The 144,179-nt window shown below is 41.3% G+C and overlaps 6 protein-coding genes across 14 annotated transcripts; 4 read left to right on the top strand and 2 right to left on the bottom strand.

Annotated features, from left to right (window-relative positions):
- The first annotated feature begins 53,994 nt into the window (after positions 1–53,994).
- On the top strand, positions 53,995–99,409 carry LOC115014253 (rho guanine nucleotide exchange factor 9). 8 transcript variants are annotated; one of them, XM_029440961.1, is made up of 15 exons: positions 53,995–54,228; positions 55,428–57,096; positions 58,173–58,511; positions 59,368–59,494; positions 59,594–59,700; positions 81,887–82,066; positions 83,417–83,506; positions 84,572–84,772; positions 86,902–87,081; positions 88,054–88,286; positions 89,776–89,905; positions 90,961–91,092; positions 93,430–93,673; positions 94,273–94,341; positions 97,194–99,409. In XM_029440961.1, exons 2-15 carry the CDS (start codon positions 55,501–55,503, stop codon positions 97,367–97,369), a joined length of 3,804 nt encoding a protein of 1,267 aa, XP_029296821.1. In that variant the 5' UTR covers positions 53,995–54,228; positions 55,428–55,500; the 3' UTR covers positions 97,370–99,409. The 8 variants fall into 8 exon arrangements, with proteins under 8 accessions (XP_029296821.1, XP_029296823.1, XP_029296822.1 ...); XM_029440963.1 differs by lacking the exon at positions 58,173–58,511; XM_029440962.1 differs by lacking the exon at positions 83,417–83,506 and having other exon boundaries at positions 53,996–54,228.
- A 2,039-nt stretch (positions 99,410–101,448) lies between these two features.
- Positions 101,449–105,392, bottom strand: asb12a (ankyrin repeat and SOCS box-containing 12a). Its single transcript, XM_029440970.1, has 4 exons — positions 105,212–105,392; positions 104,519–104,844; positions 102,798–103,326; positions 101,449–102,705 (listed from the first exon to the last, which is right to left on the bottom strand). Exons 2-4 carry the CDS (start codon positions 104,801–104,803, stop codon positions 102,560–102,562), a joined length of 960 nt encoding a protein of 319 aa, XP_029296830.1. The 5' UTR covers positions 104,804–104,844; positions 105,212–105,392; the 3' UTR covers positions 101,449–102,559.
- A 1,234-nt stretch (positions 105,393–106,626) lies between these two features.
- LOC115014387 (uncharacterized) lies at positions 106,627–108,069 on the top strand. Of its 2 annotated transcripts, none has more exons than XR_003832895.1 (3): positions 106,627–107,214; positions 107,314–107,466; positions 107,548–108,069. XR_003832895.1 is itself a non-coding variant. In XM_029441185.1 (3 exons), exons 1-3 carry the CDS (start codon positions 106,889–106,891, stop codon positions 107,764–107,766), a joined length of 693 nt encoding a protein of 230 aa, XP_029297045.1. In that variant the 5' UTR covers positions 106,627–106,888; the 3' UTR covers positions 107,767–108,069. The 2 variants fall into 2 exon arrangements, 1 of the variants encoding a protein (XP_029297045.1); XM_029441185.1 differs by having other exon boundaries at positions 106,627–107,209.
- zc4h2 (zinc finger, C4H2 domain containing) lies at positions 108,028–116,090 on the bottom strand. Its single transcript, XM_029441186.1, has 5 exons — positions 115,936–116,090; positions 115,061–115,232; positions 114,676–114,848; positions 109,732–109,894; positions 108,028–108,756 (listed from the first exon to the last, which is right to left on the bottom strand). Exons 1-5 carry the CDS (start codon positions 115,986–115,988, stop codon positions 108,643–108,645), a joined length of 675 nt encoding a protein of 224 aa, XP_029297046.1. The 5' UTR covers positions 115,989–116,090; the 3' UTR covers positions 108,028–108,642.
- Positions 116,091–116,822: 732 nt separating this feature from the next.
- Positions 116,823–125,377, top strand: LOC115014386 (moesin-like). Its single transcript, XM_029441184.1, has 15 exons — positions 116,823–116,918; positions 117,212–117,259; positions 117,475–117,558; positions 117,635–117,730; positions 117,914–118,036; positions 118,582–118,733; positions 118,836–118,919; positions 119,002–119,148; positions 119,949–120,045; positions 120,835–120,998; positions 121,132–121,262; positions 121,460–121,620; positions 122,156–122,248; positions 123,362–123,595; positions 124,951–125,377. Exons 1-15 carry the CDS (start codon positions 116,835–116,837, stop codon positions 125,113–125,115), a joined length of 1,863 nt encoding a protein of 620 aa, XP_029297044.1. The 5' UTR covers positions 116,823–116,834; the 3' UTR covers positions 125,116–125,377.
- A 2,746-nt stretch (positions 125,378–128,123) lies between these two features.
- LOC115014359 (androgen receptor-like) lies at positions 128,124–138,736 on the top strand. Its single transcript, XM_029441142.1, has 9 exons — positions 128,124–128,980; positions 129,822–129,958; positions 130,164–130,280; positions 130,649–130,765; positions 130,880–131,083; positions 131,601–131,745; positions 132,782–132,912; positions 133,062–133,213; positions 137,671–138,736. The coding sequence occupies exons 1-9, from the start codon at positions 128,124–128,126 to the stop codon at positions 137,833–137,835; spliced, it is 2,025 nt and encodes a 674-aa protein (XP_029297002.1). The 3' UTR covers positions 137,836–138,736.
- Positions 138,737–144,179: the final 5,443 nt, after the last annotated feature.

Here is a 144,179-nt window from a genome sequence, read left to right as displayed (position 1 = left end):
CTAACATTTAATTGCTTACCATTCCGTTATTTAATTTCAGACCTGTGAACAGCTCATACACCTAATCCAAACTCGTCCAACTCCATGTTCTGCTCTCAAATGTGTTTGCATACAGTTTTTATCATCACAACAATAGTGTCTAAATGAGACAAACATGAACCCTGCGAGCACAAACAGACAAACTGTGATCATTACTTTCAGAGGTGTGTGGCTATGATTACAAACCTGCGCGTGTGCCATAGTTGTTTGAGCTTGGCCTGGATGTGACTGTCGGCTGTTTTTGTGTGTGAGCATGCAAACGCGAGAGCTACACCCATTCATTATCCTGTAAATACAGCCTGAGCCAGATCCATTATTTAGTCGTGGGATAAAACAGTGAGAGCAGCTGGTGAATTTAGGGATTTACCGAACACTAGAGCGAGCTGACAGAAAGATAGTGTCCTCATTTTAATAAATGATCACGAGAATGGCGATAGAAACAAGTGCAACTGTATGTTTTTGGCAGTTATAATGTTGTATTTTAGATATAATAAACAAATGGAAATATCATCATATATTTGGAGTGGCAAATTCTCGTTTGCAGGAAACTGTCCTTCAAAAACCAAAACTTCCAATTTTACTATTACGCTGAAACCATCTGTTGCTCATCCCATTGAATGTATGAATCTCTGCGTCTTCAGTCTCAATACCTGCCATTTTAAGTGTGGCGCTACATTTGTTCCTGAGTCATTCCAAAATACTACCCACTCATCTGTCAACTCTTCTAGTTTTGGAAAGAGTTTAGAAAAAATACTTTTGGTTTTCAGGCCTCTTCACTTCGTAGTCCAATTTCAGCCAACTATGTCTTTGTTCATTCCAAAACTGGCATAAGAGTTTAAAACTTTTTTATTTGTAATTGCTTTGCAGCTTTCTCCCAATTGACTGATATACAGTATTTGGCATACCCAGGGCCCATTTATTAAGATGCTTTGAAGTCAGGTAATTTTTTTGCAATGTCTTATAACTTTGTTCCCGGAGAAACACTCCATAACAAACTTCTGTTTTTTTAAATGTAATCTGAAACAGAAATTGCTCTTCTGCTAAACCTGCATGAGAACTAAAATGTTTAGAATACAACATTAGCATAGAGCGATAGAACTTAAAGGTAATGAAAACACAACAATTCTTAGTTTTAGGTAATTTTACACTCATAGCTATGAATTTTATATTCCATTTCTGCCAATAAATCCTACACAATGGGCCTTTAATAGAGATATTGTGTATCTGTAATTCCCACTGGATTAGGGAAAATGTTATGAAATGTGTTATTTGCAACACTTTAGAAAATAAAAATAAAAATCATGGCAATGTCTTAGTAACTTACCCTAACCATTTTATTATTGACATGCATTTTTCTGTTCATGTATTTTCTTATTACTTATTTCTTTCTCTCTCTTTCTCTTTTCATGTACAACCTGCCTGATTTATCATTTACGTGTCAGTATTTGTTTGCATGTGAGTTGTATGCATGTTTACTTTTTCTGTTTCTCATTGATAGTCAATAAAAACTAATTTGTTCAGTTTGTGCTGCATCAAGACCAAGCTGAGAGAAGTTGTTCAAGTTCATCAGTGCATTGTTTCTGTTGAGGTAAGTATGAAGTAATGGATAATAGCAAACAACCAGTACCTTCCCCATTTAATGTATTGAAACATATTTTCACAGAAACAAAGACGACTTTTCAGAATCCCTCACATCCCACGTCTACACCTCAATTGGAAATGGAAGTCATGCTCAAAGCAGTTTTCAATGTAGCAGACTGTCATTGTCTGTTTTAGTTTCTCTGTCGAGCCGTGATGGCCGTCTCTGAGGAGCTTTGAATGAGCCGTTGATTAGATTAATAAGGCAACAGATTGAATGTGGTGATGTGTTTGGTTTACAGGTCATTCCCAGAGCTCTTCTCCCTCTCTGGTCTCTATAAGGGACCCGGCAGGAAAGTCATTTGTTGTCTGCCAAAGATGCTGATAGGTCCCTCGGGAGCCGGTGTGGTTGGCTTACTGCTTCAACAGGCAGGCGGTCATGTTGCAATGAAATCCCCCCTCTATTTCTGTCCTCTTTTCCACGTGCAAAGTCTGTCTCACTATAGCATTATTAAGTCTCCACAAAACATATAAAACCTTGTGGGACAACCTTGAATGTGCTGACACCAACTGTGCATAGCTGGTTTACTTTGGTATTTCTCCTGAAGAATTGAAGAGCAAAAAACTTAAACTTAACATGGATTTCTAATATCCTGGTGTTGATATTGCTTCGCCGTTATCAGGGTCCACTGAGGCTGTGCAAAACATTATTCTATGAGATAATGGAACAACGTCTCACAGTAGCCTCTGTTCCTCATTTCTTTTCCTGTTTAATCATTGATATGACATGATATAATGTGACAGATGAAAAATATTACATTTCAAACCAACCAACACCTCGCATTTATCATTGTTTCAGGAAATACCCAAAGGGTGAAGCCACAGTGCTTACCTGAGACTGTAGCCTATTGATCTCAGCTGGCAACACTAACTGTGCTCTATTCATCCTGTTCTGGCTGAGGTCTCGCGCAAACAGAGCCGTCAATCACCGCCTCAGAGCAGCATTGGCACCACCCTTGACATTAAGATAACAATATCATTTGTCTCTTAAGTCACTTTCCCGAAGAATTATAGGGGCATTCACAGGGGAATCCTCTTTCATTTAGCTTCTAAAGATGCAGAATTGAATTTAAAGTTTAATTAAGTCGAAATGAAACTTGAAGGCGAAGCAGTATAACCCTCCTTAAGCTGTAGTTTTGCTCACAACAGCCGTTTAAGATACAACCATCTGCAGCTTCTAATGTATGCTGCTGCCACTGTATGTAACACATTGCAATCCTGTGCACTGTGTAAACATGGCTGCCTGCTGGCAAGTGGGTGAATGGCATCAATGAATATGTATCGACGCGTGCCGGGTTAAGCATCCGACTCAAGGTCAGAGCAACAATGTCACTATGTCAGGAATTACTAATCAACGCTTCTCTCTACCGGAGCAATATCTGGAAATAATATTGGCACCTTAAACAGCAAAGAATTCATCGGGAGCTAAAAAAAAATCAATTTCAAATGATTTCCCCATCAGTAAAAAACAGAATGTGGGCATTAATAATTCATCTGGATTCAGAGAGAATTGATCCACGGCGATGGCAAAGTCTGGATGTTTGGGAGGGTTGGAAAATTGTTCCCACAAAATTTGTGAGATGCTTGTGCACGCTTTTACATATAGACATGTTCATTTGCAGTACAAAGAGCCTGGATTTCTTAACTCTTGATAAAACACACAGGTTACATAAAGTAAGTGGAAGAAAACAATGTTCATGTGGCTCCCATATAGCTTTTAAAGGCTGAACAACCACACATTAATGTCGAGATAAATTGGCTCGTTAAATGATGATGATGCTTTTTTAATTCCCCCAAATCACAAGAGGTTTCAGGTTAGCTTTCAGACTTCTTTTTCACTGAACGTATTCAGCAATGCCCCATTTCTGCAGTAGTTAAACGCTGCCTCACTGTCTTGGTATCCATGAGCTTTTTCCTTTGAATTGAGTTTATCCAATTATCTTGCAGGTGTGATATCACTGGAGCTGAAGAAAGCCTAGGAGGCAGAGAAAGTGCTGCCGGTTGAATGGGAGATAAGCAAATGAAAAAGATGCAAATGGAGAAAAGTTATTTTGAATTCTTCTTTTTTTTTATATCTAAGCTAATTGGTCGCCAGAGAGAAGATGCTGATGCTGTGGTTTTGCAGCCTGCTGCGAAGCCACCCACTCTACAGCTCGAACAAAGGCTCCAAGCCGAGCGTGTTTGCGTACAATACACACAAACACGCACGCTAGAATGCATTCACAGCAACTGCAGTCACACCCTACCTCGCTTGCTTAACAATAGTCTGTTCTGCCATTTCATCACGAGACACATTAGTTCTTGTCTTTCGTATAATTTTGTTCGGTGTGTTAGAAGCTGACTATAGCACACCGGAGTGTCCTGCTTTTGTCCTTTTCATGACGTATTTCCATCCATCACCTGCCATTAGCCAACATGATCTGTCTGCCTGAGTCACATTTTACAGAGAGGAGATGTAGAGCTGCTCTCTCCTCACCCCATTAGAGACCGTGAAATGTCTCCAATAAGCCTGGGACTCTGTGCATAACATATGCATACTCTCACACACAGATGCACAAACTCACACACACATTTACACACATACATTACACAGTTAGTCACAAAGCAGGCGTGCTGTTCCTTCAAAATGTTCACCGTACAGTTGATAAAGATGCAATAAAATAAAGCCATACAAAATGAGCAGAGTTATAATGAGCTGCAGAGGGAGTGGAGGACACCTGTTTGTTTATACAACCTTCCACAAACACTGCTCGGTTAATCACCTGAGGTGCTGCTGGGGTGACGCTTATCTACATCACAATGAAGGGGTCGACCCGCATTAAACACAGAGGACAGATGCCGTTCCATTTTGCTTTGGCTTTTCAGTTTTAATGCCTGCTTTTTCCCATGGACACAGATGCAGATGTTCTGTATTGTGCCGCACCTGCAGGTCCATCCCAGCTCCTGCTTGCCAAACCATCACAAAACATCCACACTGCATGTACTCACAATGAGCCGAGGCAAAAAATACCCCCACCCTCATCAAAGTTGGAATGAAAGACATCAAAAACGATTTCAATCTCACCTCAATTTTCTCTCAATAGTTATGTGTAAAGCAGTTCTCCTCTATCAGGAATAAAGGGAATCCTATTACATATTTCTTATTTTTACTAGCTCTGTTGCCTCTGACGGCCTTTCAACAGCTGTAGTTACCACTTTATTTGCTGCCTCCATAAAGGTGACTTAAAAGCTGTTATCACAAGGCCAACAAGAAACGTCAATACAAGATTAAAAGGTGTGAGCAAAGAAAGGGACAGACTTCATTACACACATTAAGTTGATGTAGAGCTACAAACGCCTATTGATATGTGTGGGACATCGGGGTAGTTGAGAGGTTCAATTGAGTTTTGGCTTCTTATTGACAAGAATTGACTCCCATTGATTTGTCAGATGTGGCGGGCTGACGGGAAAATCTTATGTAGCTCGTTTTCAGACAATGGTAAATATCTGTGATGCGTCTCAAGGACCGAGAAGAATGCCACGGGGAAGATGGGCTTCTAAAACTAGTGAGTACAAGACACATTTCAAATGCAAGCTATACAGTTTCTGGATCTGTTTTCTTCCAAGAACTCACTGATTTCCATTAATTTCATTACAGTATAAAAAAAAGAATAATAAACAAGCAGACTCCTCAAACTTCTTTAAAGGGCCTACGAAATGATATTTTGTCAGCGTTATTGGCCTTGGTATATGATAGAGGTTGCATATCTATTGTGAAATGTGCCATATATTTTTTTTTAATATTGATGTATTCGTAATAAATCACGATCATAACAGCATAAAAATGACTTCCGCTAACAACAATCGATTACTGCGCCGAGAGCATCCACTTCAGCAATGTTCGGGCGATGACGTCACAAGTAGATCACAGCCGCCAGTGTTTGTCTGCGTTGAAGCGTCCAGCAAAGACTGCTGTCAATTATTACGAGAAAGAACGGACAACAATCGATCGTCAAGGATAATTGTGAAGCGATGTGTTGTATGGGGATGTGGGACCGTCTCCAAATCTAGCTTTCTGTGGCCAAAAGAGGATAAAATGTCGCGTTTATGGACAAGACAAGTGCGTCGATGAAACCGACGATTTGTGTGCAGCACTTTGAGAGATCGTGTTTCGAACAAACTATGCTCTCCAAGGAAATTAGATTAAAAAAAGAATTTAAAACTGAACGCAGATGCTGTGCCTACAATACTGCCGAGACCCCAGCCAGCACAAGCCAGCACAAGCCAGCACAAGCCAGCACAAGCCAGCACGCCGACTCAAACACGTCTGCCGGTGCAGAGTCCTTCACCAAAGAGACGACGAAATGCATTCGCCAAAAGTGAGAGAGCGAAGGTAAGCCGTGCTACTTGTTTACTGTATTTATTGTTTCAAGCGTAAAGCCATAATCGGTCTAGGCCTACTGTATGTAACGAGTTTACACCAGGCCCTAGCCGATATCTGTGTGTTATTGTTTGTAGTATTAATAACTTTAGCTAATTACACTTCATTAGCTTAATTAAGTATAGATTCAATGTTTATAACAGGCTTCCCCATTTTATTCTGTAGTTTGAGTAAAAGCTTGAGTCTATTTAACTTTTAATTATCACACTATTATTACAGAGGTATTGAAACATTGGTGAATGAAGCCACTGACAGAACTGAGGATACCTGTATGATCAGCGACCATCTATTGGACATCCACACTGGGGAGGAAGCTGTGTGTACACCAGTAAGTATACAGACTGTACGTCATCTGTACATTACAGTTGTAGTACCAGTAGACCTGCACATGACGTGTTAAAAATACAATCACCACATGCATGTACATAATTCATATATTTGTTTAATTTGATATCATTGCTCTCTCAATCAATTCAACCACATCTTTTATTATGAATGTTATTAGATATTTTCTTTACGCAGACATGTATAAACATCGAATACAATTTCAAGCTGGTTTGAAAGATTTAGATTTATTTATAAAGTTGTGTTTTGTACATTTCAGACATGTCAGAATGAAATTGCTGTGCAGACGGATCCCCCTCCACGGACACACCACAGGTCCATGCAGGCTCGACCACGTGTCAGGTCAGCTGGACTGCAAGTTCCAATCCACGTTGGTTGTTCCAAAGGTCAGCATTATAATATATATATATATATATATATATATATATATATATATATATACACACATACATTCATATTATATATAATGCTTGATTATAAAACATCTTTTTTGCAGAGTATGTTACTGAACTCTTGACCGAGACTCTACGCTTTGTGCCAAGACAATGTTGATGAGGAACCTTTGGTCCCAGCTCCACTCAGCAGTCGGTGGAAGAACCAAACAAGACGGATGCTGTTGTGCTGTATAGAAGCAGATTCAATCACTGAACTGACATTGTGTTTTGTTATTGATTCTAATAAAGTGCTGATACTTGAACGACGTGTAGTTGTCAGATGGAAACGTAGCACAGATCTTTTGAATGGCACATGATGGCATTCTGTGGTTCTTACCACACTGGCGGTATGCTACATAGTGATACATTCTGTAAAATACAAGATAATACAGGTCAATGGTAATCACTTCAACCCTATTTGCTTATTTATCTATTTATTCTGTAACTGTGCCAGAGTGACCATTCGACTTCCCAAAAATACATCAAAGTTTCTGAGCTCTTCACATTACACAAGTAACTTACTCATTACGTGGCTGATCACCTGCTTGTTGTCTGTCCCTCTTCGAATACCTGTGGTATGCTGTCTGCAACACCCAAACATCCAGACACTTTGATTTGAATCCTGGGTGATCTGTTATGCAGGTTGTGTTTGCACCATGTCCCTCATATTCATTGAGTTCCTCCATGACATCCTTTTCTTGGCAGCAGCTCTTCAAGTGCTTCCATAATTATACAGTTTTCACATGTACACCTAAATGTACAAAAGAAGAGTGGTAAGGACATGTACACAATATGCAATATCCAGAAAAAGGCCAATATTAACGTCATCGTAACTTCCATGAACATCTGGTAAGTGTTCCGGCTACTATAGGCTATAGTGATCGTCTACATATGTATATATATATATATATATATATATATATATATATATATACATATGTAGACCGTCTCACTATCGACTCGATATAGGATAGCTTGAGATCTATTTATGATCGAGGATAATGTTACGTGTTATTATGATGTATTTACTATATATTGATAAGTTCTATGAACTGTAGGCAAATGTATATACCTGTCTGTGTTGCCGCAGAGGATCTCCACCAAATCCTGGATCACCGTCACCATCATCCGCATGTTCGCTCCCGTCTGTGTCTCCATCTTGAACACTGTGTCTCGAGCTGCTCTGTTTCCATTTCGATTCTGTCGAAATATCCGAGCCAGAGTCCGACATCGCCACGTCTGCCATGCTGCCGTGCTGCCGTGCTGCCTGTGTATTCAACTGTGGACTGTTTTCTACTTGTGACATCAGAACACGGCGTCGGGTGTTTCCGGTAGCGGCAATGTAAACATCGGTGGTCGACATACTAAATCATGATTTATTAAATACTGCAATCATTGTGTCATAAATAACACATCATTTTACAACACAAATAGCATTAACTATCATCAGTAGAAATTCATGTTTATCATTTCGTAGGCCCTTTAATTGAAACGCAGAACAAGCACAGACTTGAACATAGAACTAAATAAATTATACAAAATATATAATAACTACAATGGCACTCTGAGAGCACAAACCTCCACCAAGGCCAATTCTGCATTCACGTGCTGGGAAAATTCACCTGAACGCCCCCTCAAGTCGGAAAAGCTACTTGGAAAGTGAATGAAAAATTAGGTACACATTTCTGATCCATTTCCTTTGGTCTTTGTTGACACGCAAATGCTGGAAATACTCTGAGCAATACAATAGGGCTAAAACACAATCGTTCATTTTGTTTCCACTTTGCGACTTAAGCTCATTAACATACCAAAGTCAGAAGAACGACTTCCCAACTCGGGGTATGGGACCATTCGAGGAGCACGAGAAGGCAGCATTTGCTTTGGCGGAGGTCTGCACTCTCTGAGTACCATTCTAGTTGATCAGGGTGTTTCCAGTATATGTGTGATAACAACGAGCAAAGGAAACGGTTCAATCATTAAATGTGCACCAAAATGTTCACCAACTTTTCGAATTGTTGTTCCAGTTTGAGCGGGCATTTACGTGAATTTTCTCAGGTTCCTTGGCCCATGCAACGGCCTTCAATCAAGGTTTAGGAAAATCGGGCCAGTAGTTTTTCTGTAATCCTGCTGACCAACAGACAAACAAATAGACAAATCAACCCGAAAACATTACCTCCTTGACGGATATAAAAATATGTAAAACCCATCTTAGGAGCTCAGAAAAAAACAATGTACAGAAGTGACAAAACCTCGAGTTCATCCAGCCATCGTCATCCCATCCAATCATCCGTGATTAAAATAACATCCACATTGTTACTCACCAGTTTTTATGGAAGACTGATCATCAACTGACTCATTAGCATGCAACAGTTTGCTGGCATGAGAGCCCAAATAATTCTGCATTGAATAACTTCACAATGATAATTAACTTTGACAAAATAAAAGGTATGTTCAATGTGCTGCATTACAAAAATACAGTAAGTTTCAAGAGCACTGCCAGCAAATTGTCATCACACATGGAAATAAATGTAAAATGATAGATAAAGATAACAAAAAAACAACAGCAATTGCGAAATGGTTTGCTTTTATGTAAAAAGTTTTATTAATTTGTACTTCAAGAGCTGAAATATGCAAAGCCACTAGTATGGTCCTTTAAAAGATAAGTGTGTTGGTATTCTATATTTCTCCTTTTGTCAACACATTACATGAAAAAAAACTATCGGTGTATCCAAAGCCTGATGTCGCCAATTCCTCTGTGTTCTCCGGTTTGGGTGTTTTTCATGTCTTTGTTTTGGAACTTTAACCCTTTCACAGTTTGTTTTAAATTCATGAAAGTAAATTGTAACATTTTGGTTGCCCCTCTCGTCTCACTTCTGGTTCCAAAAAACCAAGATGGCGACAGCCGAATGCAATGAAAACTGAAAACTTGTCTTCAAAACGGTAGTCGTTGGTGGTTTTGGTCTTTTAATGGGATTTTTTGACAGCATAAACTTGAAAATTGCAAGCATCTTTTAGCATACGGTTGGGAAAGTAAATTGTTATAGGAAGGGAAAGATCATGGTCATTGTCAAGGTGAGAGAATCTTCTTCATGATTAAAAGAATCCATTGTTGATGTGAACACAGTCTCTAGTGTTGGAGTCGAACACTTTGAAGGCCCAACAACCTGACCTTCTCCTGAGAAGGTTTTGGAGTTTTTTAAATAAAACCACACTACTGCTGCCTTTTCTACAGAGAGAGGACAATCATTATTTGCAAAACATAGGTCATTTCGGGAATTTGAACAAGCAATTATGTTGTTTTTCAGGAGAGGACATTGAAAAAAAAGCATTGCACATCTCCGTTCTCTGGGTCACAACATGCGACAGAAAATACATCATAGAAAAACTGTGGTGCTGCTGCTGCTGCCTCTGTGGCTGATTCCTCACTTAATGCAGTTTTGTACCACATCATGCTGTTGTGGTGTAGTTTGGCCCTCAGCTCCTGACAACAGAGCAAAGGCTGTATCAGGTGAAAGAGTTCATTAGAGCACCAAGCTGGGGTCCACAACAGCCTCTTCACATGGAATAGCAGAGCTTAGCCTTCAGCTGTGACCTCGTCCATCCAACATGCAGAGATAAAACGGCAGCGCAAAAACTCAAGGCAAACAGTGTTCGCTCATAGACACACGCGTTAGACCAGGCAGAAAGTTTAACAAGTAGCAAACAACCTTGCCTCGCAGCACACTGCAGCTAAACTTACTTCAACACATACTCCGCCAACAACTCCCTGTGCCTTTCAAATACTTTTTGTTTTATTTATGAATATTTAGAAAGGTCAAAGCTTCAAAAGTTTGGAAATTGTTGAAATAAACACAAAGAGTTAAGGTGAAGGTTAGGGGTGTAATGAAGGCAGAAAACAAAATTTCGGCATTTGTATTTTACACTTTTTGCATGCTAATGATTTTTGCCCTTAAACAACCTTTCAAACAGAGAGAAAAATGTACTCCATCTCTCCTTCATAAAGGCACAGAAAATAAATGTCTACCTGTGTAACATGTGTAGAACAGAACCCAGCCACACTATCAAGTATTTCACCTCGAAACAGAATGAGCAAAGATCTATTAAAAAAGAACCTACATTTCCATCTGCTCTCTGCATGGGAACATGGATCATTATGCAAAGTTCGCTATTTTGCCAATAGAATAAATTGCCTCGGATACAAACATTATTCTTTAATCTCTTAGAAAAGTTCAATTGGGTTCTCTCAAAGTGGGTTTCATAGAATGTAATGAATGAGGTTGAGAAAAGCCAGAAAAGATTTAATCTTGTACCACCACCAGATGTTCCTTGTGCGTTGCGCATCACATGTGCACATTGATGTTTTCACTACACCCATTCATCTAAAGCTCCTCTCTAAAAACAAATTCCCGACTCATGTAAAAAGAGATTACTCACAAATCTTTAATGCATTTCGTAATAAGTTCTCTTGGGTGAAAGGCATGCTGCCTCCAAAAGTATAGATTTCACTGGTTACTTGTACAGCATTGTTTTCAAAAATACTCCAACAGTCAGTTTGGTCTGGTGGGAAAAGCAAAAGCATATCAACAAAAAATTAAGAAGCTCTTCTCAAAGCCAGGGGGTCGACTTGCAGTTAAAAATACGTAGCTTTTGGGTTTTGTGTAATTCAGTGAGAAGCAGGGGTTTGCCTCCCACTGGGACTGACAAGCTAAACATGTTTGCATTCACGCTGACTCTTGAGATGAAATGTGTTCTCTCAGATTATGTGTCTTGCCTCAAACACCACAGCCTGCTGCAACTAGTTATGGCAAAAGCCTTGGGTGTCTGACTCACTCAAGCCTTCCTCCTGTCCTTGTTCTACTTGTCTGCCTCCACCAAATGGGTAATGGATTTCGATCAAAATACCAGCCAAGAAAACCAGCCAACCAATCGAAATGTTCTCCAACAGTACATTCACTCTCCACTGATGACAGTGGAAGCAATTGAGCTCAAGTATGAGAGATCAAGGTGGATGACTCCTGTTTTATTGTTACTTTCTATCAACCAGGTTGAGTGTTGGTGCTACTTTGCTATAAATGTCAAGCTTAACAGCAAAACGTTTACAAAACACCATCTTGATTATACGTCAATTCAAGAAACAATCTTCTAGGCACTAACATTTTTTATGAGCAATTGTATACAATTAAGGCATGAAGAAAATGCTTTCTATACACTTGTTTTTTTCTTTAGTAATTGCCAAAACAACTTTGTTTCTACAACAGATGGAAACAATGCAGTGAAAGACTAACTGTTGTGATAGGGGAACACCTTCAAGACCCTCAACTGCAAGGATGTTACTGCTACATCTTCTCAAGGTACACTAGCCTAACTGCCACTAATACTGTCAACGTTGGTCAAGTACCCAGTTTAACACATGACTGATGGATAGACAGTCATTCACACTCACAGGCCAGGCCAGTATCCCAAATTAAGGCCATATTGGACGATTCTGCATCTGACTATTTAAATACAATGCCAAACCAGTGGTGCAAATATTGACAATGCAACTGGTGCAGCAGCATAGTGGCTCAGACACCATCAGCTGCACATATAGAACTGCAAAGTGTTTGCTCCTTCACTGTAGTGAGTGGGCCCCCTAGTGCAGTGATTTTCAACCACTGTGCCGCGGCACCTATCATCAGGTGTGCCGTGGGAAATGATCCAATTTCACATAATTAGTCCAAAAAGATATTATTTAGTTACTGCAAATAATTTGCCATGCTTGTGTGTGTGTTCCTGCAATTTAGGACCCCCCCCCCCCCCCCCCCCACATCCTTTTTTGTTTTTTTATTGGTTAAGTGATCCATGGTCTGAAAAAGTTTAAGAAACACTGTTATAGAGGGTATTTTGCCCAGATAGGACTACAGGTGTGCCTTGATATTTTGTCTTGGTCTTTGGTGTGCCTTGGCCACAGAAAGGTTGAAAACCACTGCCTTAGTGTATGAATAGTTTCATAAAGACTTCCCAGCAACCATTCAACAATACACAATGTATTACAATGTGATAGCTATATGAACCACCTTCCTGCCTTGTGTATACAACTGATGGTTTTGAGTCACATAGCCTATATGCTATTTATGTACTTTAATTGTCCTTGATTTCCTGATATCTGATTTCAAGAATGAGAACTGACACAATTAGATTAGATGTTTTTTTACCCCTGCTTCTTCATCTTCGAATGCTGCTGCTAACGGCGTCAATATTGACGTTCAATAGGAGGCTGACGTTAGTTCATCATCTTCAAATGCTAATGTTGATGTGCAGCCGGAGGCTAACATTAGCTCATCATTGCATCAAGTGAAGCTTCACCTCAGAAGTCGGACTCGGCTCCACAGGATTCCCCTCCACAGATAGGGGACTCTATGACGGTACTGTGCCCCCCGATGCCAAGATCAAGAGATATATTATAGCAGCAGGGACATGGAGGCCTACCATGCCTTTTCCCAGAGCAAACAAACACGTGTTTCTCTGACAGTCATTACACCACCACCAAGGCAGGTATCAAACTCCCACCTAACTGTGTGTTATTCACCCTCCCTAGACTGTGCCTATTGTGAGCCTTGCTGGCTGTTTTTTTTACAATTTTTACAATGATCAAATGAATGACTTTGGGTGAGTCCTCTTTTACAGTTAAAGGCCCACAGATTTGAAATAATAATATAAAGCTTTTAATACTAAGGTTTAACTGTGTCTTAAACAAAGACAAAACTGTGAACACTGAGATACATACGTTTACATAGTATGCATATTATCCTCTCTGCTGTTCTTAATCGCCGTTTTCCGTCATTGTTCTTAATTGTTTTAATTGTAAATTGTCTTCATTTAATTTATTGTCTGTTGTGGTTGTTTGTGGTGGTTGTTTGTCTATGTCTATTTTATTTTTAGTTTGTACGCCTGTATTAGACTCTTTTATTATGTGTTGTTATTGTCAAAAGCCTAACCCGGGACATGGTCTGTAAATTTGCTACGGCTAGAAGTGTCACTGTCTGTTTCTCTCCTTACCTGCTGTGCCTCTGTATTGTTCCACTCACCCACCCTTCATCCACCAGCCAGCCACTCCCACCTCATCTCATCTTCAATCAAGCCAGTATTTAAGCCTCTCCTGCTAACCCACTCTTTGCCAGAACTTACTGTGACTCATGCGAGACTCTCCAGCACTTTGTTCCAGACGGTTTTCCTGTTGCTGACCCTGCCTGCCTCTGACCTGCTCGTCTCTTCTGTTTCCTGATCCTCTGCCCGGCCACGATTTACCTTCTGCCTGTGCCCTACTGGTTGGTCTATTTGGACTTTTGTATTTACCCTGTGCTCATTATCTGTCCTGCCCTGTACCTGCCAAGCTTTGACATTACATTTCATTATCAACTGTTCCTGGTTTCCTGTGTGCTGCATTTGGGTCCAAACACGATACGTGACAGAACGATCTGGCCAAGAATGGACCCAGTGTACATCCCGTTACCACAGTCCCGTCTTGAGAGCGTTGAGGGCGTTCTCCCGCAGCAAGAGGCGCTGCTTGCCGCCGGAACTGTGGAGACACGGCAGTCGGCATCAACCCATCAGCAAGTGCTAGCGAGTTTAGCCTCCCAGGTCCAGTAGCAAAATTCCCACTGCACTCTCTCAACATCGTTGGTGGTCTTGCCTCGATCTCCGTCCGCTAAAGGGGTCCGGTTGACCTCCTGCCCACCCTCCAGAGCGGCGACGTCTGTTGGGTTAACCTCCAGACCGGCTACTCCCGTCCCGTCGACCTCCAGAGCGGTTACACCCGTCCTGTCGACATCCTACCCATCCTCCAGAGCGGCTACACCCTTTCATCCTGTCTCCTGGTCGCCCTCCTAGCCAGATAAAACTTTGGCCCAACTCCTAAACCATCCCCCTTGAGTTTCCCTGCTCCGCCTCTGTCCTGACCCCAGACAATCGGCCTGGGGACTCTTGTTCCGACCCTGTCCAGCGAACCCTTCTTGGTCCCCTTTTTCCCTAAACACGACATGTGTTGGTGGCACTTTATTTAAATGTAACAAAACCTACATGTATTGTCCCTGTCAAATAAACCAATAAATAAATGCTTGGGTCAAAGGCGTACAAAAGGATTGACTGGTCTTCAACATTTTTCAGGCAAAGGACCCCTAAACTGATGGGGGTGCCGTCAGAGTTCTGTGTGAGGGGGGGCATGTGAATGTACAAAAGAAACGATATATATAATTGTTTTTATGAAAACAATATTTGCTTTATCTATAAACAATTTTGCAGTATCTCCACTGACCCCCTGGGGGTCGCGGACCCCCTGTTGAAGACCTATGGCATAGAGAGTAACATAATTGACCTGAGCCAGTGTCGGGGGCAGGGACATGATGGCGTAGCTAACATGAGTGGAATCTATTCAGGTGTTCAGGCCAGGAGCATGGAGATGGAACTGCTTTTCAAATACAGTATGTGCGCTGAGCAGTACATAACCTAAATGACACAGAGATGCGGCAATTTTATGATATTGTTGACTCTTTATACTTTTTTTTATAAAGGTCACTCCTTTCCGATATCATTTCATCTGAACTTACAGCTCATGGTAACGTTACCCTGAAACGTCTTCAATGTATGATGCCCTTGCTGCACTTAGATACCGGTATGCATGTCATGAAATATCTAACTAGAATCACCCTTGTCAGCTAAAAGAGAGAGGAACAGGATTAACAGGATATTTATTTTATTCAGATTCATTTTTCTAGTCGTACAAAAATACTGAAAAACATTAACGCTGTGTCAAAGATGTTGCAGGCAAAAGATGTAAACATCCAAAAAGCAGTTGGTCTCCTCCGAAACACAATTAAGGCTCTGTCTGCATACCGACATGACTTTGAACATGTCAAGCCCACCACTCAAAATCTCGCTGAGAGATGGGGAGCGCGGAGCGAGTTCATGGAAAATCACAAAAGAAGATGAAAGGCTCAGAGATGGCAAGAGCCATTTCAGAATCAATGTCTTCAACGCCAGCCTGGACATCATTATCTGGCACCTTTCACTGAGCTTCTCTTCTATGTAACTAACAAAAAGTCCACAGCTCAATAGCAGCAACATATAGTGATGTTTGCACAGCATCGTTGTTATACCTCACCATACATGTCACTGCTGTGACCGCAGACATCTCATGAATACTTTAATCTCTGGGTCATTATTGATGAATAATGATTGTGTGACCAGTGGCGTGATCCATACATTCATACTGTGTAACAGGAAGCCTATAATGAGTTGCTGTGCTTTTCTTCATGGCTATTTGTTCTTTGCTTATCCAGATACTGTGTACATGTGTACCTGTGTCTACATTTGTGTTGATTTGCTAGCGTAGGCTGGCTAAAGCTATTGGGGATGTTTGATAGATGGGTAAAACAGGCTGTGGGTTGAGTCCAGAGCACGCTGTTAGATACCTTTAACTTTGATAAATTTGATGCTTTGGCTGCTGTCCGTAGTGCTGATCAGAGGCTGGTGTGGGTGTGTGTCTGTCTGTCTGTCTGTCTGTCTGTCTGTGTGTCTGTCCACAATACAATTATTTTAACCGGGGCCCATCACAACCATGTTACGTTGCTGACGGCAACATTCAGTACTGATGCAGGAAGCAATGTACTTTGTATTTAGCAAGGAACAACGACACTCAACTCGCTTTGCCTGGAGGCTACTTTTGAAAAATGACACGAGACAATTATTTTTTGTTTCATGCACTCTGGTATCTTATTTACATTTAATTGGAGTATCACTGGAGTAGAGTAAGGGTGTAGAGGTTGTGGGTTGTAGATGCTCAGACTTTTTTGTGAGAGACGAGAATGTGTATCTGATGACCTGATGATGTGAAACCGTAACCGAGATCTTTCCCTTAAATGAAAATAATTTTAGGTAGTCTAAACTTATCCACTCACTCACTAAGAATAAATGTTAACACTGTCAAAAGATCCGTTATAAACCATAGTGGTATAGGTTTTAATTGTAATGGAGAACAAACAAAACAAAGAGGGGGTTCCTTGCTTATGTTCAGTGTGAGCACCCACGTCATGGGTCAATGAAACCAATGGTCAATTGATCTGTGCAGTGTGAGTGTTCCCGGCTTCACACAGCCACACAGCACCTGGAACCCCCCCCCCCCCACATACACACACAACATAAACACCCCTCACAGAAAGTTGCCATTGGATTGAAACCCAGGATCTTCTTGCTTGTGCCAAGACTGCCCTTCCCAGCTGTTATGATCTGCCTATTGAGACTGTATTATTGTATGATGATACACTTGCAGGTTGTCATTAAAAGCAGTGAAGGTAGTGGTGTGTTACATTGCCACTGGAACAGTTGTAGGTCTTGCTCAACAGCCCTTCTCCTCATTAAAAGTTAGTTAATTGACGGTGAACTGGATCTACTTGTGAGGGAGTAATGAGGTGGGAGGGAAGGTCAAGCTCAGCGAATCAGCACTGATCTTCCTTGTGCTAATTAATATAAAGGAAAATCCAGACAACTCCAGTCCACTTGTATAAGGAAGCATTAAAAACTAGCACGATACCGTGTCTATCTACGGGGAACACTCTCCAAAATTGTTACTGCATCTGTCAAACCTATATGCACAAAATGTTCCCATTTTAGACTAAAACATGTTGAGTTAGGCGTATCCGCATCAATTTAATCTCCTACTCCATCCTCTCATCCTCTGCCCATTTGACTGGTCATGTGCATATACGTGACTGTCTGTCCCGCCACCCTGCAGTGAGCGCATTAGCCCCTTTAGGTGAACACTTTATCATCCTCTCCTCTGTCAGCATCCGCTCTTCTCCCCCCTTTGTTTCTCTACATCTCTCTGCTCCGCCGTTCTTTTTTTCATCTTTCATTTTCTTCTTTACATGCTGGTCACTGTCCACGCTTCTGTTCTGCATCTCTCCCCCTCTCTTCTATCTCCGCTTTATCTCCTCCATCTCTCCAGCTGTCCCTGTCGTTCCTCTCTCCCTGCCCTCCCATCTGCTGATTATGCCCTGATAACGCTGCAGAGGGAGGCTCTTGCCCCTCACATTGTCCTTCTCTCCTGATGTTCCCCCCACTCTGTCCCCTATCTATCAGACTTTCTCCAGATGCCATCGCTCCATCTCTCTATCTCCCACTACCTCCCTTACCCTATTTCCTTTCCTTCAACCTTACTCCACTTCTTCCATCCATCCCCCTCTTCCTCCCTCCATCTAATTCACAAAACTATCCATTCGTCATTCATCTAGCCAGCCAACTACTCTTCCCCTTTTCCTCGCAGCCGGTCTACACCCTGCAGCAGTGGGATCAAAATGTAGGGGAGATAGAGGATGAGCCAAGATAAGCTCTCCCCCGCAGGTCACCGTCTATGTACCAGCTGATAGGAATCAATCTGCACCCCAGGATACTGCTCCATTTGTTGTGTTTTCCCACTCTGTTACAGGCCCAGTTGTTTTATTTTCCTTTTACTTTAATCCTGACATTTTTTCTGAAGCAGTGCCAAAAATCATTACAGTTAAATACCTTGATCCCTATTTAACTTCTTAGTGTCATTAAAGCATTTGAATTGTGATTGAATGTTTGCCTGCTGTATTTTAATCAGTGCATATCACTGGGCGCTTTGTAAAAAGGTGCTCGCCATATGCTGGAACAATCACTCATATTTCACATAAATATAAACAAAAACAGCCTGAAAACCAGAATATAGAGCCGGAGTATTGACGTCATCCCCAGGCTCGCCGTTGTTTTATTTACTTCTGTAACTTAGTATTCCTACATCTGCCTCTGAAGTGAAGCATGTTCCTGTGGTTTGTGTTCAATAAGATAAATTACTATACATTTTTATAGACATCAAATGAGTATATTGTCATATTTGGAGACTTGCCATCTTCCAGTTAATCCATAAAATGAAACCTGAAGCCTACATGAAGAGAAGAGTGGGCACATGATGTGGAAGGTAAGAAGTGAAGAGGATAATTATCATTTTATTTCCTGCACAGCACTTCAGACCACGTCTTCTTTCAGACTAATGGAAAGAAGTATTTATTTGACTAACTTTGTCTATTTGCGCCTGTAGATTTATCCTTAATTCACCAAAAGTTAGCATTAGATTGCACCTCATTTGCATATTTAAACATAACATTTCAGACAACGTTTAATACAAAAAATGACTGTCTTAATGTAAGTAATCAACTTAATGGCTAATATGTCATCAAAATGAAACCTGAAAATTGAACCTGGCTTTATTCAATGTTTAGATTTCAGTTCTGGAAATGGATGCAAATTAGCACATAAGACAATGATTAATTTGCAAATTTAAACTTTAACAATTCAGAAAAAATTATCGTCTTAATGAAAGTAATCAAGTGGGGAAGTTTCAGGGTGATATCTAGTTAAATGGTGTCCCCTATTCACCTGTAGTGTCACATCTTAAAAGCTTATATCATCATAACTGGTTTTTCATAACCTGTGATATCCAACATTGACAAACTGTTACCTTATAAAGTTGTTATGGTTAGCGCTATTTACACATCCAGCAGACACAGCTAGCAACATTTTTTATAGTCATGTTTCTGGCCCACTAAAAAAAGTCCAAAATGAACTCTTCCTTTAACTCCTCTGGTCTCCACCAACTCGAGCAGGAAGCATACAGTCGTATGTGAGCCTGTTACCTGAAAACAGCCGCCTGCTGCTGCTGGAAATTAAACATGTTTTATGACAAATACAAATACTTGAAAATGCTTGGAACAGTATGTCATGTCTAATCTAGGATTTCTTTTCACACACAAAAAAATTAACTAGTTAAACATTTTAAAATCTACTGCTCTTCCCTCACTGTAAAATCTAAAATCTACATGTCTCCTTGTTTACTCAAAAGTCCACACATTTTAACCTGAGATTTAAACATACTACTACTAACTCTTCGCATACAGCATTCTGCACAGTGAAGCTCAAACATCCAGGTAAAGAAACAAAAGTGAAAACGCATTTGTGAGTGGAGGGGATATAAAAAAAAGTACAATTGTAATGTGATTTCCCCAATTTATAATCTCTGCATCTACGCCCCAGGCCTCAGTCTGTCAATCTGGTGACGTTTAGCAACAGCCTTGGGCCTATGGGAAATAGTGGTCATTAACAAAGACATTCAATAACATCTATTATGTTGTTTTTATTTGTACCACCCCATGTTGAGATAAATAGAGGGAACCTGCAGTATGATGTCTACTAGACTCCTGCATCTGCATCAAAGACCACAATGGAAATAAGTCTTGGTACGTTTTTATAGCTGTGTGTGATTTAATATCTTCCTTCTCATATTGTCACCTTATGTAAAAGTACTGCTGACTCAGATTAGGTTGTAGGACTGAGGTTTTAGTTATTTGCAATCAGTGTGATTTTGAATGAAGTTGTCTTACTTCTGGAACAGATCCAGGAAGTTCTGCTGCAGTTAACCAATATGTTAACACTGTAATCTTTCCTACTGTGATGCTGTTTATGAGCCCCAGTTAGCAGAGGACCCCCGCCCCCACCTGAGAAAGGTCACGGTAGAGGTGGATGGAGGTGGACCACACACGCCTCCTGCCACAGAGAGATTTATCAAGCCAGCTTTGCTCCCCGAAACACATGGTTAATTTAGCAGCCATTACAGGTGACATATTGATGAATAGTGAAGGACTGTTCACGCATACATAGGCAATCGGCATAAACACACACACACACACACACACACACGCACCCACGCACAACACACACACACACACACACACACACACACACACACACACACACACACACACACACACACACACACACAGGGAAACGCTCATAGAAAGAATAATGGTCATTTTACTGCAGTCTGCAGGAGGACAGGAGATAAAAGTTAGTCTTGGGAGAATGATGTGTCAGGATGGTTTCATTAGCTCAGAGATAGAAGACTCCTGTCTGAGCCATCAGCAATCATTCCAGAGCGAAGAAATTATTCTTCACTGCCGGAGATGGACATGTGCACTAACACAGTGACAAACTATCATGTTACTTACTGTTCGCCCAGAATAATCCTGGCTCTGTAATGTGAGCTCCCGCTGCTGTAGTTAAGACTTTAAATGCTAAGAGTTGAACTGCACCTGTGTGTGCATCCCCAGAGGAAAAAGTGAAGCCACAAGACAGGCCATTGCTCATTAATCCCCTCACCAATTTATCATCATTCTCATTCCTTGAACCTGATATGTATTGATTTGGTGGAGCTGCCCTTCACTGCTTTGTGTAGGAGGTTCCACACACACTACAAATATTTGATCACTGTCAAACATGTGTTGGCTGGGTCCGTGACAAACATACACTAAGCTGCTCTACAAAGAGCTGTCTATTCAAACCCAACAGATATATAGAGTTGTTCTACCCACACAAGCAGGAAGCAGTCTGCCTACGGTTGAACGGCAGCCCAGAACCAGGAGCGGATAGAGATTGTCCTTTATGAGGCAGCGACTGTGCTCATGTTTCTATCTCTGCAGGCGGCTTTGGCAGGGTGCAGAACAGACGTACAGAGAGACAATAGAGAAGTCTCTATGGACTGCTACACGGCCACCACTTTTCTCCAGTCCCCACGCCTGCTGGGACAATGTAACCCTTTAATACACAGTTTGAAAACATGGACAAATTAATTTTGCTGTGCTTTGTTGAATATCAAACTGGTCTCAAGGACTAGCCACAGAGGCAGTGTAAATGAAATGAAAGTCCCAATAATACATCCTAGCATAACTCCCAATAAAGAAATTCCAGAAAGTCAATACTTTGTGTGTCTGTAACAATCATATCAGATTACGCAATCGCATCAGAAGCAAACTTGATTTGATTATAGTGTTTCGCAACTATGGTATTTTTCTTATTCGGGCGTCACAGAGTGGAGCGATGTCATTACTTTCGGCACTCATCAAGATGCACCCTGAAGGTCAGACCTGATGAATTGAAGAGACAGCTCTTTCATAGAGAGCCGCCATTATCCATGATACTGAAAGAGATTATTCACTCTCCTGAGAAAGGTGAAGCGAGGACAGAAGAGGAAACATTGAAAAGGAAGGAAATAAAGGGAGAGCTGTAGACACAGATTAAAGGGAGAAATAAAAATAGAAGAGGGTGGGGGCAGCAATGGAGAGCCACATCCGGCGGGCTCAGAGAACACCTCATTGAAGAGTCACTGTGAAATGTTGATAGCTGATCGGTGACAAAACTCCCCTATCCACTTAAAGCTGACACCTCGGTGCAACTGTTTCTCTCCAATGCAGGCAGTCAGGGATGATATCAGTGTACCTGAGAGTAGCTAGAATACTCCCAACCCAGTTAGAGCTGACACCAGGAAACAGTCTCCCTCCTCCGCTCCCCTCTGTCTCAACTCAACATTTTTTCTCAGCGGAGATGTCCTCTGACAGAATTCTGTGCCGAAAGCACTCCACAAGGCTGTTAGCCGCCGATCCCCTCAGGCTGGAATTTAAAGAGGGGAACGCCTGCTGGTTTGAGTGAATTAAAATGAAGTTGATTCGTAACCTTACCACCGAGCAATTTGCCGATAATCTTAAAACATGAGGACGGCCTATTCTAGCCCAACATCCCCGTAACTTTATTTGAAACTGGGGCAGAAAAAGTGCTGAGTTGAGCCAGCCAGCCTATGGGATATCCCATCCTAATAGGGGTCTTCTTGAACCCTAAGCCCATATTGCAGTCTGTCTCTGCCTCTCTCTGCAGACTGTGGTGATGAAGTGTTCTGTGCCTGCACTAGTCCAGCGGTGTGCCATGCATGATAAAGAGCAAGAGATTGTGGGGAAAGCCTGGGGAAGGCTGTGCAAGCCAGCTGCTGGTACAAAGCTGCAGGCCAGAAGCCATGCTGCAGGCCGGGGGGTGAATAAATGATTTGAACAGGAGTAAAACTTGGATGCAAATAGGCTTGGCCCGCTACATAAACATAGTCGCATACGTGAAATGACACACATAAACAAAGGTGAGTATCTGGATTTATTATAGATACATAAGTAATGCATACACAAATACACACACACACACACACACACACATACTTACCCATGCATAACTCTCATGATCATCTACAAGAGATGAATACTGACAAGGACAGGATATAGAGGGAAAAACAGCCTGTTTTTCTTCTCCTATGATACATCACGTACATTCACACCGTAACCTCTAATGTATTGCATTCATATCCAAGACATTGGGTGAAAGATGTAGAAAAGATGATTTTGGATTTGAAATGATCACAAAAACTGAAAACAATCCAATCCAAACTTGTGAGTTTGTAAAAGTAGCAACACTGGAAATATGTCTGAGTTAAATTGTTGTATAGCCTAAGCTACCGTACGATATATCATTGTGTGAACTTCATTAACAGTTCCACAGTGTATATGTCTAAGGATTTTATTTTGAAAGGTAAGATTGGAAGGAGTGGATCTTGAGCAGGGGTCACCAACCTTTTTGATACCAGAACTACTTCAAGGTGCTGAATAATACGAAGGGCTACTTGTTTGATACAAACTTCCTGAATAACATAGTTGCACGGTTCACCTTTAATGATAATATTATCATTAATAATAATAATCATAATAAATATTCATATATGTGAAGAGACTGTCTGATCACATGTTAATGTTAATTATTCCTCACAATGATTATTAACAATGATTTATAGTAGGAAACAGATATATTTAAACATGCAACATTATTTATTTATGTTCTCAATCTATTTCAACATTTGAAAGTCAGAGTTATCACATCTCTGATATTTTTGTAAATATCTTTGACAGTTTTGTATGAATGAGAACATTTGTAGCATTTTGTTCAAAATCACACCGGTTATATTTTATTACAAAATATCACTTTATACATTTTACATACACATTTTATAGGAAAACATCTTCACATCATATCCTGTTTGTACAAACCACTAACATTGTAACATCGGAGTGGAGATGACATGGGAACCTTTCTTCTCTTTGAACAGTGTTTTCAATAACATCATTGCACCTTTCAAGACCTCTCCGTCCGAAAAGGCTTTCTTGTTCTTTATTAAAAATGTGCAGCTCTAAATAATTCTGATGCTTTCTGTGACTTGTTCACCGGCCTCGTGAAAAGAGATGCTGCTGTCCAAAGCTGCCTTTAACTCTCGGCTTGTTAGTTAGTTAGCATGTTAGCTTCTGTGACACGTACCGAAGTGTCTCCACAATGTGCCGCTTTGCCGTCGCCCCGCAAATGAGACATACACACTTTTTTTTCACTGTTGTAAAACATAATTCTTCCTCCCAGTCAGTGTGAAAATAGTTAGTTTTCTTTCGCTTTTCTGCCATGTTTAGCGTAAACAACGCACCTCGCGCCCCATCGTAGCTGCTCCCGCTAGCTTGTCTCATCGAAAAGGGAAATGGTGATTTAGCTTACAGGGTCAGAGTTCACATATACATAAAACATTTTTGTCTTTTAAATTATATATTCAATATTGTCATTTTAAAATAAAGAATAATTCAAGTGTTATTGAGAAAAATAAATTAAAAAAACAGCAAAACAATTAAATACAAATGTTAGACGGAGCTTCATGATGACTAGTGCTATTTTTAGAACATGCTCTGCGGGCGACTCACGTGGTCCCTGCGGGCGACCAAGTGCCCGCGGGCACCGCGTTGGCTACCCCTGATCTGGAGTGATATAGTTTACTGTCTTTGTTTGGACTGCAGAGCCACTTGTGTTGAATATGTCCTTTGAGTACAAAGTGAAAAATCAACGTCGTTCCAGAAAAGTCACTTTTTCGCTGCGTGATATTCATGTTCTGGATATATTTTGACGTGTTAATTAATTGCACCAAGGCCTTAAATCATAGTTTAGACTTTCAAAGTAAAATACATCTATATACATCAGTATAGACTCCACAGGGTTGACTTAATGCCAGAAAAAAAACATTGTGTGTGTGTGTATGTAATGCGTCTACTTCAGGCTCAAAGCTCAGAGGATTAAATTAGAGGGAAAGTGGGTCCTCTGTTGGGTGGACCACTTCATGGGTCAGACCTCCAGACTCCATCGGCACTCCGGGCCTCATTGAGGAGAAACTCTCAGAGGTTCGAGGTGGACAAGATGACCTGAGGTTGGCCTGGGGAGCCCACGCTGAGACGGGCAGACGTCATTGTACAGGTCAACTGCACTTCTCAAGGGTGTAATTAAAAAGTTAGAGGTGTGAATTCTGCTGTTGCTGCAAAAACCAGTACAGTATGTTGCCTGAGGCGAAAGCTGCTCAGTTTCTCTCTCAGTGAACATTTGTATTTTGGCCATTTGAATGATTTTGATATTAAAATAAAATTGATCTTAATATTAAATTTGAAATGGTCTCTTCATTTTATTCTTTTTCTGAAGTTAAGTTGACTTTGTTTCGCCTGCTTAAAATGCAGATAGATCACACAGCCTATATATTGAAATCTTCTTCCACTTGGTTCATCTTCATCGATCTTTCTTCCTGGAACTATAATCAGTTTATGGCAGTGATACGCAAACGTTATGGCACGTAAAATGAAGCTTTATGTGAGCAGTCATCACAATTTGTTAATGTCTATGGATTATGACCAGGCAGTCCAAAGAATTATTGTTTTATTTTTTAATAAAGTGTGTGGACTGAGGAGGGAGAAATATCCAGGATTTACATGAGAAATGCAAACATTAAAGGACTGTATGGGGAAAAGAAACACCCTTTTAAGATTTATCCTGTGAGGTTACAAGGTGAGGAAACACTGGTTAAACAACACTATGAGTTCATTGACATGCACACCTGTGTCCTGCTTTTGAGCGTTACCTTGGTTTTGATGATTTTCAGGACATGACGTTTACACGGATTATGAGAAGCCTCATAGTTCTACCAGGATCCAGGGCTGGCAGACTACCAATTCAAATACATGATACTAGAATGTCACTCGGAGAGCACAGACCTCCGCCAAGGCCAATGACGCTTTCACATGCACCTCGGATGATCCCATTTACCGAGTTGGGAAGTCGCTCTTCCGTCTTCAATGTGCTGTAATGTGGAAATAACCTGGACGCTACAGAGAAGATGTGTTGTATTTTATTGCCCAGAGCGTTTAGGCAACATGTTGATATCTGTTTCTGAATTTTCCCTGTTGGGAAGTAATTTTCAGATGATTTCCGACACCAAATGAATGCAGCACTATAGCCCTATCTCGCAATGTTAACAAAAGAGAAACATAATGTGTGTTTCCGCCTCTTGAATCGGATCCGCTCTGAAATGTAATGGGTTCTTCCTTGGCCCTTGCTACACCCTTCCATCAAGTTTCATGAAAATCGGGCTTGTAGTTTTACCGTAATCCTGCAGACAGATAGACAAACCAAGCAGAACACATAACCTAAAGATGCAGGTTGCATTATGGGAAATATAGGATCAAGATACATCTTTCATTTAACTACTACATAACTCAAGTCGAGGAAGCACATGCACACATGGCAGAGAAAGAAAAGGCTAATCCGGGTTTCATAAACCGGCGTGATGTTTACATGCGCAAAACATAACCGGGATACTAGTGTGGATGTAAACACTTCCTCTATGTGTTACTTATTTAATTGTTGAAGATTAGAACTCCTGCAGAGCGATTTACATCGCTACTGATTATTTACGAAATGTTTTCCTATTATGGTTTGAGTCTTCAGTGGGTCCGATACTTCAACCCAAAGATCCTTCATTTACTCACCAAGTGTTACATTGAATTCTTTAAGAAAATGTATTTTTCTCGTATGCCTCCACGTTGAACAAAAATTCCAAAAATGGAGAAAATTCATGATGAATTAAATTAAATGGGAGCCACATACTGCAAAGCTATATTAAAAAAGTCTCAGACAATTTGGGACGTATAATCCAAGTCTCATTTAACCATTGGGATGCTCCCAAACACAATGCATTTTTGCTAAAACCTTACCAATTAAAACACTTTTGCATAGACAATACTCATACAAACAAGTAGAGGCTGCAAGCAGTTTCACGCTTGCCTTTCATAGAATGCGTGAAACTGTTTGTGGGGAAGTGGTCGAGCAGTTCACTGTGTTCTACAGGTGCCATGAATAAAACATCGAGACTCATAGAATGCGTGAAACTGTTTGTGGGGAAGTCTTTTGATTAGTAAGGTAATGCCGGTAACGCCTCTTAGACCTGTGTTTGAATCTGTCACTTGGATCTGCTCTTAAAATGGACCCTGGCTCAAACATATTGACAGTGGAGGTAGGATCCACTTGTCCTTCACTACTGCTGGAGAAGAAGCTCAAATGTTTGGCCCTAGTATCAAAATATCCTATCCGGCTGAGCCTTAGCCCCAACCAGAGGGAGACACAACCTGACTTTGTCAACTCAAAATCATATTGTTTTATATTGGAGACACTTAAATGTTGTGCTGCATGCCTCTCTCTCGCTCTCTTGCCCATCTGAACAAGTACCATTTGGCCACTGAAAAAACTTTTAAAACTTAATTTGATAATCATGTTTTTGGAGGGAAAGTCGTCGTAATTGAGAGCAGACAGAATCTCATATAGCCTTTACTTTGTTATCATGTTATTTAGGCAGATTTAATCCTTAAGGGAACATCTGTTATGGTAGAGAAGAGCTTCCGGCAGCTGTTAGAGCTGCCAGTTATGTCTTATATGCCCCCCCTCCCCTCCCCTCCCTCCCCATCTCCCAGAGGAACAGAAAGAGAGAGAGAGAAAGACAGAGAGTTAATCAAAGAAGTAGTCTTGCAATTAAGTGACAGTGAAAGTTACAGTTTTGTATCTTGAATCCATTCGGCTCACTTCATGCCTGAGATGAGGGCTCTGAATAGACTCGGTTGATTCTCAGGTTCAATGATTAAGCTGCTCATGGCCTGTAAGAGGACAACAGAGCAGTGTTTTTACACTGCAGCTTCGTGTTTATGTGAATCTGTACGCCGTCCCTGGGTAAGCGCTAACCACTGTTTTGTTTTGAAAATTCATGTATTCATGCATATTGATATTAAATTCAAATGTTTTGTAATGTTCATCAGCTTCCCCTATGAATAATTCCACAAAGCTTCTATCCAGGTAAAGGCAATTCGTTCTGATGGGACTGAAGGTTATCCAGATGGATCTAGAACGCGGCCTCAGCGTATGATTACATGTTTAGCTCCAATATTGATGTAATCCTCAAAGGGTATTACCCTGCGTACCTGTGGATATGCAACATGGGGCTTTAAATCTGCACCCAATCTCCCGGTATCTTGCCCCTGCAGCTTTTTCCATCAAATGGCGGTGATTTGGCACACTTCTCCTGATGGGGTCCTTCTTTATTCTCCAGCTGCAGTTGGACAGCTGACCCTCTACCCAGGGTGCCTCTTCTAACAGGTCTCGATGTTTTATTCATGGCACCTGTAGAACACAGTGAACTGCTCGACCACAACCAAAACAAAATGGCTCAGTCACCTCAGGAGAACCACTTTCCCTGTTGGAATAAGACACCTCGCATCTCTGTTGTGGTGGCGCTGTGATCCTCATACCATGCAACAACCATGCTGTGACAACTAAGTCCATTTCCTCGGATGGTACATTGAATATTCATATGCGTTTTTCCACCACTATTTCACTAAGAGTGCATTCTTATTTCTGGGATGTTATCAAGTGTGCATTATTCACATCTTTCCAAAATAGCCCCGTTATTATTTTGTTGCTTAAAGAAATAGTTTGAAATGTAATAATTGATATCACTCTATATATATATATATATATATATATATATATATATATATATATATATATGTCAATATTTATATATATTAACCGGCCCCTCTATTAGGTACACCAGTTCAACTGTTTGTTAATGTAAATATTTTATCAATCCAACCTTCTTCAACAGCCAATCACGTGGTAGCAACTTAATTTGTTTAGACATGTAGACATGGTCAAGACAATCTGCTGAAGTTCAAACAATGCTTCAGAATGGAGAAGAAAGGTGATTTAAATGACTTTGAAGTTGGATTGTTTGTTGGTTTGAGTATGTCCATCTCTAGGGTTTACAGAGAATGGTCCAAAAAAGAGAAAATATCCAGTGAGCGGGAGTTCTCTGGGCGAAAATACGTTGTTGATGGCAGGAGGTCAGAGGAGAAAGGCCAAACTCGTTTACGCTGATAGAAAGGCAACAGTAACTCAAATAAGCACTCGTTACAACCGAAGTACGCAGAAGAGCATCTCTGAACACGCCGGACCTTGAAGCAGACGGGCTACAGCAGCAGAAGACCACATCGGGTGCCACTCCTGTCAGCTAACAGCAGAAAACTGAGGCTACAATTGGCACTGAGTCTCCAAAATTGGACAATAGAAGATTAGAAAAACGATGCCTGGTCTGATAAGTCTCGATTTCTGCTGCGCCATTCAGATGGTAGGGTCAGTAAACAACATGAAAGCATGGATCCCTCCCGCCTTGTATCAACGATTCAGGCTGGTGGTGTAATGGTGCGGGGGATATTTTCTTGCTACACTTTGAGCCCCTTAAGACCAATTGAGCATGCTGTAAACATCAAAGCCTACCTGAATATTGTTGCTTACCATGTCCATCCCTTTATGACCACAGTCTACTAACTGTTACTTCCAGAAGGGAGATAGATGAAAATATTGATACCAATCTCAAATCTGTGTGTTCGCCCAGCAGCTGGTTAGCGCAATTTGGCATAAAGACTGGAAACAGTCGCCGTTCTGGGCCAAGAATAGAACAATATAACCTTTTGCTTTACTCTTTGCTTTTAGTATGGATTACCGGCTGCTGAATACAGCCTTATGTTTATCTGACATACATACTGTTTATGAGAGTGGGTTGATCTTCTCATCTCGGCGAGCATTTTTCACAATATGTCAAACTTTAAAGCTTTAGAACCTGTGCAGCTGTAGTTATTGTTAAGGAGCGAGCTTTCCTCTTTCACTTCTCTAACCCTGATCTTTAATAGCAACCAGCAGATTGGAGCCTGTCGCAGTTTTTATCACCAAATTTCTTCTCCTTCATGAAAAATGCACGGATATCCCTCATGATCAATAACACCCGTAGCACTGTATCCCGGCTGATCAGACAGAGTGCATAATACACCTTGTGTGTGACAGCCGCATATTGTAGAATGATTGAAATTGATACAACGTCAATGTTCAGTAATCACAGAGCTCCCTGTCTCTTCTCCTTGATCATTCAGAGTGAATCACAGTCAGTCTTTGATCAGTCTCTGGCGCTGTACCCAGAGACCGACAAAAAGAGACAGGCAGTACAGAGGAGAGGACAGACACAGCCATGTATTTACCCCTGCATTTCAATTTCACTAATGATTATTCACGTCCAGCCACTGTATAACAGCTTGGAGGAAGCCAAGTGCTGAGCCTTTATTATACAAGATCTGAGTGAACATTATTGCTTTTGCTGCATGAAACAAACGCTTCAAGCAATTATAATGATTATCATTATCTGCTGAGAGACACGCTCGACGCAAATTGGCTCTATGTCAGTAATTAAGAGATGCACCCCTTTTTTTGGAGGGGAATGAGAAAGTTTTCATGGTGCTTTTAAAATAAAAAAGCCTGAATAACGCTGTTCAGAATTTTAATATCCAACCTATGACCCCTTTTCTCAAAAGGTTCTACATTTGAATATTATCACCTTTTCAAATGGCTAATTACATGTAAGAAAAGGCAATAGGGAAATGTTGCTGCCTAATTTCAATCTTTATACTCCAAGAAGCTGAGCCAAGGAATATACTGCCAAAGTCAGGTCTGAGTGTAATTGTACTTAACGTTGCTCTTTTCTAATTTCCTAATTCTTTCACTGGAAATGGCCCAAGATCATATGTGGCAGTATGTAACAGTCTAATTTCCTCTCCATGTCGAGCCAAGACAAAGTAGCTGAAAACGATGTATTCAGACTATCCCCATAATAGCCGTCTTCCAGTTACAGTAGCACCACCAGCCAGTCCAGGTGCGAGTTTATGTATACATTAAATTGCACATTAATTTGGATTTTTTATCACCTTCCACTGCTCTCACTGGGGTGGTGCTGACAGAATGAGGTTAGGCGCAGCCTGACCAAAAGGATTGCTACAGTAAAAAGCAATGATAGGAGAGCCAAACACCAGATGCTGTCACAGAAGAGTATTATTTGTTTACATCTGACTCTCGTCTCAAACAAAAACAACCCTCTCCAAACTTTCCATCACTTCACACGTAATGAAAACTTTTGAGAGAAATGTTCCAGAGCATTTTAGAGAGTTGGCAGGCAAATATGTGGACCCACTGCAATTTGCTCAGCAGGCCAAAATTAATGTTGAGGATGCCATTATTTTTTTGCTTCAAAAGTGTATGAGTGCTTAGAAAAGTCAGGTTGTTTGTTTTGATTTTTCTAGTGCTTTTAACACAATCCAGCGCAGGCTTCTCTGCTCCAAACTCAAAGACATGCTGTTCCCAGCTCCCATAATGAATTAGGTTTATGAATATCAGCTAAACCAATGTGGTATATGTGCAACTCATGTGCTGTCCCTGTTTCTATTTATCTTTTGCACTGCTGACTCACACTTGTCACACATACAGTATTTCTTACTTTCTTTTTTAATATAAATCTATCTATAGATCTATATATAGAGAGCGATAACTAACTTGGTTATTGTGTCAGTAAATTGGCCAATGCCACAAAATGAAAAGTTGTTTTGTCATCAAGTGAGCAGTACAGGTAGACATGTTTGGATGTTTTCCCACCATGGCTGTCAAGCCCTGAAAATGTTTCTTATATACAAATCTCACCCATTTCAACTGTAAGTGAACATTTACTGGGAAATGTCAATTATGTACAATACTGTAGTACACAGAAAAAGGATATGCACATTTATATGCAGTTCATTTATTTGTAGAACATTCAACTTTGATCTTTTATGTAAAGTCATATTGTGATTCCTCACTCATTAATGTCACATGACAGGTATTTTGCCAATTTAGCAGACATCTTAAATATTCCATTTCATAGATATTTATGCATATTTATGGACACAAACACAAAACACATGCAATTTGCTTGAATGAATAAAAAAAATCAAATCAAACTAATTGTTCAGAGATTTGAACTTAGTGTTTCGAAAGAACTCATTCGTATTCATGAATTGAATCAAAGCGAATGAAAAAACTATGATGTTAGTCCTGCTGACTGCACGCAACACTACTCCTCACTGTGCAGACTTGTCATAACTTCTATTTTTCTCACGTATTTTGCTCTTCTCTCCCGCTGTGCTGCCATACAAATAGTTTTTTCCGTAAATCTCTCATATTTTATCACCTTTCTAAAAAATATAAAAAGTGTGTTTGCTACATCCCCCTCGGGTAAAGCAGTATGTTGAACATTAGCTGTAACACTAATGACGAGAAGTCATTTAATCAAATGGCACCCGCCAATAAAACAAGAGGAAGAGGAGAAGAAGGCAAAGCTTTCAGACACAAAGTAATACACAGTGATTTAAAGGGGCATATAAATATATTACTGTAAATATATTAAAACTAAGACGTTAAGAAAACATATAAATTGCATTTAAAAGACAATAAAAAACAAAGACAAAAAGCAAGACCAAGCAAATAAGTTGTTTAAGATTAGAAAGAAATTACATTTTAAAAATCAATAATAAAAAAAAGCAGGCTAATAAATAGTTACAGATTATGAATAAAGTATGAATCAAATATATTAGAAAGCCGCAAAAAAACAATATTGTTTCAAGTCCTGATTTAAATGACCTCACAGTTTCAGAAGAGCTCAGGTATTTAGGAAGCTTGTTCCAGGGGAGCATGGAAAGTGAAAGCGGTTTGGTTCTGATCCTGGGAACACTCAATAGACCTGTCCCAGATGACCTGAGGGGTCTGGATGCTTCGTAGCGGACAAGTAAATCAGAGATGTATTTAGGCCGGAGACCATTTAGTGCTTAATAGACAAGCAGCCTAATAGGATTTAAAATCTATCCTTTGACACACAGGAAGCCAATGCAATGATTCAAGGACCGGTGTAATGTGCTCCACTTTCTTGGTCTTCGTGAGGACCTGGCAGCAGCCTTCTGGACGGGCTGCAGCTGTCTGATTGATTTTTTACTAAGACTTGAAAACACCATGACAATCGTCTAGCCTGCTTAAGATAAACACATGAACAAGTTTTTCTGTATCTTGTTTAGACAGAAATCCTTTACCATTTCAGTTTTTCTGTGTTTAGTTGCAGAACATTCTGGCACTTCCACTCATTGATTTGTTTCGCACTTATTCAGCAAATGTAAGGGACTGTAGTCCTGTTGTGACACTGTTATGTGTAGTTGTGTTTCATCCTTCAAACCTGTTGTTCATTCTATGTTATAATATTCCACAATCTGAACAAGGGCAAGAGCGTAGATATTGAATAGAGGCTCGATAATAGACCCACGACAAAGTCCACATGTCATTTTGTTCGCTCAGATTCATAATTACCAATTACACACAAAGTAGTCCCTATCCTGTAAATACGATGTTAGCACAATGCCAGAAATCCCAAACCACTTTTCTAATCCATCGCCGAGTATTTTATTTTAACCGTGTCAACCGCAGCACTGAGATCAAGTAATACCAAGACCGAAATGTTTTATGCGTCGCTGCTCAAATTAGCGTTGTTTGGCATTTTTCCTAAAAAAGGTACAGTATATCTCAAAAGTGAGTACACCCTTTAGATTTTTGCAAATATTCTGTTATATCCTTTCAGGGGATAACATTATCCTACTGAAACTTTGATATAACTTAAAGTAGTCAGTGTGCTGCTTGAATAACAGTATAGATTTATTGTCCTTTGAAAATTACTCAGTACACAGCTGTTAATGTCTAAACAGCTGGCAACAAAAGTGAGTACACCCCATAGTGAACATGTCTAAATTGTGCCCAAAGTGTCAATATTTTGTGTGACCACCATTGTTATCTAGCACTGCTTTAACCCTCCTGGGCATGGAATTCACCAGAGCTGCACAGGTTGCTTCTGGAATCTTCTTCCACTCCTCCACGACGACATCACGGAGCGCACGGATGTTGGACACCTTGCACTCCTCCACCTTCCTCTTGAGGATGCCCCACATGTGCTCAATTGGGTTTAGGTCTGGAGACATACTTGGCCAGTCCATCACCTTAACCTTCAGCTTCTTCAGCAAGGCCGTTGTCATCTTGGAGGTGTGTTTAGGGTCATTATCATGTTGGAAAACTGCCCTACGGCCCAGTTTCCGAAGAGAGGGGATCATGCTCTGCTGCAGGATGTCACAGTATATATTGGAATTCATGTGTCCCTCAATGAAATGCAGCTCCCCAGTGCCGGCAGCACTCATGCAGCCCCAGACCATGATGCTGCCACCACCATGCTTGACTGTAGGTAAAACACATTTGTCTTGGTACTCCTCACCAGGGTGCCGCCACACACGCCGGACACCATCTGATCTGACCCAAACAGGTTTATTTTGGTCTCATCAGACCACAGGACATGGTTCCAGTAACTCATGTTCTTGGATTCATTGTCTTCAGCAAACTGTTTGCGGGCTTTCTTATGCATCGGTTTCAGAAGGGGCTTCTGTCTGGGGCGACGGCCATACAAACCGATTTGATGCAGTGTGCGGCGTATGGTCTGGGCACTGACAGGCTGACATCCCACTTCTGCAACCTCTGCAGCAATGCTGGAAGCACTCGCACGTCTATTTTTGGAAACCAACCTCTGGATATGACGCTGAGCACGTGGACTCAACTTCTTTGGTCGACCCTGGCGAGGCCTGTTCCGAGTGGAACCTGTCCTGGAAAACCGCTGTATGATCTTAGCCACTGTGCTGCAACTCATTTTCATGGTGTTGGCAATCTTCTTATAGCCAAGGCCATCTTTGTGAAGCGCAATAATCCTTTTTTTCAGCCGCTCAGAGAATTCCTTGCCATGAGGTGCCATGTTGTCCAGCATTCAGAGAGAATTGTGCCCAAAACACCAAATTTAACAGCCCTGCTTATCATTTACACCTGAATCCTTGTAACACTAACGAGTCACATGACACCAGGGCGGGAAAACAACATCATTGGGCACAATTAGGACATGTTCACTATGGGGTGTACTCACTTTTGTTGCCAGCTGTTTAGACATTAACAGCTGTGTACTGAGTAATTTTCAAAGGACAACAAATCTATACTGTTATTCAAGCAGCACACTGACTACTTTAAGTTATATCAAAGTTTCAGTAGGATAATGTTATCCCCTGAAAGGATATAACAGAATATTTGCAAAAATCTAAAGGGTGTACTCACTTTTGAGATATACTGTAGGTTTGACATGGGCCTGTAGTTATTTATTGCTGAAGCATCTATTGCCTAACTGTAAGGGGGAGTGGACAGTGGTAGGGATGGAGGGGCTCTCATTTATAAAGCCAAAGCTTTATATCTTACATGAACATTTTGGAAAATGCTAATTATTCAAACTAAGTGGAGGTCACAAGTGGCAGTAGCCGTGAGGACTATTATGTGATCCTCCGTCTGCAGCTGAGTATTCTTCATGCATTTGGAGGTTAAATAGGAGCAGCGCTGTTGACAATGCAGAAGGTCACATAAAGGAATTATAAGCCAAACATCTCACAATGGAGAGAGAGAGAGAGAGGGTGGAGAAGGTGAAAAGAGAGAAGGAGAGGATTGTGAGATTGATGTGCGGTTAGAAGAGAGGAAAGACAGAGAAGGGGAGTGGGTGGGTTGGTGCTACTTGGGTGCAGGCGGCTAGGGAGGGAGAGAAAGTGTGAATCCATGGGATATTAGATGTCCTGACCTGGCCAATGGAGGGCGTGAGGATGGATTGGTCACTACGGACCCTCTGAGAAAGCAAGAACAAGAAAGAGGGAGAGATGGGGTGATGGAGGTGTAGAGAAAAAGAAGGGAGTAAGGAGAATATCAATGGCCAGACAGAGACACGTATGGATTTCTCTTCCGTCTCTTCAGAGCCTAACTTTACAGCGGCGCAGGAGTGGATCGAATTGGGAGAGAGAGAAAAAGTGCCTGCTGATCCTCCCCAGAGAAATCAACACTTATGCATGAGAAGCTTCTTTGACTGTTAACTTTGTTTCCCTGCTCATTGTTCAATAGGATGCACTTGGTTTTTCATGTCCTTCTGTTTACACGTCGACACAATGAAAGCAACATAAGGTGGTGACAGAAAATAATGAATACCGCGTAAAAGATAAAAAGCAGGTCCACGCCGTAGAGTGAACTAATAATAAAAAAGGAAATGTATGAATAAGTGTGGTTATTACAAAGTGCTGCCTTGTGACTATTTGCATAATTCCAATTATTGCACAATGACACAGTTCCTTCCTGATGTGATTTGTGCTGACTGTTAATACCATCAGCACAAACAAAGGAATCTCACACTGAGTCTGTCAATGTATGCATCAGCATCCACATAATGTAAAAGAAGTGGAATGTGAAAGACAGTTCCAGCTTTTTAAATGATAGTATAGAACAGAAGAGATCTCCCCACAAGGTCGGTGTAGTTGCTGTTCTGCGTCATGTCATGATTATGAGCACAATGATGACCATGTGATGGTGAGATTGTTTTCTCAGCTGCTGATTCAAAGCTCAATATTGGGCCTAGAACCTTATCCGTGAGCAAACATGGGCTGGAAGTCCTTGAAGTGCTCTGGGAAAAAAATGAACATAGAATGAACATTTCCATGACAGCAGGGCTAACCCCATCTGCTGATGGACGTGATTATAATGCTCTATAAATTCTACTAAAATGACCTTTTGTTGTTTCCCAGCTGCCGTTTCTAACAATGAACTTTGAAACTTACAACAGAATAGTTTAATAGCTCGAGTTTATTTATTTACTCAGTCTGCCAAAATCATCTATTTTCTCGTTTCTTATTTTCTTATTAATTTATGAACCGATATTTCAAGATCTCCAGACGGAAACGTTCGTTTGAAAAGTCAAACTGGAACTGGTCTTTCTTGTGTGTCTGGATAATGGATGTTACAGCTTTGGTTCAATTCTTGTTCAAATCTCTGAAAAAGAAAATGTTGTTGTTCAAAACTGATTTGAAATGTTCATTCATTCAAGCAAATTGCATGTGTTTTGGTGCACGTGTGCAAAGGAGTAAGTGAGAGTCTCTACAGTTTGTCCAGCAACCACTTGCACATGGGAGTTGATTCTCTGGGAAATTGTTACGCGATTCACAACTTCTGAAAATTTTCCCACTCAAAATCAATTCCATTACAAAAATGAGACGTGTGTTATGACAATGTGTTGCTTTTTACTGAACTACAGCAGGTCATTTTTGGCATTGATGTCATTTTGTGCCAAATATTCCGTTCACTGTGTATGTCTTCATATGAAAGGTCAAAGGTCGATTTTTCATTTACACTACATGTAACAAATTGCTACACAAATACATTTACTGTACACATACACATGTGCATAACCCTTTTCTGTGTACGACTGTACGTTTTCACCTACTAATGGGCCAAAGTATTATATGTAAATAACTCTGAAGGGGTGAACCTATGAAATAAAATTAAAATACACAAGGTGTTTTTTTTGATTTGGTGAAATTACACTTTAAGCTTTATATATGTATATATATATTCTATTCTATCCTATATATATATATATATATATATATAGGATAGAATAGAATAGAGTGATAACCTTCGATCCCCTACAGGGGGATCGCCTGTGAAGAAGATAATGAGTAAATCAATAAGGCTGGTTGTAAAACTCAAGTTCAGTCATGCCTGCTCAGTTGGGGGTAAGCTGTGTCTTACCATCAGCCCTCCAGCATCAGCTGAAACATAACTGTATTGTGTTACATGTGCATGTGTTAGTGTGAGTTACTCAGCGTGTGTCACTGTGTGTGTATTTTCCAGCAGTGGATATGGAAAGCACTGAGATGAGAGGAGCGGGTATATGCGAAAGCTTCACCTGCCACATCCCTGCGTAATACATGCTGTCTTCTGTGACAGGGACAGAGGTAGGGTTCAAATGAAGCGTCGCTACTGCACTCTGGTAGTCTTGCATGCATAAGGCAACTATTCTTCCCACTGTGGATCTCGAGTGTATAAATAATGCGGAATTGTGATACCAGCCTGATACACCTCTTCAATACCACTTCCTTTATGTAAATGTGAAGCTACATCTAGCCGCCGACTAGCTTAGCTTAGCCGTAAACAGGTAACACAATCTGTCTAGCCTAATGAGATGTATCAAGTGTTCATTAGAGAGCTTTGAATGTGTTGGTTCGCTAAACTAGGCTAAGCTGTCGTGTCATATTGAGCGGAGAGTTATGAAATTGGTATCATTCTCTTCATATGAGCTAATTTCCCAAAATGTTAAACTGTTGCTTTAAATATATATTTAAATTGCATAATTATTACCTTTGCCGAGGAGGTTATGTTTTCAGGATACACACATTAGTTTTTCACTTATAAAAACGGCCTTGACGAAGGTCTGCAGCCTCCAAATGAACCTGATGATGTTGGAAAAAATAAATCATGTTTATCTTTATCAGAACTGCTCTCCCTCAAACCTTAGTTTGTGTGCATTTGATTAGCAGCCTGGGTTACACAACTTGTACAAACCTGTACAGAAACACATTTTATCTGTGTGCAATAACATGCGTCATTGAGTTTAAAGCACTCCTAAGCAGCATACCCGCACTGCAAATCGAACACAATCATTCGCTCAGACTCTTATCAGCAAGAGGTCAGGGAGGGAATGTGTATAGTTTAAACATGTTATTTAATCATTGTGATACTACGAAACTAATTCATTAATTTTAGCAGTCTGACGTTGGACATTTTATGAAAAAATTATCACAACAATTTTACATGATTGGTCGTGTTTTTTGCACGTATGCCATCTGCGTGCGCCACACAGCCAAAGCGACAATTAACTGTGTTAAGCTCCTAATTGCCAGCAAACAAGAAGACCGAGCGAGCAGATGAAGTATATGGCATAGAAAGAGACAGTATCAATTGTAAAAACTAAAGACGTGTTACCAAGCATAACAATACTACCTAACCTCATCAGCTGAGGGAGAGCTATACGCATGAATTGCTTGTGCAATAAATATTTTTGGCTGTTTGATCATTTAGTCTGTTTGATATTTCAGAAATCTCGTTTGGTTTAACGCTGTTCCAATTCTCTATAGGGAACTTCATTGTATTGTTTCACATAAATAATGCTTTGCTTTGTTTTGAGTCAGGTTATGGTTGCACTATTTTGCAGTTTATTTTATACATATGGACCGTTTTATGTGTTGTATGAAAATATGTCCTGACATCCACTGCTCCTTCCCATCTCTGCTTATAACTAACTCATAAAAAATGTATCCTGAACCATGATTTCTACTACATTTTACATCGGGCAGGAAACATGAGCGTATTGCACAAGCTACACGTCTGCCATATGTTATTCTCGTTATCTGTTCACATCAAAGAGGTGTCCAGTAAGAATACTTTAAAGGACGTTAATATTTCACAGTCTTTCAACTCATGTAATGGCCATTGTGCTGGAAGAAAGAAGAGGAGGAGCAGACCTTGGGTTGGTTATATATTCAGGACAGAGCTTCACTCTAATCCACATACACTCCAGCTCTGTCCCCCATGTGTGCCCTGCCCTTAAGAAGACAAACAATGGATATCCTTCACTCTCCTCCAGATCACCTCTTTCAACACATTATCCTTCATCTATTGGCCATGCTCGCTCTCTTTCTTCATCTCTTTCACACACACATTTATCTGTATATTTCCAAGTAGACGGAGAAAAAACTTATTTTGCCTGCATGAAAAAGATTTCATGCAACAAAAAAAAAGAGGGAGAGAGAGAGAGAGAGAGTGAAAAAACCCTGGATCACTTTCTGTTTGTGTAAGAGGGATTTTTAGTTAAGCCCAATTTAACAGTCAGTGAGTTTAAGCAAAGGTGCTCCACACTTTCTATTCTGCAGCATAAACACTCAATATATGCTAAGCCTCATTCTCTTGGTGTGCATAATGCTGCCTGGATCTCAGCGAGCTCCTGTGGACCCGCACACATGGCCCCATCCTCCTTACTCCTTCTGCCAATAGCTGCCAAGGAAAATCAATATGTCAATACACATCGCAAATGTTGGGTCTTGACTTTGCAAGGTAATGTCTGCTTGTCTCTGCAATTTTGCTCTGTGCGCAAAAGGAGAAATAAAAACAGTTCCTTCACTCTCCCATGGACATTGTCTGATGAAAAACATAAACTTCATCGGTATTCACTTTTATTTTCTGGCCTCGAACATGACAGGGACATTCTCTGCACTCTCTCCTCTCTCTCTCTCTCTCTCTTTCTCTCTCTCTCTCTCTGTTTACCCTTCACATCACATCATCAGAGACTGCGGTGCACAAAACTTTAAAAAATGTTTTTCATTGCTGTTTTTTCAAGCCTGACACCCACACGGAGATTGTGTTTGGGAATAGAAGGAATCACAAGTGGTATCCCTCCATCTATCGGCAGATGTGTCACTCTTTCACCACTTTTTTTAGAAAAAGAAGAATCAGGCAGATTTTCAATGGGAACCACAACCCTGAAACCGCAGTCTTGTATCCAGGCTTCATCCCAAGGCCCTACAGTATTTAAGCATGGTTGCTGAGAGGAGTGGGAGGGAAATGGCGAGGAAGAGAAGCAGGGCTCAGCGCTAAGAGCCCAGAGACCCTCGTCTCTCTGAGAGATCGGTTCTACTCTGAAAACTCTATCTACATTTAATCCTGTCTCGTGGGGGGACACACCCACACATGCATATAAAATGTAAGCACGCAAACACACGTGCAGCTGAATTATGTATTCACACACAATGAGTGCATATTGCACATAATCACAGCAGCTGCAGGAGCCATCCTCTGTGGCAGTACTTGCACTGATGAGTTTAGAAGACTAGCTAAATGAGAAATAATCATATTTTTCCCACTTAAGATCATTATCCTAATATGCACTAGTTCCAACATGCATATCACAGCTGAGTTGGCTACGGGGCTGATCGCTTGCCAAAAGCACATGTTGAAAGGAGTCTTTTGCAAAACATATGAACCCCGTCCCAGAAGAGTTCTCACACAGTACAAAGTGTGTGACAGATGAGTAAAGCTGGAACATTGTGAAACATCTTCAAGAGTCAGGCTGCCCTACCTTTATATCTAAATATGCATGAGATTCAAATTAGCAAGCACCTTTTTTTTCGTTTCAAATACACACTTGCTGCCACATCAGTTGTCACATACTGTGCTCGTATCTGACAATAAACAGCTCACAAACAATTTCAAGCTCACTCGGTTTTCATATTTTTTATTTAGATATAATTTTCTATCATCAAGCACAAGGAGCACGAAGGTTTGATCTGGTCTTTTGAGAAAGTTTCATCAACAAGGGCACTATGGAGAGACCAAACAACCCTGTCAGACACCAGCAGTGTCTGAAACCCATCAAGGTTGCTTTCTCTCCAGGGATCGTTAGTCGCAGCCACTCTCACTGTCTTGTTCTGTTTTGATCCAGGCTTAGCCCTCAACAGCTTTTTGGATGATCAGTGATTTTGCTGCAAAAGGTGACTCATGAATAATAATGTTTTCAAGTGAGGTAAATTAATTATTTGGCGGCATATCAATACCAACACTTGGAACAAACACCGCATTGACATGTCTCCAATTTTAGGTGAAATTATCATTGAGGAAACGGCTGTTGCTGTTAAAAATGACTGCTCCTCCTACTGATACTGACATGACCGTGACTGACCACAGAAATGTCATTCACATAACATACATTGAAAAAAACATCCTTTACGCCGTGTTTTTTGGCATGTTGGGGAGAAACAAGTGCCTATTTACACATTCAGCAGACATTTCAGTCGGGTTTCTGGTTATGTGACAACTCTCTTTTAGGATTGTAGGTTGTTTTAAGAAAAACATCTTGGCCTTCGGTTTTTAGTCTCCAAATGTGTCTGCTGGGAAGATAGTGTACGGTAGTTTTATCAGTGCGTGTTTGATAATATAATAATATAATAATATGTGCCTTATTAGGCATGAGTATTTAATGTTAAATAATGTTTTATTTTCAGGGGTTTAATGTGTAAAAATCATATAAAAATCAAGCCTAAACTAGTATGACACCAAAACATCTATGTACATACATGTACACATTATCAGGTTTGTCATATGGATTGTCTATGTTGTTATTTGATTATGTTGTTTATTCTGTACACATGACATCTAGTGCACGTCTGTCCGTCCTGACAGAGGGATTCTTACATTTTCTCCCCCTTTTCATTTTATTGTTTTAGTTGTTCCTTGTCCGCTGCAAGGACAGAGAGTGTCGTATGCTGCGCAGATTGTAAAGCCCCCTGAGACAACTTTGTATTTTGTGATATTGGGCTATACAAATTAAATGTTATTGATTGATTGATTGATGGATTGATTGATTGATTGATATGTATATGACACTAATGAGCACAGCAATCAATAGTGCACAATAACACCCAGGATGCCACCTTTTCTAACTGCACATTAGCTATCAATCGTTTGACCTCTGCAACATTGTGTTACATTGTGTGATTGTCCTCGTGGTGTGTTGGAATCAAATCTTGGTCCCATTTAGATGGTAACCCCTGATTTGCTTAAGGTTAGGCATTGACCTCGAACGGTCAAGGTCCTGTTACACCTCAGCTGTCGCCAAGCTCGTCATAGCATCCAATCAGTTTTTTAAAAAGACATAAGAAATGAATGTGAACTACTTCATTTTAATCTGTGTGAATTTAACTTTAAGCTGGTTCTTGTGAAGTGTGAACTTGTAAAAGCTTCCCACCTGCACCTGCATCTCAGATCATCGCTTGTCACATGTGGTTACAATCTGTCTACCTGTTTCCTGCTCCCTGCCCGCCTTTGGACTCTCGTTCGTTATGTTCACTAACATAACACCCACAATAATGGCATCCCAAGGACATATCTCTCCCTGTATTGGCATTGATTTGTGAGTGTCAAAATGCCTTGCATTGTGGTGGAGATAAAACTTTACAAAACTAAGACTCCAAAAAGAAGTAAACATTACACCACTCCATTTCAGCTATAGCTTTAAAACCGGACTTCTTGTGACGACAGTTTGACACAAATGCTGGTTTCCACTGGGCGACCTGGTTTTTTTCCGTCCTCTGTACGACTTCATACCACACTTAGGAGCGTATATGTGCATATTCTTCCTGGGATCCACGCAAAAGACAAGACAAGACTGTCAAGCATCACATTCTTGACGAACCACGTTATCAACCAAACCGAATGAATTAAAAATAAGAAAACAAAGTCGGTAGATCTCTTACATTCATCACGTCGCCTCAACAGTACTTGGTTAAATCAATCTATAGATAATGATATCATGAAATAGGTACATAAAAGTATATATAAATTCAGAGTACTACCAACACAAACCCCACCGCAACGCAGTGCAGCTGCCCCCCCTGTGGAATCCAGGGGTCACGCATTACTAAATCATTACAACCATGACTCTCATTAGTGCAGGGCTGAGCGTATAGAGCATTTGTCTCAGGAGTTAGTACAAATATTGTTCATTTGTAAATACCAATAAATCATTTTGGGGAATAGACAGCTATTTAACTGCTAGTTACACTCTGTATTAAAAATAATCCTTTACCCTTAAGTTAAAGGATATTAAAATAAACATTATTTCCATGGACTCAAAATCATAATTTTATTTGATGGCCTTGCTGCCCGGACATTTGGCCTTTGTGTCATCAAACAATTGACCTTGCCCTTAAAATGATGAGGATCCAGGCATGCCAGAACGACTAAGTCCCATTATACAGAAATGTCTTTACAACGTTAACTCTGTGATACACAGCCCCTAGACGCTCTGCTCCAATCTCATTAGAATTTGAAATAAAAGTCAAATTCCACTATTTCCTCAAGGCTTATTTTCTAAAAAGTAATTTGACACAGAGATGTGTAAAGTTGGTCTTTTCACCACTAGATTCCTCTCCTTGCTCTCAGGTAAGGACAAACTAATTAATCTATAACCCATGACAGGCTGTAATTTATTGAGATGAAGTCACACAATCATTCCACTCCTCTCTGCCAATATCCACCATCCAGAGTTAAGTGTTGACTAAATGGAAACACTGCAATGGATACAGAAAGAAACCAGCAAAGCAGCGTTGGTAGCCTTTGCTTCCTACTCCTTTCACTCAGTAAATCCTTGGTAATTAATTATATTTGGGATTATAACTCACCTGTTGTAATGTTACTCTTCTTATATACACTTTTATAATGAGCTGTTTTCCTTTTTTTCCATCAATAGCTTGGTGATTAACAATGTTTCCCTCACAGCAAGAACACCCTGGTTAGATTCAAGTTTTATTGTACTTTCCAAAAATGGGCATCAAATTGTGGTTCGTGCCATGAAAGACATATGATGTGGCCAGGGTGTTTCCCAGGTTAGTTGTTGTACTATACTAAATTACACCCTCTCGTGTCACTTCCTGTTCCCAAAGAAACCGCAGTCCACGAACGAATTAGTGACGTCACGGTGGCTACGTCCGCTTCTTATATACAGTCTGTTGGTGACCATGGTAAACATGCTACCTGTTAAACATCAGCATGTTAGCATTGGCAGTGTGCGCATGTGAACATGTTGACGTTAACATTTTTTTCAAAGCACAGCACTGTGCACCGTACAGCCTCAGAGCTGCTAACATGGCTGTAGACTTCAGCAGGCCTAATTAATTATTTAAAAACACAAACAATTACAGAGCCTCCTGATTAATCGTTAAGTCAATTGACGGAAAATGAATCACAAACAACCTGATAATCTATTAAATATTTAAGTCATTTATGAAGCAAACATTCTCTGGTTTCAGTAAATGTAAGGATCTGTTGATTGTATCTGTCTTATATCATAATAAATGATATACATACTTGGGGTTTAGACTGTTGATTTGACAAAACAACACATTTGAAGATTTCAACGTGAAATCCGAATCTTTCCGAAACAAAGATTTGAAATACAGACAAGCAAACATATCTTTAGTATTTTCAAAAAGTAAATGATTTGGATCATGACCAACTGTGAAAATAAGAGACACATTTTCTTAACTAACTAATTAATTGATGAACTGTCTGTTGAGTCAATGACAACTAAGCACTGACTTCAATGCATGGTGTTCCTGCTAATGCTAGATACATGGGTTCTGTCCAATTTGCATCTATCCAATTAATTTGGTTGATGTATATGAATCCAAACCAGGAAAATGTGGTGATTTATATGTTTTTTTATGTGGTGTTTGGTGACTCACACAAAACCAATGAACTTAAGACATTACGACACCAACAAAAAACAGTGCAGATGGAAAATACATTAGATTGTGCTCATGTATATCCAATGGAAACATAAAAGGAAGAATTGAGTGCACTTCATAGCAATAGACAGTTTACAGTGGCCTTGGGGGAAGATGACACACCAGGGGAGAGGAGACACAAGTGTTTTGATTAGTAATACTAATTATCTTCAGACCGTTAGCAAAGAAGAGAGAGCATTAAGTTAAATGGCCTGCCCCAAATTCTCTTTCTTTCAGCAACATAAATAGCTAGACAACGAATCAGATCGTCATCTCTTTCTTATTCTCTCTTCCTCCGACTCCCCCTGATTTCTCTCCCTTTGATGAGGGCAAAATGAGTCAAGATTTTGTTCATTACAATGAAATCAGACAACACTAAATTGTTCTATTAAATCAACCCTTCGTCAGACTCAACATCTTCAATACACAGCAACAATATGACGACTCAGTTCACACACCCAGGTCTCGGCAGTCCAATGAACGAATCCCAGCTCTGCTGTCACACTTAGTTGATAATTATAGTATATATTGTCACAGTGGATGCATCCTGACAAAACACAAACACGCCATATGCAGATTGGCCAGTTTAACAGGCTGCAAGTAAATCAACATTTAGTGTGCACCGACGCTGGGGAAATATTTATCCTGGAGGACAAACGATGTGTGCGACAAAGCAGCCACATTGGGAGAAGTAAATAAGGCAGATTAACCGTTCTGGTGTTCCAGTGATGTTGTGTTCCCAGACATGTTCTAGTAGCACAGATGGAGGCAGTGAGACATGCAACCCTCATTGTTCTCATCGCAGACTGGGCAAAGCCGCATTAGAATTAATCAAATGAAAATAAACTCTGCGTGAGGAGTGATTCATTACTTATCGTGCAAGGACCTGGAATGAGAATTAACAGGGCTTCAGCTTGAGGCTGGACCATGAAGGGCGATCAGCTTCTTTCAACTCCTGCTCTTTGAAATCCCCAGCCCAAAAAAATATTTCATCTGCTTTGATTTTTCTTTTTTGGGTGATAATATTATCATTGGGGTCTGCAATGCCTTTGCCCTCTAATCTCAGCATCATCCCTCTCCCCGTACAGGTGTTTTGAAACCCCTCTTCCAGTGTTCGCTTTAACTCCCCGATCATACTCTGTCAACAAAATGGTGTGCTTCGCTTTTTTTCCCTGTCAGACAAAATATGTCTGATATTGATGTCAATTCGCTGGTAAGGTCCAGCCAGTCGAATGAAAGGTCAGAAAACAGACTCTATATTCCTTTTCAGTAGCAACCAGAGTCACCCACGTGTAATACTGTGCGCTGCATTATCAATCCTGATGAAAAGACACGACGCAATTTTTCATCTCACCTTACTGAGAAATGTCATCTCTTTTCACTTGGACCTTGCCTGTGGTTGAACCCTTTTGTGTGTGTCGTCTCACGGTTGTGTGTGTTCCTTGAGGTATTAAGAGTTGAAGACTACTAAGACCGCTTCTTTAAGCCCTCATGCTTTGATTGGCTCGGACTGATTCGCTTTTTAGGCTGTGAACAAACGTGATGAAAACATCAAGCTGTTTCTAAGTGAATATCGTATATTTCCCATAAGAAATATTGCACATGTAATCTTTCAAGCTCTAATAGCATTTACCTCCCGGCAAAGATCAGACTGAGACACTGAGGCACAGATCAGTGGAGGAGTCTCAGCGGGAAACTCAGTCTTCATCTCACTCTCAATAATAATAACATATGCATCCTTATAGACTTGAATATGCAGCAATACAACACGATCGTTTTTCTCTTTCCTTTTTATTCATCTTTGTTCCTTTGTGCATAGTAGTTTTATGGCTGTGTGTGTTTTATATATTGTCACTACGTGTTTCTCTGCTTATTTACGCTGCATAATCAATGTAAAAAGACCTTGGACATTGCAATTACAATCATTATTTCCATAAAAACAATCTCTGTGTATATTCACACACCAGAAGGACCCATCTAATTTAATCTATTTCCTTTGCAGATGATGGATTCACCTTCTGTCATGGTGGATGTTGTCTGATTTCCATGCTGTGGAAATATGGTTTTATTTTCTGGTTTATCTCTGCTGCCTCTACCTCATCTGCTCTCGGTTCCCTCAGCATTACGCTCTCTCTCACTCTTACTCTCTCTCTTTATCTCTGACTATCTCACTAACATTACCACCACCAGCAGAGAAATGATGGTAATTGGCCATTTTGGGTTTGGACAGCTGCTAACATGAAAGCGAAAGTGGCTTCAGCTTGGAGTGCTGGGCTCTAACCTCTTCAACAGCTTCCCTCCTAATAACCAGAATACCTCTTTTCCCTGACACACTCTGTACTCTCATTACACACGCATGAATAAATGAATGTGCACCCAGGTAAATTGGATAAACACGTATGGGACACACAAATACGCAATTATGTCTGCTGATTTCAGCTGGTCTTGAGTGATTGGTAGTGAGAGCTGCGACGGACGTATGTCTCCCATATACAGATTAAAAAGCCTCTTATCTTGCCTCTGAAGGCCTTTAAGCAAGGACGATGTGCTTCACTGAATAATAAATGAGAAAGTTCCACTTGACTTGAAGCTTTTAATTTAAACGAAGCCATTACCTAACTTGTAACAATTAGGCATCATCGGATTCTATGGAATTGGCCTGCGAAGGTGTGAGATCATGCTTTCTTTCTTTTTTTTTGATTGTGCCTCTTTGCAAATGTGTAAAGCAAATGAAATCATCTCACAGTGTTACAGTGGAAAATCATGAAATTGAATAGAGTGATTCCACTATTCTGCAGAAAATCCCGAGGCTTGGTACCTTGTAACAGAGATCCAATCGATGCCGGTAGCTTTAATCACATCTAACTTTAATGCTAGCCACATCTTCGAGGTCTAATTCTTTACTTTCACACCAAATTACTTTTTAGCCAGAGGCACATCTTCTCAAAAAAGTGTATCTGCGGTCACAGCTTCAGCAGTATCACCATGGTCCATTGATTGACACGCAGCTAAAGGCTGAATTTCAATGGAGAGGATACCTGATAACACATATCGCTGGCTGTTTCTATGCACATGTAACTACACCTTCATTACAGAGAGAGGAGCCTGAAACCTGTCTTTAATGCTGCCTAAATTCAGTTGCAGAGCACAATCACAGCTCTTTATCAGGTTTAGGAGCAGTTTCTTACTGAACCTATCTAAAAGCAGCCAATAATTCAACGAGAAAATGAACCACACCTCGGAACTCTAGTAGTTAATTAAAATCCTCATAGCAAATGTGGTCTATTTAATTTCATCATTTTAGATCAACTCCTCCGTTTCCACTCTATCAGTTAGATTCCCCCTGAAACCTGGATTTGCCTGTGTGGTATTACTCCTGAAATAGACAATATTCTGAAATGTACGCTGTATCTGATTTTTAATAATAAAGGATCGTCCTGTAATCGACTATTTCACCAGCATCGTGCATGTAATGTTCTTTGGAAGAGCCAGAGTGCCATCGTGTGGCAGAGGTCCGTAACTGCAGATTGGTTTCATACACAACTTTTAAGTATTAACATGTTGAAGTGACAACATGTTTCTGTGAGAGGCAGCCTTCTCTGTAGAAATGTGAGTATTTAAAGACATGTATCAGATTTGACGTGTAAAAAAATATAGATTCACACCCTGTTGGTAAATAAATGAAGGAAACAGTTTTGGCTTATTCCTCTAGATGTCTCTGTTCACTCAAGTGTATCTCTGCTTTTTGGATCTTGGCATTTCTAACAACCTCTACATGCAGTTACATCACCCTAACAGAGAGGATGTGTGTGTGTGTGTGTGTGTGTGTGTGTGTGTGTGTGTGTGTGTGTGTGTGTGTGTGTGTGTGTGTGTGTGTGTGTGTGTGTGTGTGTGTGTGTGACGGGCGGAGGGTTGTTAGGGTGGCAGGGAGGGGTTGTTTGGTTTTATTCTGTCATAAAACAAGCCATACATAACACACAACAGAGAGACAGAACAAAGAAAGAAAGAAAGAAAGAAAGAAAGAAAGAAAGAAAGAAAGAACACCAAGACAAAAGACACAATTGAATGGAACATAGACATGCTGGAACATGAAATACAAAATGATGCAATATAAAACTAACTATGAAGCATATAACTTAAACTAGGTGTTGCATAACCAAAGCATGACACAGGATAAAAACACCAAAAGGTAAAATAACTTATTTCCATAGATTCCATTGTTCCATTATAACAAGAAAGACTCCTATGCCTCTGCTACATTACAGCCTGGAGACATGAACGTTGTGACATGAAGATTAATATTCTTTTAACTAAAATACCAAGAACAATTATCCATCTGTCTGTTTCCCTTTCCTCTTTACACACGACCTGCTGCTAGATGTTCAAACCTGGTTGTGGACTTTTTTTAACCATTAGGTTACACGATAAATAGTTTTAGAGGATGTTTTCTAGAAATATAGTTTATAATCTCGGGATTATGAGTAAATGAATAATTTGGTTATGCTCCTAGCACAATGTGAATTTACAAAATGTCAGCCTCACTCTCTCTTTTGCTCCCTCTCTCGGTGATAAGACAGGATGTGCCGGAAAGGAATGGGAAGCTCATGGCACATTTCTCTCCCACCTCTAACCAGGACATGGTGAAGGAGCGGCAGCGAGGAGAGAGAGATGGAGAGGGAGGGAGGGAGGGATTATATCCGGTTATAATTGATAGCCCTAATAATGTGCCTCTTGCTCCATCTCCATTAAAAACTAGGCTGCCCAAACCACTATTTTTACAACCTAACTTGCGCAGACGACACTGACCAGGGACGAGCATGTGGTCAGAGGTCAACATTCATCAAGGAGATAAAAAAGACAACTCTAAAAGAACTTTCTTAATGACGAATCAGTTTACTATCAATCACACTACTAATTGTGTTCTATCTGGCCTTAAATCTCACCCTTTACTCGGATCGCCGATGCCGACACATTGTGTTGAGAAGACGCAGGATGATTTGCAATGTTTCATCTCCTTTTGTTCTTGAATATCCCTCCTCTGCTGACTACAATCCCTCCCTTAATCACTCCGTCCCCTGGGCTTTTCCCAATCAGAAAACTTTGCTCTCCGAAGAAGTGGAAGCACCCAGATGAGCGGAAACAGTGTTTTGTATGCCAGGCTGCTTTTCTCTCACTGCTGATGACCCACAAACACAGCCAAGTCGAGCACAGCCCCAAGCCTGTAGCCGGCAAGATACAGAGCCAGATAAACAATCACACAGATGCAGAACTGGAATAAATATCTGTCTGAACACACTTTTGACAGCACCGTTTTACACAAAGGAAAGATAAACTGCTTTACTAACACCCCATATACATTGACAAAAAGCAAATGAACCCATACATGCAAATAATTCTGTCAAAACAAGACAGAGTGTTGATTCTGATTTGAATTCCTAAAAGATCTGCGGTTTCCTCCCTTGTTCTAAAACAGGAAGTAGAACTGTGGTTGTCTTCCGCTCGTCTTGTTTAATGGAACCCACCTTCCTGTTTTCAGATTCATCCTGATAATGGCTGAAAGTCGCCAGCTGAAAACTCCACACACACAAACACACACACACACACACACACACACACACACACACACACACACACACACACACACACACAGACACACACACACACACACTCCCCCTGTCCTGTCCCTCTCATTCTCTCTTTCTCTCCACGTCCCCCTCTCTCCCTCTCAGATGGCTGTTGGATAAAGACGTTAAGTGAGACCTTCCCATCACCAACAGCAGTCAGACCCTTCCAAACGCTGACATTCCAGCGTCCCATGTGTGTCCCATGTGAGCTGGTATGTATGTGTGTGTGCCAGAGCCCAAACTGATTGATTATCCCAGACTGATTGTAAAGATCAAAGTATCTGTGAACTGCTAGGTTGGGCTCAATTGTGTGTGTGTGTGTGTGTGTGTGTGTGTGTGTGTGTGGGTTTTAGGGATAGTGCCATGTGCAGTCAGACCAGGGAAGTATGCAGGTCAGAGCAGAGGGAATGTCAGGAATGTCAGTGTAATTCAAACACTCTTCTACCACTGGAGGCAACTACTACCTGGGCATGTTTTAGATCAGAAGTGGGCAGAAATGGTAATCTGCATGTGTGTGTGTGTGTGTGTGTGTGTGTGTTTAGGGGGCAGTGTGTGACCTTAACACGCCAGTGTATAAGCAGCCATAGTGTATACCAGTGGTGAAATGTAACTGAGTACATTTACAATTTTGAGGCATCGGACTTAACTTGAGTACTTCCATTTGTGTTACTTCATACTCTTACTTCATAACATTTTGGAGGCAAGTATTGTACTTTTCACTCCACTAAATTGAAGTTGACTGTTAAATTAAATTAAATTAAAAGCTACTTTGCAGAGCCATATTAATAATACAAAATATAGCCTAATCAACTAAGAAATTATGATAATGAATTTGTAGTAGTATATTTTAATACTTTTGTACTTGAATCCATGATTTTTACTTTTAACAGTATTTCTACACTGTGGTATTGCTACTTTTACTTAGGTACAAATTATGAGTACTTCTTCCACCACTGGTGTATACATGCTCACAGCGTCATATCCCCTTAACTCAGCAATCTCCCCAAGCCCCCCCTCGTAATATTACACAGCTACACAGATTTTTGGCCTCAATGCCCCCAAACACCTGCACTGGAAACAAAATGTGACTGAACTCCCAGCTGTTCTCACACAATCTGCACCTCCCGAATCCAGTTCCCAGGCTTTAGTAAGCCTTTCGTTTGATATCACAACATATCTAACCCCCCCCCCCCCATTCTCCCGCCCTGTCTGGCCGGCTTTTTCACGGCAGCCTGTTTTCACTCAGCTGCTTTGACAAAGACTGGTGAAATAATTACAGCTGGGCCTAAACTCAGCAAGTGTTTGTCTCTAGTAATCTCCAGCAAACCCACCAGCGGGGACCGTGTCATAGGAAGAGGAGGAAGAGGTCGATTGTTCTGAAAACGAGAAGCCGATGACATCATTTCAAAGAACTCTGTTCGGAGTGTTCAACACTCACTGTAAATAGGCAACAAAGTAAACTCGCTGTAATGTACGCAGCTCGCCAAACGTCAACAAAGCGTATCATTTCAGACGTGGGCACAGCTGGTAGAGAGTCTAAACATCTCTAATCTGCCTCCCTCCATGCATCACTCTCTTTTCCCCTCATGCTTTTTGTCATTCATACAAAATGCTGTTTGGAATCATTTATTTTCTAAAAGATGAGAGTTAGTTAGTTTTATGTCTGTATATAAGTCAGATCTGAGCTGAAACATTTGGCTTATTTGAGCCAGGATGTCTTTTGTGACGGGAGGGGACAACAGGAAGACGGCTTGGGGTTCTGAGGAAGTGAATGAGTAAGAGGAGGGAGGGAAAATTGGGAGGGAAGGAGAGTAACAAACAGAAAGTCAACGCAAAACTATGAGGAAAAATGTCAAAACAAAAGATCAGAAATTGACAAATATAGGTTACTGTATGTATATAAATAAATAAGAGCCTATGAGTCTACATATGAAGTCATGTGCTGAAGATGTTACATCAGACAAGAGGTCATTTGAAGATGAGGTCAAAGTGACAGGAGCAGATTACCTATTGGGGAAGCTTGTACATTTCTGTGTTGCTACTACTGCTACTACTACAGCCTCAAGTACTCAAAACCGCTCCATAGAGAGGGCCAAGGAGAGGAGAGTGGCTCCTCGGGCAAGCAAAGGGAAACATGGACACATAGAGATATTTACATACAGTCAGACAGACTTCCTGGCATTGTCAGCCTGAGAGCGTTGATGATCCACTCCTTCCTGTGCAGAAGGGAGAACGCCATGCGATGACAATGGGCCCAAAACAGGACAAAGAGGAAATGTTTAAATTTAGGCCCCTTCTTCCACCATCTCCTCTTTCACGGCTATGGAGCTCTGGAGCTGTTTAGTTTTTGTGAATTCCTTCAGTTTCCCCCCTGAGCTCCCTCTCCCCATTGTGCCTTTTCAATAGAAGGATTTTCACATTCAACGCAAATCCCAAAGGAGGATCAGCGAGTGAGACTAGAGTTCAGTCAATCACTTGTTTTCACTAATTTTCCTTTTTAAAATGAGAAGTGCTACATTATAAATCCATCAAACAAATGGAATAGAAAAAAACCCATTAAAAAATATGGTATAATTGCTAGGAAATGTAACAATTTGATATGAACTAAAGGACAAAAATAGACAGTTGTACAGCATCCCAATATAACATAATAATATATATAAATATATATGTATAGCCACTGTAATATGGATATACATATCAATATATATATCAATATATATATCGATATATATATACATAATCACTGAATTAAAATAATTACAATTTTCATATGTTTTTTTTAGACAGTTGTACAGCATCCCAATATAATATAGTAATATATATAATATATATGTATAGCCACTATAATATTTATATACATATATATATGTTTTTGTGTTTGTGTGTTTGTGTGTGTGTGTGTGTGTGTGTGTGTGTGTGTGTGTGTGTGTGTGTGTGTGTGTGTGATGGTGTTGGTGTGTGTATGTCGCTCTGTCTGCGTGAGAGCTTTATCACAAATCAGAGTGTCGGCGTCTGCAGGAGCTTACAGGGCAAGAGTTCACCGGTCTGTCGCTAACTCGGGGAGTTTCTCTCAGTTTGATGATAGCTGGCGAAGTTTAGAGGCAAAAACCGAAACTCATGACATCCACGAAGGAGTCGCTGTCCGCAAAATAACTTCACTCTTCCTCATGGATATAAATTAAGCCCGTGAAATACATACACTGGGTACGGTGAGCCGGTGTGAAAGGCGGTGTTTCTATTGGCTTTACGGACAGCAACGACGATGCCCATTTAAACAGGGAAGTTTTCTGGGGGTAAGTGAACAGCTTTCACGGCTACATGTAGGTGTTGAGAGGAGATACGGTGCATTGTTTCGCGGGTTTAACTCGATAAACAACTTGTTGAAGTTATTGATAAGTGTAATTACGGACGTTTCAGCGGTTAACTGATGCTAAACTAAATTACAAACTCACAAATTAACTTAAGAAAACCGAACGCGACAACCTGCTGCAACGTCTGTGTCATTTTTATTGACGCCATATTTAAAAAAAGAGCATTTTCAGACGCCCAACCCAGCCTAAAGTTAACCTGACAGTGTTAACTGTCAGTTTTAGATGGGAAGGCTTTTGTTTTTATGTGTATTTTAGTAGCTTGTGAAATTATAACTACGAAGCAAGCTTTATAAAAACAACTCCTTTTATTATCAGAGTATCTGGATAATAATTTAGGCTAATGGTAAAGTAAAGACTTAAAGAGACGTCATATTGTATATGTAAATGATAAAATAACTGCTTGCTAATATGTGTGAATGTAGCCTCTGCTTGTAAACTGACATTTGTTTTTACATTTTTGCAATGATAGAGCATTTACTTTCTTTAGATAGCATTCGTAAAAAAAAGCAGTGAATACAGTCACAAACCGGTGAAAAGCGTATTAATTAAATTGTGACATTCTGCGAAAAGGCCATCTTAAATGAAACACATCTTTAGTGATGATCTCATGTAACAACAAAGACACATGCTGGAGGCCCCAATTACACAAGATGCTTCCATACATTAAAGGGATTATGAAATGGGGGTAATTAACATGTAGCACTTGCTGAGCATCTTCCTCCTCAGAAGGAGCTTATCTGTGCTCTGATGATGTCACAGCCAGAGCAGGCCTGAAATAACCAGACATCTCTGTAGTGAGTGTTTCCATGACAACGGAGCCTCCTGGTTTAAATGGTGGATATGGGACTGCATCTCAAATAATTACTGTGGACCAAATATGGCGGGGGGTTTGTGACCGTTGAGTCATGGTACAAAAGCTGTGATGCTTTAATGCTGTGTTTCAGTGTTTGAGTAGCACTATCTATCTTATTACTGCATTTGACCTCATGTGCAGATCAAATACAGCTAACCCTCCACTGAGATTATTTAATATAATAGGCTATATTTTGCATTTAAGGCAGACAGACAGAATTAACACGATATGAAAAAGTAAGGCAGACAGTGTGTTTTTTTTCCTTCAGGTGTTTTGACAGAGAGAGGCCCAAGACATGATGTCCATTGGAGCTGATAGCTGACACTGTAGAATGAGAGAGGATGGAGCAGATAGACAGCCCTGCCCCTGTGAGCAACAACCCTAATGGGTTTGTCAACCGAGTGTTTAATGTTTCTCTGGATGTGGAGAATGAGACCAGCAGTGTTTGTATTCAGGAGGCTGGGCCAGGACCTGCAGAGGGGCAGGGAGAGACCCAAGCTGCATCTTCTCAGACCCCTGTCAAGGACAGCCAGGAGGTCAACCGGAGGCCCCGTGCCACAGGGGGCATCTGGAAGATCTTGAACCGAAAGAGAGCTGGTTCAGAGCTGGAGCGCAGACCCCACTCCATGATCCTACCCGGGGAGGCTTCCATCCCTAAACTCTCTTTTGCTGACAAAGTTCGCTCCTTCAAGAAGCTTAAATCGCCCTCTGTGTTTCGTGGCAAGACAGGGAAATTGTCCACTGCCAAGTTCAGCAGCTCCTTGGTGGATGAGGAATCTTTCTGCCATGATATTGGCACTCCTCAGCAGTCCAGCAGGGGCGCACTAAGACACCGTGGCAAGAGGCACTCCTATGCTGGCTACACAGCAGAATTTGACTGCTCATTCGAAGACATCGACCTCACGACTCCTATAGACTGCCACCAGCCCACTGTAGTGGGAGAGGCTGTGACTCAGAATGGTTGTAAAGCATCAGAAAGAGTTTGCTATACTAAAAGAAGCCAAAACAACTCAACCAACTGTAACAAAGCAGCTTCAGGCTGTGAAGAGCCGAGCATTAAAGGTAGCCCGAGCACCCACCAGGGTAGAGGAAGGAGGCAAAAAGATGTGTGGAGTTACTTGAGGAGGATTTCCCTTTTGGGGAAGACCAATCCTGTTTACTCTGAGAGGAGCTTTGACTCTGAGCTTCACTCTTTCGAAAAGACCATGGACTCAGACTACGGTTCTGTAGACTTTGAGAGCATCAGAGACTTTCAACCACCGCCCCCGAAACACTCTGACACCAAGGGGCACTTTGGTGGTCTGTTCAAGTTTTTCAACAGTGTAGCAGAGTCAGCCAGAAAATGGCGGACCACATCACACTCTTTCTCTCCTCCAGAGGGAGAGGGGACACCGGTGAGCTCCCCACGGGGCCCACAGCCCACAGTGGACAACATTCACAGTGTGTCCCTGACACTCCACAGTGATGGACTTCCAAAATCCCAACCATCATCACCAGTGACCGCTAAATCCTCACAGCCCAGTAGCCTTGACAGCGAGGCTCCAGCACCTGTGACAGGTGGACGATCCCCTAAGGTTGTGCTGAAAGCCTTTAGGGCATGCCCAGGATCTCCAGCTGTCAATGGCCTTCAAAGTTCTGAGGGCGCAGACAAACATTTTGAGACAAACCACAGGTCCACAGCTATAGTAGAGAATCATATCCTCCAGTCAGGTCCAACCACAGAGACTAAAGAAGAAGCAGAGGTTGAAAAGGATCCATTAAACTGTCTCTGTCAAGAGGAAAAGGTAGAGGGACAGACAGGAAATGAGCAGAATTCCAGGGAATGTCCACCTGGCCCCGACCAGTTACAGGAAGGGAATGTCCAATCACAACAAGGTGATAAAGTAAGAACCCCCAATGGCGTACCAGCATCAGATTCCACAGAGGAAATATTTAAGGTATGTGACTTTAAATACAAAATGAGCTATGTTAATTACAAGCTACTGAATTTTAATAAATGCATTTGTGTTGCTAAACAGCATTTGTATGAATAATGTGTCTCACATTTATGCCATAGCCACATTCCCTTACAGTCTTTTTCCACATCATTAACATTGCTAAAAGCATGCAACATGTAATTACCGCATAAATGCTCAAAATATCATTTATTTAACTGTTTTAACCATGGTCATTCTTTTGCTTCTTAAAATCATCAACAACAAACTAGAATATAAATAATACCGGAGCAGTTACTCAGTCCTAGGTGTGGTTCATTAACTGTCAGGGAGAAACAAAAACAGTCAAGACACAGGCAGCCTGTGAGGACATGAATTGGGCATGACTCTACAGTTGTCCTTTTGCCCCATCTGTTGGAGAAAGGAGGAAACAGTCAGCAAATGCAATGGTGGACAACATCATAGTAGAGGAGTTTGTCTTTTTCTGCTTAGCCAGCCTTGTGTAGCATGCAAGGAAAACCCTAATTCCCACAAAGCTGTCCGTGTGTGACTGCAGCAGCCCTAGTGCTCTGTGATGTCTGCGCTTCATGACGGCACCCTTCCCTTCTCACTCCAGTGGAAGCATTAGTCATCCCCCTTCTAGTCACACCAGCGAGCCAGGACATGTTAGCCCTAACTCCTGATGACTAAATGAGATGTGACATCTCTATACTCAGCACACTTTCATAGGGGTGTATTATGCAACGGCTGTGGGAATCTGTGTTTGGGGAAGGGTGTTAACGTGCAGCGCTACAATAATTTAGGAGAAAGGATGGCACCAGGAAAATCCTCCTTAATCAGCAACTGTTTACATATTAAATCCACCTGCCTATTGTATTTTTTTCTTCTCAGAGGTTTAATAGCCATTCAGGGACTTTCTTGGCACTTGTGGATAGCTACTGAAGCATAGTAATTAAGAAATTAAAATGAAATTATATTTTGATGAATCTATAGAGGCATTCCTCCCAATTCCCAACACAAAAAATGCATTGTTGCACTTTTATCTGAGCCAAATTGCTGAGTATCTGTGCCAATCACAGCTGTGTGAGCAGATTGCAAGCCAGGCAGGCTGCGGTGTGAGACAGCCGTGCCCAGCCGTGCCCCACTCTAGCACAGAGAAGACCTCTGTACCTCACAAGCCCCCACGCCCTCGTCCCCGCCCGGCCTCAGCTATACTGGACCTGCGGAGGCCCAACCTGGACCCGGATCCCTACAATCACTACAGTGAGGTTGGTTCACTATGCCGGCGGAGACGCAGGCCTGGTCCCGTCATGCAACACTCTCCGGGGCAGAGGCGGAAGGCTGCTCGCTCCAGGCCTTGCTCTGTCATAGAGACCAGTGGCACTAGGGAGATGCAGTCCACGGAGCTGCACCACAGAGTAAGATGCTAAATAACAAACAGGCATTCATGCATAAGTTCAGTGAAAGTAAATACACAAACATTGACATAAAAATTACAAATAAGCACTCTCATAAATATATAAATACACATGTATACCGTGTAAATGTATTTATATGCAGTTCACATAAATATGGTGTTGACCGTGATGCTGAAAAAATGAGAGTTGGAGGCCAAAGTCTCATTCATACTCTCCAACAATTCGCTGATAAATATAGTCCAAGTCCATAATGAATCAAATACACATTACAGACTTTGAAGGGCAGCCCAGTACTAACCCGGTATTTATACACCCCTTACTTTTAGTTGCAACAATACCTTCATGCATGCTCTGCTCCATTTATAGAGGCCTGTATTTCTGCTTTTCCCTCAGCTCACCTCCCCCTCTCCCTCTCTTTTTCCTTCCCTCTCTCTCACCCTTTCTTTCTCCCTTCTTTCTTTGTGCCTTCTCTTTCTCTTTCTCTCTCCCTCAGTCTCAGTCTCTCTCTGTCGCCAATTTTCTGCCTCATCGCTCCCATAAGCTCTACCTCTCATTGCCCTAACTCAGAGTCAGTTCATTTTAACCTCAAAGACCACCCGGTTGGCATGATGTATAGTCTCTCACGTTTCTTCCTGCAGGGCATGCACACCGACCAATGCACCAGAATAGAAACGTGCTGGATATGAAATACTTAAATTCAGTGCAAAAAAAAGGGGACAAGGCAGCAAGGAATATTTTTTTTAAAGGTGAAGGGCTGGGGAATGTGTTTATTCAACCTTGCATGTGTGAGTGTGTGCATAGAAGTAACTCTGTATAGAATATATAGGAGATGCCCTAACTACTCAGTACCCTCTAGGCCTTGTCTCGCCCCCCGGGTGTGTCACCGTTAGAGCCCCCACTAAGGGCATCTCTCCAGCGGTGCCGCTCCCTGCCGCTATCCGCCACCACCCTCTCTGCCTTGGCGCGGCTCCTGCCTCAGTCAGGTACCATTGCATATTTGTATTTCACATTAATATGCAGACTGTTGATTGATGTGTGTTTGTTGAATTGATCATCTGTCTGCACGTCGGCCTATCCCCCAGACACGGGCCAATTGTCATCGTCGGTGCGTATGCGGTCTGGAGGCTCTGGCAGCTGCAGGAGGAGGAGGCTGTTGAGACCCGGTTCAGAACCACTGCAGGTCAACATTGTGAGTCGAACACACAACCACATAAACACACACACACACACACACATGAATACTTGATTGAGCTAAGCTACTGTCTTTTTTCTTTTTCTGTCAGGCTTTCAAGGCCTTAAGGATAATTTATAAAAAAAACCCAATGTACAGATTTATAAAAAATACTGTGACCACTATATACATCCACAGTGCCTGGAGCACATTGGACAACGCATATGTGCTAGCTGTTCAAAGTAAACTAAACAAAACTGTCATCCCAAACAAAGCATTACTTACCTACACTCATTCATTGATCATTCATTGATTACTCATGAATTAGGAATTAGGCAGAAAGTTCTATTAACAACCACAAAAAACCAGCAAGGCTAAGTAAGAAACTGTGACGTGGCATGTTCCGTCTTTCTGTCAATCGATCTTCTCCGCCCCGTTGTTTCAGTACTATGGACAGCGGCACACTTATACAAGCACCCCCTAATTAAACCATACTTGGCTACTTGCTCAGCTGTGAGGCTTACAGTAATCATGCCAACATGTTTAGACACCAATACAGAATACAGTGCTTCTCCTGCTATATGTAGCGCTAAGGAGTTGCACACAGTTTATGGGTGAGCAATGTGTTTGCTTCACGAACACCAACTTGATTATTCTAGTGGGGTCGCGACTCGAAAGATTGAGAACCACTGTTCTAGGTGCAAAGTGTTGTACATTAGCAGGAATGTAGCACAACATGACAGCAATGCTTTGTTCATTTCAATTTGAAAGGACAATACAAATATGTTGTCCCTAAAATGAATGAATAATCATGATCTCAATATTGATCAAAAAAATCATGAAGGCCATAATCTATCAGCCCTACACACACACACACACACACACACACACACACACACATGTCACACGGTGACGGTTAGTTCACCTCTCACATATTCTGTATGAGCAGATGTAGATGAGATAATAGGACGTATAATAGAGTAGGAATAAGATTGATAAATCGCCTCTCACTGATAATATGGAGAAGACAGAGCACTGGTCAATGTTTCATCAGATAATGAAGGAACTGATCCGTGTAGATGGTGGCCATGAGGATTAATGTCATCCTGTACTCTTAGGACATTACTCATCCTGAATTGGACGCCCAACATTTCAGATATTTTTAAATCTAACAAGAGCGTGTGCAGAAAACGCAGAAAAAAGGAATGACATTAAATCGTTTTCATACACCTGGTGTGCTGGAATCTTTCGAGAAGTGTAACGTGTCTTTGTCAGTTGTGTGAAATTGGCTTCAGAGTACGTTGGAGTAATACTACTCGGGAAGTGAAACCAGGCATTTCGGTGCTTTGATGTGCAAGTGGCCTCAGGGGGATTCTACCGAAAGGAGATGCAGAGTTTCTCTAAAACATCCTGACGGGGTAGCGGAGATTTGTGGGGCTTTGTCCAACATCTATACCCGCAGAACTGCAATGCACAGGGCTTAACACTGTTTACATTATTGTCTGATCATGCTAAATGAAATCTCTATGGGATCCTAAATGCAAAGTTTCATCGACTCTCTTTTTTATTTTATTGAGTGAAGAGCAACATGCATGTTCCATAGCATGTTTCATTTGAAATGATTATACATATTCATTAGCATTTAGTATGTTACCCACTAAAATATGTAAGAAATAGGTCAATGTAAGAATGAGTGTGCACAGTGTTAAAGCTATGTGGGCACAGATCACATTTTCTACAGTAGACTCAAATTCAAGGAGTCAGTGAGGATTAACCACAACATTTGTAGTACAATAAATAGTACATTTTCATGTGAGATGTCTACTCAACTGCTAAATACTGAGCCCTGGGCTTTCGGTCCTGGCACGTCTTGGAAATTTAGTAAACTGTGTCTTTGATGAGGTGATACTACTGCGTTTAGGCATTGATTATAACTTTTTTCTTACTGGTCTAAATAGTGTTTGTAAGCCACTGAACATTGTTGCCATGACACTCGCTGGCTCCTGTTCATCTTCTTGCTTCTATCTTTAGGCAGCCTTTTTAAGTGTGAGCTAAATAGAGAAAGTGTGTGGGTGAGAGAGAGAAGAAGGGGTGGGAGAGAGAGAAGAGAGATGCTCCCTTTGTATGTGCACTTTTGTGTCGTGGTGGCCCTCCCCTGGGGTATTGAGCGTGGACTCATAACACTGGGAATGTCTTGTGTTTGTTTGAATGGCGAGTTCATTTTTAGCAGGCTCAAATGCTGGGATTTATGACTGCAACTTGAGCATAGAGGTAGCATATATATCTATATAAATGTAGATATATATATATATATATATATATATATATATATATATATATATATATATATATATATATATATATATATATACACACTGCATATGGACATTATGACATAACATGGTAACGCAGCTGTAGTGCAGTGACACGGATGGATGATGCTTCACCATTAAATCTGTGTCTTATTTCTGGTAAGTCATGCATTGTTTATATGGTATGGATCTCATGTCAGGATCTGATCTGTTGTTGGTGATACAGTGTATGTTACAGTCTTCCTGTTCGGATGACTACCGGAGCCTGAAGGCCCCAAGGCAGAGAGAAAGCATTCTCACTGCAGTGGATTAACTGCTAATGCTGACGCCTCTCTTCTCCCTTTCATTTAAATGGATTTCTCCCCCAGTCACTGCCCTCTTTCTCCTCTCCTCTCCTCTCCTTTCCTCTTTTTCTTCTCTCCTCCCCTCTCCTCACCACCTCTCTCCTCTCCTCTCCTCTCCTCTCCTCTCCTCTCCTCTCCTCTCCTCTCCTCTCCTCTCCTCTCATCTCCTCTCCTCTCCTCTCTCCTCTCCTCTCCTCTTTTCTCCTCTCCTCCCCTCTCCTCACCACCTCTCTCCTCTCCTCTCCTCTTTTTCTCCTCTCCTCACCTCCTCTCTCCTCTCCTCTTTTTCTCCTCTCCTCTCCTCTCCTCTCCTCTCCTCTCTCCTCTTTTTCTCCTCTCCTCTCCTCTTTTTCTCCTCTCCTCACCTCCTCTCTCCTCCCCTCTCCTCTCCTCTCCTCTTTTTCTCCTCTCCTCACCTCCTCTCTCCTCCCCTCTCCTCTTTTTCTCCTCACCTCCTCTCTCCTCACCTCTCCTCTTTCTCCTCTCCTCTCCTCTCCTCTTTTCTCCTCACCTCTCCTCTTTTCTCCTCTCCTCACCTCTCCTATTTTCTCCTCCCCTCTCCTCTCCTCTTTTCTCCTCACCTCTCCTCTTTCTCCTCTCCTCTTTTTCTCCTCTCCTCCCCTCTCCTCTTTTCTCCTCTCCTCCCTCTCCTCTCCTTTCCTCTCCTCTCCTCTTTTCCCCTCTCCTTCTTCCTCTCCTCTCCTCTTTTTCTCCTCTCCTCCCCTCTCCTCTTTTCTCTTCTCCTCTTTTTCTCCTCTCCTCTCCTCTTTTTCTCCTCTCCTCCCTCTCCTCTCCTTTCCTCTCCTCTTTTCTCCTCTCCCCTCCTCTTTTTCCCCTCTCCTCTCCTTTCCTCTCCTCTCCTCTCCTCTTGTTCTCCTCTCCTCCCCTCTCCTCTTGTTCTCCTCTCCTCCCCTCTCCTCTTTTCTCCTCTCCTCTCCTTTCCTCTCCTCTTTTCTCCTCTCCTCTTTTCTCCTCTCCTCTCCTCTTTTTCCCCTCTCCTCTCCTTTCCTCTCCTCTCCTCTTTTCTCCTATCCTCTCCTCTTTTTCTCCTCCCCTCTCCTCTCCTCTTTTCTCCTCCCCTCCCCTCTCCTCTGTTCTCCTCTCCTCTTTTTCTCCTCCCCTTTCCTCTCCTCTTTTCTCCCCCCGTCCCCTCTCCTCCCCTCTCCAACAAACACCAAGCAATGGCAGGTCTTTGTTGATTCCTATGCAGATGAAAGGACAGTTTCGTGTGTGTTACTAATGCTGTGCCCGAAGCTCTGCTGTCAACTTGTCAGAAAGGGGGACTGTCTTATTAAGGGCTTCATGCAGATTAAGAGTTTCAAGAGAACTCTTATATGATTAAGTGTGGGCTAACCTAGGTCTGTCTGCTGGTCATAATCATATTATGCAATGCTATCTATTTATTATGAACGCATGAGTCAGCAGGCAGTGGCTAGTTGGGCAGATAGGAGGTCAGCGATTTAAAAAAAAAAAGAGGACAGCTACTTATGCACACAGTTTTATACACGTGTGGAGAATGTTAATTTGGTGACACTCTCTATGACGCTCAAGTCTATAATGCACTATAAACATACTTATGATGCGTTCTAATTAGCTTATAGCAGTTATATGCACTCGTAAATATTAATGTAAATATTCTTATAATTACTTATAAGGTCAAGTATCATAATACTTCATAATTGCTGGTCACTAAAATGTGGTCAGCAAGGATCGTAGTGTATTACAATAACCATAGTTGTAATACATTATAATCCCTGTTATAATGCATTATAATGTGATTATAAGTTACTCTAAGTGGTCATTTGGTGCAAAAAATTGATTGGAAATAATGGAATTTCTGAGGAAAAGGCAGATATAATACATGTCAAGCTAGTTATGTGGTTATTGTTTGCTTTCAATAAAGTGAAAGAAAATATCATTCAATCAGAAATGTCAGTGAGTGACCGGTAATCATGAAGTATTATGATACTTGACCTTATAAGTTATTAAAATGCTTTATTTATATGTTGCAAGTATAAAGAATTATAAATATATATACATGCTTATAACTATATGTAATACAGTACTATAAGCGGATTAGAACGCATTATTATGTTTATAATGCATTGAAGAAAGTGTTACTGTTCATTTCACCACATACACATAGATTTGTGTGCATTTGTTTCCTCGGCTTCTGCGCCTGTGAAACGCCCTCTTCCCTCTGACACACACGTACACACTTCACATGCTGATGTATTCAGAATTCATGTGTCAGGGTGCATGAGTCAGTGCATTGACGACCTCATTATTTGGTGAGGAACGACTAGCACCGGCCAGTGATATCTTTGTCAAACACACTGTGATTGTGTGGTATTTCTTTCACCCCAGGCCTTTTTTAGAGCCAGACACAAACCATGGGAATAGGTCTTCCTCAAAATAACTGCATGTATGTACAGTCCGCACTCTGAGCCGCAGGTGACTGAAAATCCTTTATCAGTGTTCATTCAACATCGCTCCCCTGCAAAGGCACAGGCAGGTATCCGCTGTGACTTACTGCAGCCACCAGCTATTACTGTTTTGTAGGATACATTGGGCTCTAATAAATAGTAGTGCCGCTGACTGAATCTGAGCAGGTGGTTGTGTCAGAGCCTCCCTAGGCTGTTTTTTCCCAAAGAATGGGTTTCTGCCTGTCAGGTGCGTGTGTTGTTGTTATTGTATGCATGGGAGTGCGACTCCATGCTTATGTGGTGTGCTTTTTTGTGTGTTAGAGTGAGAGAGCGGCAGATAGGCTCAGGGCCTTTTCACTTATATAACAGTTGAGAGGGTTTCCTTTGCTCCCAACAAAAGCCTTTTCCACTTTTGTCTTCGATGGCTGCATGTTCCCGAGGACTGGGGGAACAGTGCTGTGTGCTAATTCTCTTACTCACTGGTGAATCCAGTTTTACAGTATCTCCGCGTTATACCATTTTGTCAGATCATGCATGCCTGTGCATGCACAGTTTAGTGTGTGTTCTTTCTTGGAGCACATTCTGTTTTAGACCTCATCATGGCCAGTGTTTCCCCCCTTCCATCATCACTCCCTAACTAATGCCACAGCCACAGTAGGACAGGATATACAGTATTTATTGGTGACTGGTTTGAGCAATGTCACAACAAGCAGTGATTTTTTTGTTTAGACTATTTAAGGCCTAAGGCACTGCAATGCTTGTTATCCTGCATCAGTTGTATCATTTGTGATCGTTTTCCCAGGGTGCTTAGGTGATTTTGCCCACAGTCATCAGCTTCTGCTGTTTGTGTAATACACTGTTTATTTTCATGGCTACTTGACAGGTTTATATTGGGGATAAAGACTTTTTCGGGTCTTAAGTCAACCCAGAAGAATGTCACCTTGTGTTAGGTAATATGATGATCCCTAGTTATCTGACAGCACCATCTTGGAGCAAACAGCCCACAGGCTAAAATGTGTTGCAAATGTCTTTCACAGAGAGATTGTGGAATTTGTATGTATTAATTCCACTGATAACGTTCACTGTAGCCATTCTCTTCACAGGACTATAATAATAGCCTAGAATTGGATATTTCCATGTCTCATTACAATCTCATTACTCTTTACGAAACATTGCTTTGAAGAGAGGAGATAATGTGACCCAGGTCCTGCCAGTGTTTAGTTGCACCTGGAAGTAGCTCAACGTCTCGACCAGATTCTTTTTCTTCATGTATGTTGGTAATCTATTGTGGCAAATATGTGATTTGGGGCTATATAAATGAAATTGGCTTGACTAGTTCAAACACTTGCCTTAAGCCAAAACCTTCCACACAGGACAGCCAATAACTTATTTGTGATTGTCATTGCAGTACGAGTAGGCCAATTCAATAACCTAAGTAGCAACAGTTCATAACATATAAAAATGATTGATGATAAACAAATAATTTATATAATGTAATGAATATTCTATTACGCATAATTTATCCTCCAGTGCTATGAACATTACAATTATATTCATGGTCAGCTCTCATAATAGCTAAAAACAAATTCTGCAAATGTAAACAACAGTGACATTTGAGGCCGAAACTATTTTACACTCACCCATGGCACCGATACATTATTCAGACCTGATTAGAGGTTATCATCTTGCTGCTTTTGCTAACATACAGGCTAATATCTGCTGGCTGTGGTTTTGGGCTTTGTGTATGTTTTGCATTAATTGTCTGTGTCTTTAAAACTGAGCCAATACAATCTGCCATACTTGGAAATAGGGAAGTCACGATACCAGAAATGTAGTTGTCGATATCATTTGCAGTGAAATTTCTAACAGGTCATAAATCTCCCTAATATCTTTTGTATATAGCTGTGAAAACATCTCCTTCAAACAAAAACGTTGTGCAATTTTACAAGATAAGAATGATCACATCATGATAACGTTATAATTTACCTTCATCTTCACTATTTTTTACTGAATAGAGCTTAAACGCACCATAATGCAACTTCACCGGCTGCTAAGAGCTAACGTTAGCTAGCTTTACTGCTGATGTCAACACGTTTTCAGCTACATTATTTGCATCGACTCGGTACCGAAGTATCAGACATCCCTACTTGTACATTTTCCACAAATCAAAGTTCCAAAGTTACTTGGAAACAACCATTTCAACACCATTACAATTCTGACTCCAGCTTTAAGAGCAGGTAAAGGCAGCATCCTGATGAAATCATTTTAAATACACACTATATGCAATTCTATGTTGTAATCAAGCACATTTTGAGTAACTTAAAGTTTGTTTAAATACCCTTCCCTATTTAAACAGATTTTACATTTGAACTGGGCTTCACGCTTTATATATGACATTTATTGTGATCCAGCCCTTGTAGACGCTTTTATGAGCTCGGAAAGAAATCTTGTTCTGACAATTATCCTTCGAGTCATGAATTTTAATAGTATTTGGTGCTTTTTATGAGACTTTTTTATTTTTTATTTAAAACCAAACAACTGCTGTGATATAAATACACGTTAGTTGAGTATGTGTACCCCAAATAGAATACGTAGCTCCAGCCCTGGTCACTTTGTCCCTGCCTTAAAATAATGAGACAGAAGCTAACTGCCTGTACAGTGTTCTGCTAGTTAGAATGTATCCTGCAGGCCTCTGTGAAAGATGGGTTGGATTTTTCTGGCAGCTGCCACTTCTTGTGTACATTATTTAGCTTAACTTTCTGCCTCTGACCTCCCTGGCTCCCTGCTACACCACATGCAGCGTCAGAAAAACCCTTCATCACATACACGTATTATGCAACCCCCCTCGCTTCTTCCTCGTTCCCCCTCTCTATCCTTTCTTCCTGACCTCAGAGCTCGTCATCTCTCCCTTCTTCACTTACACCTCCCTTTTCCCCTCTCCTCAGATCCTGTTTTCTCTCCCCCACTTTCAGTTTCTTCGCTGCCTCACCTCATCTCTTCCCTTTTCACTCCATCACGTTACTCACTCCATGCATGTGGAAACACCTGCTTCTTGCACTTTCTATGTGCATTCATGCCTGTGCGCAGTCAAGCTAGTTAGTGAATATTTTTCCAGGACGGCACTATGTCAGATGGAGTCTATTAAGTCTTTGATGGCAGGAATTTACCTACCTACGCGAAATGCAGAAACACAGAATGCCAAACAACCCCTGCACCCAAATATCGTTTCACTGCAGAGTTTTGCATTTCAATCCGATGTTCTGCTTTTGAACTCTCGTGGCGTGGAGGCAGTGAGAATGTAAAATAATTTTAGCGCAGAGGACAGGTGGAGCTGTATATTTTCTTCTCCAAAGCCCCTTTATAGTGAGTTACAGTAGGCATGATGGTGTATGAAAGTAGGCGAGTAGGCTGTCTCTCAGATGATGTCACTCGCCTCACCAGAATTGTTACAATATAAATCTAAATATGCTCCCAAAGACACACGGTGCAAATATCCAACAAATACTGCATGCACATGTAGCCGCCAGTAAACTCAGTGAGGGTGGGAAGACACTACTGCTCTTACCTCCCAGTGTTTTGGGCCGCAGGTGGCTGACAGTGCTCTGATGAATAATGACACTAGCTCAGTACACTCACAACTAGCACAGTAAAGCAGTGCTCGCTGAGGCAACCAACCACAGCGTAGCATAGGTCATTCGGTTTTATCTCTCACCCCACAGCTGGGCTCTCGAATGACCAATCTTTGGGCTTTAATTAAGTACACACTGGCACTGATGCTGAACAGAAACATAAATAAATAACAGTGTTCCTTAATGCTTTCTTTTTGTTGCAGTTTGTGAAAAGCTACAATGCTGTCTTTGGGGAGCTTGTTATAGTGTATTTTAACAGAGGCACTGTTTCCCCTCTATGGGATATTTTAGAGACATTTCAGACTTACTACACCTTCACTAAAGAGTGGGGAGCTTTAGGGGTTTCAGTTTGCGAGTGTTAATGGATATGAAAAGGAGTCAACATGTGTGCAAATCTAGCCCACTGGTCAGAGAAGAAGAGGGCTAAATAAATAGAAAATAGTTCATCTAGATGAAATTCATTGAAGTGAAAGTATACATATAATATAACATAATAAAATACAACGTAATCCATTAATATAATTACATATTTTTAAAATATTTTATGTGAATACACTGTTCTTTTTTTCTTTCGTTATAATTTGTTAAGTCAAGTGTGAACTGTCAGCAAACACTGACAGTTCCCGCAGTGGCTCCAATACAATTTGGATTTTTAATAAAGATGCAGGGGCAGTGTGTTGAGTCGGAGTTCTCTGTGTTATATGCTTTCAATCATTAGTGCCACAGTTATCTACTTCCACTTAGCAAATAAAATATAACTATCAAAGTAGCTCAGGTGCCCCGGTAGCGCAGCTGGTAGAGCAGGCATATACTGTACAAAGGCTGAGTCCTTGTCGCAGCGGCGAGGATTTTGAATCCATCCATCTACATGTCATCCTCTCTCTCTCCCAATTTCGTAATCTAAAAACTGAACTGTCATTAAAAAGGCACAAACTTTTCTCCTCAAAAGCTTGTTTTTATTCCACTAGAGACTTTACATCCCCTAAATTCTGTCCGTGTGTATACAAAGACTTTGCGTCTTCTCTTTCCTTGCTAGAACTTCACAATGTTATGCCGGCTCACTTGGGGCTGACATAAAGATCACAGTTGCAGGGCAGATTCATCTTCTTCTACAGTCTTCAGAACACGTAGATGTTGCCCCGCTTTGTCATTAAATAATGATTAATTAATTCATTTAACACCATCCCGTGACTATGTCATGAGTGAGTAGTAATATTTCTCCTGAAGCTGTTAGGGCTAGTAATGTTGTGATATCACTTAATATGTCTTTAACCCTAATTTCTCCACCCCACTTGGCATGACCTACATCTCTTATCTCATCTATCTCGCAGTATTTCTTAAAATCCTTGATGCTCTGACCCACACCTATAGCCAAATTGAGCTGAACGACTAAACAGCTGATGTCGGAACAATGGTGACAAAACTGCGTTCAGGAAAAGTCCAGCGATTTATTTTTAGGGCGCTTTGTGGCTGGAAGGCCTGGGAGGAAGCAGGAAGTCAGTGTGGTTGTCGTGGGGACGAGAGGGGAACAAAAGAATTGGAGCAGACTGGAGGGGAAATGGGTGTGGTGGGCTTTGCCTCCCATTAGCCAAATACCTACTGACCACAAACAGATTCATTTGCTAGCACTGAATGTGTAGTCTTATTCAGGGACAGACTTTCTAAGATGTAGCTCTCTGGCTAAAGGCCAGTAGAGTTAGCAATGACCTCATAGAAGAGCCACAGTTAGAACTAAAAAGCTGATCTCAGACCAGTAAATGAACATGAAGGAGAATTGTTGACTTCAGCCAATTCGTTATATTTCTACACTATCTGGTTGTATAATGAGGGGATGTCCAGCAGTGTGTATTGCATATGCATAATTTCCAAGAAAATCTGCAGAGCGAGATGAGAGGAATGTCATGAATTAAACTTAAAGAGTTTGACACATGCAGCAGTACTGGAGTTAATCTAATGCTTTAAAAATAGGGAGGGGCTGGAATATTTGACCTTATTTCATCTAAGGTGAGAGGTGCAAACATTGTTCCTCATATAGTTGTCAGTGAGGCAATGATGGATGATGCCAATATTGTAGCAAACGACCGCTGCCTAAAGTAGCATAGCTTCCTGCCGATATCCTACCGGGATACTAATAACTATTGTGAGTAGATATTGCCCTGAGGCATATATTTGAGGGTAGTGCTCTGCGGCAGTAGTATAATCACACCATGCTTTTTTTAGCAGCATTGCATCAACCTTGTTCAAGGAAGGTGTGCGTTGTACTCACATGTGTTTGTAATATTCTTGGACAGGATATTGAGGAAAGCTCTGAACAGAGTCCAGTTTGACGACATCAGATCGGCCTCTGTTATTTGCAGATGAACTTCGCCCTTTGGCTTAATTGGACTGTGGTGTCCAATGTGCATTGGAGTAGTTATCTCATGAGGAAAAGATGTCCCAATCATCGGGTAGCGAGCAGCTGCTTCTGTCAAAGGGATTCAGGGTCATTATTACAAGTGAGAGTGAAGGGTGAGATCATGAGATTGACTGTCAGTTTGGTGCAGTGGCTGCAGTAACGGACATTATATCACACCCTGGTGATAAAGAGAGTACACAGCCTCAAAGCAAAGTTCACTCCTTCTGACCCTAACACGGTTGTAAGCTTAGAGAAGTGACAGAAAGGATGTCATTTCAAATACAAAGAGCTGAAGTGAAGTTTCTCTGCAAGATGATTAAAGGATACTTTCATTTTTATTTTTATTTTTGTGCATGGCGACAGCCAAGGCCGGGTTGTTCGTCTGTTTATCCATACGTCCGTTTGTCCCATTTTCGTGAACGCGATACCTCAGGAACACGTGGACGGAATTTCTTCACATTTGGCACAAACGTCCACTTGAATGCAACGATAAAGTCAATAGAATTTGGCGGACAAAGGTCAAGGTCACTGTGACCTTACAAGCCATAACTGAAGAATTCATATGCCAATTATGACAATTTCACTCAAATATCTGATAGGTTAAAACTATGAAGTGATGACATTTTGGACAGACACAGATGTAAACTGTAACCTGACTGGTTGGCAAAGGCAAGGCGGTAATTATAGTGTTTCACTCTCTTAACACAGTACATGGCCATATAAGTGCTATTGGCCACAGTAATCGTTCCTCATGTCTGTGGCTGTAAAGCAATTTCAAAGTAAGAGATTTCCGACGAAGACGAATTGTAAAGTACAGTGAAGTTAATATGAGCATTGACCTCAAGCATTAATAGAACCCAGTTGAGGTGGTTCGGGTAATAACAAAGGCACCTCCCCTTAAAGGTACCAACATGCGTAGACGGCGCAGATCTGAGACAGACCCAGGACACGATGGCGTGAGCTGCATTTCTCTGCATGCCCGGTTTTACACTAGACCCGTAGTTTGATAAATTACAGGAACATTGATTAAATGGATGGATGGATGAAAAAAAGCCTTCACAATCCAGACGGGAAAGAGCGGATGCTGTAGATTTTTATCTTTACTCATTAATTCATTGTCATCATTAATTTCCATTTGGGAAACTGAAGGGTTTGGTGGAAGCTTGCATATTATTTGCACAAATTACCTCGAACATTGCTGCACATACAGTTAGGGGACACAATAACGCAACATATAATGCAATACACAGTAATACCATGGCCCTGCTGTAAATACTACCTATTTGAAGCTTTACATTTTTGTCTTTGAGTGTTTATAGAATATGGCTGAAGCAAGTACAAATGAGATGTACAAATCCCTCATATTGAATAACTGCATCTGTGCTTGTTATGTATGTAATTCACGTACAGAAAGTTTGAGTTCAGTCTTTTTTAACATATGATTCTCTGCTAGTGGGAGATATTCTGCCCTTTTTTGTATATGTATGAGTATATTAGCCTTGGTGTCTGTGCAGATTTAGACTTTCAGATGTGACCTTTGTTGTCTAAATGTCAGGGAGATTGGAGAGGGAGCCCACAGAGGTAGGGCAGGCTTATGTAATCTGCTCACTCTGTGTTTCACACACACACACACACACACACACACGCACACAAGCACAGAGCAAGAAAAAAAACTTGTTTGAGGACGGTTGTCATGTCTCAGATGTGATGCCTCGTACAGAAACTCAGTGAAAGCCTTGCTTTCAGGAGCCATTGCTTTTATCAGCATGTATGTGCAGAAAGTGCCATCGAAATTATTTATGGCTTTAAAAATACTGATATAGTGCACTATTATTCTTTTAAACTTATTCTCAGGTCTTTCAGACTTTTGATCCATCCAGAAGCTCTCAGCTGAATGTGACGACAGAGGGTAGTTCGGAGAGGGTTTTTATGTCTGCACGTGTGTCGGATGGTTGACTAGGTGGTGGCTAGGACTGAACTGAACTGATTCTCCTTTATGAATTTATTCATGATCCTGTTGTGCCTCGCTTCATAATCTGCCGACAATGAGAAGCACAGACGTCAGGACAAATGCTGCAGGCTGGGATGCGCTTGTGTGTGATACAACTTTCACCTTAAGTATCACTCTGAACATGGAGGCCAAAATAATAATGTGCACGCCAATGGCAAACACGTGCATCAGACGGGAGCTGGAGCCATTTTGTCCTGTCAATCAACAACACTGAGCTTTAAAGGAATACTGCATATATCTGCAATACAGAAAAACAGTTTTGAATACCAAACACTCACCTCCTTTATGTTTGAAAGGTGAGTGAAGTGTTGGTAGCTTGCTACTTTGTCAGCTGTAGTTTATTTGCAGCGGTTACAGCAGTTTCCAACATCAGTTTAATGGCGGGATAGAAATATGTCCAAACATCCACAGAAGTCCATCCAAGAGGCAACCTCCCGTTCTGAAAGGTGAAGCCAGTGCGTTAGTGGCTTAAACATGCATTCTCTCTAATGGCCACCACTGGTTGTATAGAAGTCTATGAGAAAATGACCCTATTTCTCCCTTGATTTATTTCCTCAGTAAGCATTATGGTTCCAGTTAGAGTGACATAGACGATAAAGCAGGGTATGCTTTAGGGCGGGGCTGCCTTGTGATTGACAGGTTGCTAACTTGGCGTTGTCCGGTTTGGGTGTTATCCGTGTTTTCATCTTAGAACTTAAACCCTTTCACAGCGTCTTTCCAGTTCACAAAAGTTAATTGTAACATTTCAGTCACCTAAAAATGTTTTGTTCAGCATTCGGTTGTATTTAGATCCACCCTCTCGTGACGGCCAACGTACCAAACTCAAGCCTTTAAAACTGTAGTCCACAACCAATGGGTGACATCATTGCGACTATGTCCCATTTTTCAAACAGTCTATGTATCCATCCATATGCTCAGTATGTTCCAAACAGTGATATTTTTGCCAAAAGATATCAACCCTCAACAGAGTTTGTTTATTTGGCCCTGAGTGTAAAAAGTGCAGCAACTCCAATGTGTTAATTTAGCCGCATTTCAGTGCAAATTTCAGGGCTTGAAACATATTGAGCATATGGAATGGCAGCTGCAGGATTGGTTTGAGCATTTTCTATTGACATTTTGATACCTATTCGCTGCCATGAAACTGGATTGCTGTTAACATTTATTGTAAATTCCCTAATTTCAAGCTGTCTCCAGCCTCTGTCCTCTCTTACTTACCCGACGACTCACAACAACCTGAAGAGTTCTACTGCTGCTGCTATAAGGACGCAGCCCAAGGGAATAATATCTATATACAGCTTATTCGTGACTTTTAAAATTATATTGGGATAAGATTATATTGGTTGTGGCAATTTATTTTTTATGTGTGTGACGCTCAGGAAATTGTTACACTGTTTTCCAGTTGCTTTGTTCAGTATGTGTCATAATGTCTTCCTGAGTCCAGGGCGTCACATGATTACCGCATTTTTCCTAGGGGGCTTAGAAATGAGATTCACCATTAGTACTGGGCCAACCTCAGTGCTTCTGAATATCTTTTTCTGTTCCACAAATTAGTGTGTGTTTAGTTTAGGGGGCTCCAGATACACACACCCTTTAGTTGAGGTTTGAAGCTGTGTGTTTCTTTGCACCTTTATTTGTTCAGAGTAGATTTTCTGAGCCGCATGCTTTATTTGAGATTATGCCTCAGCGCCGCAGGAACACACTGTTTCACACCTTCACTTCTGGAAGTTGCCTCTTCAAACACATTCTCCTCTGTGGGACACTGAGCAGCTCCACTAGTGCCGTTAGAGGTTAACTGTGTTGCTCAAGGGCACCTCAGAGATGGTAAAGAGGTCGAGACGCTCTCATAAACCAGCTGGAATCCATTGTGTTGAGTATGTCCTTGTATTAGCATACACAATTCAAATTATTATTAAAATATATCCACAAAATGCTTAGAATGGAGTTGATCCTAGTCTCATTACAATATACAGAGTGTGTAGTTATTAAATTAAACGGGAGCTTCACTGATTTTACATGACATCAGGATCAAGTCACAGGGAGTACCACTCAGATTGTAAAAACATATCTTCTGTGGCTCTGGAGGAGCTTTATCAAGTCTAAGAAAAAGGCTAGGGATTACAGTTTAGCATAAAGCCTGCTGGGGTGTGGAGTTTCAAAGATGTGGGTATTTACTTGTACAGAGGGTCTAACGGAAATACGCCGTGAAATTACACTTTAATGGGTTAACAAAAACAGTAGTGTCCATAAGTGCAACCATATGCAATGATGATGTCACTTCCTTGTTCTTGTTTCTAGGGCTGCATCAGCATAAAGCCCTTGATGTTGTCAGAGAAAGAGTACTAGCTTGAAACACCTTGCAACCTACTTAGCTGCTCTCCTTAACGTTTTGTATTAGTTATGGCTCTTAATGCCTGCATTGTCAATTGAGCATATTCACCTTCACATTTTTGGTATGATCATCTTTCCCTCTTTCTTTAAAAACTAAAAAAGATGTAATTGAGTTTACACAAGAAACAGTACAACACACAGAACAGTGCCGGTAACTTCCACCCCAGACAGCTATACAGCACATCAACACAAACACAGACAAATAATGAATAGAATGTATTAGTAGTATTATTATTATTATAAATACATAATAATAATATAATAAATACTATAATTATTAGTATTATTATTAATAATAATAATAATAAAAGTAAAAAGATACATTAATTAATCATTGGAAATTAGGTAAAATACTATGTTCCCCTCTTTCTTTCATGCATTGATACTACTTAACCCTAAATGTCTGGACATTTTTACATCTCAAAGTGTACACAAATGTGTATTTTGGTTGACCTGTGAGTCTGGACTCTGAGCTGCATTCATCGCACTCTCTTTACCATGAAAGTGTGAATTTGAGTACAGACTATGTCATAAATGAAACATGAACTTGACAAGTGTACGCCAATAAAGTGAGGGTACCAAACATTTCCCTCTCATGCCCCTATACTCCCCCAAAGCATCACATTTCCCTAATCCTGCTGTTGTAATACTATAAATTAATTTGATTTAGAACTGCCTATTTTGAAATACGTTTTTGATCATGCAGAGATACTTTTGAATGCCCATGGATGGCACCTTTAAGTGACTGTTGCTGCTTGCATCTCTGAAGCTGATCTGGTGCACCAGTCATAACACAGGGTGTAAATGTGGCTGATTATCAGATCAACTGGGCATACTGTATCTGATTGATGCGTGGCCACAGACAAATTGGCAGGAAAGGCTGACATTACGCCAATAAAATTATAGGATGGTGATCACTTTAGGGAACGTGCATCTATTATTCTGACATTTATTCTTCTTCATCACGGCCTGTTAATGATAAATGATAAATCACCACGACACGGTGATATTTTTAGACGGGGTGGGAGATGAATGAGGTTATGATTCTGGCCTCTGTGGTCGATGTAGTGAGCGAGCGAGGGGCTGGCTGTGCCCCTCCCCCGATTGTAGGTGATGGCTGAAGCCGGCAGTCTCGCAGCGGAGCGCTGATCAGTATTAATACAGGACCGCCTCTCAGCCTCACAGCCGATCTCTCTGCTGGTCCCCACTCACCGGAAGGCAGCTCGGCAGCTGCGAACAGCCTGCGCACAGCCTCTCTCTTGTTTGCTTTGAGAGTCTATTGGCCTGAGAGTCGGTCGGTTTAGGGGAAGAGGCGAAACACCGGCAGGTGTTGACTAGCGGGGAGAAATTGCGGTGCAGACTGATGACGATGATGATGGTGAGGAATGATGCATCTCTTCCCGTGCCTTTATGAATTACATCGCGTATTGTGAAGAGGCGTAGGGGCATCTTTTTTTTTTCATTTCTTGCCTAACTGTAATGGTGGATTTCTCGGTGGCTTTGAGGCTACGTGTCTAGACGCCGGGGAGAGCTGAATTTCGCCCGTCACTGAGAGCGCATCTCAGCATCGGCCCGCAGCGCTGCGCCATGGCCTTGGATGTCCAGACTTGCGCGGTGTTTACGGTGATCGCGGTTCTGGTGCTTGTGAACGTGCTGTTGATGTTCATCCTCGGTACTCGTTAATGGATCTGCGCTTGGGGCCCGGTTCGCAGCGCACCACACTTTCACACAGGAGAGGAGAGAAAGGCGGTGCGCGTTGGTCGAGAGCGGGGACACCCGGCGCTCCATCACGGCTACGCGTTGAAATGAATGACGTTGGTACAACATAATGTATTTCTGTTACCCCCCTCCCCAATCCTTCGTTATGTCTTGTGTCCTCTCACCGTTTGTGATAGCTAGTGTTGTCATTTGGTGGTCGTAGTTGTGCGGATACTGATCCTTTTTCTGTGGTGACTGAAAATTCATATCCCCCCGCATATAAACATGTCCCCCCCCCCCCCCCCCCCCCCCCCCCCCTCTACGTCGATCTCCCTCGCTCCTCCATGTTGTATTTTGTGGATTATGCGCATGGATTAATTCTATTCTATAATAATTTTAGATTAAAAATGTATCTGATGGTCTTTTTTTAACAACAGTCCTACTGCTGCGTCAGGACTTGTTGTCCTGTTGTGATCCACTGTAGCCACATCCACAATATGGCAGCTGATAGCTGAGTAGTGATCTCACCACTGAAGTAAATGTGATATTTGTAGAAAATAGCAGTGCAAGTGAGACGTTGCTGCTGATGTAGACTCTAGAGGATCATTGTAATCTCAGTTGAGCAGTAACCAATAACAGGCAGGGCTAGGCCTAATAAAGGAGGGCCTCTGTCACTCCAGGTTTCCCCCATTTTAGATGCAGCTAAACTCAGCTCCCATTTCATAGCCCACAATATTCACATTTCTCCAGTTTGCAACATTTCCGTGTGTCACCTGTGTCTGAAGCCTGCACATTATTACACCCGGTCACCAAATAGATACTAATAAAACATGTAGATATTGCATATTTATTACAGATGAAAGTGAAAAGGCCTGTCAGATGGAGATAAAAAAAAGAAAGAACATTTCCTTTTTTCCCCAAATGCAGTCGTGGCATAATCTAATAAAGAATTGGAGGCAGGTGTCATAAATGTTGAATGAATGTCAGAAATAGATATGCTAAAAGCCTGTCCATGACGGTCCTATAAATAGGGATGGTAGGCTGGGTTTTTTAAAGATACTGCATGTGCTCTCTCACACTCGAGGCTAAGTGCCATGTGTGTTTTTGTGTGTGTCTAGTTGAGTGGCAAATGTTGTACTGTAGATGGAGGAAGAAGTGATTTCCGGCCATGTATAATGAGCACAGATACCTCCTTCACATGTCTTGGCATGTGGGCTGGTGTTTTCATCACTGTGGTACAAAGCATAAATATCCTTCCTAGTGGGGATCCCCACAGGACTGTAAACATAGCATGCTAATAATGTATACTGGAGTGGGTACGGCTCAGATAGCCTGCAGTGATAACATAGTGCATATGTGTGTTCACGTGTTAAGTTGCATATGTGTGTGTGTCTGGGTGGGTGTTATCTGTAGCTCCTCTTTGAATCTGAGTCGTGCTCACGTCCCGAGTGTTCACACATTTGTAATCCCTCCAGGGCAGGTGCCTCCTAATAGAGTACTGTTAAATGCTTTGCAGGCAGAAGTGTCAATGTGCGCATGGTGTGTGCGAGCGAGACAACAACGTGTGTGAGGATGAGAGTGTATTTCTCACCGGTTTTAGGCAGAGCATCTTTGATTGGCTCCCAGACTCAGGGTATAAGTGTATTACATAACAGGGTTGGCAGACACAGGGAGGACGGACCGCGAGACTCACTCAGTGCGTCGGAAAGAGAAGCCTCTTTCTGGAGTACGGCACCTCGCTACTCAACATCGCACGCTCAGCTCTTGCGGAGGACCATCACCTCGACTGCTTTCAAAAGAGATTTAATTATCATGATTGTATGAACCGGACTTCTCCATGCATACACTCTCTGAACAGTTTCATGTCACAAACATGGTAAGGTGCGTGTGTCTGTGTGTGTGTGTGTGTGTGTGTGCATGTGTGCGTGTGTGTGTGTGTGCATGTGTGCGTGTGTGTGTGTGTGTGTGTGTGTGTACTCAGGATGCTGTAGGTGCTTTGGTGCAGATGTGCTATGACTGGAGATAGAGGAGGATGTTGGAATGCAGTGGAGCTGCCAGTGCGGTGAATGCTGATGTGTTGTGCTGCAAAGATGATATAAGCGAGTGAATCGTCTTTCTGTTCTCACATGTTTCCTTGTCAGTCTCCACGTCTTTGCTTGAACATGAAACAGAAAGCCTTGTCCTATATGACCATGCGTAGGGATAGATTCCTCTGCATTCATTTGCATTGACCCAAATACAAGTTTTGCGGTTTAAAGGCCGTTTCGCCCTCTGATCTTTGATGTTGTTACTGCAGCGTAACCACAATGATGACATAGGTCATTACAGCTGATATACACACAGGTAACGATGAGTTTGGGGAGTGTAATACTTCTCTGTGTGTCTTATGTGTTTACTGTTTGCCATTTGATCAAGCTAGGTATAAATTTGTGTTAAGGCAGGGATTGGGGAGATTAATTATGTAATGCTTTTTAATTTATTCAGACATGTAGAGGGAAAAAAGGGATGCTACGTATTGGAGAGGGCAGTGCTGATCTCATTAGGGAGATGGAGGAACATTGGCTGTGAATGGATCTCTATCTCTCTCCTTCACTCTTCCCGTCTGTTGGCTATATTACAGCAGATTGATGGGGACTGGAGAGATTGTGCTTTGAATGAATGGGGCTAAAAATGGAGTCCTGTAGGGGGTGTGTGTGGGGGGAGTGGATTAGGGAAAGCAGACATCACAGTAAGGGAACAAGATGTAAGACTGACCTCAGTGCTGAGGCTCATCTCTTCTACGGGTGCTGTTTCAGGCAGAGGTCCCTGATGTCAGATGGTGGCGGTCAAGTAAAGCCAATTTCTAACTATTCCTACAGTTAAAAAAAAAAACTATCCAATATTTAAATATAATAAATTTTCTTGAATCAACAATGATTTTTACATCTTTTTATACATTGGTGGTGTTTCCATGGCAGCGTGACACATGTTTTTGCAGTAATCCTCCTCACTTTTTGTAGTGGAGAGCTTTGAGATATAGGTTAGAAGATCTATTGTTACCCCAGCTCCCATACCGGATTAGATCAACCTTCTCAATGACATCTTTGATCTAAAGCCTGCATGCAGAGTCCTACACTGTGTATCCTTCTGCCTTATTTATTGACATGGAAATTACTATTACTGGATTCTCTCCTGTGATTGGTTGGTGATTTTAATATTTAATGACAGTGTGATATTGTGTTCACTCTTTGTGTGTCTGCTGCTCACATAGACACAAATACACACCTAGATGTGGAAATGTTCTGGTGCATCCTGAAGCGTCCTTTGCCTCTTCCCATCATCTTGTCAATACCAGTGAAGCATCCTCATCTGTCACCATGACGACGGCTCTTTCCCTTCCAGGCATGGAGGTCCCTCCCTATGTTCAGTCCTCTGCCCTGATTGGCTTATATGCCCACAGGCGTCTCAGTAAACCATCAGGGAAGAAGACTTGTCTACAGGTTGAAGGGGCAACGTAGCTGCTGAGTCTGAGAGCTTAGATCCTCACGGGGGGCCCGGCTGAGTACAAACACACACACACAAGCACAATCTGCGTTTTTTTGTGGATCTCCTTAAAAACGCACTGCATCAGCACATAGGTGGAATAGAATATTATATTTGTGCTGGAGTGATGAGGTGCATTTTAAAAAGGTTTTCCCATCTAGGGATTTAACTTTATAAGAGGCAAAGCTTATTAACGGCAATCTTAACGGATAGAAGTGGGGGAAAAACTCCATTAAGAAAGTAACACTAGCTCAATATTAATTTGCAGGAGCTTTAATACAAGTAAAGAACTAACTTAATGTCCATCCATGTGACATCCTTTGTCTCAAGGCTTTTGATAACTCCTTACCTAGAGCCTAAGCAGCTCCTGTCAGGCTTGGTTAGCACAGGCTGCTCTGCCCACAGCCCCAGGGACTGGATGCATGGTTAGCTCTGGACGGGAGAATGCTGATGAACACTACGTCGGAGAGAACAATTGGAACAAACTGTTGGAACCGTGCCACGGATGCATGCAGGGGTGGAGTATAGCTGCACGTGTGCGCGGAATGTATGTGTATTTGTGCACGTCTCGGGGCAACAAAGCCAAGTCCTCAGTGTGATGGATGGTGAGGCTGTTTGGTAGATGGTAGATGTCAGACTCAGGCCGTTCTCAGGAACATTGTCCGCTGTCTCTTGTCCTTTAATGAGAACAACCTTTAGCCTCTCCAAATCCCCAAAGAATACTGATCACCTGACAGGCTTCAATGCACTTACACACTGCGCCCAATGCATGCTTACAAATAGTGCACGCTCACAGTTGTACAATTGAAAACATTTATTTCCAGCGCCGTATAACTGTCCACATTATTTATCATGATGCTAAAATCAATAGAAAAGATTTGATGAGTCATCCTTCCATGTTTTGTCAAAGACTGTGCCACTGATAAAATAACAAGCCCCAGTGAACGTGTGAAGGAAGGGAGATTATCCCTTCACATTTGTTTGCTCTTCAGCATTTATATTACATTAACACATGTTAATTATTCTAATGTCATAATGGGCCAATTACCATCCCTGTGTGGAGACTGGTGCTGTGCTTCTGAATGCTGTGTTGTTTCACCAGTAATGGCTCTGCTCTCTTTTTGTGTTGTCGTATTTTGTTGTGTTGTACTGTGGTCTGTGTGGGCTATTGTGTCGTTCTATTTTGCAATCCCTAAACTGCCAGTGGGCTCTGGCTTTGAGGGTGTGTATTTGCATCCATTAGTAATCTGAGTGGGCTTAACAACAAGGATTCACACAAATCGAGGCCAAAATGAGGCTGAGTACTGAATTACAATCACTTTCAAATTTGATTTAGATGCTGTTTTAGGTCACCAGGATCCATATTTATTGGTCAGTGTCTACAGTGCTCTCCATGCTGTTTCAGTGGTGTTTCCACAGCAGTGGCTACACGTTGGGAGAATAAAGCACATTGTCTGTCTTTCCCTCCCTTTTCTCCAGTTGATAAGTGGAGGTTCAATCGTCAACGCTGAGGCGGTATGGGACCATGTGACCATGGCGGACCGGGAGTTGGCGTTTAAGGCCGGTGATGTCATCAAGGTGCTGGACGCCTCCAACAAGGACTGGTGGTGGGGCCAGATTGACGAGGAGGAAGGATGGTTCCCTGCCAGCTTTGTACGGGTAAGTTAGCTGCAGCCATGGCTTGCCAGCGACCATAGACACAACACACGCCCACACACATACAGCAATGGAGGCACATGAACATATGCACACAAGCTGATAAATACAGAGGAAGGTGCACACGCATAAGTATTCTGTCATATACACAAAAACACATGCACGAAACACACACATTGGGCCTCATGCAGCAACTTTCTCTTACATTTCTTGAAGAGAAGAATAAAGAGATTCCACCTGGTCATACATTAGAGGGCCTAAACACTGTATAAGGGCAGGTGTTGTGCCGTGTGCAAATACTCTGGCACATGCCCAAGAATGGGAGAGATGCCACCAAAGTAAAAAGCTGTAAGAAGAAGAAGAAATTGAAATTGAGTTACTCATTGAGTTAAAGCAAACATGTGATTTTGCAGAGTGTCAGTACTGGAAAATCAAAAAGCATCTAAGAGTAGTATGTAAGTCATTCAGAAGCTGGAAGCATTTTAAGTCCTAATTCAATTATTATTTCTTTAACCCACACATTTAATAATCCAATCATTATAATTACTCTAAAACATATAATAATCGACATTTTATTATATGGAATTCATGCAATTTTTTAAAAGTTCCTGAAATTCAGAACGTATGTTTCCTTGTGTTGGAGAAACAGTTTGTGGACTGTGGAAAATAGATGTTTTTCACTCGTAAAATGTTCTCTTACCTAAGAGAAGAGCAAAAATAAGAAAACATCGGTGACTCCCAGAAATCAATGGGTTCGAGCAAAATAAGAACAAATCGTGGTTATGAACAAAAATAAGAAGAAATGTGTTCTTATATCGCTTCCTGCATGAGGCCCGTCGATGTGCTTGCTCCACACACTGTTAAATAATGCTTTATATTTTTAACACTCAAGAGATCAGAGAATAGCTAGCTAAGTGCCTTTATCGGGCGTTCAGGGACAACAAAACAAAGATGCTGATGAGCCCCTTTTTTTAAGTTTGGAATCAACTTGAACTCCTTACCCTTGAAATCCACTTAATTGTACAACGTCCTCACATTACATGGTGATTATATAATCTCAGCCATATTTGAGCTCAACTAAACACAAAGGTCTGATGGTGCAGATACTGCATGTTATTCCATACATCTTTTACTTAACCCTAACCCTGTTGAAGGAAGACTTAGCATCCTTGTTGTAGGTGGAGGCTTCCCACAGCAGAGCACACACACCCCCTCCCTTCCCCCACAGACACTCCTCATGGCCATTCCCACCTGTCCATCCTTCCATATTCACTCCTGAGAGGGCAGGGCAGACAGGCTGACTGACTGTCAACCAAAAAGTATCTTTCTGTTCTGTCATTCTCTCTCTCCAAGGTGGAACCCCACCCTCCTCAGCCCCAAACAAAACAGGTTTTCTATATCAACCCCATAGCAACTCCACGGTTCCAAAACACCACGTCAAAGGTGCGTTTTCCCAGCTTCATCTACCCATCCAGCCTGCCCGCCCACCCGCCCGCTCCAGTCTGTCTACGCAACGTACCCTCGACATTACCAAACATTAACGTTCCCATGACGTTTTCACACCATTCTCAACGGGGTCGATACAGAGGCAGAACTGATGAGTCAAAAGTAAAGCTAAATGTCTTGCACTCAAATTCTACAAATGTATTCATTGCATTGTTAGATGGATGTTGGAATCATTATTCCTGTTAACATTCATGGACATTTCTATTTTAAATATTGATTATTTCTTTCAGTACTCCATTTACTATTGACTCAGCCTTAATGCTGCGCTACTCGTTCTCGTCTGCAGTCAGTGCTCTACCACCCGTCACTCTGCTTGTCTGTGGCGCTGCATTTCTCATCGTGTGTTTGGCATTGTACCCGTCGGTTCTTTGATGTTCTCTTGGCAAACTGTGGGTCATCAGGTGTTGGCTGCCGGACATCGGAAACAACGCACACTTGGCCCTTTTTATGAGCGATAGTGGAGTACACTATGTGTGTGGTACTGTGCGTGTTGGTGAGTGCATGCATGTGTGAGGAAATTGTGAGGTTGTGTGCGAGCGTATACGCATGCATATGTGCAGCGGCGGAGAGTCACACACAGGGCCGAAGTTGGGCATCGAATATCCTCTGGGCACCAGTCTCAGAAAGAGGCTTATTTTAAACTGTCCCTCACCTTTCTGACTCGCTGGACCAACAGTCCTACTCTCTGGCCAAACTACCAGAGACCCTCTAAATGAAGCTCTGTGTGTGTGAGATGTGTGTTCATGTATGTGATGTGTGTGTGCTTTGTGCATTCATGCTCATGAGGAGTAAATCGTACCACTTATATGGCAACGTCTTTGTGATATTAATACCTAAATGTGTTTACTAATAAAACATTTTATCAGACCTCTACACTTAACTGACCTAACTGAGCACATTTCTTATTCAAGCGTGTGTGTGTGTGTGTGTGTGTGTATGTGTGTATGTATGTGTGTATATGTGTGTGTGTGTGTATGTGTGTGTGTGTGTGTTTGTACTCAGCTGTGGGTGAACCAGGAGGATGGGGGAGCAGAGCCAGCCGAGAGGACCAGCGAGGTGCAGAACGGGCACCTGGACCCGACCAATGACTGCCTGTGTCTGGGCTCGCCCCTCCAGAACCGAGACCAGATGAGAGCCAACGTCATCAATGAGATCATGAGCACAGAGAGACACTACATCAAACACCTCAAGGACATCTGTGAGGTACTAAACACGTTCACACACCCACCAACACACACAAGCTTACACTCTGCTGTTCCAGGGCATGCTTTAATACCAGAGAGGCGATAGGAAAGATAAAGGGAAAGGAACTGAATCAACTGAAGTGTGTATGAGAGAAGAAGCAGTCCATTTGATGCTACACAAGGGTCTAGTATGAATTCTTCACACTCCCACATTCACACTTTTATTCAAGGCATATTTTTTTCTGTTGTTTTCAAAACAGTCCAAAAATAGTTGTCTGTTTTTGAAAGATATGAAGACACAATTTGTCCATCGTACACAGCAAGTGGCAGCAGCCACAATTAGAGAAATCTAGTCCAGATTAAATGTGTCATTATATTATGATTCATGATTCAAGTGACAGGATAGAATTCACACATAATCAAATTAAACGAGAGCCTTGCCGTTTGTTACATTTGAAGCATGGACAGGCTTTTATGAAGTCTCAGAACATGACACTTCCAAATTGAGATCTGAATCTGAAATCTGGATGTATTCTTTATTAACTAACATTTTTACAACCCCTAAATGCTGTGAACTCATAAAACTGTGTCGTTCTTCTTAAATGTACATTCCTCACCAGCCTATTATGTTCATGGTCCTGGTTTGGCATGGCTTAGTGTTAGTCCACTGCGTAGCCTAACACATGTATACATGTACAGCACAGATACAGTATCTGTACTATAAGAGTTTTACCTTTGTGGGTCTGACAATAGCTAACAATGACTGGAGGTTAAGAGGGAGCCGTGCTACATGATAATTGAATAGAAACAAACATCTCTGTGAATAGAAGATTATTGTTTGTTGCATTATGTTAATGTGAACTGATGATTTGGTCTTCCCAGGCAATTTGATTTGACGTATAATTGAAAACAGTTATAATCAATTACTTTTACATACTATCTGTTTGTTCTACTGCTATCAGTTACACTATACCACACTGTGAAGTACAGCAGTCCATTGCCATGGAGACAAATTCACAAACATCCAAGTTAGTTAGTTTTAAGTAAGACTGCGTAATTATATTTTGCATATGAAGCAGTTATTTCTAAAATGTTGCCACCAGCCACTGTGTCTGTGCAATACGGCAACACTTTATTTAGATGATATAGAGGTCATACCGGAACACACAACACCTGCATCATGCAAGTTTTTCTAGTGCATATGTTTTGCTTATCTAATCATCTTTCCTTAATCCTCTGTATACCCTTTGACTGTAATGCGGGTGAAGTGAAATGTTTAAAAAAGCGTAAATGTCACCTTCTCACCTTCTCACCTCCACACGTCTTGCTTTCAGGAATACCTCGCATTTTTCAACCTGTTATAAACAAGCACAGGCAAGAATAGGTTATAGAAGAGTGTGTATGCGTTTGAAAACAGCTATGCCGGTCAAAGGTGACATTTGTCATAACTATTTTCAAACTTTGTGTTTCACGTAGGTAAAAGTTAAAGGTTTAAGAATTGAAGAAAGCTAATTAGACGCTGTAGAGTTCCTGTGCACATGAAGTCAAAATGCCACTAAGTTGTTGCTATGTTCTTAATGCAACACACCATGTCTGTAATGCTATCATAGAAGAAGCTACTTTAATGTGAAAGACTTAATACATACACAATTATTTATTCTAATCTTGAAACCCCGTTTTCAAACAGAGCTGTCGTTTCATTATTTGCCTTGAACTTGACATTAAGAAACAAAACAAAAAGGCTTGACGTGTGCATTTTATGAACAGAGAATTCTGAGTGTTGGAGTGTGAAATAGCAAAAACCTGCCTCTTACAGCACATCTTTTCCCAAAGTGCCAAAGCTACAGGGCATTTAATTAACCACAAGAATTGGACTGACTGAAATTGAGGCCACAGTTCGACCTACACAAAATTGTTTTTGACTCTACAGAAGCTTTAGAGTCATAGTTCATTTTGATTCAAATTAATTATGTATAAGGAATGACTTTTATTCCAAAGAACGGACAAAAATAATGAAGAGATGTTACAAGTACTTTTCTGGAGCAGCTTCCTGACTGAGCCTTGCAGCCGTGTCACAATTCAGGCTCTGCCACTTAAACTGTGTCGTCTTTCAGAACCTCATAGTAGTTGTGACCCGTGTTGTTGCAGGGCTACCTGCGCCAGTGCAGGAAGCGTGTGGACATGTTCAATGATGACCAGCTGAAGGTCATCTTTGGGAACATCGAGGACATCTACCGCTTCCAGATGGGCTTTGTTAGAGACTTGGAGAAACAGTACAACACAGACGACCCCCACCTCTCTGAAATCGGACCGTGCTTTTTAGAACACGTGAGTTCAAATAGTGTTTTCTTAAAGGTTTCACGTGTAACTTGTCTGCATTAAAATGTCTAAAAACAACCTACGTTACATATTTTGTTGAGCTGTGCACATTATCCTAAATGTTTCCAACAATCTTTAAACCTAGAAAAATCTGTTACTTTAATCAACAGTCCGCTCCCTGGTGTCCTGTAATTGTGACGTATTCCCTTTGTGCATATGTCAGCGTTGTGGTTGTCTGCCAGAAGCTGTCTGAAATGTACTTTTTATCCAGGCCACATTTTTACGATACACTTTTTAGAACTTGGTCGTTTTTAACTATATATTTTAACCTTATGAAGGATTTTAGTCGTCTGGATCTTAAGTTATGAGAGAAACAAGCTGAGTCAGCGTTAGCGGCTTCTCGGTTTGCAGCCCCTCCGGGACGTCCTGTGGTCGTCAAGCAGCCTCCGAGAAACACTGATCTTTTATGTGAAACTGCTCCTGGTCAAAACCTCCTGAACTGACAGATTGATAAGAATTGTGTTGAAGACAACAACTCCCATGCTACTTTACGACGTTTGCTATTGTTTTGATTGAGAGACCCCTCGCGGCCAATGTTTTTACATATTGTGTGGTTCATTCTTTACCTTTTTTTTTCACACACTTTGATTTTGAATAAACTGACACACGCTGTCCAGCTAAGAGCGGCCATAATTGCTAATAATTTTGTTCTGCCTGTTATCTCGAGATCAGAACTTAATTATCCCGTTATCTTGATCTAACAGTTAAGCTGTGAGGATAATTAAGTCACCAGCAAACAATTTATCTCACGATAAAGAGATAATTAAGTCATGATCTTGAGAAAACAGCTCTAATAAAATATTTAGCAAGCGGAGCTGCTCTTCTGTACATGCTGGTACTCTCTGCCAACATGTTTTATTGAGAAGAGGATTCATCACATATCTCCCTCTCTCATCATCTTCTTGCTTCTTTATTCTACAGCAAGATGGTTTTTGGATCTATTCAGAATACTGTAACAACCACTTGGATGCGTGTATGGAGCTGAGCAAACTGATGAGGGATGGAAGGTATCAACACTTCTTCGAGGCCTGTCGCCTCCTCCAGCAAATGATTGACATTGCCATCGATGGCTTTTTGCTCACTCCAGTCCAGAAGATCTGCAAATATCCACTCCAGCTGGCTGAGCTTCTCAAATACACCGCGCAGGAGCACAGGTACAGTACGATTAGGCCAAGGAATGTGTTGCTTTTTTCTAATGGTATTTCATTTGTTTCAAAAAAAAGAAACAAGCCATTACTGATGCGTCATTGTGTTGAGAACACTTTTCCTTCAGGAAAACTATGACTATAAATGTGTTCGTCAACAACCTTTTTTTTTCAAAACAAGACTAGACTATGATGAGACGGCACAGAAGTTATAAAACACTAACCTTTGTCTTTATCAATATGCAATATTGTTGACAAAAACAGACTAAAATGTAACTAAAAAAGTAAAAACTCTTTATTTTGTTTTTTTTGTTTTTTTCAATGCAGCAGTTCCGTTTCCTGTGCTGTGAGCGCCATATCAGCACACGATGAGCACAGTCACTTAATATCATTTGATAACTAAAACAGCTTTTATTGAATAAAACTATACTAAAATACTTAGTTTTCTTTGACTGAAATGCTCAGAGTCTAATACTAACTAACCCTAACCCGTCTTCTTCTAGTCAAGACTAAGACTAAATAAAAAATGTTACAAAATAAAATGAACTCTAGTTTCAGTGCAGCCGTTGCAGGTGTTGGGTTTATTCTACTGAAGTGGAGATTATCCATCCATGAGCTGGAATAAATGTTATTTTGTTTTACCAGCTTTCTGTGAATGTTGTAGAGGAAAACATTTACTCAGGGAAACTCAGTTACATTGCAAATGTATACTCCAGTACTGCATGCACAAATCAATTAAATACAGCGGCCATAGGATCGTTGCGTAGAACTGTGGTTATAAATAGATTGCAGATTAAATATGAATTTGGGGCTTTATCTGGCAAATATACAACAAGCATCAACATCCCCTGCATGCACAGCACAGAAGCACAGGACACAATGTAAACATTTGCAGATAACGCTATCATCCAGATGTGCAAACTCATGCGTGCAAACCCACAAAAACATGGCGTGAGTGATTCAGCGTGTCTCAGCCAGCTCCAGGTCATTCACAAACCACGCGTTCTCAGCCAGAGAGGGACAGGTGCCAGCTCTGCCAGCTCTGCCTGCCAGATCACAGTGTTTGACTGTTAGGAGCTGGAGAGACTCTGCCAGATATAGGCCTGCTCTCTGTCACACACACACACACACACACACACAAAACACTGTCACACACACACACACACACACACGTTATCTTCCAAAGTGAGGATTGGATCAGTTTCACATCTAAGCCAGCGGGATACATCCAGCTCAGTTAGCATAGACGCAGTCGGAGTTAACTGTGGATAGAGAAAGTGGCTGATTAGAATGAAATAGCAGTGTGTTGTTTTGACTGTGTTCCAGCAGACGTATTGCTGCTGCTTGACTTTATAACCCCAGACCTTTAATAGGCTACCCCGTATCACTCACTACTACAACATTACATGTCTCTTTTTTAAAGGGTGGCCGATCTCCAAGAGCTATAACTTTTCCCTTTAGCACCCCAGGAGTAATTATGTATACACTGTGTCCGTAGTGATTATCGATACGTGGCAGCAGCACTGGCAGTAATGCGGAACGTCACTCAGCAGATCAACGAGAGGAAGAGGAGACTGGAGAACATCGACAAGATCGCCCAGTGGCAAGCCTCCGTTCTGGACTGGGAGGTATGTGTATGTAGTGACTGTGGAGTCCTTTCAAAGCATCTGATGTCCTCTGATGTTGTTTTACTGGCAAAGTCTGGTCTGTTTAGTCACGGCTATTGCCCAGGGACAGACACAACCTGATGTTTACTCTGGTGTCATTTTGTAGTGTGTTTGTATATGTTTCCAAAGTTAATTCCTCAAAGGATTGTCAAGGTGTCATGTATTTCCACTGTGCTAGATGACACGAGATTTCATTTTGCGCATAAAACTAAAACTAAATTTGGTTAAAGTTTGCGATACATTTGGATGGAAACTAAACTAATACATTTTAAAACACAGTTGTATAACAATGTAGTATTGCATTTTTACAAAGTTGAAGGCTTTTGTAAGAGGAACATTGAAAGAAAATCAAATTCAATGCAGCAGAGGCAGAGATCGCCTAACTACAGAATGCAGCATCCTACATTTCCCATAATGCAACTTGATAGCATTTTTTGTTAGATCTTCCTGAGATATCTTTCTTTCTTCACTGATATTATAACCTTTGTACTTCATGTGTTCACTTCCTGTTTTTATGTGTTTTTTATTATGTGTCTTGCTCTTTGTTGTTGTTCTTACTGCTACTGCGGCAGAACCAAATACCCCTCGGGGAAAATTAAAGGTCTTAAACTTTAACTTGGTGACATAACTATGACATCATCAGGTTAAATTCTCAGACTTGAAAAAAGCTCCTTCAGAGCCGCAGGAAACACTATTCAACTGTTATCACAGGCGGAGATGTACTAACCGCGATGAGTAAACTACGACGGCGTTTTTTCCTCGTAAATTTGTGACTTTAATCTCAGAGAATATCCAATTTTTTTCTCTGAAATGTACCACTTTAATCTTGGAAATGTTACACTAATATTATAACAAAAATATCACTCCCCTCGCTCTGTAATTATCGTAATTATTTTTTCATACAATAGCCCTAAAACACTTATTTTAGCCATATGGGTAAGATTGGTGGGGTTACATCAATTACATAGTTCTATCTATCTTTCATTTATACATTGTGCGTGTGTTTGTGTCTCTAGGGGGACGATATCTTGGACAGGAGCTCGGAGCTCATCTACACTGGAGAGTTGTCATGGATCTATCAGCCGTATGGACGCAGCCAGCAGCGAGTCTTCTTCCTCTTTGATCACCAGCTGGTCCTCTGTAAGAAGGTAGGCTCTCTCTGTCTTTCTTCACTTTCTTCTTTTTTTCGAAGACCTTGTTGGCTGAAAATAAGCTGATAAGCTAAAACACATCCTCAGCCTGTGTACTTGAAAGGTGGCGTATCACATGGTTGGTGACGGAGATGCTTGAAGACGATGTGACTTATTCGACCTTACTCGAGAGCTGCGAATAGATTGCATAATACGTTATGAGACGCATCAGCCCTTAGTGAAATGCGCTCAAAATCCTCAGCACCTTTCACAAAATGGAGCTGTGGCAGTTTGGGCTCTAATGCACCGAGGCTGTGCTCTCCTGTCAGACCGATGTTCACGCTCGGATAGACTCAACAAAACATGCACAACGGAGACACAAATGCAGACCAACACTCGCACAAAAACACACACACAGAGGCTGGAGAAGTGCATCATCACACACACACACGCGTGGACACACAGAGGAGCAATCATTTTCAAAGACACACAGATGTCTTTCTGTGTTTTTGTCCTCCCCCCTTCTATCACTGTCCAACATTTCTGACACCACAAATGAGCTCCCGTGTTTCTGCAGATCACCACGTGTGTTAGCCGTTCTGGTCCACCGACTAAAGTCTGCTGTAAATGATAAACTGTTGTCTTTGTTCCACACATCCCCCTCCAGCATCCTCATCACAACATGTGTATTGGCAGCCCTCAGGGTGTGTTAGGAACACGTTGCATGGAGCCATCCTTCTCTTCCTTATCAGCACACCGATGCAGATTTGTCTCTGCGCGCTTATTAAAAGATGCCTGTTTTTTGATTTGTACCTTTCTTGACCTTATAGTGTGACGAGATGTTATTTGGTCCTGAGGCAGTGGTCACGATAAAGATGTTTTTTTTGTTGTCTTATTCCTGGAAAGTTACGTGGGTTAAGGTTACTTGTGGTTGCTGCACTGCTGTCGAGCTGGAACAATTATATAAGTCTAATGATTAATTTATCATCAGGGAAGGGAGGGTTTGCTTTTCTTTGTTTTATGAGAGAGTGAACTGAATATATTTGGATTTTGGACGGTTGGTCGGATGAAAACATCAGTCTGAAGATATTATCTGTGGTTTAAGAAAATTGTGATGAGACAATAAGAGATGTCAACCTGGGAAATTGTGATTGAATTCTGCATTTATCACAAATACACCATCAATTAATCCCAAAATAAATGGGACATAAATCAGTGATGGAAATAACTGCTGGATGCTTCCCTGTACTGGAGTAGTTGAAAAATATAAATACAATATTTATAGCTTTTTTTTTGTATATTTTATTGGCTAGCCTAGAAGCTGAAGGAGAAACAACTGTGTTTGTCTTCTGCTGGTGTTTCTCTGAACTTCTAATGTATCTTCTGCACTTTACTCTACAGTACACTATAGTCACCGTCCCAGTTTAGTGTCTGGATTCTGAGTGTGTAAATGTAATCACTGTACAGTAAGTGCCCTCTGAAAATATTCTTCTGCAATGAAGGACGCCTTCTGCTCAAAATCCCACAATGCAATGCATCACATTTTATGGATGTGAAAATGACCGTCGTCTGACATTTGTCAGTGATGACACAAAATGATGATGATAAGTAATTTCATCAAAATGATCACTTTTGAGTAAACTGCTGTAATTCAGAGGGAGGAGGGAATGAGCGGACAGAAGAGTGATTCCAGCTCGTCTTTGCTGTTAGACTGCAGGAAGCGGCCAGAATATAGGAAACACCTCCCGATACAATGCGGTGCAATAAAGCTGAAATTATAAGTCGATTGTTCAATTAGTTTGAGAATGTATCTGAGCATATATATATATATACAATGCTAAGGATTTCTTTCAAAGACATAATTCCAAACTTTTGTTTCAGCTTCTTAAATGTAAAGATGTGCTGGTTTACTGTTGGGAATGTCATCTCACATATGTTTTGGACATCACCTTGGGCTCTGGGAAACTGGACATATTTGCACAGTTTCTGTGATTAATGTAGAAAATAATAGAGTTGAATGCACACAAACTTAAGCTCCACAAAGATGGGGTTTATCACAGTGTTGTTGTTCATTAGACTGTACTGCTATACCTAATAAACAAGTAAGTATACTCTCCATTGTTGAAATAGCGCGTTCTACCTTTTGTGACAGAAAGTATCGCAGCAGATTTGCAGAAATATTTGGCATTCTGCAATGTGTGTGTGGAAGGTGTTTGTATGTTTGTGCAGCAGATGGAAAGGGTTGCGTAAGGCAGACTCTCAGGATAATAAGGGAAGGATGCTTGTTGACACCTCTAAGGTTCAGCTCACACACATTAACAGACGCCTTTCTCTCTCTCTCTTTCTCTTCCCAAGGATCTGATACGTCGGGACATCCTGTACTATAAGGGCCGCATCGACATGGATCGCTACGACGTGCGGGACGCCATAGACGGGCGCGACGACGACTTCAACGTCAGCGTGAAGAACGCCTTCAAATTGTGCAACAAAGACAGCGAGGAGATCCACATCTTCCTGGCCAAGAAGCCGGAGGAGAAGATCCGCTGGCTCAGGGCCTTCCACGAGGAGAGGAAGATGGTGCAGGAGGATGAGAAAATCGGTTAGTCGGCTCCTCTCTGCACCGCCCTGTTTGGAAAGCATCGGTTTCATTCACAATGGCCATTGGAGTTTCAGTTACATGTTGTATTTGCTACAGCACTCTACAGGGTAATGTCTGTACGTAACATTAAAGCCGTAGTTGGCATACTACATGCACATCATAGGAAACAGGTTCTGTACTTTATTGTGAAAAAGAAAACAATGCTTCATAGCTGTACTTTACGTTATGGTAAAAGGCTTCTTATGGCTGGTTACATCCCCTATTGTTCACATGCATTGCGACCTTGTGTGGAACATTGTATGTTTTCATGTACAAGAAATCTGTTTTGGTGCATAACATAAAAATCAAGAAACATAAAAGTAGAATCGATGAAAATTACAATAGAAATATGAAACAATACTATAAAAATATATATGAATTAAAATAAAAGCTGTATAAAAGAGAATAAAAATATGAAAAAGAAACTATTAACATATTCATCTGAATAAAATGAAAGCTGTATAGAAGAAAAATGACAAAACAAATGTGAAACACTACTATAACAATATGAACATTAAACATTCAATTTGAATAAAATGAAATATTGTTTGTTTTTTTAGGTTTCGAGATCTCTGAGTACCAGAAGCGGCAGGCGGCCATGACAGTGAGAAAGGTTACCAAACAGAAAGGTGAGGCAACAAGAAGATATCAGGTGATTTTCCTTTTCTTTTCCTCGCTGGTGTGCTCTGTCTTCTCATCGCTGTTTACTCTTTACTCCTTAACCTGCTCTCTGTTTTTTTACTTTCTACACCTTTTTTAAACACGCCTACTTTGTTTATGAATGGACTATCTGTGTACTGAGTAAGCTAGAAAAGTCATGTGGCTTCATGTCTTCTCGCTATATAACGTTTTTGCTTTGCGTTAAATGTCTGTCGGCCCGTACACGAGGATGAATTGATATGAGTTGTAAAGCAGCTGTTAAGCATCAATGAAAAGACAGAGGGCTGTTTGCATGAAGTATTGAGTTTAAAGGGCGATACATAGCGTTCATGACATGTGGGTCCTGTGTCACGCTTGTCTCGAACTAATTTCACACCTCAGACAACTGTTTGCATTTTTTCTTTTACTGAGTTAGGGTGGTTGTCGTGCTAATCACTTACATCCAGATTAAAAAGAAAACCCCCCTTTTTGGTTGATATTTACTTCTGATATTGTATAGTATTAGTTTTATTACAGCATCTACATTGTGGAGCAAAGAAACCTTTACTTTACATTGTGTTACCATGCACACTGGAGCAATATGACACATTTTTTACATTCTATTACATTACAGATCATTTAGCCATCCGGTTTTCTATTTGGAAGCCGAACCACTAGACCACTAGGCCATCTCCACCCCTTGAAGTCAGGAGAAACATCATGGCGTTCGTGTTATTTTGACATATTTTGTGATTTAACTAATTCTGTTTCAAAGCCAGATATGTCAAAAATACTGTTAAAGGTGGAGTCAGCGATTGTAGTCCAGTACACTTTTTGTCATTCAGCAAATATCTCCCCACGCATGGTTTCTGCTGGTCCTTAAAAAGTCTTAAATTCCAGCCTAAAAAGGTCTAAATTTGTCTTGAATATGATTTTATAGGTCTTAAAATAAGAAATGTAGTTTTTCCTACTTGGTCATAATTTATTTGAGCACATCCATAAGCCTGGTGTTGCCTTTGTATGAAGACGTAAAAATTTGAGGCATTAGGAATCAAAGCGCAATAATTGCACTTGAAATCAGAAAAACATCGATCCGCCAATGAAAAGTCGCCAACAGACGGCGGCAAACAACAATATCGTTCTTCAGCGGTCCACAGCTGCCAGCCAATATCGGTGTGAACCCTAATTGCTGTTATGTATTGCTACTATTGTATTCTTTGAACGTGTTAATGAATTCATGCACTTAAAGTAATTCTAGGACTTATTGTCGCTCATATTAATTTTCCTTGGTACTGCTGCCATTATGACCGCAAAATACAAATGGATATTAAATTGAATTCTATGTGGTCTTAAAAAGGTCTTCAAAGTCCCGCTGAACGTACAGAAACCCCGTCACCGTCTGCTCGCTGTCCGTTCTGCGTGAGCTCTGAAAAGACATCCGCCGTTTATACACAGCCCGGACTGTAAATTGTTTTGGCCGTTGAATCTTTCTCCGGAAACGCTGACTCCACCTTGAACGTCCGACAGCTACCAACTATCTCGGAAACAGAAAAACATGTCAAGCAAGTTATTCAAGATGCTACTGCCTCACAAAGCATCAGACGGAGGACCCACATGTCCAAAACGGCTGGCATCACCCTTTAAGATTTAGCCATTTTAGTGCTAGGCTAGATGTTTGTACATTTACTATTGCCAGTATCACGATAAGCATGACCATCCATCAAAGTATTAATTAACCACTGCTGGAATGTTCTCTCTGACGTTAGGATCCGTGTAGATGTCTGTCAGAAGTAAAGTGTTGTGTGTTTCTAAGTGCTGTATGTGTACATGGCTGGCACAAGGTGAAGTACTCTCTTGAATTTCAGATTCATTTATAGATTTCATCTTGAGAAAGAGGGCCATGTTGTATGGACATGGTTTGAAAATGATAAAGGTATATGCATTAGAGTTCTCCTTAGAGCTAGCACAATAAGATGCCATGGCAACTGCTAAGCAGCATTGGGAGGTGTTGTGATTAACGTTGGCATTGGAGCACAGTCCAATCTGTTTACAAGCATTGTCTTGACTATCCAAGATAAACAGGTTCCTCTAACACCCATAGATCAAACCCTTCTAACTGCTAAAACAGTGTTTGGGAAAATACCCCCCAACAAAAAGACACTGTTCCTCATCTTTCCATTCCCCCCCCCCCCCCCCCCCCACCCTAAGATGCCATGGCAACTTTTGAATATGTCATCTCCAAATATCAAATTTTGAATTGCACTAGCAGTAGTTGTGATGCTTGTAGGCTGTAGCTAAATGGCATCGTAGACTGTAGTTAAATGCATATTAACAGCTTTCTGTTGGCTCTAATTTCTTGTGTTCTCAAGTGTCGAGGGTGCTATTCAAACAAACGCGCTGTCGACAAACAGGGAAGAACAATGTCTCTTGTCCAAATGCCTGGTTTCATCATTGTATCCGATGTAATCTGTCGCTTCTTCTCTTTGCCTGCCGCAGAGTTTGATTGAATAGCATCTTCAGTCTCCCTTGTGTCATTGCTAGAGCTGAATTAGACTTTTCTCCCAATTCAGCCGTCATCATATGATCATACTGTATCATATCTCAGGTTTAATATGCAGCAATGTTAACACCGAAGGCTCATTTTGTACGTCTGTGTGCCTGTTTTCTTTGGAAGCATGACTTGGTGTTGTGTTGTTGTGTCTGTTCTCTGATACGTTACTGACGATGTTTCCTCTTTGCTATCCAACTTTCTTTTTCTCTCGCTTTGTGCCCTGCGCTGCCTCCTTGTCCCTCTCCCCCTCACACCCCCCTTCTTGCTTCTTTTTTGCACCTGCCTTCTTAGGTGTAAACAGGTGCACGCCCCCCTCATACCCGCCCCCCCAGGACCCCCTCAGTGCGGGGCATTATGAGGTAACGGAGGACTTGGCACAAGGAGAGGTTTTTGAATTCAGTCAATCCAAAAGAGGCCAGGCTCCTTTCTGGCAGAATTTTAGTAGATTAGCTCCATTTAAGAAATAGAGATACACGGACTCTTCTGAAGGACAAGCTATTTTTCTTAGACGCACTAAACACTGGATGATCCTGTCCCCTGATGAAGAAAAATATGAAAAAACACACACACACAAGAGACTTTTGAAAATTAAGGACCATTGTTAATATAGAGTGTGATTGGAAGCAGCAAGAGGACTGAAGACTTGGATTTAAAACTTAAAAATAAAACTTTACAAATCATATATGTTAGTAACGTTATTAGTTATCATGCTTCTCCAGCTGATTCATGAACTCTTTCCCTCGGATTCTGCATCTTCACGCCATCTGAATGTCCTGGAGTTATGTACATTGTTATATTAATTCATTTTTAATCCATCGTCTGGATAGAAACACAAGGCGGAGCCGGGGCGTTCCTAGTGGTATGATTGTGTCGAGAATAGCTGAGGTCTCGCTGTGCTGCTATGTGAGATTGCTTGTTTGCATTCTTCTGAATGTGAGATTGAATAATTGACAGGCCTCAGCTAACTGGCTGCGGCGTCTGAAGGACCCGCGAAGCTCGACTGTCGGCATCATCTCTGCGTTAGATCCATTCTGCCACCGATCACAGACCAGCCATCTCTGCGTCTGGATCTCCCCCTTCACTCTCCATGTTCCCCTCTCTAGCTGTTCGCATTATAGTAGCCCTCTCTTCACCGAGTATGACGTTCACAGTGTTTCCCTCGCTGCTCTGCATCCCTCTCTATCTCTCTACCCAGCTGCTCCAGCCTCTGTGAGTCAGTGGCTCTCAGAGGAAGAGCTTCATTCTTTTGGAAGCCTGCCATTGGCCATGATACGAAGGGTCAGGGAAAAAATCAATAGTTGGGAACATCAATAGAATATTTACATCCTTTCACCAACCACTTTTGACAGGGTATTCATAACCGATCACACCGAGGGGGCCGTGGGGTTTGACGAGCGAGCTCGCCCGCTCAGATGATACAGCTGGGAGCAGGAGATACGGCAGACTATTCGGTCCACCTGCCTTGTGTCAGAGCCCCTCTCCCCCTCCCCCCCCCCCACACTCTCTCCCCAGAGACCACCCCTGTAGCACTGTGCTGGCAGCTCACTGGGCGTTTGGAAAGAGAACAGCCTACCTCCGGGAAATTCACTGAGAGCTGAAAAGTGAAGTTAAAAAGCATTGGCCAAGGTCTAAAATGATTTTCCACGTCAGCTGTCAAAGAATAAATAAAAGACTCCTTCAGTTAATAATTTTGTATTGCTCACGTTGTAAAAAAAGCACAGCACACATTCAGTACTTTTTCTCTCGTTTGAGTAGGAGCGACGCAAAAACGCGCCCCAGTGTGAGAAATTAGAACGAACCCTCAACCAGCACACGGGGAAACGGTCACGGCAAAATGGCAACCATGAAAGAGCGTACGCTGCAGAAGTGTGAGCCGACACCATAGGGAGGCAGGAAAGGTGAATTTAATGTGTAGCATGCAGGTGTCCTCTGGAAGGTTTATCTCTAAAGACCTCAGCTTCAAATCTCGGCACTCCTCCCCCCCGTTGTTTCTCCCGATGTGATCCATGTTGGGGCAGTTAGTGGAAGTGATTTACAGAGCGACTGTGGCCTGCTCACATTTATTTGTTCAAACAATGTCCCCGAAGCAGCTTTGGGCGCGATCCCGCCATATGCTACTACAACAGAGGTGTTAGGAGAGAGAAGATCCACTGAGGAGAAACGATTTACACATCATGGAGGTATATTCTTTTCTACAGTTGGAATGTAAGTGACACATGAGTCCACGGTTCGTGATCATATCTTAAAACCTCAGATACAGAAGTACATTTTGTGTTGAATTATATCACCTGATGGACAGTACATATATGACAACTTGTGCAATGTGATATATCATTATATACCTTCACTGTTCACTACGACGTGATATGAAAGAGTTATATATCGTTCTATGTCATTTGTTTGCCTTCTTATAGGCCTTATAACCTATTGGAGAAAAAAAAAGACCTTAGAATTGCTTTGTATGTTGTGTAATTTATGTTTTGTTTCAGTAAAAGAAAGTTGAGAAACGGGTGAGTCGGCTGCTGGTGTCTGTAGAGATGGCTCCCGGTGACATTGTTTTGGAAGATAATTCGCTGGTCTGGCACAGCAAAAAGATATGGTTCCCAGGCCATGATAACCTCAGGTCCCGTGCTACTCCCACCCCTACTCCCCCCACCCCCATTACCCACACTCCACGCCTCCACCAACATACAGACACAAGCATGCAGGCAAACACACACACACACACACACACACACACACACACACACACATAATCATGCACACTTGCTGGCCCGTTCTGCTGCGGAGAAGAGAGATGCTATCTAACAGTGCCTTCCAGCATTCCACTAGTGATTATCTATTCAGTTTCACAGGCAGATTTGAATTAGTCATGTATTTTCCCTTCAGTGTGGGACTTGCATCTCTCTCTCTCTCTTTCTTTCTCTCTCTCTTTCTCTCAAACACACTGGGAATTCCTCGTTCCCCAGTGCATGAGATCCACTCGGACAGAAACTTAGAGGTCAGGCCTTTTATTTCATATGAGTAGATACTGTGCCGTCTGACTGAAACACACCTTATTATATTATATCACACTTACTTAGCGGTCATTTTATTGCACAAAAAGACGTTCTGATTTTAGAAAATACATAGAATTCCTTTGTCGTTATCTATTTAACATGCTGAGAGATGGTTTCATTTCAATATATAGTAGGAATTTCATTAGTCAAGTTTCACTTTTCAAAGTATATTATTAAGAGTGAATCAAAAGAAGAATCATCTATTTTACCTTTATCAGCTACACACTGTAAATAGTGTAAAAAGAACAGATCATATATTTGGATATTGGTATTTTGCGTTGGAGACGAATGTTGTTCCAGTTCTAGCGTGCGGTAGACCTCAGTACCAGGTAAATGCATGCTCGTGGCATCCAATATTTTGCATGAGACTTTAGACAACTCTTAACAGATTGTTTAGTTTCATTTAACTTCCAATGGGGGTTTTCTTTTCCCACACTGCGGAACAAGTCATTTGTGAACCCATACCATCTCACTTAAAGGAGTTATTTTCTCTGTCCACCTGCTCACGACACACATACAGCTCGTAGCTTCTGTTTTTATTTATTAAGTAGAGGGGATACTTCTTTCCTCGTCAGTCAAAGACTGAACTGTTGATAGGTGAAATAAAAGGCACTAATGCTCTCTTTGCCCTGATATATTGGGTACTATAAACTGTAACTCTAAACGTTCTTTCTTTTGACTCAAACCTGCACTGTCATGGTCCAAACTGCTGTTTTTTTGAATGCCATTAACCGCTGAGACAAAACGGGTATAATTTTTCTATGACAACAGTGAACCAAATAGGAGTTAGCACTGATCATGGGTGTTTGTGTATAGATTCGTAGTCAAGCAGAAGAACTGAATAAATGCGAAACCTCTCGGGATGAGCTAAAAATAAACATAATCCTGAAGACGCACACACACACACACACACACACACACAGAGTACTTCATTGCAATTCATATCATGCTCTTGTTTCTACTTAAGAAATGATTCTTTGAAGTACAATGACTTGACAGTACAAATTAATTCCTCACTTGTATTTATTGAATGCAGTATTAAATAGTACCATTTTGGCCACATTGTTAAAAGGGTGTATATATTGGTTTTATTTCTCTTATATAATTATCATCTGACCTTGTGCTGAGAGCTGAGAGGACAGCCTTCAGGTTTTTTTCTCTTTCTATTTCCGGTCATAAAACCAAGACAGCCAATTTAGCAGACTGTCAATTTGATGCATCAGAGGTCGCTCAGATTTATGTAATTCCTTTTAGTCCATGAGGCGCTAACCGCGTTCAGTTAGCATAGCGACATCTTCAGGAGGAACTCCTCGCAGTTGGTTATGCAGTCCTGTGTTGTTTCAGAATAGTCAGGGTACAACAGTCTTCAATGAGCCATATTATTGATGTGGTGTTCAATGACATCAAGGTTAAGAGAAGACTGACATCCCACTTTCGGAATCTACTCATTGTATATTACCATCTAGTTTGAGGTCTGGATTTTTGCCTATCACAGAGAAATTTACTCACTATCCATATCCTTTGTCACCATATGCAAACATTTGTCATTTTCTTTCTTGCTGGCCTTTGAGTTTTGATTATTTGTTGTAGAAATGAAAAATAATGCCTATTCAATCCAGAAACTGTGAATGGGAGAGTGGAGATGTCAACTGTATGTACATTATATGTTTTGATGTAATCAGAAGCACTGGGAATATGTTGTACTTCGCTGTAAAAATAAATCCATATCTGATATAGCTGTACTTTTGTTGAAAATAAAACCTCTACAGAAACTGTGTGTCGAGGCCTCAATGTGCGAGTGAGAGCATTGTGCTTGGTTTCCTGTCGTGTGTGTGACATCATTTCCTGTTTGTAGGTCCCCATTCCAAACAGCTGACACACTGGATGTATTACAGAAGAAAGATTTAAAGGGCATTTAAACAGAAGATAATAACATTATCAAGATAGTGTTCACAATTCACAAAAGAAACAAACTTCCAACCACAAATTGTAGCCTGCAAATGCTGTTATCAATAAATAATGCGAATTATGCAAACATATTCTCCCCGTTGGCCGTGCTGAAGTGGAGGCTGATTGCTCCGTTTCCTGATGTTTTGAAGTCCACAGATGCGAGGGTGTTTTTCAGGCGAGATCTAAGACATCCTGCTGCGATGCAGGCACTGTGTCTGTGTGTCTGTGTGTCTGTCCAGTTGCGTCTTGATGTCTAAATAACTGAAGTGAGACTGAACGGTATGTGAACAAATGAGAAGCCTCAAAAGCTAACTGCAGTATTACTGTGGTCTCTAGTGGTCACCCGTGGTGTTACACTTCCCAAAGACATGGCAGAGTTTCCAACATGGAGCACTTCAGTGATCAACTTTCTGTGTTTGACTAAGACACTTCAATGAGCTTCGTAAAAATAAACATTTAAACTTAATCTATTTTGTAGCTTCAAAATTGATATATAAATAATAAAAACAAGAATTTACAGCATTGGGACAATACTGTGGCCTCTTCTGTGAGTATGATGTCCTAATCAATTATCCAGTCATGAGTGTACAGCAATGAGGTAAAAAAAACAAAAGTCACTGGTCATATATCGTGATGCAGAGGTGAGCATCATAGGAGTTCAGAGGTGACGTGCTTCAGGTAGCTCTTCAGGATCAGAGGACCGTCCAAACTGTCAACGGCACGCTCCTTATTGGCAAAGGGAAGGTATCTTCGTATTGCTAGCCGAGTCTGCGACATCAAGGTTTTTGGACAAACTGGAACAGAAACAGACAAATAAAGCTGGGTCAACATTTAGACACTTTGAACACACAATGTTTACAGAACGGAGCTACAATCCGTGTCTCACCTCTCTCTTTGAGCAGCAGAATCAGAGCTTCATTCTGCTTTGTGGTCTTGTCAATGATCAGTGTGGGCAGATACACGTCAGCCCCAAAGTCTATGAGAAGCTGGATGTACTCCACCCCGCAGCCATAACGCAGACACACCTCCAGCACCGTCTTTGGCTGCTTTATCCTGGCCATCATCTTCTCATCCGTGCAGTTGTAGTTGGGGTTGGCCCCGTAGAGAAGGAGCAGTTTGAAGCAGTCCAGGTGTCCATAAACCGCACAGATATAAAGGGGCCCTCTGCAGGCTGTGGCATTGGAGGCCCACTCGGGGACTTTGGGCTTGACGTCCACCTCGGCTCTGAAACGCAGCAGCTCCCGGAGCACCTCTACGTCGCCCTCCCGGGCTGCAGTCAGCAGCGGGGAGCAGTTGTTGTACTGGCTGCCATTAGGATCGGCTCCGGCCTTCAGCAGGGCGACCACACAGTCCAGATGTTTCCCGCTGACAGCTGTGAACAGAGGCGTCTGAGCCTTCACGTCCAGGCTGTCGATCTGCATTCAATCACAGCAGTACAACAACATGTTGTAACAGTATGAAACATTCCTGACAAAATGTGAAGAATTCCCTATATGCACATCCAGAAGACACTGAGCAAAATTAGCATTTATTTATTTACCTAATGTTTTTAAAATCCAGTTTTCACTCTTCTTTTAACTCTGTGTCGGTCTCTACCAGCTTCTAAGGTAAATATCTGGCTGTTAAGCAGCTAAATGCTCCACTACATCCCCATAGCACCCATTTTAAATGTTATCAGTTGTTATCACTACCACTCTAATGCTAAAGAAGGGGCACACTGACCCCTCCAGTAGGGAGAAGGTGCATATCCAACATTTTCAAAGGGTCGCATTTTCCTTGAGTTTCACTTTTAGTTACGTTACATTTAGTTGCCAAAACTATATGGTTAGGGTTAACTTAAGTAAGTTTAAAATAAGTAATGTAACGTAAAGTATGTATGTGACATATCTTTGCTTACATAGTCAGTTTAAAATGACTCAACAATGACATTCAGTCTCACACGGAACATTCTCGTAGGTGTAAAAAAATGTCCCATTGGACCGAAAGCCCATTTGTCCAACAGCCCGTTATCAGAGTGTGTATTTTCAGACCAATAGGCTTTCGTAACAATCGGCAGACTCCCCTTCTAACCCATATCTAGCATGGCTGATAACGTCCATTTAATGACATGATATCATCCAAAGCAGGTGCAACTAATCACTAATGTTGTCCATGTGCCATTCGGTAATGGTCAGGTAGTGTATAGTGGGTTTATCTGAGCTTTGTTTTTGCTAACAAAACAGCAGCTTCTGGAAAACAAAAACAAAGAGCTACAAGACGCTAAAAGGTTCCGTAGAACAGAGATGAACTGCAGAGTTGGGTAAGGGTTTTGTGTGTGCTCCTTTAGTATTACACTTAGTCACTTGATCCAGTGTTCATTGAACATCTGATTAGTGCAGCTTTAATGCCCTAAGTGTAAAATGTATTGAACATCTAAAAGACCTACAGGAAGAATCTAGGAACCTTTTTTGGGTGTTTAAATGAAATGTGTGATAGCTGAGTGCAGTATAAAATGTGGGTTATTAAATAGGATACTTATGTCCATTACACCCACCAGCAGGCACAGCCTCCACACCCTCAAAGATTCATCTCACCATCCTCATCTGAAAGCAAAATGCTTTCTCTCACCTCTGCACCGTGCTCCAACAACAGCTCCAAGCACCTCAGGTGTCCCAGAGCAGCTGCAGTGCGCAAGGGAGTTACCGGAATCCCCCACCCGCTTCGAGCATTGATAGACCTCTTGTAAGTCTCTTGAGACAGAAGCTCAGAGAGAAGAGTCACGTCGTCGCTGCTCACGGCATTGTTCAGGGCCTGACACTGCTCATTGTTCTCATCCTCCTCCTTAGGCTGTAGCAAGGAGAAGATCTTCGAAATGTCCATCAAACTCATGTTGACAGTTTGGCCCAAAACCATAATGTAACCTCCGAGGCCGGTGCAAGTCAAAGCTCTTCCATCTGCAGTGACGGAAATGTTCCAGAAAGATGATAAAAGGTCTATAAACATACAACGCTTTTGACTTTTTGGGTTATTTTTGTTAGGCATGGTTTTTTTTGTCAACATATAACAAATTTCTACATAAAACTAAAATAATGACGCTTCTTTCCATGACCACACAGTACTACCATAAGACAATGCATTTTGTTTACATAGCACAGTTACTTTATTTAAGTTAAAGCCCAGTAATACAACCTAAATCAGAGTGCATTTAAGACAAAAAAAGAAGAATGATTTTCCCCTAAAGGTCCACAGATTTTGTTCAGTAGAAACAAAGTTACATGGTTTATGTCAACAGCATCAAACTAGCTGCAACAAGACACTTACCTCAACTAGTTTCTTGCTGATGTTTTTTCCAACGACATATGAAGAGAAGTTAAAGACTTTCAAAACTCCATAATAAGTCACATGGAAGAAAGAAGGAAAGAAAGGTCCTCTGAGAAGTGTGTGATGCTTCCACAGGAGCTGTGAAAAGTGCAGTATGGTGTGTGTGTGTGTGTGTGTGTGTGTGTGTGTGTGTGTGTGTGTGTGTGTGTGTGTGTGTGTGTGTGTGTGTGTGTGTGTGTTAACTGACAGAGGCGACCACAGCTCCTTTCTGGGGGGTGGGGGGGCTAATTTTAGGCCACAGATGGGCCTGGCTAAACTTCCATTCTTGGAGAGTCCTGGCTCAGGTTTATAATTAGAAACAAGAGTGACACTCAGTCTGTGATTGGCAAGGGTGCCCTGAATACGGAGCAGGGAGAAACATAATTCTTCACATGTATTTAAGACACAACAGTCCAAAACTGCCCTCTGATTCTATCTCTGGTAAATCTGGTAAATGATGAAACCAAATAATCAATGAGACAGGCCGTTAGTTTGCGTGTATGTGCCCTGCTATCACCCTGATTCACACAAAGGCAGCCATTTTCAGTAAGAGTCCGCTATGTGACTGTCAGAAGCTTTAGGGGGGCAGCCAGTCAGCTGTTGCTCTGCCAAACCACCTCCATGTCTTCATACTGTCCCATATTTAGAAGGGAGGCTGTGACACACCACATTCTTTCAGCAGATAGCACAGGAGTTCAGATTCCTGGCACTGTAGAAATACATAAGGACACTTTTTTATTTGACTCGTTATTTGAACAATTAAATGTGGATGACTTGCTTTTAATTCCTGAGCCAAACAATTATCATTAGCCATTCAAATACAATGAGAATATTATTTATTAATCATTTATTATGTTGTGTTTTTTAAATGCGCACTTATAACAATTATTAGAATGTCTCAAATTGAAACGGCATCCCTTATATTTTCTAAAATAAGAATGTTTGAGCGCAACTCTGTAAATGTATCACCTCAGGTTCGAGCCAAAAGCACTGATGTTGCATTATCCAACATATTATAATGTGTCAAAAAGGTGACTGCATTAATGTAAAAAGGAAGAAAGAACAGACTCGATGACTATTAACATAGTTTTATTTGAACCTTTAATCTTTCTGTTGTTACCCTCTCCTTTGAGGTAAAAACAAAACAAAATCAGGACAGCCTATTTTCATACTGCTCACGTTTAAATATTGCACTTTTGTATTATCTTTGTACCGAACATTGTATATGATATTAAACATTGTTTGCATTTGTGATCCTCTGGTAAACATGGGATTAATAATAAATACTTGAATGTCAACGTGCGCCTGTTGACCACCAGATGGCGCTCGTAGTTCACTGATGACAGGAAGTGCAGCTGTAGTAAACAACACTCAAAGAAGAGGGCGTAAACGATTTTGGTATAATAAAAAACGGAAGGCTCTTGGACTTTGTATCGAGATTAAAGTTGGTTAATATTATACTACCAAAGGTCTAGTATTGGTTAACTATTGGCTTCGAAACTGGGATTAATTACCCCCCTATAAAACCTTTAATTTACAGGTTGCGTCGCAGACTAAACGTTAGCATTAGTTATGTGGAGAAACTGAAACTACAATTTAGGATAAAAAATAAAGCTGTTCCCGCGTGCTGTGTACACAATGGAGGAGGAAGGGGAAGCGCTCTGCAGAAGAATGATTTGTCGTGTGCGAAACAAACAGCAGCAGCCCTGCTTCTCTGAGGAGGAGAGGAGGAGACACAAAGGAGCCAGAAGAGGGGAGAAGACCGCCTGTGAGAGACAAGTTGTATCCGGGCACGAGTCTAGAGATCACAGAGAACGTAACCTCCCAGACTGTACAACACGACAGGGAGACCAAACCTCCCCCAATTATCTCATGTGTCAAGGTCCCGAAATCCAGACTGTCCCCCCTCAACTCATCTCAATGTTAAGGCTCAAAACTTTCAAGGAGGACATGAGACGGGTCAGGTGACTCTTCTTTTGTGTGACTTATTTTTGCCATGGGGAGTTTGTTATCGCGATAATAAAAAACCGCCTAACTTTTGAAGTGTTTATCTTGTGTGACAGGCTGCAGAGGTGGAGCTCCATGATCCCGCTGTCTGCAATGTGTGTGAGCAGGAACAGGCTTCTCTGGCCTTGAAAAGTTTTATCTGGAGGAAGAAGACACAACTGCAGTTCCAAACACTGAAGGGCAGACTAAACACACACTTGAGCTATGGCGTAAGTGACAAACTCAAACTGTGTCAGTTTGACAATCCATATTAATTATTCACAGCATTAAAACTATTATTAATGTTACAGGAGTGTGCGAAATCTCCCAAAGCCCTTCAATGCCCCTCTCTGGATTTTGGGAGGAACTACTTGGTGGAGATGTGCGGGTCACAGCAACCTGGGGTTGCCTTAGCAACGGCTAAGGAACGCGGAGTTGCCCTGGCAACAGATGAAATGAGGGGTTACCCTGACAAAAACGCTGCAGAAAGTCATTTAGCGAGACCTGGCTGTGCTTTTTCAGACAGATAGCTGCAGACATGATGGGCACAGTGTTAATACAATGAAAGGGACAATGTTGTGGTGGAGTCAAACATATTCCTATCTCTTTATTATGACACACAGAATAAACCCACACATTTTCCCAATAAACACTAATCCATATGCTGATGGTGGCATCCTTGGCAACCCTGTTCAGCTACAGCTGTGTTTATGTTCACACCGTTTAATACCAGAAACAAATGTCTAGCCTTTGTTTTGAGTGTAAAAAAAAAAAAGGACATGCTAACAAGGTTAGTACAAAACAGCCATTTATTTTCTTATCATAGTATTAAAGTTAAACACACAAACACTATTCAGAGCAAATGAGTCTGGCCTTTTTTTTCTCCCGTTGGTGGTCACTTGAACACTGTAAACATTAAAACAGCATTGTGTTTTATCTAACTTCAATTAAATCCGATATTTATATTGGCATAAAGAATACACGACAAGACAGCCATGGAGGCACGCATGCATTGCAAAAACAAATTAGAAAGTACAGTACAAGACACATCTAAGGCAAGAAACAAAAGTATTTGGGCATTTTATCAAGTTTCTTTTTGCATTATTGCAGTTACATGGTTAGGGGCTAGTAAACCTACTCAAGAAGTCATACAATTACATATAAACACATCCAAAGCACTGATCAAAACAAACAACAGAATGACATTACCAGATCCCTCCATCAATTAAAGTAGACAGTTTATGAAAAAGGTACTAAGACGACTTGTTAAAGTGGGGACTGTTTGTGGATATTGTCCTGAAGCACAGATCTGTTATTTCAGTCATACATTGTGATGTACATGGCTGATCTTAAATCAGTGTATCGGACCAGGTCCCTTTAAACTGAAGCTGAAGGTCGTGTACGATCTACTCATCAGGCTTCCTCTTGGGCTTCTTTGGGTTGCGGGAGCGGCTCTTGGCCTTGCACAATGGACAGATGGGAGCATTACGATGAATCTGTTGGTGGCAGGACAGACAAGCCTGGGGAGAGGGGGAGACATTTAGAGCAATCACCTCTTATTATGTCCTTGCTGTGTTGTAGAGATAAGCAATTTAACCCAACCCTACTGCCACATGGTTTCTGGGTGTCTGACTGAAGCTGCCTTCAGATGATGAGAAATGAGCTCTTCGCTCACAGAGCATAGTGCAGACACTAGCAGAGGCAAAGTGCAGCGCAGATATACGCCATCAAAAAGCTAGCTTTAGCATTAAATTTAGCTACGCTCGTAAACTATGACTGTGTTTGAAATTGCATACTAACGTACTGTACATTCTAAGTATGATGTCAAATAAAGTTTGTAGTGCTTTCACACGGCGTAATATGTTGATTGTGTGTGCGCTAGGGATGCTCGGATGTTTACTACATTAGCAAGAAAGAACGCGGCGTGAGCTAACTGCACCAATTCAACTGCCCCACAATGCATTGCATCTGGGTGCCTTGAGACATACATGTCACTTTATAAATGTTAATATGTTTGTATGTGAGAAAGTAACCAATATAATTTCCCAATATGTGTTGGAAATATCTGTTTGGAAATGTCTTGCGATGTTTTTGGAGATGTGACATAGCCGTGGACGGAGTGCCTTAAGACCGGCCCGGCCCGTCAGTCATGTGATACGTCTTGCTTGATTACTTCAGTGTAAACAATCTGTTGGTAATGGCATACTTAATCCTCCATTTATTAGGCAGTATCCAGTACATACCGATTGAGTATGCAGTATGTAGTAAACAATTTAGACCACATTGTGCCGTGCAATACTTTTCCTGGCGAGATCGTGGTATGTTTTAAATGTTGGGTTATAGAGTTCGGGGAACTCTGAAACTACAAAGTGCAGCCCAATTAACTAAGTTAGGCTTTATTTGAAAATGGCTGCTGTGTTATTAGGTATTAAAAGGTTGAAAAGGTTTTTTTTCTTCACACAATTGCAGCTACATAAGGTCATTAGGAGCAATACCTTCATAGGTGGGGGTTGCTGTCTGAAGGTGGCCGTCTGGCGTGCATCTTGCTTCCTGGAAACCTGAAGCTGCTGAGCGGCTGCTGCAGCAGCGGCGAGAGATTCTGGGATGGCGGGCTCATGCGGCTCCTTCTGCCACTCTGCTTTCTGCTTCTCAAAGTAACTGTTCAAAGCAAAGAAAGAGAGAAACCTGGCTGGCTGTGACTCTTATTTAGAGCCTATGAATCATATCACAGTTGAGATTATCCCATGTACGCTGTGTATTAAGAGATGTGGAGTGGCAAAACCAAATAGAAAAGGAAACTGGGAGAACATTATAGTCAATCTCGCACATCCTCTTTATATGTACAACTCTAAAGCGAAAGTACAGTCATTGTGAGAATGTTTGTCTGCTTGCATGTGTGTGTCCTGTGAGTGCAGAAGGCTGGGAAAGAAATTTGGCCTTGGACTTCATGCCTGACTGGCCCATTTTCAAAAATAAAAAGAGTGATATCCCATTTCCCCAATATTCAGTGTCTGCCAGTTCCTAGACCCGATCGGATAATACAGCTGCACAGAGCCCACTTTAAGTACATTAAAGTTATTCAAATCAATCCAATGTATATGTTTGACAATGTAATAGCTTTCCCTGCATCTAAGCTGTTCCTTAATGATTCTTTCATTTACAAAGTATTAAATATAAAATAGCAAATCCTCCCTTTTTGAAATGTTCCTCTCCTTTTAAAAGTGTCTCCAGTGTTTGTTGCTTCAGTGCAGCCTTTGCCTGAGATACCTGAATGAAATGTATTATTGTGTGTGTGTTCATTTTTGTCACATATACATCGTCTGTATATCTCAGGAGGTAGAGTGGTCGTCCACCAGTCAACAAGTTCAAAGTGTCCTTGAGCAAAATACTGAACCCCAAATGGCTCCCGATGGCCAACGATGAGCGAGTGCGTGCGAATGTTTACCACTCATGATGAGCATGTGGCACCTTCTGTGAATGTGTCAAGCGCTTTGAGTGGTCGCAAAGATTAGAAAAGTGCTATATAAATGCAGTCCATTTACCATTACATCAATTGGCATTTCACCTGCGGTGAAACACTATGCACCGTGAATACAGTAAAACACAAGAGACTTTCAAACTGAGCTGAAATTAAACAAGTGCACGTAAATGAAGTAAATAAATAAACAGCAGTGTTTCCCCGACCATTGTCGCCACAACAGAACGCCGCGCCCCTCCCCTGACATTCTTTTTGTTTGTTGTTTTGTGCGAACACACCTACAGTCAGACAGAGCGGAGGAAAGGAGAGAACTAAGAAAAACCTGCGACACAAACCCAGCTCCCACGGACAGCCCTCATCCAGCCCAGGCAGCAACCCCCCCCCGCCCAAAGCAGTAAACCTAGGGGAAACAGTATCATACTGTGTCTTTTATAGTGTATGTGATGTTTTACACAGGCTAGCTGGCTCAGCTGAAAGCTTTAAAAATAAAAACACGTGTGTGTAAAACAAAGGAGCAAATCAGGATCAATAGCTCAATATAGCCGATACCGATCAGTTAGAAGATGTTACCCATCTTTGAGATCGGATCGGGGCATCCGGACTTTTCTGGAACCGACAGTGTGCAAGTGATAGTTTTGACATTATCATCCCTTTCTTTATGTTCATTCTACGTCTGTTGTCCCTTATGATAAAGCACTTTGTGCTGCATTTCTTGTATGAAAGGTCCTATACAAACAAAGTTTATCATTATCATGATAAATCTCTCTCTGCAATGAGTTCTGTCAGAACACAGAAGAACAAAAACGATAAGATAGAACGTTCTAAGAAACTCATAAAGTCGGGGGGGAAACGAGGAGCCCACCACAGAGAAGGAAAAGAGAGACGACTACCACCTGGCTGCATGAACTCATCATCTGAGCGTTCACACAGAATACAGCCAAACTGAAAGGCCAGCCTGCCAACAATGCTGTCAGCGTGAGCAGCAGTCGTCCAGCACACTAACACTTCCCTACAACTTACGCTCCACATTTGTGTAGAACTTTTCAATTTACAGTGAATAAAACATTCTTACAAAACCACGGGAAGAAATTACAAATGATTTTGAAATGTGCTACAGTATGTACTGACAGCTGTACTAGTGAATAGGGGACGAAATCAACAACTGGCAGAATCATTGCAAGAAAACAGGGTCTGTATTTTGGTTTGTACAATAAGAAGAATCTTAAATAAAAAGTAAATTTCTACAACTGTCCTACACTTGAAAACACGAATATGATCTATGGTCCCATTGAGTAACCAGATTCATGAATAGACTAGCTACCATCATCTCAGATTTGCTCCATAATAAACTGTCCAATCCTAATGTCATCCACTGTTGATGGATGTCAGACTGCAGTTCTGTCAGTCCCCCATGATGTGCCTGCATTGTTGTGGATAACAGGGACATTCAGGAGCTTCAAAATGGATTTATTGCCAACTACTTTCCAAGGACACAGAATACATAAGGAGGGGAAATTTAGTTGGACTTAAAAAGGCTAAAAGTACTGCTAATCAGATACTTCTCTTTGAGCCTTAACTTATTCAAATGTCCTCCATATTACCACCAAGACAGGGTAAAGATTGAAAGCTAGAGACTCGAACTACTTGTGAGCAGAAATATAAAGTGTATTTCGAGTAAGAACATTAGGAGTTGTTAAAGTCAGCCTCTAATAGCCATGAGTGTACATGTCGATTAAATGTGCTCTTGAGACATCTGTTGACACCCAAATAAGTATCAACAGATGACATTTGAAAAACAAACAATTTCACACTAATTTGAGATAATCCAAAAGTCTCGCTGGCCATTAAATCCTGCGGATTCTTCAGACCACTGCTGACCAAAAGATCATCTCCCACTCAAAAAACATTTCCTTGAAGGCAACGAACAAATGTATTTTCCTCCACCTGGCAGTTTCCATTAACCAAGCTGCATTTCTCATCATAAGATAAAAACATGTGACACCAGGGTGACGAAAGGGCAGGGAACTGCTATTTGTCCTTGACATCTGAAATCTAATCTTCACATCTAAACTTCTGTACAACTGGCTGTCAACACATACCAGCCAAAAGAATACCTCACTGCCAATAACCGTACCTTACCACCCAATAGCTATCAGTAAAACTATTAACAAACATTTAAAATCCATTTTGCGATTACTTGCGATTACACAATGTTGCACTACTTTGGTCAAACTGCAGTTTCACCTGAAGGCAGAAATCTGCTGAATGCTCTGCTGTTGAACTAATACAGGCTGGAAAATACCGTACTCTTGATTCAGCTCATCTGTTTACACTTGCATTTTTTATAGGAAATAGGAGTCAAAATTCATCAATATCTACTTTCATAAAAATAATATTATAATAAAATAATAATTGCTTAAAGCAAGATTGTTGGAGAGTTAAACAAATGATTGATTTGGTGCACTAACTATATGAAGACGTTATTAAATCCTTGAATTAGAAAATGCATGCAAAAGCAAACTATTTTTATGAACTTATCTCTACTAATACTCTGATCCAGCTCTGGTGTCGTTGACTTTTAAGGTATTGACAGCCAAACATTGCTAACATTTTTAGATAAAGTTTATGACATCTCATCTAGAATTTCGTGTCCTACTTCTTTTTAAAACAGACAGTCTCTGTCCTTCTCGTAATGAGTTATATTAGGTTTATCTTGCTGTGTGAACTGAATTATCTCATATGTGAGGCTGTTTTCTAGCCCTGTGGACATCACAACAACCAGAATTCCCCTCGGATGTTTTAAATGATGTACCAACCAGATTGGACTCTGTCCTCTGGTTGTGTCTGAATATTTCAAGGCTGCTTGTGTGCAACCCTAAAACCCCCTAAAAAACCCAGAGAATTACCACTTTGCGGTTGTATGTTTCTACCAAACAGTCAAGTTGCAATTAACATCCGTGTCTGTCCAAAAGGTCATCACTTCATAATATTATTTATTTTGTATTTTTTATTATTATTAGACATTTCTGTGAATTAATAGCATATCAACAGGTTTTGTGAGGTCACATTGGCCTTGACCTTTGACCTCCAACTTCTAAGTTGACGATTGTGCCAAACTTTAAGAAATTCCGTCCAGACGTTCTTGAGATATCGCGTTCTCCAGAATAGCACGGACGGAGGGAAAACACGAAAACATAATGTCATCCAGGCATAAAAAAATATCTGCATGATTTCATATACATGTAGCGCCACCATTTATAGCTATGGTGAAAAGCTGAAAGCTGTCATCAGGGTTGTAAATTACATCTAGTTGAGTACATTAGACCAAAACAACCTTATTAATAGAATGAAGCAACGGGTTCCTATTTACAGGACTGCACTGGAGTGGTTCTCTTTGTCGTTCATTACATGTGGTGTACTACAAGGCTCAATTATAGGACCATTTTCTTTTGTATACTTTACATGTATATGTAATTATGTGACCTATAAATAAATAAATACAAGTAACCAATATTTCACTATGTCCCTGCAAGCCTGGGACGTAGGCTTTAGGCTTTGCATAGTATACAATATCAACTTGTAGATACTTGTTTTTCAATGCTTTTACATGGCATCACATTCTGTTTTGTGTTGTGCCCACTGAAAACTCTATGTTGCTGCAATCACTCTATGAGACATGCTGCTTAAATATACCTGTAAAACCATATCAATGTTGAAAAAGTTATCTTTCATATGTTGACAAACGTATTTTCGGATTGTTTTCTGATACACAGCATGTGTCAATAATTGACAGTAAAACCACTATGTCGAGGAGAACATTTTATGAGACCTAAAGATGATATAAAACATGGTTATAAACGCACTGTAAACTGTATTAAGCGACACCTGTTCAAAAGAATTTCAGTGTACATCCTTGCATGCATTTATGTGCGTGTGTGTCTGTTTGTATGTGTATACTGACTCCAGGGAGAGCTTCTCCTCTTCTTCGTTCAGGTTCGGGAGTCTGTGTAGACCTAAAGTCATCCTGAGGGCATCAACATGCTCCTTCAGAGGTTTGTACTCATCATGCAGGCGCCGAGTTGTTTCTAGCAGCTTATTCAGGTCATTCTCCGACTGCTTGATGGTGCTTTCCATCTGAGAGGACAGGGTTGGGTATTTCAGAAATACACATGTATATGCTGTATATAAACGATTCATGGTGGTACGTAGTAATAACATATTTAATACTTAAAATAATATGTGTTGCTGGTCCAACATTACTATTCTAAATGCTGTTGCTAAATTATGCTCATCTGAAAGCTGAACTGACATTTAGGCAGCACTTCCTCTCTGAATATAGAACTCACCACATTGATATCTGCATGGATAAGTCGCAGCTCTTCCACATGTGCCATTTTCTCTTGTAAAAGCAGATCCATCTCTTGTTTGTACTCTTTCAGGTGCTTCTCCTCAGACTCCAGAGCATCAAACTCAACCTTAAGACGAGACTTGATCTTCTGCATCTGGACAGTCTTGTTCCTGCAGACAGTGACACACACAAAAGAACCCAGCTGTCAGGTTATTTCCCTCAATGATTTTTCTCTACAAAAACAGAAAGATCTAAAACATGACATGTGTTTTTCCATCTGTCATTAAGTGATTTGAATGTGTGTACAATAATATAACTTCACAGACTTTCTGCATTGGTGTTAAGCAGAATCATTCCGGAAAATTATTGTATTAAGTGCATGAGTTAATGTAACGTATGATGCACATCTGTTACGCAGTTACTAAGCGTGACTGCACAGAACCAATCAGTGCAAACAAACAAACCAGTGTTTAGTCAGATTATGACAGACCAATATGCTTGCTAGCTAACTAGCTAGCTTGTCCACAGAGATAATTAGCACCGCGCATCTGGCATTTTGTTGGTACACATCTGGAATATTGATACATGTGTGATCCGAATATGTACCTTAACGTACAGCTTCTTTCTATCTATGTTTTATTCATCTTGTGATGGTGATTGCTTCCCAACCCTGTCGGGAACAAGCTAAAGCTAGAATAGCAAAAACCTATAAAAGACAGTGTTCTCAGCAGACAGGCTAATATTAGCTAGCTCAGTAACAAAAGCGGAGCCAAGGGGCTTATTCTTGGCCGGCTAACTTTAGCTAAAATAACGTTTCTCAATACGTGTCAAACACCTGGCAACAATTCATTTTATTCCGCAACCAAGTCTTACCGTATTTCCAAGATATTTTCTAACTTGCACATTATTTCTTGTTCGTCCGCCATGGTTTTGCAGTCCCTTGTCGTTCAGCTGGCCAGCTCAGATACCCGTAAGGCCACGGTGGTCTCCTTGTTGATAAAAACACAATAGCCGGTGTGAGCGCGCACACGAGCACGCGCCCGCAATGTGAACCCGTAGCTACGTGTAAAGAGTGGCATCACGAGCTCTCTGCCACACACACTTACAGCGTGTGATTACATTGAAATACTGAGTATTTATTTCCCCTAAACCATCTTTTATGGACTTGACTTCACATACACATTAAATGTAACATTAAAGAAGCTAACGATACTCGTTGCAGACTAAAAACTGAAATGTGGCCATATCAAGGGACAATATTGAGTAATTCCTTTATCTATCAGACAGTTAGCCTAAAGTAATTTAATATTGTAGTACAGTACCGCCATGTTACCACAAGCACTGTTCTGTTGAGCAGGAAGTAACAGCCCTACAAACCAAGTACATCTACCACACTAACCCGAAAATCAGAGTATGCCATTACTTATGTTGTAAACATTACCTAGAAGGATTATTAGATTAGCAGAGTGTGCTTGCGCCTTCAGTGTAACTGGAACACCGGGTGCTGCTAAATTAGGCCTACTCCTAATTTGAGTTCCTCCTATAAAAAAGGTTGTTGGAAACAAAAGTATGTACATGTCCTTTATTAGTGATAAACAGTCAACACCTAATCAATTTAAGAAGAAAAGTGTCCACAGTATTTGAAGTATGCCTCTCTATAACACGTGGGCCCCGGGCTGCCATTGGATTAACAAAGTGAGAAGTACTTGGGAGCAATACAATGGCCCATTCTAATTCAGTATAATCCTTGTAGGTATTGCAAGCAGTTTCATATGACTTCGCAGAGAAAAGGCTACTACAAGCGCCTCTCTGAAGAAGTGTTTCGGCTACAGATTAAACAAATACAAATGTCAACTGTAAGTAGCTACCTTTAATTGTTTCTATCTTCATTTTCGCTGTGTTTCATGTGTAGTTGAGTTGTAGTGGTTTGACTTAAAATGTGTGAACCTGTTCTGTTATTCAAAGGCTACAAGAAGGCATTAGTCCGTAGTTCTTAGCCATTAGAAATTATTTTTTGGAGCAAAGCATATGATGATATCATGGGTGTCATTGTTTTGACCCAGTCGTTAATACTTCATGCATCATGGAATGAACCCCATGTTCTCAGTTAAGTCTAAAATATACTGTGGGCTTCATTTTTTGATTGTAGTCCCCACCAACCTCTTGCGATTGGATGCTCCTGGTTGAACAGAAGAATGTAAGAACACTCTTTTTGGTCATTTTGCTGTCAAAGAACCAAGAAATGTAGCATTGTTTCAAAGAACACACAAATTATCACAGAATTGGTAGTGCTTCTTTCCACGGAGCTGTTGCTTTGCATGCTCCTTGATGCCTCTCCAGTGACACAGATGAATGAGCAGCAGGGATGATTTTTTTCTTCCTGTAGCTCAGTGTGAGTGTTTTCTCTGGCAGATAAATGTTCGAGTTACAACCATGGATGCTGAGCTGGAGTTTGCCATCCTGCATAGCACGACTGGCAAACAGCTTTTTGACCAGGTACATTGTGCATAACAATCAAAACAGGTGCTTTGACAGACAAGTGTGTGATCGTGATACTTATTGGTATGTGTAGATAGTGAAGACGATCGGGCTGAGGGAAACCTGGTTCTTTGGGCTCCAGTACCAGGACAGCAAAGGCTTCTCCACCTGGCTCAAGCTGAACAAGAGGGTGAGGAGAATGTTTGTGTGTACATCCTTTGACGGCATAATTTAACTCCCCCGACAGCTGCATTTTAAATGAAGATGTAATCATGCTTATGGTTTTGGTTATGCTACTTAGTCAACTCGTTAAGGCTAATTAGTACGCATTTCTTCATTCCGGCATCCCTCTTCTGTGTGATGCCGATCCCAGGTGACCGCTCAAGATGTGAAGAGGGACAACCCTTTGTTGATTAAGTTCAGGGCCAAGTTTTACCCTGAGGATGTCACAGATGAACTGATCCAGGAGGCAACCCAGCGCCTCTTCTTTCTGCAGGTCGGAGATGAGTACATGCACAAGGACATTGTTTTCCTAATAACTCATTTCCTAATTAGATAGCACCATTTTTTATTTGTATGCAAAATCAAGGATCCAGATACATTGATTCATTGTTGATAAATGCTAAAAGGAGAGTAAAAGTCATATTAAAACAACAACAGGAATCAGTTAAAGGAAGTGGATATCACAATGTAAATAGTGCTAATAATGCTAATAATGCTGTCTTTTGCAAGTGTGGTAACCTGCAGATGAAATAATGAATAAAAAATCTCATTCAAAACAAAAGTGTGAACGACCAGTAGGGGTTCCATGATGACTCACGCAGATCCCATTAACCCTCATGGGTCCTTCATGAGGGAGTACATGCCAACAAAAATGGATCCAGGTGCACTAAATAAAAACAAGAACCCATAGGGTTTCTCTCTCTGTGAGGCACAGCCACAATAACACCAGTGTATGATATCTTTACACGACAGCATTATAAAACATCAGGGATTCGTGTGTTAAAAGTATATCTTTCAGTCTTTTTCTCTGTGTTTTAGGTAAAAGAATGCATCCTAAATGATGACATATACTGTCCACCTGAGACTGCAGTGCTCTTGGCGTCGTACGCGGTTCAGGTCAAACAAGGAGACTACAGGAAAGACTATCACGTACCAGGATACCTCGCAAGAGAGAAGTTGCTGCCACAGAGGTGCTGAGTCCTGTGGTTATAAGTCTTAACCAAAGTTCAATTTATTCCCAGTTTGAGTCATTTAAATTCTAACTGGAGTTTCCTCTTTACTGACAAAACCAGGGTTTTGGAGCAGCACAAGCTGAATAAGAATCAGTGGGAGGAACGAATCCAGGTGTGGCATCAAGAGCACAAGGGATTGCTGAGGTAGGTCTTACTACAAAAAAGTAATTAATGCATTTTTTGTAAACATGTGTTCTGTAGCTCATTAAATAGTTTCACACCACAGAGAAGACGCCATGGTGGAGTACCTCAAGATCGCCCAGGATCTGGAGATGTATGGGGTAAACTACTTCAACATCAAGAACAAGAAAGGATCAGAGCTGTGGTTGGGAGTGGACGCTCTGGGGCTGAACATCTATGATAAAAAGGATAAGTAGGTGGCAATTAAAAATGTATTTGTCTCTGACAAACAGGTTTTGAATCCATGTATGTTTACTGTTGTGTGTTACTTTAGTATGACATTCATGGTCTCCAGTAGACTGACCTTTCATCTAGCATGACAACAAGGTCAATCTTGGACCATATCAGCTATTTATAATTTATAATAGCTAATAAAAAGCTAAATCATTGTCAGAGCATAACCAATGGGTTCTGAGATTGCATTTAGGCCAACGCGTTATGTTGCTCTCCACACAGACTGTTTACCTACATGCAACCAAATGCCGCTCAAATGTGATTGGTCAATACTAGTTGTATTACAAATGGACTACAAGTGGACACCAAAACATTTCCGTTTTCTTTTGTTTTTTTGTGAAATATCTTGACAATTATTGGATGGATTGTCACAAAATGAGATACAGATATCCATGGTCCCCAGAGGATGAATCTTAATGGTTTTGGTGACCCCCTGACTATTGTATGTGTTGCAATCATGAAATTTGGTACAGACTCTCATGGTCCCCAATGTATGAAGTGTAATGACTTTGGTGAGCCCTTGAATATGCCCTCCAGACTGAAAAGCACATCTTCATGTTGCATGCTAACATACGAAACTAACATGGAGAACCTGTAGAATCAGCATATATGCGTTGTCACTGTGAGTATATTAGCATGCTGAAGTTAGCATTTAGCTCAAACCACTGCTGTGTCATAACTATGTATAAACTGTGTGTAAAGAACATGATAACCTCTGTTAACTATACCACAGTGGTAAAGCATGCTAATGTTTTACAGGATGACCCCAAAGATTGGCTTCCCCTGGAGTGAGATCAGAAATATTTCCTTCAATGACAAGAAGTTTGTCATCAAACCAATCGACAAGAAAGCTCCGGTAAAAAACATTTGCCTGTTATTAGTGATTTATCTGTAGCGGCTACAAATTTGATGAAACATATCATTATATATGAAATACAGCACAGATCAGCGAGCTTATTTTGTGGGAAATTTGCTATTTTTCCTACATACCTAAAGTAAGATGCCTTTTTTGGCAACTTGATCGTATGTTGAACTGCAAACCTATGTTAGAGTGGTGGTGCTCGAGTGGTCGAGTGGTCAGGCTTCCAGATGCAACACTGGATGATTGTGAGTTTTATACCAGAGGCTGCAGTTAGTTTACCGTAAGTTGCTCTGGATAAATGTAATTTAATGTAACATTAGCCTAACTCAATTCATGAATGTTTGTGGATGGGATTAAATAGCTGCTACTTCTCTAGTGGTTAGGGTTTAATACTTAGTACTCATTATAGAATTATTTTATGAAAACATTTTCACAACTACAAGATCCTACATGTAGTTCTTTAGAGATATGCCCTTTCATTTTTATTCAAAGCCATGAACAGGAGATGCAAGAGAATGTATACTTGTTACTGGTGAAATGATCAATTTAGCAAATGCATAAATTACAGCCAGTAGAGAGCAGCTGCTACTTCATCTCACTCACAAACATGAATTTAGCCTCACACTAGAATTTGCCTGCATGCACAGACTTGAGGAAAACATCCAAGAGTTACAAAATGAACTACATTCATGCCAACAAAAACCAACCCGGTCAGGATATAAACCTGTTCTTAACTGTAAAACTGATCTGAGGTGATAATGATTGTTTTTTTTTTTGTCAAAGGACTTTGTTTTCTACGTACCTCGTCTTCGCATCAACAAACGTATCCTTGCATTGTGCATGGGGAATCATGACCTGTATATGCGTAGACGTAAACCTGACACCATTGAGGTGCAGCAGATGAAGGCCCAGGCCAGGGAGGAGAAGAACAAGAGGCAGATGGAGAGGTAAGGAAGGACATAATAATGAAGACTTTTTTTTCTTACAGTTTACAGTGTGTTCTCTCTGCTTTAAGAAAGAACTGTCAGGAGATATAGTGTCTTTTTTCAGATGCGTATTCATGCCCAATTCTCCTGTCAGGGCTCTGCTCGAGAGTGAGAAGAAAAAGCGAGAAAATGCTGAGAAGGAAACAGAGAAGATTGCTCGTGAGACCATGGAGCTGATGGAGAGATTGAGACAGATTGAAGAGCAGACAAAGAGAGCTCAAGATGGTCTGACAACTTTCTGAATACAAATCTTTCTCAACTTGAGGTTTCTTTTTCTGTTTAGGAACATTAAAATAGTGGCGCGGTATATTGAAATATTTGTTTATGGATTTAAGAATTATTTAAGAATCTCTACAAAGCTTATGCAATGTGTGCACGTCTGGGTATATGGGTATGATGATTTTTGCACACGTGTTTTTCAGAGCTGGAGGAGCAGACTCGCAGGGCTCTTGAGTTAGAGAAGGAGAGGACAATTGCTCAGGAGGAGGCTGAGCGTCTGGACAAGGACCGCAGAGCTGCAGTGGAAGCGAAAGCAGCCCTGCTACACCAGTCTGAAACCCAGATCAAGAGCCAGGAAAGCCTGGTACTCAAAAACACAAAACACACCTGTTTCCTGGGTGTCATTTAAATCCAGCTGAATTCATTCAATTATAAGGAGGATTCATTACAAACTTACAAAATTGGAAAAACTGGTTACTGTAAAGTCATTAGGCCAGAGACCAATTGACTTTATTCCCATGATCAAGGACTCATTATAGTATATTTACATATATTGATTGAGTCCACCTTTAAGACAGAAACTGGTAATTTACTAATGTCATTAAGTGATTCACAAATTTAGCTTGAGAGTGTATTTCAAAATATACTATAATATAATTTTTAGCTGACTGAACAGAAAGGCGACTAAGCTGAGTTGTGATGCTGCATAGATGCATGCACACACACACACACACACACACACACACACACACACACACACACACACACACACACACACACACACACACACACACACACACACACATGTTCTCTCAATCTCACATGTACAGACAGAGCACAATGACCTGAGATCAGGAGCACTCTTAACTCTCTTCCCATTTGTGTGCATGTGTGTATAGGCCACTGAGCTGGCGGAGCTTACCTCTAAGATCTCCCAGCTGGAAGACGCCAAGAAGAAAAAGGACCAGGAGGCGAATAGTTGGCAGGAGAGGGTGAGAATAAATGAAAGAACCCTGAGATAGATAAAGCATGAATCAAACATGAGCAAAGTGGGATGTCTGACAATTGTGAGTGTCAGGCCCGGGTAAAGTAGAAGCAAGGCATCAACCACAACCATCAGTAGACTTTCAAATTGTGATTACTTTTATGGCTGTCACTGTATTGTCACAGGTAGCTATCCTCAGCCCTGTGAAGCCATAGTTGGCTAAAATGAAATGTTTATGCAAATGATATCCAAGATTTAAGTGCATGCAAATCTTTGTATGCAAGTAAGAAGTACTGTACTGTGCTTTGTGGGTGCTGTACTAAAACATCCTAACTTTGGATTCAACAGGAAATGGGCAGGCTACCTAAAGGTTTCTGTTATCTTTCATGTTTAGGGAGAAAGTATAATATAATTTCTGTGTATTTTGGATCAAATACCTTTAAATAGTACTAAATAGTACTCAAAAGTATAACCTTAATTTATTTCAGTGTTGTAGTCAGAGGCAGAGGCCCCAGGGAAACGCCATCTGACTGAAAAACTTTTTTTTTTCTGAAGTAAAGCTATTACCTATTAGTAAAACTATTAATACAACACATTAAAAGGCCTGTATTCAAATTGGAGAGTGAAAGAGAGGCATTATCAGCACAATGTACTTACATTTTAATTTCTGTTCAAGGGGAGCTCTCAATTCTAATATAATACTGGGTAGTTTAATAAATAATGATAATGCGTTATCTTTTAATTGTTAGATTTTGATAGTAAAATCTGAATCTGCAACGTAACCAGTAATATCTCTCCGTCAGGTAAATGTAGGAGTACAATGTTTTCCTCTGAAGTAGAAGTAGGCTTATACAGTACGTAGTTTAGTTGAATTGCATATTTTAACTGCTATGGGAGCCTTTTGTAAGTTATTTTTTTATTATTTTTCATAATAAATGTAAAGTAGTTTGGGGTCCCAGGACCTTCCTTTCCTAATGATATGCCTCTGGTTGTAGTACAGCAGATTACATTTCTTAGAATATGAGCCCCACGTGAATATCACATTTGGCTACAAATCTAGTACTACTTACACATAAATATCCAAACACATCGCTTCACTGCAGGTTGTTTGTTTTGACAGGCGATGGTGGTAGAAGCTGATTTGGAGCGAACCAAAGAGGAGCTGAAGATTAAACTCATGGGTGTCCACATCCAGGATTCGGTCCACCCTCCAATGCATGAGCACGACGAGACAGATGAGAGCAGTGCAGAGGCGAGCGCTGAGCTGACTTCTCCAGGCATGGTCCGCGATCGCAGCGAGGAGGAACGAGTAACAGAGGCCCAGAAGAACCAGAGGCTGCAGAAAAACCTCAAGGTAAGGTTAAGTGAATCTAATCAAATGTTCTATTTCGTGGATTTGCTGTTCTCTTAGTCGCCGTCAGGTCAGAGGTCATGTTCAAATAGAGATTAGCTGTCCATCGGCTGTCTTGGAGCTTTTTAAGAGTGCGTGTTGGACTGTAATATCTCAATGAATGGTGATGCTCTGACTTTTCATCCAGCACTACCAGCAGGTCAGAGTTTTCACTCATTCAGTGAAATAGCTTGACATCTACAAGGTGTATAGACACCAAATCTTGTTCATGGATCCCAAGCCATATAGCGTACCGACTTTAGTGATCCCTGACTTTTCCTTTCGTGCCACCATGAGGTTGAGATTTTTTGGCTTTGAGTTAAATATTTCAGAAAATATTGCTTTAATACTTTTCATCTAGCTGCATCCTCAGGTCAAAATGTAATTCAGTTCACGTCTTTGGTTTATGAGTAACTTCCTGCAAAACTAATGGAATTCTCATCGTCCTCATTCGCAGTGTGTTTAGTCTTAATTACCAAATGTTAGCATGCTAACAAGTTAAATTATGAGAGTGAACCTGATAAATATGAAGTGCTGAGCATCTGCAGTGATATCATATCATGTCATATCATGATATCATTGTCCCTGTGAGCCGGTCAGTATGCTGACATTAGCATTGAACCCTGCTGTCCCTAAATACAGCCTCACAGAGCCGCTGGCTTAAGATTCACTCTTGTTTCCAGAGGATCTCTGGCTCACGATCCCTGAAACTTTTTTAAGTAAATGTTTCCTTTAGAACTGAGACCTATCAGGCTTAATAAGATGCATGGAGCGACGTGTGTCTTAGCTTATCACACTCAGCCGTGGTGGATGCCTCTTCCCTGTCCCACCTCTTACATGTTTGTGGCTTGAAAATCCCATTTGTGTTGCTGTTGAGAGATGTTTAAAATGTTTTGTTACAGTTTTGCCTGTTTTTGCCTGACAGTCATTTAGCGGTTTTGACTATGCTGTAGAGATGGCAGCTTAATTGCCTCCAAAAATGTGCTTTCAACTAGAACTAAGTGCACTCTGCATAATAAAACATTGTTGGAAGTACATTATCATTCCATTTGTTTCATCCAAGTCGCAAATGTCATCCAGAACGAGGCCTATAACAACTGGAATAAAATTGGTCTCTATCTCACAGCCAAAACAAGATATGGTGTTGTATAGAAGACTCAACACAAAACTGGACTTAATAACTATGGACAAGAGAATGTTTTCAGATGGGGATTGTTGGGAACACAGGGGTGACGGAAAGGGGTAAGGCTTCTGAATAGTCTCCTAAAGAGTCTCAGGAAAGAGGGTGTCATTCACTGTGTGTTTGTGTTCTCTTTCAGTTCCTGAGCACCGAGCTGGCTGGAGCTGTAGACGAAAGCAAAAAGACCCCCAATGACCTGATCCACGCTGAGAATGTGAAGGCGGGCCGTGACAAATACAAGACCTTACGTCAGATACGTCAGGGCAACACCAAACAACGCATTGATGAATTTGAGTCCATGTGAGAGGGGCCACTCAGATTGATGGCAAAATGAGAATAGATAATGAAATCGGACACAATGACAGATTTTAGAAGTGTAGGTGCAGATTATTGCATAGGTAGAAGATTTACCTGACATAACAGGTTGAATATGACGGCAAATGATGTTGTTACTGCCTGTAATGCCTATGATTTTAATGCCATTTCATCTGGAAAGAAGTCAGATGTTGAAATGCTAACTGTTGAAAATACATTTTTAATTACATAGGAACAGAAAACAACAATGGGCGAGAGAAACGTTATCTATGCTGTCATTTATAAAAAGCTTTGCTGTTGTCCTTGTCAATTGTCTTACACACATTTGCAAATGCCACCTAATGAAAACTTTATTAAAATTGATTTATGAAAGCAATGGCATTTAAGACACTTCCATCTAAATGTTAAATCCTCTATTCTTATCACAGAAATAAAATACACAGAAACAACAGTGCGCTGTTTGTGCATCAATATGAATGAGGACACATCACTTTCACTTTGACTAAAGAGCCCAACTGTTCAAAAGCTGTAGGGGAGAACAGGGTTGGTCGTAACACTTTTTACTTTCATTTGAATTTCTCAAAAACTGTATCCTTAATAGATTCCCTTTCGATGTGTAATGGAAGACTAACGTTTCAGGTAGGAATGGAGCTACCTTACTCACCTTAAGTGTATTCTGTTCAAAGGATATGGACTGTCAAATACGTCTTGTGCACTTGGGACAACCATCCCCACAGTGTGGGCTCCATGGTCTGCTCCCGGATTTTATACCGAATAACCATGGCGGATCGTTTGCGAACTTTATCTTATGTTACAAAAATCGTTCACTGAAATGTGTTTCTGAAAACATTTGAGGCGAGAAAGTTGCTGAATTGTCTTGAGTTTCCAAGCGTGGGAGTCGCCATTTGCAATGTTTTTTTTTTATGGGATGGGTGGTTCCTTCACTCTTAAAATAGTTATGTATACAGTCTTGTACCGTTGCCTTTTTTCCGGTTTTCCAATTGTTTTGTTGCTCTGAATCAAATGTTTTATGGTCAAGATTAATTTTGTAGTTGGTTGTCTTAGTTCCATGCTTAAAACTAGCATTTTCTGAAACGTCAATGGAGTTAATGAATGGTAAATTAACTTCCTGAACTGGAGCCGTTCAAAAAATATTTAAGACTGTTGAGCTCTGTAGCTTTCCCTTCATACCTTTGTAATTGTAATAATTGTTTTATTATAAACCCATTGTTTAAAAGCCTAGAAAAGAAGCACAGAAGAGCTGGATATTCAGACCTACATTTTGACATGAAAAACACAAAAAGTCCTTTCGTCTCAAGGCCAAGTGTTTTTTCCTCCTGAAAATGACAATGTACGTGACCCCTGACCGCAATTCTGAACATTTCAGATCCAACATTCTTTAACAGCGCTCTCTCGAAAGTGGGATCTAATGAATGTGACCACCAACCCTGTTCTATAAATAAGACCAATTAGCAACCTCAATCTGGTCTATCCAAAATAAATGTCTGTTGGTTTATATTAGCCCTTCTCTTGTTGCTGACATCCTCATACATGCTGACTGTTACTCTCTCCATGGACCAGCCCTGTAAAATAATATATTTTCCACTTTTGTGTTGTTTTTCAAAAATCAGAGATTGTGCAGGACGAGTTGAATTTCATCTAACATTCACCCTAATCGCAAAGTATGAAAAGCTACATCCAGTCATGAAAAGCATGTCTGCTCATTAATCTGTCATCCCACCCAGAACACACAATATGCAATGTAGCCAACCAATACATTAAATAAGGATTAGTTTAATACTGGGATGTTGTTGTCAAACTCTGCAAACAATATTTCTGCTGAAGCCAAAAAGCAGTCTTTCACAATTTATGAGTCTGAGAAGATTCTTTTGCCTGAGCCAAAATCCATGCGATCTCAAAAGATGTCTCAGTTAATTGTTCAGCTGTATTAGTTGTCCTGTGTATGAGTCTTTGTTGTCCAGAAACAGAAGAAAGCTGCTCTATTTTTTTAAAACTAATTTCTCTTCCAGGTGTGTAAATTTTACTCGTTTGTCACGCTTTGTTTCTGTCCAACAGGTGTGCAACTATTTTTTAAATAAGAAATCGATCCATTTTACATCTGTAGAAAGACGTGCTAACTAGCATGTAATGGTGAAACGAGTCGACCGGAGCCAAGCTAACGCAGGTATGAAGTGTCAGGTTGGTCGTAGTATCCTCCAATTTAAATGTTCAAATTTAGCGATATAAACTATTTTTTAGCAAATGTCCATATTCATAATCATGCTTATGTTAACATATTTTGAATGATCTTAAGTTTATTTATTTATATACTAGCCCACCATGTACCATGTACCGTCCAAGAGCACATTCACCATTGTAGCGCTGATAGACCGCCAAAACTGGCAACTCCGCAGTGAGTCAGTGTCGGCCGAGCAAGTTTAAATATCTTGTTTCGAGTCTATATTTACATATTTTATCAATTATTATTATTATATATTATTTGTAGGCTAATAGAGTAGACACTTTCAGTGTTTTAATGGGTTATATGTAATAGCCCTGCTTGTTTTGAGTGTTTTTATGAAATATCTGTATTGACTCCAACTTTGAACGACTTTGCTGCATAATGTGGCTAAATATTTAATCCTGCGGATTCTCGCGAGATATGTCGACATGCCACCTTACAAAGTGAAGTTGCAAAGTTGTAATCGTTATTTATGGAGTGATTTTCGTCGGCGCTCCAGGCAATGGAAACAGTTACTTTGTAAAAAATAAACGAATAAATAAGTCAGCCAGCCAGCCCTGCCTTGATTCGCGGAACAGGTCGACGGGACGTCCCTTCCCTGTAACCTCCTACATCCACGATCGCTGCTCTGAATTTTTCATATCCGCTGAGACATGACCGGAGTCTCGGAGAGTAGGCGTTTTCTCGCCTGGAGAGTAATGTTTTATTTGTTCCTTATGTAACGAGCGTTTAAATTGTCGCGACGAGAGCTGAAGATGGCTTTTTGCTCGAGCTTGTCCAATTTAGAAGGAAACTCTTTAACAATTGTGAAAGAGCGCGATCGCTCGGACACTGCGGACACCTGTGCTTGTCCGACTACAGCCGAGCTCAGTAAAGCTGTGTCTGTGTCACTGGGTTTAGATTCGGTATCTTCTCCGCTCAACAACATGAACCAGTGCTCCAGCAGCAGCAGCGTCTTCGCAGACTTCAACCCCACTGTGGAGAATAGTTCCCGAGGAGTGGCGGAGTTTGGAGCGGCTCAAATTGTGAACTCAGAAGCCAACCGGTTTCTACTGCGTGAAACTAACCAAAGAGATGAGTTTGGAGAAGTGTGCCACGGAATCCAGCAGGTCAGCTGCATGGATCTGCTCAGATCGGGTAACATGGAAAGCGCACAAGCTGTGATGCGCGACCCGGTGATATCTAGATATGTCTGCAAGGAATCAAACTTGTTTATGAGCCCACAAGAACATCTCCCTGCGCAATCTCGGATGGACGAGCTGTCACATTTGAAACCATACTCTGCGTACCCTGCCAACCCAAACCTATACAGAGATACGCCGGATGTGTGGTGTGCACACAGCAGCCGATCCGATCCAGAGGAAGGCAGTTTCAGCGGACATAATTTGTTGTGTAAATACTGTAATTGTGGCCAAGCAGCTCACGGATCCAGGCAAGAATGTCACTGTGTCTGGTACGACAAGAGTGACAAAGGTGGCGTGCGAGCGGCGATGGCACACCAGTATGGCCAAATGGAAAGTTACCAAAGTGCAATTCCCCAAGGGCAGACGATTCTGTCCACTATCAAGACCGAACCTTCAGTCTGGGTGGACTGCTCCGATCGCAGTTTCAGGTAAATAACAAGCTTTAATGATTTGCTCTGACTTCGTTTTATTTGGCATGAATTCAGCAGGCCAATTGTGTTGCTAGATGCATTCTGTCCTAGCAGATCTTTCTTCAGTCAGGAATAAAAGGACAACTGGAGCGTCAACATCGTTTAGTGTACCAGGCTTTAATCCGAGCAGTTTGTGCGTGTTGCATTGTTGGATTCGGTCATATAAAGTCTTAAGATTTGGTCCTGTTTTTGCAAGAGTGTTATGAAATTGCTTTATTAAATCCCTTGTATTACTGGAAAGCTGCATTCTCCTTCTGTTCTTATTCCTGATTTTCCATAGAGGGCTGCAGATAAGGCAGCACAAATAAATCAACTGCACTAAACATGATTATTATTTGTGATTCCCTATGCTGATACAGTGTCATCCCAATACCCAGATCCGCTGCAGAAGCAGCTGTGTAATCAGAATTAAATTATTTGGGCTCCAAAAGCCTCATGTGCTCTTCTCGGCCTTGGCCAAGTTGTGTTTCAATATGCAGCTTGACTGAATCAAAGTTCACCTTATCCCTAACTCTAACCGTACTAATCTGTGCTGTGACTAACTTAAGCACCACTTAATATATCACTGTCACTATAAACAAGAGATACAGCACCTGTTGCTGATTATGTGCTTGGAATGGAAGACAATTCTGTTTTTACTTCTCGATTCTTCTCAAAAATCTAACTTTACAGTTCTTTAACCTGAGGTGTGCATGTATTTTAGATGACTGCACTTGTTATATATTCAATGTGTGTGTGTTGTGTGTGTGTGTGTGTGTGTGTGTGTGTGTGTGTGTGTGTGTGTGTTGTGTGTGTCCAGGCATGAGGATTTGTTTCCAGGTGTGTATCTGTCAGACAGGAGAGTGTGTCAGGTTTGCGGTGACGATGCCTCAGGCTGTCACTATGGAGCCGTTACCTGTGGAAGCTGCAAAGTGTTCTTCAAGAGGGCGGCTGCAGGTGGGTGTGACTAACACACGCACACAATTGTCTGCTGATTTAATTTTCTTTCACCCACTCGTTGGTTCATGCAGGCAGGACACAGTGACCTGACATTATGAGGGCGAGTTAGTTCTTGTTATCAGTAAACACATACATATCTTTGCTAAGAGTGGAAGCCAGGGCATAGCTGAACTCGCTCCCTCAACTTTTTCTGTACCACCAGGTAAGCAGAACCACCTGTGTGCCAGCCGGAACGACTGCACCATCGACAAACTGCGGAGGAAAAACTGTGCCTCGTGCCGTTTAAAGAGGTGCTTCATGTCGGGAATGAGTCTCAAAGGTGAGGGAGTGAAGATGAGAACATAATAGGAAACTGAACAAGGAAACCATGTGGGTTTGAAAATGGGTTCAGGGTGGGTAGATACCTTACATTGGATCAGAGCTTACTAATCAAATGTCCCAGCTTAAATACAGTGTAACAAATGCTTCTCGGCAAAGGCCACATGAGCACTTTCTCAGCCTTGCCACATGGCAATGATAAGGAAAGCTCCTCTGATAGTTGTTTAGGTATTTGCCCTATTATATATTTCTTTTGTTGATTCTTACAGCTATCTAGTCTGTAATAAATCAGACAAAACAACGTGTAAATGGAAGCTTCTTATCTCCTTTACGCCCTCTTGTCTAATACTTGTCTGTGGTGGCTTCTAGGTCGCAGGCTGAAGGGAGCTGGACAGGCGAGGAACGGGGAGGAGGATCAACATCTGGCTCCCTGGGGGAAGAGAGATGCTATCTTGGAGCCCGGAAGTGCAGTGGCTGTTGCTCAAAGTGAGGATTAGTGTCACAGAAGCTCAAGTACCACGCTAACTCAATACTGAATAATGTTTTCCATTCAATTTAATTTGAATACTTTTCTTCTTCTCTGTTTTTGTATCTCTTCAGCAGCGTCTCTGGCTCTTGGAATCCCCCCGTGCGTGCGCTCCTGCCTCTCCTTGCTCAGCGTCTTGCAGGCCATCGAGCCGGCTGTGGTCAATGCCGGACACGATCACGCGCAGCCAGACAGCCCTGCGTCCTTGCTCACCAGCCTCAATGAGCTGGGGGAGAGACAGCTGGTATCTGTGGTGCGCTGGGCCAAGGCAATACCAGGTAAACCACTCTGGGCCAAGGTAACACTGCAGACTAGTGCACGCTACATGTAGGTTGTGCTAAATTAGCGCCAGTTGTTCAGGTAATACCAGACAATTATTGTTATTATGTTGTAATGCTGAGCAAAACCTGCCAGGTTACTTGTCATGTTGAGCAAGAGAGTGAATAAAACTGAGGTGTGGATCAGTCACTTCCAAGTTCACAGTCATTCAGACGATCATGAAACGTTTAATATCGAATCTTCGGTTTTTAGGCCTGAGCAGAATTTTATGGCAGTTAAACATGCCCAGTTTGAGGAGCCAATCCCTTACACGCCTGTTCATATAAGAGCCACTAGAGGGGGATATGTTCATATCCCAAGAATGGCAGGATGAAGGGAGCCAGCATTGTTTCCAGTCTGCTGGGATATTTCCTGTTATTTCCTGAGTCTGAAGTCTTAACACTTATTCCACCCACTGTGACGTCTTATTCCACCATGTGCCATCGATTTAAAGAAAAAGAAGTGTTCTTTTAACAGGTTTCCGTGACATGCACGTGGATGATCAGATGTCAGTGATTCAGTTGTCATGGATGGGGGTGATGGTGTTCGCGTTGGGCTGGAGGTCCTACACGCTCACCAACAGCTCGATGCTCTACTTTGCTCCGGACCTGGTCTTCAATGAGTAAGTCACCAAAAATACTTTACACGGCATAGTAGAGTTCTGATATTGTGTTTGAGTTAAACACAGTTAAAAGGAGTTTGTCACACATGCTGCCGCAGTGTCTTTATCAGACAGAGAAAGTTTGTTCGGGGCCTAAACCAGCTGTAGTAATCATCGTGACATTTGGGTTTGTTGGAATATCAAGAGATTACATCTGTCACCATCAATGGAAATAAAAGCCACCGTGGAATACGAGCTTCAGAGGAAGATTTGAAAAGAAATCACACAATGAACGGCGTCTTTCTTTTTAAGCGAGACTGTAAACAAGTCTGTTGTGTTCTTACATTTCCTTTGCATCTGATATACGTGTCCGCAGAGGGATCACCTTAGATGATTTATTCCGTTTCATCTTCACGAAACCACTGTCTGTCCCCGAGAACTGCTGCGCCATCGAGTTGCTTCTTTTTTCTTTGACGAGTTTGAATTCGCGCTGCAACCTCCTCCAGCCTCTATCAGATTCTTTTTCCTGTCACATCGACTCCTGCCTTATGTCTTTTCTTGTTACTTTTAAAAACTTCACACAAAAATGTGAAGCAAACGCCGCAGTTGATATAATAGATGTATAACAATTCCACCAACTCTTATCAGCAAATAGCTTTCAGTGTTGAATAAGGTGTGTCGCTCAGAATGCTAAAGCCAGCCACGCGACCCTCAGAGCAGCTTTCACTTGGTGTTTCGCACGACATTAGCCAAGCACTCATTCCGTCTGCATTAGACCTCTGTCACTCTGTTGGGCTGCTTTTGACCTGCATGGTAATAGATACGCCTGCCCTGGTTGCTGACCCTCATTTTTTCTCTGCCGTTCTCTTTTTCCATTATCCACCTCACTCATTTCTTCTCCCCTCTGCTGCCTCTTCCTCTTTTTCCTCTTCTGCCTCCATTAATAATCTTCCTCCTTTCTCTCTGCCTGACCCTCTCTCTGCCTCCTCCTTATGTCGCACACAGTGCTCCTTCTCCTCCTCTCACACACGGTTTTCTTTTTTTATTCCCCCCGCAGCCAACGGATGCAAGTGTCCAGTATGTATGATCACTGTTTGAGGATGAAGCTGCTCTCCCAAAGGTTCTGCATTCTGAAGGTCACTCAGGAGGAGTTCCTCTGCATGAAGGCCCTGGTCCTCTTCAGCATCAGTGAGTCCTCCAGGAACATGACCCATAAAATACTGTCAAGTCAAGCATGTCAAATATGACTTTGATAGAGTTCAGCCATTCTTCAAAGAATTGATGGGATGGATAAAGTCTGTGAGAGTTATTGTTGTGTTCTGGATTTGTGGTCACAGTGCCAGTGGAGGGTCTGAAGAACCAGCGTTGTTTTGATGAACTGCGGACCTCCTACATAAAGGAGCTGGATCGCTTGTCCAGCCACCGCGAGGAGACCACCCGTACACAGAGGCTGTTCCAGCTCACACAGCTGCTGGACTACCTTCAGTCGGTAATAGACACAATTCTACATACAAATCATGTCAAAAATGTCTGAGTCCATTGCAATATTGCACAAGACAAAAGACATCCTTAATATAAAGTCATTACTATACTGTGCTGTTCTTTTTTAGTTTCATACACACTGTGAGGAGGTCTGGGGAAACCATCACAAATCCAGTTTTTAAGCTTCAGCAGAGAGCTATAAGAACTGTAAATAGAGCTGATTATCATGAACCAACCAACATATTAATTATAAACTCACATGCTCTCAATTGTAGAGATTTGGTGGACTTTAAAACTGCAGAATTAATGGATAAAGTAAAAAATAAGATGCTTCCAGATTGTGTCCAGAAGTTGTTCCATCTTAGAGTGAGTCACTATGAACTGAGTAATTTGCATGTTTATAAAATCAAAGATGTGAACAAATGGCAAACAATGATGTTCATTGTGCAATCGTTTATAAAAAGGAAAAATAATGGAATTAACAATGGAATATATAAAACACGTGTTTTATATTTAGTTTGGTGTGTAATGAGAATTGTATAATAAATGATGAATGTTTTAAGGGTAGGTGTAATAAGTTAAGGCTTACACCTACTGTGCTCAGTATAAGATTGCATTGTTTTGTCACTACTTCAAAAGTAATGACTTATTATTGTTTATTGTTTATTTTTTATATGTGTATTTGAGTTTTACAAGTTGAGAATGACCAAACTGTGCTGTGACCTTTTGAACGATTACATAATGTCAATCTCGTTGCCGTCACCGGACTAATGAGGAGGGAATAGTGTAGATCAAAGTGCGCAGACAGTGTTTTCTGGTTACAGCAACATTGTGACATCTGACCTACCTAACCATGGCAAGATTTGTTGATCATTTCATTGCTGGATTACTTCAATCGAGGCCATCAGCTATTACATTTCAAATTCAAGTAGCAGTGAAGTTACAGACGGTAATATCTTCCTGATCAAAGTTCTCATTTATTCTCAAGGAGCAACCTGGGGTGCACCTCCAGTTTGTACACAAATATTCTGCCTACTAAAGTTAAACACATACCAAAGAGTCATATGACTCCTGTTTTAACTTCTCTACACTGGTTGCATATCAGGAGGGCATATGATGAGTCACCCCCTGGTGGTGGCAGTGCCACATCAAAAATAATACCTGCAGACCGCACTTTCAGTCCAACCTCCCTACTGTATCGGCTGGAAACATAGCAGCAGCAGATCTGATCTGCAGATGTAGACATGCTGAGATGCACCATGAACCGACATGAAGAAAAAAAAAAGCTGTTATAATATTTGTTCCACCTGCAGGCCATGAATGTGACATTTGAAACCTTGTACTAAATAGAATACATATTTGTTCAGAGTGCGAACAATATGAGACGGAAGTAGAGGATTTATTTTAAAATCCAGAGCAAATTTTGGCTTTACATGACGAAATATACATTGTTCTGTTTTTACTAGAACAGCAGTTTGCTCTGGATAGTTGCCATCTCTCTCTGGGACAACATTTTACATGCTACAGTCTCTGTTAGGCAAGTGCCTTTAAAAGCCTTGAAGAACTGTACGTCGGGTTGTATTTCTATTTGATCATTTAATATCCAGTAGAGGAGTGTGACTCAATGTTGTTCCACTTATATAAATCGTTTGATTAAACTACTATTAAATGTAAAACCACAAAAGATTTAACACAAATAAAGCAGCAGCTATACAAAGAAACAGCTGCCTTAAAAGCAACAGCATGTAGGGTACATGGGTTTATGTATATACAGTATGTATATACATAAACCCATGTGTATATACAGTGCATATAAACCATAATGTTTATATCAACATAGTGTGCTGTCCCAAGATCCAATGATTCCACAGTTTAGTTTTATTATTTAAACTGATTTTCTTTAATAATACAATTAAATAAATAAACAACTGCATTCAAAACCCTAATAAAATTAACAAAATGAATTTTAAAAAAGTTTATTCATATTTACCGAATTAAAGGGTCACAATGAATGTTTTCTATCACCCATGGACTGAATCATTTTTTAAACTTCATTTTGCACATCCCTCCTGCTTTATGCACGGATGTAGCAAAGATAAATAAAGCCAGTAACACCTGAAAGTAAAAGCATACTTTGAGACACATTTGTGATTCCCCAAAATGATGCTTACATGGATTTGAATTCATCTGTGAAACTTTGTTAATGGAGCTATGAATGAATGAGTCTTGGTAGGGATGCCACCACTAGAGGGTGTAGATCAGTGGTCCCCAAACTAAGGCCCGCGGGCCGGATACGGCCCACCTCCACATTTGGCCCGGCCCCCTGAACAATACCAGAGACGCATTATGATTTTTTTTTCAGTCTGGCCTCGCGAATCCTAGACTAGCCCCTGTCAAATAGAACGGAATAATGGCTATAAGAATAAAGGTTAGGTAAGAGAAACATTGATTCAGAATGCAGGGTATTTAACCTGCAGTGGTCAAACGATTCTTTTTTTGTTCAATGCAAAGAAAAGGCTGTTTGTCTCATCTGTCAAGAGGCGGTGGCGGTATTCAAAGAATACAATCTGCGCCGACACTATGAATCCCGTCACAAAGACAAGTATGATAACTTGCAAGGCCAAATGCGAGCAGACAAACTCTCAAAGCTAAAAAGTGGACTGTTAGCTCAGCAGAATACATTTGTACGCCAAGCTCAGCTGAACCAGTCATCCGTTCGAGCCAGCGTTCGGGTTGCTCAACTGATAACAAGCAGCGGTAAACCTTTCACTGATGGAGTTTGTCAAGAAATGTTTGAATGCTGTCACGGAAGAGGTGTGTTCCGAGAAGAAAGATGTCTTTAATGCCGTGAGTCTGTCGGCGAGTACAATCACCAGACGCATTGAAGAAATCGGGGGTAATGTATATGCCCAGCTGCAGCAGAAGACGAAAGAATTTGACTTTTTTTCATTAGCACTGGATGAGAGCACGGACGTGCAAGACACAGCGCAGCTGCTCATTTTTATTCGTGGAGTTAGCGCAAACTTTGAGATGTGCGAGGAGCCGGCAGCCCTCCAAAGTCTCAAAGGGACTACAGCGGGGGAGGATGCCAAACCATGGAAGAGTTGGACCTAGACTGGTCAAAGCTTGCCAGCATCACGACTGACGGGGCTCCTAGTATGGTGGGCGCGTCTCGGGGTCTAATAGGACGCATGAACCGGGAGATGGAAGAACGGGGTCTCACCGCCCCGCTACAAGTCCGCTGCCTAATTCACCAGCAAGCACTGTGCTGCAAAGTGTTGAGGTGGGATTCTGTCATGAAGGTTGTGGTGTCATGCATAAACTTCATCAGAGCAAAGGGACTTAAACAGGCAGTTCCAACAATTCCTGTCTGAACTGGAGCCTGCGCACGGCGATGTGCTGTACTACACAGAGGTCCTATGGTTCAGCCGGGGCAGAGTTTTGAGGCGTTTTTATGAGCTGCTACCCGAAATTAACGCATTTCTTCATTCAAAAGACAAAACGGTCCCAGAGCTGATCGACCCAGAATGGAAATGGCACCTCGCATTTTTAACAGACGTGACAGAAATGCTGAACAGCCTTAACTTGCAGCTACAAGGCCAGGGGGAACTCATTTGCGACATGTATTCTCACATAAAAGCATTTGAGGTGAAACTTGCGCTGCTTTTGGAACAAGTGAAACTTTATTTTTTCTGTGAAGAACCCAGAGAGGGTTATTTGGTTATTATTTATTTCACAAATAGTATTATTTATTTCCTGACTTTCTTTTCTGTGAAGATCCTAGAAAGGGTTATTAATATTTGGTTATGTGTGGCTTTCTGGAAAACAATAAATGTTTACGTTTAGGCACCCCTGCCATCGTCACACTTTTTCTGTTACAAACTGACCCTGGCCCCCATCAGAGAAGGGAAAAGTTATGTGGCCCTCACAGGAAAAAGTTTGGGGACCCCTGGTGTAGATCGACTGCTTTTCTCCTTAGTACTATTACAACCTGTAACACTAATTTGTAAAAGCAATCCAAGAAAATAAACCCTCAGTGGTTGAGGCGTGGCCAGAAGAGCTGGAAAGTTTCCTCCCAAAGCCTCACATCTTTCACTGTGGGTTTACTCTTAAAGGCTCAGCTTTGTCAGTGTCCCACTCGCATCTCAGATCTTCTAATGCCTTATGAGTTGGAGAGCAGCTAGGAATTGTCTGGCAGGGCCCTAAAGGCAGAAAACCAGAGTTGATCAAGACTTTGCAGTTCAAACCCCTTCGGCTTTACCCTGCCTGTGGAGCTTACAGCGTCACAATGAGTGTCATCTATTTAAATCACCTCTTAAAGCTCGTGGCAAAAGACAGGCTTCAAAGTCATTTGCCATTTCCTCTTTTATCTCCCAGTCTTTGTTCTTTTTCAATGCTGTACACATTCAGGCGTCACATCTTTGTCACTAATAACCTCTCCTCTCCTCTTTCTTTTATTCTCAGATTGTGAGAAAGTTACACCAGTTCACCTATGATCTCTTCATCCAAGCTCAGTCCCTCCAGACGCGTGTCAACTTCCCAGAGATGATCTCAGAGATTGTGAGCGTCCATGTGCCCAAGATCCTCTCGGGCATGGTCAAGCCCATCCTTTTCCACAACACAGCCTAGAGAGGGGTCTCGGTGATTGTCCTATACGTCACTTGAGCTCCTAGTCTTTCGACCACTTCTGGCTAGAGAGGGTTTATAATTTAAAAAGGTATAAGCCCCTTTTTTACTTACAGGGTGACAGTGGAGCACTGTGATGCTATATGGAGGGCATACAGCACATTCTTCCAATCTAATTGCATATACTCGGTTCTTCTTACTGTCTGTTATCTGTATCACACACAACAAATGTTTCTGGAGCTGATTTAAAACAACTTAAACTTTTTTAGCATGACTTTCTTCACACTTTCTGCCAACCACCTGGCATGTAGGCTTCTTCATATTTATAACTGACAACAGGCAATCTTTAATTTGGGGAGGTAGAGAGGAAAAAACCATGTTTGCAGAGTTCACATCACCATAGCTTGTCTGTGTGCAGTGGTATGACATTTGAACTAGCTGTTTAACAATGAATGTTATTGTGTGCACCTGAGATGAACAAAGTTGATTGACAGTTAATAAACCGCTGCGGCATGCATGCAAAGAAGCAAAGCTGTCTCGCCTGAATATAAGAACATTTCTGAAAGCTGTTCTCATCCGTAGAAATAATAGTCGGGGTTTTAGGTTTTTAAACAAATGACTCATTAGTCAACTAACTGTGGGTGCCTTTTATTTTATTCTTGCTTGTTTTTGAATGTCAAACATTATCAAAGTACAATTTTTCCAGAATGAACATTTCATACTGTTGTAACTTTTTTACAGTTTCTTAAAAAGTGTTCTTTGCAAAGTGCTTTGCCGTGAATCATCGTCATGTAATCATTGTAGCTTCTGACATTTTTGCTAAACGTAAAAGGCCCAGACAACAATCTGCTCATTTGTGGCAACACCTACTGCTTAACATGGAATAATAAAAACTGAAGCATGAGTGTGTATGTTTGTTATTAATAACGAGGCCGGAGTTGAAAGCAATGCATGCGGTTGCATTAGCACAAATCTCTTAAAAGTGTGGAAAGTTTTGAGTGCATGCTAATGGTAATATTAGTGGGTTTCTTTTCCGTCTGATGGATTCATTTCTCCCTGCTATGCAGTAAAGTGAACAGACAGGCTTTTAGAAAACATCAGACAGACATATTTTCTACCAGTGCATTACACACCCTCAGAATCATGGCAGTCTCCACGCAGCCAGGTAATAGATCACAGCAAGAAACCAGAACATATCACAGTCAAACGAGAAAGCCTGGCTGATTTATTTCATCCATTTATCCTGCAGGAATCGGCCATGTGTGATGATCTGACAGAAATCGCTGCCTGTGTTTTAATGCCACCTAGTGGCTGCTGTTGAATCTACATCAGCAAACTGAAACTCAGCAATAGTCGAGTGCTGCAACATCTGTTGGATCCATTGACATTTGCTTCGTAATGTAATTGGACACGGATTTGCTCAATGTTTGAACAGGGTTACCATTAAATGGTCAGAGTCACGAGAGGGGAGGTCAGAACAGTGAAGGGGACAAGTAAATAAAGAATGCATTTTAATCAGGGGCATAAGTCAGCTTTAAATAGTGAAAACTTAAAGGTAAAACACATTAACTAATATATAACTTCCCCAGTTGAACACTTTCATTAAAGCAATCATTTGTAGTATTACAAGTTTTCTACAGTTATGCAAATGAATCAAACGTTTACTGAGGCAATTTTGAATATCTCTCTGTGTCGCTCCATACATCAGAATACACTGTTAACTGCCATAAATACATCAGATTTCAAATGATAGATAACACCAGTTGATTTACATTAAGACAATCTTTTCTTTTGTATTACAAGTTTTCTGAAATGTTTTGTTTAAATATATAAATGAGGCATCATCTAATGTTAACTTGTGATGAATGTAGGAGAAATCTACAGACACAAAGTCAGTCAGATAAACACCTAAATGTATTTTTTGAATATTTTCCCCCCCCCTAGTCTGACAGATGTTATAGAAACAATTAAAAATATATATATTTATAGAACATTGTACATTCAGGGAATTTCTTCTTTTTAAAAAAAAAACAATATTTACAAATGTCTGTCGGGTTAAAGAGAAGATGACAAATGTTTGAGAGCTGGTTTATTTTTACATGCCACATTTAAAAGGCAGTCTGCCTGGGTAACCTCCACTGCCATTTTAACTCCCATTTCCTGAACAACCTCTTTCAACAAGTATTTGTCCCTCTCATAAATGAATTGGAGCTGAACGAGGTTAGCATTGAGAGACATGCTGAAATATCACTTAATTCTAAATATATTGCCGCTACACATGCCCCTGTGACTTCGACCTTAAAAGGATTGGCTTCTTGTAGGTTTTGCAATGATCAAAAATGTATGTGTTGATGTCGACATTTGAACTTAGTTTGGATTCCATTTGATTCCTGTGTTTTCTCCGAGTCTGCTCTACATCAATATTACATGCCTACTCTAGCAGAAGAGGGGTTTTTCCTGTTGGGGAACAGCAACCACAGAAAGCACAAATATACTTGCCGCAAACAACAAAAATGTAAAACTATTTCCTTATGTGGAGATTAAGCAAAGATTAACGGGAGGAGAGAGGTTCAATGTGACTTTGAATGTGAGAGGATGACACGACAGTAAACAACTAAAAACTTGACGCTTAAATTAAGTAACCGAACACCCACAATACCAAGCTCACATGGAAATGTGGTTGGCAACAGGGTACAATACTTCTCACAACCTTACATAAAACTCCAGTATAATGTCTTTAACACCAGGTTACCCGCACGGCTACAGTGACCGGAAAACAATTAGATTGTGGAGGTGGTTAGATGACACCCCTGAATGGGTTGTTTCTGTGGCCTATCTAATGGAGGGCGATTCCTACTCAAGCACTAGTCCATTAACAACCAATTAACTTCCTATTAATATTTTACCAGACAGGGCCTCTCTTCCTGACGTGTTTTAAGGAGCTTTTCCCAGGAGTGTTTGAACATGAGCAGCTTTTAGCGCAGCATAAAGAGGCCTGTGTAATGGGCTGAAGGAGGAGGAGAGGCAACCTGATAGCACTGAGAGCATGAGGAGGGGAGAGAGGAGAGGAGACAGACTTCTGCAGCTGGCCTGCCACCGCGCCGAGCCAAGCCCGAGCCAGGACCCGAACACACACACAGCAGTGTTAGGAAATCCAGGATTTTACGGCCACGACACAAGATCAGACATGAGTAACGACCTTGTGCCATGCGTAGAGCTGCAGCGATTAGTTGACCAATAGATTAGTCCATTGACAGAAAAATAATCGATTAAAAGTCATTTTTCATGCAAAAAATGCCGTCTTCAGTCTCTTAAATATGGAGATTTACTGCTTTTCTCTGTTTTGTATCATATTAAAGTGAATATGTTTTGGTTTTGAACTGATAAAACAAGACATTTAGAGACATCATCTTTGACTTTGAGAAACTGGGATGAACAATTTCCTCTATTTTCTGACATTCTGTCGCGCTATCGATGAATCAATGAACCAAGACAAGAATCTATAATGAAAACAGTAGTTAGTTGCAGCCCTAGCCGTGCGTTAGGTGTAATTGTTTTTTAATAGTCAGAGATGTGCCTTATGTGTTTTCACTTGGTATCAGAGCAACAGTTTTGCCTCCAGGTTCCGCCTTAAAACAAGAGTTAAACTTGCTTCTGATGTGCCCTGAGCTAACTTTGTGCTGCGTAAGGCTGGTTTGGGTGGACATTTTAAACTAGTTCAGGGAAACTCCCTGCCTTGAGACAAAAAGAAAGAGAGAGAGGGAGAGAGGGAGAGAGAGAGAGAGAGAGAGAGAGAGAGAGAGAGAGAGAGAGAGAGAGAGAGAGAGAGAGAGAGAGGCCATTATGACTATAGCCTGAGGCTACTCCCAACGGATAAGGCATTTGTCTTCACTTGAAAGTATGATTTATTTTTCCACCAGTCAGAAGGGTTATGTTTGTCACCGCACACTAAAAGGACTTTTGGAAATAGCAGCAGAGAAAAGAGAAAAGAAAATGTCCACTGCTTTTCTAATGTTCTCTTCATAGTTTCAAAGACTTCCCTTCTATGGTTACCTTGTTTGAGATCACTTTCAGTCTTGATTAACTTTTGTTAATCATACTGAACCTTCCATCTAATTTATCAGCAGAAGTATGTGTGTGTTGATGATTAAGAGAAAAGGGGAATGTGGGAAGAGGGGGGTTGTATCAGGTTGTATCAGGTTCCTCCACTGGGTGTAGATGTGGTCTTAGATTTCTCTCTGGGCTGCTGATTAACCGTGTGTGTGTGTGTGTGTGTGTGTGTGTGTGTGTGTGTGTGTGTGTGTGTGTGTGTGTGTGTGTGTGTGTGTGTGTGAGCTGGGAGTGCACCGAGGAGGAGAGGAACTTCAGCTTTAATTTCCCCCAGCTCCAGATATTACACCCCCGCGCTCTCTGTTTTTATTGGAACAGAGACTAAAAAACACCAAGTGTTTATGATGCATTAAAACATGGTGGGGAACTCGAGTGTGGAATTGTAAATCTATACATTTGGCTCTGTCTCTCCGACGCAGAATTAATTATTTTATGGAGGATTTCGTCTGTTTTAGGAAGACTGATGATTGCAACGTGCAATGAAATCATATTTATCATCTTGGAGAACAGAGACTGGAGAGAAAATTCTCCCTTTGGTCGAGAGGGAAATAGAGGGAAATAGAGGGAAATAGAGGGAAATAGAGGGAAATAGAGGGAAATAGAGGGAAATAGAGGGAAATGGAGGCAGGACTTTAGGGGAAAAAAGGGCACATGGGAGGTGGGAGGAGTCAGTGAAGCACAGAAGGAAGGAATTATTCTGCATTACCCTAATGACCATTTGAACAAACGGATGGGTGAGGAGACCACATTACATTCTATTAACTCCGCTTTTGTTGTCGGTGAACTGTTAATGATGTACAAAGGGAGCTCTGCGCCGCTCTCCTGGACAATACATGCTCTGTGATTCTAATTATTCTCAGGAAAGTGTCGACGGCCTCTATACCTGGAGACACATTAGCTGCCTCTAATTAGAGTAAATATTATTCTGGTATAACACCGGTTTTGCTACACCAATCCAGCCCTTCTCTGTCTCTCGTTTTCCTTCTGTTTGTCTTCATCATGTGAATCTTCCTCTCTTCTCTGCACTCAATTGACTTCCTCTCCCTCCTTCCGCCCCCTTTTGCAGCAGTAGAACGACACTAGCTGTGACAGAATCACAGCGTCTGCCCATGCTTCCACCATCTCCCAAGTTCATTATATCAGTACACAGTGTCCATGCCCTCCGCCCCTCGCAGCCCCTCGCAGCCCCTCGTAGCTCCTGTGTCCCAGCCAAACACAATGTGACAGCGCCGCCACAGCCCTCATTTACAGCCATCACAGGACAGATTTCCCCTTCCAAGGCTCCCGTCTGCAGCCTGATAGATGGCACCCATACTTTCCCCCCCGCGCATGCACGTCAGCGCGTTGTTATTTAGTGTGCACGTCGTGCAACTGTGTGTCCATTCGCTTCTCTCCATTCATCCAAGTCTGCATGCATGTGTGTGTGTGTGTCTCTGTGCTGGAGCAGGCCAAAGTTGCAACATTTAGTCTGTCAGTAGTGATTCTTAAAACAATGTATTATGATATTATACTGACTTTATTTCCACTCTCTCACATGCAGTTTTTTATTTTTAAGGCACTCTGCATACATTGCTGTGATTTTCTGCTCGAGTGCCGCTCGGTTATAAGTACGTAGTTTGTGTAAGGCCTTCCATTTCCACGCCGTGCTTATTAGAGCACCCCTTGTGGGGGCAGGCACATCTTTAGTTTGGGGAAATGCTGCAGTACACTTTCTGATATCTTGTCTCTCCTCTCCTCTCTAAATATTATACTTGTAGTTGTAGCCTCAGGCATCGGTTCAGTGTCATACTGGGAAGGTCAAAACACACACACACACACACACACACACACACACACACACACACACACACACACACACACACACACACACACACACACACACACACATAGATTTCAAATATCTCTATCAGCCCTCAGAGGATCAGATTGTTTTACGGGAAATCATGTCACGGGTCAAATGATTGAATTATTAATGGAAGTGCGGCGCAATAACAATCGGCCCTTGTCTATTGTGATTCCAACGCGATATTCACAGGCCCTTCTCCACCTCACTTGATACTACCATGTTACAATCCAAATCCAATAATGCAGACTCTGCAAAAGTATGCCCCCCCCCCCCTCCTCCCCTCCCTTCTATTGTTTCATCAGTCGAAGAGCGTCTTTAGTCTGTAGCCTTCACAGTGGAGAGTATTACCGAGTCTGTAGAACCATATCGACTGCTGTGCCACATTTCCAAG

The sequence above is a fragment of the Cottoperca gobio genome, chromosome 10 (genome assembly GCF_900634415.1).
Source record: "Cottoperca gobio chromosome 10, fCotGob3.1, whole genome shotgun sequence".
In the NCBI taxonomy this organism is placed as follows: Eukaryota; Metazoa; Chordata; class Actinopteri; order Perciformes; family Bovichtidae; genus Cottoperca; species Cottoperca gobio.
Note: the sequence above shows the minus strand (reverse complement) of the source record. Positions and strands in the feature narration are given on the sequence as shown.

Excerpts from the sequence above, each read along its gene's own strand:
- LOC115014253 (XM_029440961.1), top strand. The coding sequence starts at position 55,501 with ATGGAGCAGATAGACAGCCCTGCCCCTGTGAGCAACAACCCTAATGGG. Across the intron at positions 59,495-59,593 it reads GCGGCTCCTGCCTCAGTCAG|ACACGGGCCAATTGTCATCG; the intron begins GTACCATTGCAT and ends CCTATCCCCCAG. Across the intron at positions 82,067-83,416 it reads TCCCTGCCAGCTTTGTACGG|GTGGAACCCCACCCTCCTCA; the intron begins GTAAGTTAGCTG and ends TCTCTCTCCAAG.
- asb12a (XM_029440970.1), bottom strand. The coding sequence starts at position 104,803 with ATGGTTTTGGGCCAAACTGTCAACATGAGTTTGATGGACATTTCGAAG. Across the intron at positions 103,327-104,518 it reads TGTTGGAGCACGGTGCAGAG|ATCGACAGCCTGGACGTGAA; the intron begins GTGAGAGAAAGC and ends GATTGAATGCAG. Across the intron at positions 102,706-102,797 it reads TCTGCTGCTCAAAGAGAGAG|TTTGTCCAAAAACCTTGATG; the intron begins GTGAGACACGGA and ends TTTCTGTTCCAG.
- LOC115014387 (XM_029441185.1), top strand. The coding sequence starts at position 106,889 with ATGGAGGAGGAAGGGGAAGCGCTCTGCAGAAGAATGATTTGTCGTGTG. Across the intron at positions 107,210-107,313 it reads TCAAGGAGGACATGAGACGG|GCTGCAGAGGTGGAGCTCCA; the intron begins GTCAGGTGACTC and ends CTTGTGTGACAG. Across the intron at positions 107,467-107,547 it reads ACACACACTTGAGCTATGGC|GAGTGTGCGAAATCTCCCAA; the intron begins GTAAGTGACAAA and ends TTAATGTTACAG.
- zc4h2 (XM_029441186.1), bottom strand. The coding sequence starts at position 115,988 with ATGGCGGACGAACAAGAAATAATGTGCAAGTTAGAAAATATCTTGGAA. Across the intron at positions 114,849-115,060 it reads TCCATGCAGATATCAATGTG|ATGGAAAGCACCATCAAGCA; the intron begins GTGAGTTCTATA and ends CTGTCCTCTCAG. Across the intron at positions 108,757-109,731 it reads AGCAACCCCCACCTATGAAG|GCTTGTCTGTCCTGCCACCA; the intron begins GTATTGCTCCTA and ends CCCTCTCCCCAG.
- LOC115014386 (XM_029441184.1), top strand. The coding sequence starts at position 116,835 with ATGACTTCGCAGAGAAAAGGCTACTACAAGCGCCTCTCTGAAGAAGTG. Across the intron at positions 118,920-119,001 it reads GAGCACAAGGGATTGCTGAG|AGAAGACGCCATGGTGGAGT; the intron begins GTAGGTCTTACT and ends TTCACACCACAG. Across the intron at positions 119,149-119,948 it reads ATCTATGATAAAAAGGATAA|GATGACCCCAAAGATTGGCT; the intron begins GTAGGTGGCAAT and ends AATGTTTTACAG.
- LOC115014359 (XM_029441142.1), top strand. The coding sequence starts at position 128,124 with ATGGCTTTTTGCTCGAGCTTGTCCAATTTAGAAGGAAACTCTTTAACA. Across the intron at positions 131,746-132,781 it reads CCGGACCTGGTCTTCAATGA|CCAACGGATGCAAGTGTCCA; the intron begins GTAAGTCACCAA and ends TTCCCCCCGCAG. Across the intron at positions 132,913-133,061 it reads CCTGGTCCTCTTCAGCATCA|TGCCAGTGGAGGGTCTGAAG; the intron begins GTGAGTCCTCCA and ends TTGTGGTCACAG.